Source organism: Mesoplodon mirus (genome assembly GCF_964341445.2).
Source record: "Mesoplodon mirus genome assembly, chromosome: 6".
Taxonomy (NCBI): Eukaryota; Metazoa; Chordata; class Mammalia; order Artiodactyla; family Ziphiidae; genus Mesoplodon; species Mesoplodon mirus.
Window position 1 is genome coordinate 144052614 of NC_138982.1, and position 142236 is coordinate 144194849.

Below are 142236 nucleotides of genomic sequence, written 5' to 3' on the forward strand. Positions count from 1 at the left end.
CAACGGTGACCATGTGCCAAGTTCACCACAAGCCCAGGACCTGGGCAGGGAGTGGCACCCGGTCACCTCTGTGACAGTGATTCACCTGCAAACCTGCTCCATTTATGTGGTCCAGGGTTTCCCAACCTCGGCACTGTTGACACTGGGGAGGGATAATTGCTTCTTGTGGGGGCTGTCCTGTGCATTGTGGGCAACCAGCAGCATCCTTGGTCTGGACCCAGTAAGATGCCAGAAGCACCCCTCCTCCCAATTATGATAACCAGAAATGTCTCTGGACATTGCCAAATGTGTCTGGGGGAGCAAAATCACCCCAGCTGAGAACCACTGATGTATCCCCTTCCCAGAGATGCCAAGAGCCCGGTCCCCAGGTGATGACACGTGAAGTCACCCAGGCTCCCCAGGACCCACACACGCGGGCCAGTGGAACCCCTGCTGGGTACACGTGCTATTATGGAGACAAATGCCTTAACCAATAGGTCCCTATCTTGAGCTGAGCAGCTTGTGTTGCTCTGAAGGGCAGGGCTTTGTGCATTACAGGACAGAGGAAGCCCGGGGGTACCTGTGAACAGCTGTGTGAGCCTGGGGGCTGCACGGAGGGGTGGCCAAGACCAGCAGGGGAGAGCTCTGTCAAATGGGTCTTTCTGTCCTGGTGGCCGACACCTGGTGGCAATCCAGTCTTGTTTCTAGTGTTTTAGTCCATTTGACTGAGTCCCCCAACCAAATTCTAGAACTTGAAAGTCTGTTTTTGTTTTTGTTTTTATTAAATTTTTACTTTATATTGGAGTATAGTTGATTTAGAATGTTGTGTTAGTTTCAGGTGTACAGCAAAGTGATTCAGTTATACACATACATATATCTATTCTTTTTCAGATTCTTCTCCCATATACGTTGTTATGGAGTATTGAGTCCCCTGTGCTATACAGTAGATCCTCGTTGATTTATCTATTTTATATATAGTAGTTGTGTATGTTAATCCCAACCTCCTAACTTATTCCACCTCCCACCTTTCCCTTTTGGTAACCATCAGTTTGTTTCCTAAGTCTGTTTGTTTTGTAAATAAGCTCCTTTGTATCATTCTTTTAGATTCCACGTGTAAGTGATACTATATGAAAGTCTGCCATGAACACCCAATGGCTGTAGAGTCTCTGGACACAGTGCATGGTCCCAAATCAGAGTAATCTTCTCCTCAATCCCTATCCCGTACTTCCTCCCTCCCCCAGACCCCAAGGGCCAGCAGACAATGGATACACACAAAATTAATAGAATTACAAGAAATCGTTTCCCATAATGAAGGAGACAGTAATTATTCAGCGTCACCACCAGCATTGTCCAAAGGAATTAAATTGGGTTTGGAAAACCTGGGTTTGAGCTCCAATTCTGTCCTTTACTCATGTGACCTCGGGTACCATTTCTGTGTGTTTTGCGTGCGCCACTGTGACGTGGCTTTGGGTAACAGCATCCTACCCTCTATTCTGGAGGAAGTGTCACCCTCGTAGCAGTGAGCACTGGGGGGCTGAGCTGGGGTGTCTGTGGCATTTGCCAATTTCCATGATGCAAATGCTCCTCCCACCGTGGCTGATTCTGAGCCATCAACGTTTTAACAGTTGATTTACAAAATGCCTGAGAATTTCAAAAGCCGCTCTCCTGAGCTGGTGTGAGCCGGCTCCAGCCCACCACTGCTCTGTGGGGAGAGGTCAGGGTTAGTGAGAGGGGCTTCGACTGGCCTGCGGGCACCATCGCAGCCATGTGCTTCAGGCTGGTGCCCACTTCCTGCTAAAGAAAACAAGCCTGTTTCACAAAGAGGGGGAAGGGCAGGAGGAGGGGGCCAGATCAGGAGAGTGAGGAGACCATGGCCCTGGGCTGGGAGGAAAGACTTGGCAGAAGAGCCGGGCCAGGGGGTATCAAGCGAGATGCTGTGTGCTGGGCTCTGGACAGACGTTTGGCTCCTAGGATCCTTCCAAGGTTGTGTCTCTTCCGGGTTCCGGGTCCAATCAGCGACTCTGGCGCCTGGACCCTGCCTGGAGGGAGCCCCACCACTTGCCTGTACCCAGTCTCCCTGTTCAACTGGGCACCACCTGCTTCCAACCCCTCCTGACCTGTTGTCCCCCCCACACACACACACGAGAAAACCACACACTTCCTCCAAGGCAAGACAAAGCCTGCACACTCCACGCACTGCGTAAAGTCTGGGGGTGGAGATGGCAAACTACCAAGCTGAACTTGACTTTTACAGACTTCACAGACTTTACAGGATGCTCCATCACAAAGGGTGGTAGGAACTCAGCTGTGTCAAAAGGTCTTTGCAAGTCTCCGCAGAAAATTTCCAGAATCCTTAGCTTCTCATCCCTGTTTGGGTCCAAGTAAATGCCACTTCCAGCTGTTGAATACCATTTGCTTCTAAAACTGAAGCCCCCCCAAAAGCTAAGAATTAGACACACACACACATACACACACACGATCTTCTCAGTGGAGCAAAGACGTTCTTGAAGAAATCATTCCAAAAATGAAGGATCTGGAAATGTCAGATTTCTCCTTCTCCTTCCAAAAGCGTTTCTTTCAACTACTAACTCATTATCTTTCATTCTGTTCCCCTCACAATAAGGTGAGAATCTGTTAGTACAATAAGGTGAGAATCTGTTAGTACAATAAGGTGAGAATCTGTTAGTACAATAAGGTGAGAATCTGTTAGTACAATAAGGTGAGAATCTGTTAGTGCAATAAGCCAAAGTGGTTTCCAAAGAAGCTACAGTACATAAATCCCAAAGGAGAAATGCTCTGAGTGAGCTGCAGGAAGGCTCTCCCCCAAAACCCTTCCCAGAAAGGCAGCCCAGCTGATTTTAGTGGTTGATTCTGGAAAGTACACGTTTTACTGCCTTCAGTGATCCTTGGACCATCTTGCTCTCCTCGCTCGGGGTGCTGACGGAAGGGCGGACCCTCTACCCTGGCTCACGTCGACATTATTAAAACCCGGGGGTCCCGGAGCTTAGTATCTGGGAAAACACAACCAGTCTTTGAGGAAAGGCAAGGAACCCTGAATAAGCCATCTGTCAGCTTGCTTCTCAAACACGCAGTGGGATGGGCATCACCTGGGAGTGTGTTAGAAGTGCAGAGTCTCAGGCCCCTCACTCACCTGCTGGGTCAGAAGCTGCATTTTGACTCAGTCCCCAGCGGGTCTGCATGAAGTGAACGTGAAGAGGTGCTGTCTGCCTTGAAGAAAATATATTATGTCACGTACCATGAGAAGATGAACAGGGACACAGCAGAGAAGGGAACACAGTGATGGTGACACAACATATGTGATAGAAATGTGCCACCATCCCCACGTCCTGACCCTCTGAGGTCCCAGCTGACTACTCTAACATCTTCCTAAGTAGTCCTCTTCCTTTGTTTATTCCTTAAGATAAGTGAACCCAAAGAGGACGTGGTGCATGTACACAATGGAATACTACTCAGCCATGAAAAAGAATGAAATAATGCCATTTGCAGCAACGAGGATGGACCTGGAGATGATCATACTAAGTGAAGTAAGTCAGACCGAGAAAGACAAATATCGTGTGATATCACTTATATGTGGAATCTAAAAAACGATACAAATGAACTTATTTACAGAACAGAAAGAGACTCACAGACATAGAAAACAAACGTATGGTTACCAAAGGGGAAAGGGGTGGAGGGGTAAATTAGGAGTTTAGGATTAGCAGATACACACTACTATATATAAAATAGATAAACAACAAGGACCCACTGTGTAGCACAGGGAGCTATATTCAATATCTTGTAATAACCCATAATGGAAAAGAATTTGAAAAGAATACATGTATAACTGAATCACTTTGCTGTACACCTGAAACTAACACAACATTGTAAATCAACTATACTTCAATAAAAAAAAAGAAAAGTGAACCCATATTTTACCACTAGAGGGAAAGCTTTCTTCTGCCCTTAAGACCTCCTCTGAAGCCTCAGAGTTTATGTGAGATGAGCATGGGCATCATCTACATGGGCAGCTGGAGGCCCTGGAGACAGAAACTTAGACTCAGTCTGCGCCCCGCAGAAGCTCCTGCCGTGCACAGGGCATGCATGGGTGAGCGAGCGATGGGACATAATCGGGGCGTGCAGGGGTTTGGGGAGCCCCAAGGAGACTGCCTCACCTGATCAAGTCTGCCTTCATCTCCAGTGCCCATTCACTGTTACATAAACGTCATCCCGGTCGTGTCCTCTGGCTCTGCAGCCCAGCCCCACTGAGGAGGCCTGAGCAGCAGCGGGAAGATAGCCAACCATGAGGCTGAGAGAAAACACTGGTTACTTCATATGAGCTAGAGATGAAATGAAGCTCAAAAAGAGAGCCGGCCCCCAAATTGAACCCTGGTGAACTGAGTCCAGCGGTCCACCCCAGGGGTTATAAAGAAAGAAAAATGGACCAAGCAGTCCTTGTTCACAGCAGACTGGTTCTCGACTCAGGATGTAAACCCAGCCTGGTTCTGGGCCCTGCTGGGTGGATGGGCTCATCTTTCAGGAGCAGTGCAGGGGGCAGGGGCTTGGTTCTAACACCTGACAGTCTCCTGTAGAGGCTCAGGAAGACGGACTGGAACCTGTGGGCTGGATGGGTGGATGAGCTGGGCCAGGCCTGCTCCGGGGCTGGAGCGCTCACCCTGGGCTCTCACCCTGCAACAATCCAGGCCACCAGCCACCCTGCCAGCAGGCCCAGGGGACAAGGGAGGAAAGCAGAGCCACGGCCCGGCCAGGACCTCATCTGGGGAGGACATAAATCATCTTGCCATGTCTATGCTTCTTGATTTTCCTGTTCCATCTTGCTTGTATAGAGCATGGAGCAGGACACTGGAGCTGGGGAACCTCTGTGGACTGTTTGCAGTCATGATTGGTGTGGGTGACGTCAGAGCATGTGAAGTGGCCCAATCTGGTCATTAGGTCACTGTGGTGCAGAAAAGCTAAAAAGAGCACAAGTTTTAAGTCAGAAAACTCTGAGTTAAGCGCACACTTGACACTCACCTACTTTGCGACCTGGAGTCATTTAATTCTCTAAACTTCTATTTTCTCACCTAATAAATGGACATATGTTAGTACCTCCTTCATAGGATTGTTGTGAGGTGAAGCTAACCGATGTTCTTTACATAAAATATTTAGCATAATGCCTAGAACACAGTGATCTCAATTTGTGTTGGAAGCTCTGTTATTTTTTATATCGTAGCTTTGATTACCAATAAAACCATTCAGGTTTTGTTTAGATTCCCTCCTCCACTCTGCCCCTGTGAGCCTAGATGTGGAGTGTTTAAGGGATATTTACATGGGGTATTGTGAACCGAGAGGGAAGCAGGACCTAGAACTTGAGAAAATTGATTTAAATCAATTTTTCTATGCACTTGGATTTAAAATAATTATATACAAAAAGGTAAACTAGTAATTTGTTGTAATCAGAAAGTTAGAGCAATTTAGAAGAGAAAAGCAATTCTAAAAATGGCTCCTGAAAAGAGCCAGATGCCAAATAACAGTAGCTTCTACAGAATGCTTTTTATTTTCTTGAATCTTTTTCTATTCTTTCAGTTTATGCTTTTAACACTTTATAAGAGGATGAGTAATACTATCTCAGTATTAGTGAAAAGGTGTGGTTTTTCAAATCAAATACCTCGTAAGTGATGGAGCCCAGGTGAGAAGAGATGGGTACAGGTTTAGAAACATTTAGACCCAGTATCAAAAGTGAAATTGGGTCCTGGAAGTAATTGCTATGGCACTTGCCTTCTCACCATGAACAATTAGAAAGCTCATCAAAAATATATGAAACAGGTTTTTTTCAGATGTTGGACAATGGGCAGTACAACAATTGTCCATCTTACTGCCTGAAGAGAGGGTTTCCAGGTCAGAGTACAGAGAGGGAGAACCTAGGTAAGCCCAGTAGGCTGCCTGAGTAGATGAGGAGGGGTGAGAGTTTGTAGAGACAAGGCAGCAGGGATTCACCAGTACCAGACAAGAGAGTGGCACAGAGAGAGCTCCAGGGACATGTGGATGGTAAACTTCAATTATTCAGCAGAGGACTTACTTCAATCAAATTTCTTGAGATGAAAACTATAATGACTGAGACTTAAAAACACATTGGATAGAACTGCAGAAGAAAAGACTGGTGAATATGAGCACGTAACAATAAAAACTAACCAAATTGAAAAGAGAGAAAAATGACCGACAATGAAATAAACAAAACATCAGTGACTTGTAGGAAAATATTGAGCAGGCTAGTACATGAAGAACTGGAGTCCCTGAAAGGGACGGGGGAAGAAAAAATATTTTTGAAAAGCAATAGCCAAAACGTTTTTAAATCTGATGAAAACTACAAACCCACAGCCAAGAATCTCAACAAACTCCAAGCACAAGAAATATAATGAAAAGTACATGAGAAAAAATATAATCAGATTGTTCAAAACCAGGAATTAGGAGAAATCTTAAAAGCAGAGAGAGTAAAAATATACAGAACATACAGAGACACAAAGTTAAGAATAACAGCAGACTTTTTGTCAGAAACAATACAAGTAATGTGGAGCAACATCTTTAAGTACTGAAGGAAAAAACTGCCAACATAAAGTTCTATACCCAGGAAAAATGTGCATCAAAAATAAAAGTGAAATAGAAACTTTTTCAAATATAAAAATCTAAAGAAATTTATCACCAGCAAACTCACATTACAAGAAATATTAAGAAAATTCTTCATCAGAAGGAAAATGATGCCAGATGGAAATCTGAATGTACACAAAGGAATAAAGAGCATCTGCAATGTTAACTGCATGGGTAAGTATATAATATTTATTCTTATTGTTATTTTTAAGAGACTATGGAATATATAAACAAAAATAATAACAATGTAGGATGGGGTTTATAATATCTGTAAATTAAAATATAGGACAACAATAGCCTGAGAACAGAGAAATAGAAATAGGGTTCTTATACTACACAAGAACTGGTATACTATCACTTGAAAGCAGAGTGTGAAGAACTAAATATGTGTACTATAGACCCTAAAACAATTACTAAAAAAGAAGACAAAGATTTATATCTAATAATCCAAGAACAGAGATAAAGGGAACCATAAAAACAATCTAAAAGAAGACAAAAAGGAGGGAGAGGGTAATAAAATAACAGTTGGTATTTAAACCTAGTCATATTGATGATACCATTAAATATCAGTAGTCTAAACATACCTATTAAACAGCATAGATCAGCAGATAAGATAAATAATCAAGACCTAACTGTATGCTACCTACATGAAACCTCTTTTGTCTATTTTTAAAAATTATTAGAAGTAAAAGAATGGAGAAAGATATACCCTGCTAACTCTATTCAGAATAGAGCTGGAATGGCTATATTGATGTTAAACATTTGATTAAGTTCTATCATGAAATTGCAGCAATTCAGTCCCATCTTCAGGCTCTACTTCTAATTCTACTTCTCTTGCTGTTTCCACCACATCTGCAGTTACTTCCTCCATGAGGTCTTGAACCCCTCAAAGTCATCCATGAGGGCTGGAATCAACTTCTTCCAAACTCCTGTTAATGTTGATGCTTTGACCTCTTCCCATGAATCACAAATGTTATGAATGGCATCTAGAATGGTGAACCCTTTCCAGAAGGTTTTCGATTTACTTTGCCCAGATCCATCAGAGGAACTATCATCTATGGCAACTACAGCCTTCCAAAATGTATTTCTTTTTTTTTTTTTTTTCTTTTTTTTTGCAGTGCACGGGCCTCTCACTGTTGTGGCCTCTCCCATTGCAGAGCACAGGCTCCGGATGCGCAGGCTCAGCGGCCATGGCTCACGGGCCCAGCCGCTCCGCGGCATGTGGGATCCTCCCGGACCGGGGCATGAACCCGTGTCCCCTGCATCGGCAGGGGGACTCTCAACCACTGCGCCACCAGGGAAGCCCGACATGTGACTCTTATTTCTCTTGAACACTTAGAGGCCATTGTAGGGTTATTAAATGGCCTAATTTCAATACTGTTGTATCTCAGGGAACAGGGAGGCCCAAAGAGAGGGAGAGATGGGACGACAGCCTGTCAGTGGAGCAGTCAGAACACACACAACATTGATCCATTTAGTTGGCCGTCTTATATGGGTGCAGCTCAGGGTGTCCCAAAACAATGGCAATAGTTATGTCAAAGATCACTGATCACTGGAATTATCACTCAGCCATAAAAAAAGAATGAAATCAGCCATTTGCAGCAACATGGATGGACCTAGAGCTTATCATACTAAGTGAAGTAAGTCAGAGAAAGACAAATATCATATGATATTGCTTATATGTGGAATCCAAAAAAATAAGATACAAATGAATTTATTTACAAAACAGAAACAGACTCCTCACGGACATACAAAACAAACTTATGGTTACCAAAGGGGAAAGGTTGGGGGAGGGATAAATTAGGAGTTTGGGCTTAGCAGATACACACTGCTATATACAAAATAGGTAACCAACAAGGACCTACTGTATAGCACAGGGAACTATACTCAATATTTTGTAATATATATATATATATATATCTGAATCACTTTGCTGTACCCCTGAAACTGACATGATATTGTAAATCAACTATACTTCATTAAAAAAAAAAGATCACAGATCACCACAACAAATATAAAAATAATGAAAAAGTTGGAAATATTGTGAGAATTACCAAAATGTGACCCAGAGACGTGAAGTGAGCAAATGCTGTTGGAAAGATGGTGCCAATAGACTTGCTTGACACAGGGTTGTCCCAAACCTTCAATCTGTAAAAAAACACAGTATCTGCAAAATGCAATAAAGCAAAACACCATAAAACAAGGTGGGCCCGTACTCAAGGAACTTGGATGTGACCTAGGTGTCAGCCCCCAGCCCACCAGGAGGCCTGAAGAGCATACACACAGGCCAAAGCCATCCCTGTGGTCAGCCCTGCCCCTCAGCCTTTTGTGGGGATCTCCCGGCAGGGAGCCCCAAAGCCCACCCCGAGATGCCGAAGGCGCAGAACGGACGGGAGTGCCCCCTCCAGCAGCACCTGAGGGCTTCTTACCCAAGCCTGACATGTATTTATTACGTTGTGTTTTATGAGCATTGCACACAGGAATTCTTATTTTCTAGGTGTTTTCCTGGCTCGCTTGAGGGTAATTTGAGAGAGGGACTTCACTATCTAGTCACTCAGCTAACTTAGCCAGAATCCATTTCCATTAACCATCTTCAGCAGAGTTACAGTCATATGATATTTTTCTTTCTCCTAGGAGGAAACAGCACTTAATAAATCATGGCAAAATAACCGGGTCACTTTTTTTTTTTTTTTGGCTGCGTTGGGTCTTCATTGCTGCACATGGCCTTTCTCTAGTTGCGGCTAGCAGGGGCTGGTGGCTTCTCTTGTTGCGGAGCACGGGCTCTAGGCGTGCGGGCTTCATTAGTTGTGGCACGCGGGCTCAGTAGTTGTGGCACACAGGCTTAGTTGCTCGGCAGTATGTGGGATCTTCCTGGACAAGGGCTCAAACCCGTGTCCCCTGCATTGGCAGGCAGATTCTTTACCACTGTGCCACCAGGGAAGTCCCAACCAGGTAACTTTTAAAGAACTAGAAGCAGAGGCTATTTCATAAACAAATGATAATGAAGAAATTTATTTGCAATTGTAAAACATCTTAACAAACAGCTAAGTAAGAAAGATTAGTGATAGATTAGTAATAACTACCCTGGTAACAGAAGCATCTTTAAGACTCAATCTCCTACCACTCTGGCTTTTGCTTCATCTTAATCCAGCAGTTCTGGCTGTCTGACTTCCTGTTCTTCAAAACTAATGTTTCCTGGAAAGAAAAAGGAAATGTGAGTGTATTACCTTTTTTCTATTTAAAAATGCATGATTTGCTAGCAAATCTTTTGCAATAGGTATTATAAATATTAAACATTTCTATTTATCAGGCAAAATCATGGAATGTTAAGTTTTATCTTACACAGACTTTTATAGTTTTTCTTTTGGTACCAGTAATAAACTAAGCAAAAGGTTTATTCAGAGTAAATGCTAAGACAAAGAATATCCATGTAAGTGAGAGTAAAGGTCCAGCATTATCTTTTGCCTGTGCACACTCAACAGTGAATAAAATTGCTGGACTATAATTTATAAGTAACACTGTTGAAACTCTGATCTCTATGGAAGCTGTACTCCACGCTTCCACCCTCCTCCCACACCCCCGTAAGAGCATTTGTGTTTATTAATGCTGAAAAATTAAATGGTAAGAGGGTTTAAATTTTGAAGGTGTTTGCTCTATATTATTATAAAGCATTATAAAGGTGAAAAACATGTAGTAAAATGAAGCCATGGGATCAGTCAACTGGGACCTGAGGCCCAAGGTGTGCCGTATTGGTGAAATGCAGATTAGCAAGGACCGAGTTAGAGAGAACATGCATCACACGGCTCTCCCTACCAGGACACCTAAGAAGGAGCGGCATTCCCAGGGCAGGTCCTCTGAGACATCCCATCCCTCAGGCCTGGCCCAAGGACGGCCTCTGTCAAAGGCAGAGAAAACCCTGCGCCCACCCTGGTGTGCCTGGTGCCTCCTTCCCTCCCGCCCTCTGGGCCCCCAGAGCTCAGGCTCACCCTGGTCCAAGCTGTTGTAGCGGAATTCATCTCCATCCTCCCTGCTGGCCTCTCCCTCCTCCTCTCCGGGCTGCGTTGAATTTAACTCCCCCTCTGACACGTCGGTCAGAGGCTGGACCTCCTCCACTGGCTCTCCCCCGCCTGAGATGGAACAAAGAGAAACAGTATCAGCAGGCGCCTTGCCGAACGCACCCTGCTGGCAGCAGTGCCCCGCTTCTCCATCGGGGACCACCCCCCAACTCAGAGTCACAGCTCCACCCAGGCCTGGCCTCTGCCCTCATCCCCATCCCATCACAGTGATAGGTTCAGGGATGGGCATCACTGGTCTGAAATGCTAATTCCCAAGGGCTTTTTATTTTAAGTGTACAGTATATAGCCCAAGGGTTTTGATGAGCATATGGAGAAAGAAGCTCTCTGTTCCCTAGGGTTCTTGAGCGGATTGGGTGGCAATCTGATAAAGTCACTGAGCTTTGGTCACCAAAGGGGAGCGGGTGCTGGCGAGCAGAGCCTGTGCACAGGAGAGTGGAGATCCGACTGCGGAGGCCTGATCCAGCCACACCTGAGGCTCTCTCACCCCCGCCGCTCCAGTTGTATGAACCAATGAGTTAGTATCAGTATTTTTCCACTTAGGCCAATTGGAATTGGTCTTCAATCACTTGCAACAGAAGGGCTCCTGCCCAGTGTACCCTTCGACAGTCCAGAGCCCCCTGAGGACTTCTTAGGAAGCCCCCTGTGAGGGTCACAGAGAAATGCTGTCCAGATCCCCTTTAGGAAGGACCTGTCACCGCAGCTGCTGTCGGAGCCTTGCCCAGGCCACACCCACGGCCAATCACTGACCGAGGGGAGGGACTCAGAGCCTGCTTCCCGGGGAGCCCCACTCCATCTGCCCCCCAGGGCCTCCATACCCTCAGCTCCTGGGGCCTCCCCCTGGCCTGGTCCATCCGCAGCAGGCTGCTCCTGGGGGAGGGTCGGGGTCCACAAGGCCAATTCTGTGATTTTGGTCACTTTCCATTTTGGAACGACAGTTTCCAGTGTCTCCTCCTCCTCTTCCTCTTCTCCTCTTTCCTAAGTTAAAAAATGTAACTTGACCAACATGCATGGGATATTTAAAGTGAGGGGAGACGGGACAGGTTTTGAATTGCATTTGGGCATTTTTATAACAGGATTCAGTGATCAGAGTAATTGCCAACTCTCCATAGTATAATCCAAGGGCTGAAAATGAATCTTGAGAGAATGAGGATGAGACACGAAGGTGAGGGCAACACAGTTCCTGTGCTCATTCCACTGATGGCACAGAAGGCTCTCAGACGTAACACTTCCTGGTTAAGAAATGACCAGGACTGGGCTTCCCTGGTGGCACAGTGGTTGAGAGTCCGCCTGCCGATGCAGGGGACGCGGGTTCGTGCCCCGGTCCGGGAGGATCCCACATGCCGCGGAGCGGCTGGGCCCGTGAGCCATGGCCACTGAGCCTGTGCGTCCGGAGCCTGTGCTCCACAACGGGAGAGGCCACAACAGTGAGAGGCCCGCATACCGCAAAAAAAAAAAAAAAAAAAAAAGAAAGAAAAAGAAATGACCAGGACTAAGTGCCCTTTGCAACTGCTCAGCCACATTTCAGCTCTAAGTTTCTTTAAACGTAACAAAACAAACTTTGAAACTGAGCAGGACCTTGTGAAGCTCCTGGACACAAAAGCCTTTCTGTGTCCCCCATTTTTTGTTTTAGGGAATAGGCCCCTAAAACAAGACCTTCCCTAAGTTCCAAAGGGCAGGTTCAAGCAGTTACTAATCAGGAAAGGGAGGGGATGCAGAGATAAGGGGAGAGGAACCAAGAAACAGTGGTGCAGCCTTGGGGCAGGGTCCTCCTTCTGCCTCAAGGGATACACAAAACAATGTCTTTGAGCTCTTCTGCAGAACTGAAACCCCCAAGAAATGGAAGATGTTAACTACTTGATGAAATATTGCTCATTCCAGAGAGAAGGTCACAGTTTGATAACCTTGAGAAGCTCATCAGGAGACCGCCTGAGGCCAGATTTAAGGAGTGCAGGCCCTGCACACACCCTGATCCTTATCAGCAACCCTTCCCTTGAACCATTGCTATAAAACTCCTCACCAAATTCCACCAGGTTGGGACACACAGTTTTGAGGGCATTAGCCAACTGTGTCCCCCTTTGCCTGGCAAAGCAGTAAAGCTGTTCTTTTCTGCTTCACCCAAAACTCTGTCTCTGAGATTCGATTCAGCACAGGTGTACAGAGGCCAAGTTTCAGTATCAACATCATTGTAAGAAAAGGCCTAAAAACACCCAAAGACATCCATGTAATGACATGGAAGGGCATAAACCCTGAAGCTCTAGTCTCAAGGATTATGGAGAGAAAAATAAAATGCAATGAAAGTAGACAAAGTTCATCAGTTCCAAATGTGGAATAATTTATAATAATGAATAATTCTGACAAAGGTTAACAGCCAACACGTGCCAATCTTACCAAGCATACTGGTCTACTTCTCAGTTTTGTAACTATCACAAAACTCCAAAGATTGAACATCAATCTATAAATATGGAAAACTTCACCGTCGCAAAGATGATAATACCTGTGACAAAGAGTGACAGACCCCTGCCTATTAGTTCCATTGAGTCACTCAGAAATACACTGCTCTCCTCCGTATCCAAATGTCTGAGTTTCTCCAGGACAGTGGTGCTCAAACTTGAACTGCACCAGAAGCCCGTGGAGGGGTTGTTGAAGTCCAGATCGCTGGCCCCAGCCTGAGTTTCTGATTCAGGAAGAATGGGGTGGGGCCCAAAACTCTTCATTTCAAACAGATTCCCAGGTAGGGCCAAAGCTGCACGCGGCCAGGACTGCGCTTTGAGAACCACCCCCAGGGGTGTCTGCTCTCTCATTGGCTCCTATGTGTTCACGTGATCTCCCCCACCCTGCCCCCGTTCAGGCACTCACTCCTCCAGCTGCTGGGGGTGTTGACAGCTGGTTGCTCATAACAGAGCTCCTCCCAGGAACTGCCCTCCATCAAAGGAGGCCACATAGTCCAGGTTTCATGCCCCTGTCCACGGGCAGCCCACAGCCGGTGACTGGTCCACATGCAGGTCAGAGCTCCCATGGGGTCCCTTCAGAACCCAGCTTCCCCTTCTGCCCAACCCCTTTTCCTATACTCCCGTAGGGCAATTGGTCCCGACACAGATCTGTAGGATCAGTATCACCGAGCAGCTCGTTGGCCTATGAACGTAGGAGTGATATAGACTCTGTAACCTACCACGTCTGTTAAGCGATATTCCCCGTGCTGTTCACAGCCAATATCAAACACGTACTTTCCAGGGCCAACGGGCTACGAGCAAAGAGAAACCAAGAAATACTTCACTCTTGAGCGCCAACACCCAGTAGAAAGTACAAAATGCTTTATAAATGTGACTTTCATAAAACCTACCCCAAATCATGGAACTGGGGAAAATTCAGTATGGATTAAAGATGCTTTTGTGAACTAATGGCTAATGGAATGCAAAGTATAGGTCCCCTTTTGTTTGTTTTAAAAAAAACTTGAACTACATTTTATCTCTTTATAAAAGTAATGTATTTATGACAAAAATTTCACTTAGTTCACCCTCACAGTCAAACTAGCTAAAAATAGTACTACTGATATTTTAAAAATTTTTATCTATAATTGATTTACAATATTGTGTTAGAACTACTAATATTTTGATGTAGTCTCTGTAACCTTATTTCTAATACAGAGATTTTTTTAAAATAAAAATCTGACCGTAACTACACGTGCTGACTCTTATTCTATTTTTACTTAGAAATAGGGCATGAATGACCTCCCATATCACAGATATTCTTCCATAACATCAGTTGTCAACCTGGTATGTTATTTCATCAAAGAATTATAATCTGTTTTACTCACTTACTATTGTTGATATTTGGTATGCTGATACTTTAACAAAAAGCGCTATGGTAAACATACCCTGAGTTAAATCTTTAGGTCCACCCTTGACATTTTCCTCGGGGTAAATTTTCAGAAGTTGAATTTCTGGACAAAAGTATGTGTTTTATATATATATATATACACCAGAGTAAGGCTCTAATAATTTTCTTTCCCACAGCAGCACTTAAGAGCCTCTCGTCCGAAAACCCTTATTTTTTCTGGGCTTAACATTTGTACTTTTACATTTTTTATATATATGTAAAAAACAGGACCTCATCATTTTAAGTCACACCTTTTAAGTTATTAGTAAGGCTGAATTTTTTTCAACATTTTTGAAATTTAAATCACGTTGATTAAGTGCTTTACAAATTAAATGTTACAAATATCCCAACCCCATTTGTCAGATATCTTTTAAATTTTCTTTATGGTGTTCTCTAATCTATATTGGATTATTTTTATCAAGTGAAATTTCTTGGTTTTTCCTTTCTATTTCTGTATAGAAATTCCTCTTCCTCATTCCAAAGGTCATAAATACTTATTCTTCTATGTGTGACTTTCTTGTTTGCATTTAAATCTTTATTTCTCTAGTAAGTATCTTTATCTACATGCTGGAGGACAAACTTTGGTTTTATTTTTTCTCCCAAATGGTCATCAAGCTGTCCCAGCACCATTTCTTGATGTCTCCCCACCATTCCTTTTAACTGGAAAGGACATCCTTTCAAGTGCTAAATTATTTTATATACTTCGATCTGTCTGTGGACTCTCTAACCTGCTTCACTGATCTATATTTCTCTGTCCTAGTATCACACTGTGTTCATTATTGAAGCTTTATAGTGTGTTTTCATAACTTGTCAGCAAGGATGTGAACAGGTAATTGTCTGAAGGAAGAAAGACAAACCAGCAATAAAAGTGTGTAAAGGTGCTGGGCCTCACCAGGAATCAGGGAATTGCACATTAAAACTATGAGATAACATTTTTTTCCCATCAGATTTGAAAAGAAAATGTTAAAGACTAATACTATCCAATGTTGATGGAGGAAGTGATGAAGAGACTCCCATATCCTGCTGACCAGAGTATAAACTGGCTTAGCTTTTCAGGACAACTAGAATATCCATCATCATTTAAAATATCAATACCTGTAGATTTCGCAATTCCAGTAACTAACCTACATAAAAACTTCTGAATGCACAAAAAGATAGCTTTTTCTTGGGGTATATTTTTGTGTCCTGATATAGCATGGTTCTATTTATGTAATTAAAATCCCCATGCTGTAATTCTGTATAAGCTGTACGTATAAGTCTGTGCCTTTGCGATGCTTAAGGAGGGCAGGGAGGATCCAGAGCCTGGGTGTTTCACAGTTGGAAGCTCTGGCACAACTTTAAAGTCTTTTTCTAACTAGCAGAACAAAGCCCCACTTCTGCTCTTATTCCTCAGATGAGTGTAGGTCCGCAACATTCATTGGTTCCTCCCAATTAACTTGTATCAAAGTCTCTTTCTCCTCCCACCTCCGTGTGCCAAAAAGTATCTCATAGGGATTGGGAGTGACCTATTCCATGTACAGATCTGAGGAGAACGTGCCTTCACTTACAAAGACTAAAAATAGAGTCTGCAATTAGGGCGTGAATTATGTGGAAATGAAAACTGAGTTTTAAGGGTCTGAGGCTACTTTATTAAATCAGTTAGATGTTCCTCTGTCAAACTCTTAACACCTTTCATTTGCTCAGTAAACTCTTTCTTCGGGGAAAGTTTCTGCTCAACCCCTGATCAAGGCTACATGGCAAATGCAGGGTCGTAGGTAGGTTCCAAATTATTCAGGGTTTCTCTGCATCCCATCAGGGCTCGGGCAACAAGGCCACGCAAGGCCACAGAGTCCTCCAAACAGAAATGACCCATCGCGGGTACTGCGAACCGGAAGCCTTCAGACCCAAGGCCTCCAGTCCCACCACCACCTGGAGCAGGTGGGTGGGTGTGAGGCTCCAGGGAGGACCTGGTGGGTCTTCCTCCCTGCGGCTCCGGCTGCGGGCCTCCCAGGGGAAAGAAAGTCAAAACACCCACAGGCTCAACTGCAGGAAATGCTCAGTTGTTCCAGACAAATATGTATTTCACATCCGATTTACTCATGAGGCCAAGGTCAAGATGCCCCCAGTGCTATAATGATTCCCGTTGCTGGGAGAGAGCATGGATGTTACTGAGATGCAGAGAAACAGGCTGAGCTTCCCCCGCCCCCGCCCTGCCCTCTGTGGGTATCAGTGAGGCTCGGAGCTCAGCACGGCTGCCCCGTTTCCCTATCTGGAGGGGGTGGGAGGGTTTGCCTGGGTTTGTCCTATTTTCTGCTCACACATTCACACGGGCTCGGGGAGGAGGGTGTTGCTTATTTCATTGGCAAACATTGCTGCCCGTTGACTTACATTTTTGTTCAGGAACTTGCCCTGGTACCTGTGGTTCAGGTGAATGAGCTCGGCCGTGCCCTTCTGCCGGCCGTTCACCCAGGAACCCACGTACTTGCTGCCCGTCTCCGCGTAGAAGTAGGTGCCTTGCCCGTGCCTGGTGAAGATGAGGAGCGCGATGCACTTGGTTCCGTTGCAGTGAAAACCCTTCCAGGTTTATGAGACACACATTTAAATCAAGGGGGGGCCTAGGCTGAGGCGGGCTCACAAGAGGCTTCTATAACTGGGCCCAATCGAAGCACACCTCCTGCTCGTGGCCCAAGCTGAGAGCAGGCATCCCTGCTGGACAGCGGCGGCCTCCTGCCTATCAGCTGGCTGGCTCGGGGGAAAGGCAGGGCTCCTGGGAGCTGCAACTCAGCCCCCAGAAGGTTCTCCTGGGCCCTCCGTGGCCTGGGGCCCTTGGGTGGGTTCCCGGAACCTGCGCCTGCGCAGCAGTACATTGCTCCCATGCTGGCCTTAAAGCCATGAACCGTGGGCAGAGCTGGCCAGCGGGCTCTCCGGCCATGATTCTGTTGCTTAGTCACCGTCATGTGCTCATGACGTGAACTGATCTGTGGGCCCCGGGAGAGAACCGAACCTTTGGTGAGCAAACCACTCCCCGGTGTAGCTGTCATCGTTGAGGTAGTAGTACACGCCGTGGCCATGCCTCAGGTCGTCCGCCCACTCCCCTGGAAGGGCCACACAAAAGCAGGGGTCAGGAGGAAACAGCTCCGCCCTTCACCGCCGCCCCTGCCCACTCTGAGCCCCCTCCATCCCTGCCTCTCGGCCGGACCGATGGACACATGGAGCGGGGAGCCGGAGGAGGGAGGCTGAGCCGGGCCTCCAGGGGGACGGGCTGGCAGGTGTATGTACTGGGCCACTGTCGCCTGCAAGTGCTAACAGCGGCTTTCCCACTTGGCCGGCGGCACAGCAAGGCTTCAAGCCAGGGTTTGCTGCCCTATGGACAGTGGCCCCAGCTCCACACTCCTGCTGCCTTGCGTGCGTTCAGTGATCCAGCAACAACTTGGAGCCTCCGTGGTCTATTCTCAGCCACTTGCCAGCATTTCAATCTGTTTCCCACCTCGCACCTGCTCCAGCGCCTGGGGCCGCCCCACCTGCACACCCATGCTGAGCATCCTCACCAAGCGGCCAGAAGCCTGTCTGCGCCCCTCTTGGCCAAAGCAGTGGCGAAGAAGTCTCATGTTAACTTGGGCTTTGGGCTGGAAGACTGTTGACTTACTGAGCTAAAATGAGTATTTAGCCTCTGACCTCAGAGAAGAAATCCCTGGGCAGTGACTGCGCCCTGCACCCATTGAGGAGACACGACAACGTACAACTGCCTCCAGAGAAGTTTTATATGTTAGCTAACGTTCACAGTAAAAACTCCTTCAATCCCCTATTCTGAGTGCGTATATATGTATCTCCACATATGCATATATCTTCTCATACATAACATATATAATATACATAAATATATATGTTGTTCAAATTAGATTAACATCTACGCTGAAATCAAAATGACAATAATGAAATTAGGTTCATCAGAATCTGGAAAGAATTAAATCCTAAATTAGATTGTGTCAAGTTGATTTAAAAAGCAGATGGGCCCTACGTCCGGAGCCAGACTTCCAAGATTTATGAAACAAAGCCCAAGAGAAATTCCACCTCTAGTAGGAACAGCAGTAACACTGTCCACCCAGGTGTCGGATCCCAGCAGAAGACCTGCTTGAGGGTGGCTGTGTTCCGGTTTTATGTGGCCACCAGACAGGCAGCTCCAGCCCACACCCGCAGAGGGTGGGATCCGTGCTAAGAGGCGTCGCTATCACACAAGCTACACTGTCGCCCACCGACATTTACTGAACACATACAATCCGTCAGGTCTGGTTCTGAGCATCTCACGTGTGTTCACTCATCTGATCCTCACACTGCAGGGGAGAAGGCTGAGGCAGGGAGGGGTGGGGTCCCCTGAACCAGGTCACACCTACTGTCACACCAGTTCCAGGGTTGGACTCACAGATCTTTTTGGAAATCTGATGAAAACTAGGTAACTTCTTCCCAGAAAAGCAGCCCAGAACATAACCTTTGCACACCGTTTGCGAGGCTCACAACCCACCCCCGCTCGTCTCTCTCCCTGGGTTAGGAATGGCCTTCACCGGTCTTTGGGGTGAGACGTCACACCGTCGTCACACCAGGTGACAATGGTGGGTGGGGCGGCATTGCAGTTCTTGGAAATAAGGGGACAAGAATCTTCCTGAGCCATATAACACTGGCACGTAACGCACGGCGGCAGAGGTAAGAACGCCAGTTTAACGAGGCAGAACGCCTCCCAGATCAGAAGCCTTCAGTGAAGGAACCACCATCTAAACCAACAGTGTGTTCATCAGAAGAGGGGCTGGTCAGAAGTATGAAGAGAGAGGGCTTCCCTGGTGGCGCAGTGGTTGAGAGTCCGCCTGCCGATGCAGGGGACACGGGTTCGTGCCCCGGTCCGGAAGGATCCCACATGCCGTGGAGCGGCTGGGCCCGTGAGCCATGGCCGCTGAGCCTGCGCGTCCGGAGCCTGTGCTCCGCAACGGGAGAGGCCACAGCAGTGAGAGGCCCGCGTACCGCAAAAAAAAAAAAAAATTAATAATAATAATAATAATAAAGAAATTGAAGAGAGCAAGAACAGCTCCAAGGAGAAGACCCACTGAGCACCAGTTGACCTGGGTCCAACCCACTCCCCGAGGTCCGTGCTCGCCCAGCAGCCTCTCTCAGCACATGGGCCCCCAGGAGGGAATGTGCAGGTCACAGGGACAGTCACATGTCCCCCTGTGGATCAGTTCACTAATTACAAGGCTCTCTGGTTTGTGCATCAACCCTGTGAACACAGGAACATAGCTCGTATTTGTTGAATGACTGGGGAACTTGAAGCTTTCACGTGTGTCTCAGCATCCACAGAGACGTTCCAGCCCCAAGTCCTCCACAACATGGAAGTCTGCTCTGTGGTGCTATTTTACCTTCATATCTTGATCCGTCTGGATAGATAAAAGTGCCTTGACCGTGTTTTTTATTTTTAACGTATTCTCCAATGTACCGCGCACCACTTTTAAATTTGTAGGTCCCCTGAAACACATTGATTATATAATTCATATCAATCCTGAATTTAAGAATTGCTAACAGAGTATTAAATTGAGTAAACCATCCACTCAAGTCACCGATTCTAACCTGGCCGTGTCTTTTGCCATGTTCGTATTTCCCTTCATACGTGTCCCCGTTGGGCAGCCTCGCTTTCCCGTGTCCATGCCGCTCCCCTGCCTCGTTCCGCTCCCCTTCGTATTCCTGGACCGAAGGAAACGAGACGATCACAGTTACCATTTATTAAGCACTAACCAGGGACCTCCGTCGTGGTCCAGTGGGTAAGACTCTGCGCTCGCAAAGCAGGGGACCCGGGTTTGAACCCTGGTTGGGGGACTAGATCCCGCACGCTGCAAGGAAGATCCCACGTGCCAAAACGAAGACCCAGCGCAGCCAAAATAAAATTTTTAAAAAATGAGCAAAATAAATAAAAGCACTAACTTTATGTTAGGCATTTTATAAATAGTATTCCATTGCATCCTCCCAATGCTTGGCCTTGTCTTACAGGTGAGGTAGGTACCAGACCTGGGTGACATGGAGCATCCGTCCAAGGTCACACAGCTGGTACCTGTCCATGGTGGGACTTTCACTCCCTCCTTCCAATGTATTATGATAATCCTTTACACTGTAAACAAAACTGACCATTTTGAGGAAAATGCGAGGTGCTCCAAGTTGTGTTCTTTATAGGAACACGTTTGAAGTAGCCTTTGCGGGTGGAACATGTCTTAAACCCACCTTCCTCCAATAATACAGAACTTAAAATGCAAATCATCCCTGGGGTGTCTGTGGCCTGAAGACACCTTTGACCTTCAAGGAAGCTCTGATGGTGGGAGAGGGGTAGGGGGAGCTGCGGAATAAACTGGGCTCAGTTGTCAACTTGAGTCTCCCAACTCAATTTAGTTTATCTTATCTTTAAACTCCTTATCAAGAGACTTAAGGTTCAAACACTCATAGCTAAGATCGATAATTAATCTATCTTAAAAGTAAATCAATAAAAAACATAATACAAGCTCATCGCTTCCCTATTTTCTTGATCCTTCATGAAATATACGTTTCTCAAGCACCTAATACATGAGTGTAGAGTGCAAATAATGAATAATGAAATGGCGAGGGCATACAGCAATGATTTGACATGGCATTGGATCTGGATGGACATTACACACAAGCTCAGACACATTAAGTCAAGGGCTTCAGAAACAAACATTTTTTGCAGTTCTTGTGCTTTTCTAGCACTGTTTGGCTCAGAAATTCATGCTCAGATTATAAGGCAGAACTTTATAACCGTACAAACTTGTTTCAGGGTTAGTCTAAGTCAAAGTGTACAAAAGGCTCCTCCTCCCGCCCCAAAGACCTCTCAATACACCCAGTACTGAGACGCTGGGGTGCCCGAATAGGAAGAGAACCCTTGAAAATGACCCCAACTGTGAATCGAACCTGAAAATTATGGGCACTAAAAAGTTACAGATCAGTAGGGCCATTTGAGGGGACGAACTAGAAAGCTTACTGGGAAGGTGATGTAGCTTGGGTTCCCCAGAAGCAGACCTTGGATGGAGAGAGATTTTTTTTTAAGTGCTCCCAGGAGAAACCAGCAAAGGGGGTGTGAAAACAGACGTGAAAGAGGCGGCTGCCAAGCACGGGTGATGCCGGGTGATGTCCCAGACTCAGCCTCATCGCACAGGGGGTTCTGGAGTGTAGATCACTGCAGTTTGCCCTGCCTTTTAGCACTAGCTGCTGGCTGTCCCGGGATGCGTACATCCCAGGCACTTCCACCGCCCCCTACTGGCCAGGTGGCTCCAGTGCACAGAGGTGCTTGTCTTGAGCAGCAAATCAGGCAGAAGCTGGAAGATGGGTGTGCAGAGCTAGTAAAAAGGTCTGAGCAAGCACATCTATCTCAGCAGGGGTGCTAGATTTTTCAGGTAATTCTGAAACTATTTCAACTCTGTACCCTGCCCACACACAGCGGATGAGGTTCCCAACCTGCCAGGCAGGCAGTAGCCACCCTCTGGCTTCGGGCAGTACAAATATGCCCACATGGAGCCCAGCTCACATCACTGAATGTGCATCCCTTACCTCCTCTCTGCGGTCTAAACCAGGAAATATTTCCAACGACCCGGGTCATTTCCAACAAGAGTGAAGAAAGCACATGTGATTACAGGCCTGTATGGTAATACTTCAAGAAGACTTCACTGAGCGTGGGACCTCCTTCATCTTCCTTTAATCCTGAGGAGCCAGGCTCCATTACAGAAATAGTTTCAGAATAATATACAAAAATACATTCAAGAATAGTATGGTAGGGCTTCCCTGGTGGCGCAGTGGTTGAGAGTCCGCCTGCCGATGCAGGGGACACGGGTTCGTGCCCCAGTCCGGGAAGATCCCACATGCCGCGGAGCGGCTGGGCCCCTGAGCCATGGCCGCTGAGCCTGCGCGTCCGGAGCCTGTGCTCCGCGACGGGAGAAGCCACAACAGTGAGAGGCCCGCGTACCGCAAAAAAAAAAAAAAAAAGAATAGTATGGTAGCTTGGGATGACCCAACCATCCAAGGAAACTGCCTCGATGGAAGGTAACAGCAGGGTGGAGGACGCTTCCAAAGCCTTGGATTTGGAAATCTTTGCCTTTAACGGTAGGAGGAATCGGTGGAGGGGGAGCGAGAAGGGATTCGGCAGGCGGACGTCGTAACGTTTCACCTTTCACAGCCATCTTGCAGGACGCAGCGCCCGCTGTGGCCTGCGTGGTCCTTGTTCTTGGCTGGGTCTCCCAGTGGGACTGTGGCTGGCCTCCAGGCCACCCCACTCTCCGAAACCGGCTTCCAAGGGTCCGCGCACCCCTGGGACACCGCCCCCTTACCCGGAGATCTCACCCCAAGATCATTCTCTCCCTCCTCCTCCAACTCTTCCGAGCCCAGGTCCGACATGATCCCGCCCCAGTCTGGATCCCGGCTGCAGTCTGAGCCTTTCTAGTCGGTAGGTACCAGCTGCCTGCACCGCGTCCGCCGTCGCCATGGAGACGCGGCCAGGCCCGCCTCCCTCCCAACTGGGGCATAGAAGCCGGAAGGTGGGTGTAGGAATCACTGTTAACCGACGCATGCTGTCATAGCAACGGGATGCATCCACCAATCGCCGCTTGGGACGGGAGAGAGGCGGGGCCTGGGGCGGGAAGGCGTGGGGAGAAGCCAATGGCAGCCTTCGGGGGCTGTCATAGCAACGAAAAGGGGCGCCTCGGCCAATCGTCGCGCAAGAGGAGGGAGGGGGCGGGGCCTGAGGCTTACTGGGTACCCACCTGCTCGCTAAGCTGGACACCACGTGGCTGGCCCTCTTTAACCAGCTTCTGGGTGATGCTGCAACGAGGAGGGGTGCAGGAAGCGCGTCGGGCCAGTTCTCTTGAGGCCTTCACCCCTGCCTAGGGCTGGGCACTGCCCCTTCCGAGCCCCGGCCACTGGTTCCTCGGATCCCTCGGCAGGCCCTCTTCACCTTTCTGAGCTCTTCTGATCCTTCGGTGTTGGCGGTCCACAGAGATGTCTTCTTCGAGATCTTTTCTCGTGTTTGTAAACATCTCCTCCTGACTCAAGGAGTCGGCTCCGACCTATTAGCAGATGCAATCTACCCTGGTGCCCGTCAGGGTTTAACGTCTCTCCTCCACCCTGGGTGTGAGTACAGCCCCCTGGGGTTCCCATATGGAGCTCGCTCCCTCACACACGCCTAGACAGTCGCTCACACGCGCGCGCGCGCGCACATACACCTGCACATTCACACTCACTCCCACTCGTTAACGGGCCCCTCCTCCTAGCTTCCCTCTGGTCATCTGACCCTCGGCCTGCCCAGGGCCCCTCATGATCTCCTTCCCAACTCGTCTGTCACCAGCGCTGATCTCAGCCTGTAAGCTCTAGCAATGGCCTCTAATTCAGCCTCTCTATCTCCAGCCTTCGGTACTCTCCGCCACCTCACGTTCCTCCTCTGCTCTGAAGCCCAAATGCAGACCAGCCTTATCCACTGGCGTTCAGTCCCTCCACGTTCAAGCCCTAAGTCGTCCTCTCAGCCTCACAGCCCACCATCCCCTTCCTATACTGGTTTAGATGCTTCAGACAAAAGAAAACCACAGGCACTTGCCTCAGTACATCCTTCACTTCCCCACTTCTATGCCTTTGCCTGTGCCAGATTCTCTCCCTGGAAAGTCTTCCTTCCCCCAGCCTTGCCTATCAAAAGTCATAGCCATTCATCAAAGACTGGATAAGAGACCACTTCCAGAAAAAGCTCCAAATTCATGGAAAGGGTGCCCTCGTGGAGGAAGAGGGGAATGCGGCTTAGAGAAAGAGGAAAGGACTTCAGCTCTCTGTATCATCGATCTGGCTATCATCCATCCATCTACCTATATATTTTAAAGGTCTGAGTGTGACAACATGCAAAATTTAATTTTAAGTAGTGAGTTTTTATTAGTATATATTAACCATAGTTCTCTGTATTTTTAATGTTTTGCTCTAAATGTCGGACACCTCCCTCCTGTGTTTCTATTGATCCTTCAAGTTAGCTGTGCTCACTGTCTCTCTCTTAATTCCCATCGTACCTTTAACCATCTTCATCAAATACACAAGACAAGTTCTGTCTCATGTGACAGTCATCTGGGTGGTTGTCTGATTTCTGGGTATCAGGAGCCATGCCGCCCTCATCTTCATTTCCCCCTCAGCCCCTCACGTTTTGCACACAGTGGATGCTCAACCAACCCAAGGAAATCCAGTCCATATGGGCCTTTAGATCCCCTGGTGAGATAGAAATATGTTTTTCCTTTATCACTTTTACTTAAAAGAATCTCTATTTTGTGTGTGGAAATAAACAAAGACCACCCAATGAGGACAAGCAAAGACTATTTATTCGCGGCTTGCTATAGCAAGGGATTCAGCCACCATCACTTGCATTTTGGCAGAGACCCAAAGGCAGGCAGAGGAGTGGGAAAGCTTTATAGTGGGAAAAAGGAAAGGGGTTGGTGCCCTGATTGCACGCTGTGGTTGTGGGAAAGCTGCCAGAGGGCTCACGAGAACCGAGACATCCCATGTGTTTGGTTACGGTAAAAACTCAGCTTTCTCTGGTTGGTCCTAAGGGGGAAGGGGGGGCAAAAATGAGGGTGCCTCTCAGTTATAATCAAGTCCTGGCCGTTTGGAGCCGATTGTTAAAGGGGTTATTGTTTGTTCCTGGATCAGTTAGTAGAGCTAGCAACTGACTTCCTGCCAGTCTGGCCTACAGTAGGCTGGCTTCTTGCAATGGTTACTGTAGAGTGGGTTGGTTTCCTGGGCTTGTTGCTGCAACTTGTGGGTCAGAGTTCTATTTCTATATATGGTTTGGCCATCGTACATTTGTATATCCAATTTTAAGGTGTTTTTGCAAATTATACAAATAACTGTGTTTCATCTTAAATCTAAATATTGCATGGTGCTCTTAGTTGCTTTTGAGATTTAATACCTTCAACAAAAAATAATAACCCCAACTTTTTATTTATTTAAATCTAATATTTAATTATTTAAAAAAATTGATCTAAATGGAGGGAAAACAGGTCTTAAAGTCATCATCATTTAGTGGAAATATTACTCACCTAGAGCCAGAATGCCCAATTTCAAATTCTGGGTTCCCACGGCCGATTAGCTTTGGTGACCTCAGGCAACTCACCTGCCCTGAGCCTCAGTTTCCTATTCTGTAAACTGAGGGGAATAAACCCTTCCAAACTCAAAGAGCTGCCCTGGGGATCAAAAATGGTGTTTTATTAATGTATTGTTATTTATTATGATAGCTATATAATGCCATCAATGAAGATCTAACAAAGAAATCACATATCATTAATAGAAAGTTCTCCTCACACCCACCCACCCCCCTCCTGTGTTGTGTGATGTTGCTGGGGGATGGGGAGATGGGGGAGGGTAGCAGTGCCTGAGTAAACACAAAGGCAAAATCCATGAGGCGAATAGCTGAATAATCGACAGATCTTCCAGAACACACATAGCATGCCAACGTTTCCCTCTGAAACAATAGCATAATGGAAGGTTGCAATCTTAACCACATCTCAGGCCCCAATCCATCACTTACTGAAAAAAGAAACAATGTACAAGCAAATTAACACACAAGACCCTACAATTATATTGTTTGTTAGTTGCAAAGATAAAAAGATTGTAAACACCCCAAATTAACAGTTTTTCTTGTGGAAAAAGTGGGGACTTTAGAAGGACAGATGACTATGATTTTCTTCTTTATACTTGTCAGTTGCCACATTTACTACAATGGGGTGTGTCTTTTTATAATAATACCTCAAAATATTTTAAATATTAGAGATCTGGAATGGTAATACCATCAAGAATATGCAACCAGATGTTAGCTTTTTTGCATATAAAAATAAATGTCAGAAATTCAACTTTCAAATTTTCTCTAAAAATGCCAGTGAGTAATGTTTGCTAAGTCCTGACTCTGTGCTGGCAGTGTTTGAAGAGTTTTATATATGAATTATCTTAACAAATCCTCACTGTCATTTCTCCATCGTACAGCTAAGGAAAGGGAGCCACAGAGAGGTAAAGACATTGCTCAGAATCACACAGCGAGTGGGATTCCAACCATGCCATCTGACTCAAGCTATTGCTGTAAATCACTACACCCTAATGCCCCCCAGATCTCTGATTTAAAGGAATAACTATGCTTTTCTGGGAGTTACTTTAACCATCTACCAAGCAGAGAACCACTGGCTCAGAGAGCCTTAGATTAAAAGTCTCAGAAAGTGGTTTAAGCACACCCTGCCCTGGATCACATCATAAGCAGCTGGGTGCCTAGCCATTGAATGATTAGATCCTAAAATTTACAACTGGATTTATGGCTTATGCAAATCAGTCAGAATCTTCCCCACCCACCCAAATCTTTCAGTCAATCTATAGTAATTTCATTACCCTGCAGGTTTAGCAATCGTCCAAATAAAGCAAGATCAGGTAAACATCAGGACCGGCCTCCCAGCCTCCTGCAGCAAAGAGCCCAGAAACTCCTTCCAGAAAGAGGCTGCTCCCCGCTCAGGGCAGGTAGAAAGCCCCACCTACCCTCTCCCTATGAGACCTGCGTAGTCCAGAAAGACCTCATGAGGCCAGTCTGATGCCGGGCAGCCCCAAACTCCTTGACCCTTAAGCCCCACGTGACACGCAAGTACTTGGTGATCACAGAAGCAGCGATTTCAAAACCCGAAGGCCTGCGAAACTGTGGCATAGCTCCTCCTCCTCCTTTCCCGGAGACAAAAAGGTGAGGCCTCACTAGGAGGAGTTTCTTCACTGGAAAAAGGAGGAAATCCTACTTCTCAACCTTGACAGGGAGGCACTTCCCCTACTCCCCCAGCCGGCCCTTTGCATCACCCCCCCGGGAGGGGGCTCCCAGCTTCTCCCCCTCCCCCTCCCCCTCCCCCTCCCCCCTCCCCCCACCGCAGGGAGCGTGCGCAGATGAGCCCTCCGTGGAGAAGGGAGGGGCGAAGCGGCAGGGCTTCAGGTGAGCGGAGGAGAAGGACCACGGTTCCTCCCAGCTCCGTTCCCCAAGGCAGAAATTATCTTCTTGCTTTTCGTAAATATAATGAGACCCTCCTCTCTCTACTTCTCCCACCCCCGCCAAAAGAAGGAGTGAAGGAAACCCGATCCACGGTTCTGCCCAGAGGGGCTGGGGCTAGTGGCTTCGGCTTCTACGGTGGGACCGCCCCGGGGGAGGAAGGTGACTTGGAGGCCTGCTGGGGGTCCGCTGCCCGTGTTCCACACCTTTCTGACCCACCTCCGAGCTGGGTCGGGGCTGCCTGGCAGTTGCCATGGCGACAGGCTGAGGCCCTGAGCCTGTGCCTTCTGGACCGTGGAGGACAAGGCAGAGGGGAGTCGGCAAAATGCAAACAGGGTTGTTTCTGTGTTTGTTTACAAACTGCTCAGATAAAAAGCAGGGACTTTCAACAAAATGAATTCAGGCCCATCTTCAGTGTGGAAATGTGCGGTTGTTTATTAAAATACTTGTGTTCTTGAGAATGGAACTATTATATATATATATATATATATATATATGCACATTTATAAACATACACTTTTAGGTATATCTGTAGGTAGATATAAAAACACAGGCCTTGTAACTTCTTTTTTAAAATGGAGTTTTTATGGCATTTAGGGGGTAGGAGTCAGACCCAGGTTTGAAATCCTAGCTGTTTGCTTCTTTCTGAAGCCAATTTACCCATCTGTAAAACGGAGATAATAGTTCACTGCCCTTTTAGGGCTGTTGTGAGGTCTAAATAAGATGTTTATAATGAGCTTAGCACGGGCCTAGCACAGTAAAACACCTAGTAAGTATGAGCTATTATTATTAATAATTGCATTATTGTTACTCAGCACTTAGTAACTGTTAAATAATTACTCTGTGGTTACTCATATAGTAACCAAGCACGTTCTGTCTATCCGTAGGTCTTTGGGGAAGTTCTGACTTCGGGTTGTCTTGTCATTTTCAATTGTGTCTTCCCGGAGAGGATCAAACTGCCAAAGATGGTTCAACCAGGTAATCGTGACAATCAGAAGTTAGTCTGTGAAAAACAGATTATGTTTAATGCTTATATCCATTAGCAGTGATACACATGAGGGTGGGAAGAGACCAAAGTTTCTAGAAAGATATAAGGTGACAACTGACAAGGAGTAAGTAAACAGATATACACACACACACACACACACACACACCCCTACACACCTACGTGAGGTATTCGGTTTCATGGAAGGATATTGAGAATGCTGTAGTCCAGAAAGGAAGTAAATTCTTTTCCATCCAGGTAGTGGGATTATTCAGTAATTCAGCAGCAGCAGCAGTGGGCGGACGGGTTCATGCAGTCAGACAGGGTGGAGCCAGGAGACATCAGGAAGTTGGGCCAGCTGGAGTTCATGTGGGGCAGCAACTTGAGGGCACAGACTGTGCTCACCTGTGCTCACCTGTGCTCCCCTCACCCCCCTCGTAGCAGTGCCCGGCACATAGTAAGCCCTCAATCAAAGAAGCTTGTGATCGTGGTGTTAGGTAGCATTTTGTAACAGAGTTGTACTTTATGCAACACTTGGGAAAGAAAAAAAAAAAGGTAAAGTATATCAATTTCTCATTCTTTCTCATTCTTTTTTTCTTCTAGCTCATATAATATCTTTTTTTAATTCTCCTTAAATCAGATTCCATTTTCCAGGGGCTCCCTCAGTATGTGAGTTAAATAACTATGGCTTAGTGTGTGCTGGGTCCCTGGTCATATACTAGGGGTTATGAGGAAATGAGGGAAGAAAAGGTACAGACCCGTTTGGGGCAAGTTTGACATGAATCCATGCTATTTAAAAAATTACCAAAACTATGGTATCTGATGGCTACATGTTAGTGCCTCAACCTAGAATGGATGTCCTTTCCGACTAGTGGATAGGAAGGTTGCTTCTATGTTTGATATTACCTGTCACCTTGCTCTGGCCAGTGGTAGAGGTGGTGGGAGATCCCATGGTACAAGGGGCTGCACCTTCCAGGCCTAAGGATGGATCAGTCTCTCTGAGCAAGGAGCAGGTGGGGAGACTGCAGGCTGCTCTCCCCAGAGTCAGGCTCACCCTACCCAACCTGCAGGAGGTCCTAAGGACCAAATAAGACGGTGAGGATGAGAATGCTCTGGAAACGGCAGATGCTGGAGAAATGTAATATGTAAGTTTAACTCACGTTTTTAATTCACTGATTGTACAATATTTGATGCATACAGAATACATATTCCTATGTGTCAGTGATGTAGCAAAGTCACACACAAATACCTGGGAACCTACTTCTCCAAATAAAGAAATGAATGAAGAAATAAAGAGAATCACCGTGGACATCTGAGTACAGAGATCTCTGTCCACATCTCAAATCCGACTCTGTAGAATTTGGTTATAGAGAATGAAGAGTTACTGCGCCAGTGGGAAGGAACCTTAAGACTAAATACCCACTACCACTTTGCCTTTTCTTTTTCTTTTTTTTTTTTTTTCTTTTTGCGGTATGCGGGCCTCTCACTGTTGTGGCCTCTCCCGTTGCGGAGCACAGGCTCCGGATGCGCAGGCCCAGCGGCCATGGCTCACGGGCCCAGCCGCTCCGCAGCATATGGGATCCTCCCAGACCGGGGCACGAACCCGTATCCCCTGCATCGGCAGGCGGACTCTCAACCACTGCGCCACCAGGGAGGCCCCACTTTGCCTTTTAGAACGGCCGGCCTGGGCCCGCTCTCCCCAGCAGAGTGACTGATTCCTGCTGCTTCCTGGTCTGCTGTAAGTCATTTCTCTTCTTTGCTAATTTGCTGGGCAAAACAGCGTCTCCTGGTGCCTTTACTTTGTATTTCCTTGATTATTTGTGAAGATAAGCACTTTCCCCTAAGGCTCGTTCTTCTTCTACATTAGCTGTTGTTAACTATTTAGATCACATTTCTCCAGGACACCCTCAGAGATCCGTGTATGTCATTCTCTCTTTCTGAAACGCAAGACCTACCTGGGTCTTGTTTCTCTACCTGGGGAATAGTTCTTCAACTTTAATACCTTACTGAGATGTCACCTCCTGGGGACGCCTTTCCCGACTGCTTCAGGCCCCTCTGACCACCCCTCTGGCTGTGCCTGTTGCCCTCCTCGCATAGTTGTGACTTGTGTTTCGGGGTCGGCCTCCCTAAGGGCCCCAGGGCCTTGGCCCCTGCAGTCTAGTGCAGAGCCTAGGCTCGGATTATTAAAAATTACTAAACGCTCTTGGCAAATTGGGGAAATACAGTAAAGTATAAAGAAGAAAGTAAAGATGACCACTAACCCCACCTCCCAGAGAGAGGTGCCACTGCTGGCCTCTGGTGCGTGTCCTCCCAGGCTTTTTGAATGGGTATATATAATGTTTGTACTTAATTGAAGTTGTTTTATTTATCACTTGCCATTATCACTTACCATTATGGGGTGACATGTCCAAACTTCTTCAAAAGTGTTTAAAAGACTGAAAAGTATGTCACCTTAAGGATATACCAAAATTATCTTGACTCAATCAAGATTTGATAAAAGAATGAATGGGAGGGCTTCCCTGGTGGCACAGTGGTTGAGAGTCCGCCTGCCGATGCAGGGGACACGGGTTCGTGCCCCAGTCCGGGAAGATCCCACGTGTCGCGGAGCGGCTGGGCCCATGAGCCATGGCCACTGAGCCTGCGCATCCGGAAGTTGTGCTCCGCAACGGGAGAGGCCAAAACAGTGAGAGGCCCGCATACCGCAAAAAAAAAAAAAAAAAAAAAAAAAAGAAAAAAGAAAGAAAAAAAACAAAAAACTAATGGTTTCAACCATAGGAGTTAAACAATGGGTGAGCTAGGAAATGTAGCACCTGGAGGACCCCAGGGCCAAGCCTTCCTGGGACCACAGCAAGAGCCAGGTCATTAGTGGAGGCTGTGAGGAGGAGTTGCCTCTGTGGACTGTCACCCCGTCTACCCCCTGGTAGACTCAGCTGACTGGGCAAAGACCCTCGCCGTGCAAGGTCGGACTTTCCCAGGCTCCATGTTGGCTGGGAAAAGATGGGCAGACAAGACCGCTAAGGTTTGGTAGAGAGAACAGGAGGACAATCGTCCCTCGGTTTCTGTTGGGGTACCAGTACCCTCCCCCCATGCCCATCCTGCAGATACCAATCTCCAAGGATGCTCAAGTTCCTTATATAAAATGGCCTATTTGCATATAACCTACACACATCCTCCCATATACTTTGAATCATCTCTAGATGACTTCTAATACCTAATACAATGTCAGTGCTGTGTCAAAAGTCGTTGGTGTGCGGCAACTTCAAGTTTTGCTTTTTGGAGCTTTCTGGAATTTTTTTTTTTCGAATGGTTTCCATCCACGGTTGGTTGAATCCACAGATACAGAACCCAAGGATCCAGAGGGCCCACTGTAACTGCATTCTCCCACCAGGCTGTTAACATGTTGTTTCACGTAAAAGCACCCTCTCTGCGTAAAGCACCAAATACAGACCCAGGGGAGCTTTAAAGTACAGTCCCTTGGTTTATAACACATATTTTACCAAACCACACCTAGGCTGAAAAGTATTGAGCCTTGCTGAAGACCTTATAAAAATATTCCAACTTGGTTATCCTATTTCTCTGCGCTAGCTCAGCTGAGGGGTGACTCCCTAGTTGATAGACCAGCTTCCTATTTCCCTTTCCCTGACCTGCTATGACCTTATAGGCTTAAAACTAGGAGGAATTTACAGCGGATGGGCTCGGGCAACACGTGAGCTCCAGAGCAGAGCTCCATTGCCAGGAACACTTGGCTGATGGAAGCAAAAGTCCCTGCGTTCAGTGCAAGCCTCTCTAGCAGCCCCGCTGGAGTCAGGGTCCAGCTACGCCCAAGGCACTCGGGCATCTTCCAGCGACCACTCCCCTCACCCCAATACAGAAGAAAAGCAAGAAAGCCCTCAACTAGGAAAAACTGCCAGGGCCCTGGAAGCAGGGACATTTGCCCACCTGTCTTACACGAGCAGTTTGCCAAGGACCGCCCTTGCAAATGGCAGTTGCCTCAAGTGTTAGGTGTTATCATAGGACTTACAAAGCTCCTCTCCCCCAAATGCGTCCTAACTTCGATATCACGGGGTCTAAAATCCTACTGCTAACAAGCCATTGCCTAGGCTAAGCACATCATTCTATCTTTTTTTTTTAACATTAATGTTTATTTTTATTCTGTTTGAAAATACACAGCTTTGTCCTTTTTGTGCCTTTTCTCACAGCCCAGAGGCAACTGCCTTCCACTCTTAGCCTTTTCTCCACGTTTCTAAAGACGATGAGTCCACTGCGACTTTACTGTCCAGCTTAGACCTCTTGCTTTGCAGACGAGATCTAGCTGTCTGACATCCCGGAGGATAATTCTAAGTGCTGTTAAGGCTGCTGCCTGGGCTTTTCCCATCCAGGAGGAGAGCCTTGGGTGGAGACAGAAGGGGTGACTCACAGAATACGCGAGTCAACTAGGGTCGAATCAAGAGATCTGCAGCCCGAGGCGGCCGGAGGCCTGGCTGTCTCCTCTCTGGGCCCCTGGGGATCCAGCAGACCTGCTCCTCCATTCTTGGTCAGGCTACGGCTCCTTGGTGTGTGGACTCTTGCCTGCCTGGAACACAAGACGTGCTTCTAGTGGGAGGCTCTTCATCCTGTTCTTTACCAACCACATTAGCAATGGAACCAAAAATCTCCCCGGCTCACCGGTTGATCGCCCCGTACTGCTAAAATATTTCTTTTTGATCAGTGGAGGTAAAATGAAACTCCTTCACGGTCAGGAAACACATTCTGTTTCCTTATCTCTCTAATAATATTTCATACTTTTCTGCTTTCTAAGCTGGAGGCATTTTCACGAGCTCTGAAGCCCAGTATCCTCAAAGCTCCCTACAAGGAGCCCTCCCCCAGGCAATGTCTGCTCCTCCCTGGATGCACACGCCTCGTGGTTTCCCTGCAGAGACAGAGCTTCTGGGCAGAAGGCCCTTTTTTCCAGTCTTACTTCTCCTTGCAATGCCCACTGCTAGCACAGAGCTTGTTTTGCACATAGTAGGTTTGCATCCCTAGTGCCTCTCCACCATGGATGACCCAACCCTCCAGCAGGTGTCAGAGTGACCTCTTTCTTAAGACCAGGGAAAAGGAGTGAGTCTTCCCTGCGAGTTGGGGGTGGCGAAAGCCGACCCTTCCAAGTGGAGCTGTCCACCTGTCTGTCCTCTCTCAGCGCCGCTGGGGCTCACGGACACGCTCGCACCACCTCCCAGAGCGGCGCTGAGAGAAGTTCACTGTCTCGTGACCTTCCGTCTTGTCTCTGGGCCACACCTGCTGTCCCCTCCCCGGGGTCCCCAATGGTTCCCCAGAACCCTCTCCATTTCCCCAAAACACCTCCCTCTTCACTTTCACATCTGACTCCCTTCTGCGACAAAGGGGACAGAGTGAAGCACCCTCCCCTCGTACCTGCCCACCGGCAAAGTGACGGCTCTCTGACCTTTTCCCATCGTTTCTTCTTCTCCAACCCGAGGCTCATTCCTCCTCACGTATTCTGGATTCCTTGTCTTTCGCCTCTGGAGGGACATGTGTCATTCAAGCACGCAGCTCCCTTTCCTGGATGTGTCCACGCCCACCCTCCCTTCTGGCTGCTCTGGGACCTGGGCCTCCTGTGAGAAGGGTCTAATTTCCAGGTCTGGGGCAGGAGGTGCATGGGATGAGCTCGTAAGGACATCTTGTCACCCTAGAAAGCAAGGACACTATCAAAGGTACCCGGGTCATGTCAGAAGGACTCACTGGCCAATGCGATTCAACGAGGAGAGTAACTGGAATGGATACAAATCCAGCAACTGTGGCTCAGCCCACTAGTGCAGAGAATAAAAAAGCAGAACAAAGGAAAACTCATGGCTAACTTTTGAAGAATAGTAGAAAGCCAACTCATTACTTTGACAACAGGCAAATAAAGGAATTCCATATGTATCCTGCCTTTCCTATATGAACTGTGCTTCAGAGTTAACTAAGTAACTGATGAGGGGAAGTTTCTCTTTAGAGAAGTAGGCTAGCAAATAAAAAAGAAACAATGGAATTATGATGTCACCATTTCACAACTATGAATTCTACTTCTAATGAATTAATGAACTTAGGCAAGGAACGTCTAAATACGGCAGAAGATGACCAGATGCCAGATGCCTCACTGGCTTGAATCGACCCGAATCTGATCAAGCCTCGGGAGCTCCTTGCCAATTTCAGGTAGTACACAGGAAGTACATACAGAATATGGTCGGGGGCTTCCCTGGTGGCGCAGTGGTTGAGAGTCCGCCTGCCGATGCAGGGGACACGGGTTCGTGCCCCGGTCCGGGAGGATCCCACATGCCGCGGAGCGGCTAGGCCCATGAGCCATGGCTGCTGAGCCTGTGCGTCCGGAGCCTGTGCTCTGCAGCGGGAGAGGCCACAGCAGTGAGAGGCCCGCGTACAGCAAGAAGAAAAGAAAAAAAAAAAAAAGGAATATGTTCGACCGTATCCTAACGATGGGGTCAGCACAATGCAGAGTGTAGGAAACTCTGCAAGAAGAATGGCCTGGCCTCCGTGACAACAGCAAGAAATTGCTTCGGACAAAGACGCAGGAGATTCCAGATGGAGAGACCTAGGAGACACATCAGACAATACATGTGTGGACTGTTTGGGTCCCCATCTGAAAGTAAACTGACAGAGAGAGACCCTTTACAGGGCACTCAGGGGAGTGAGAACACGGGCTGGGTGTTTGATGCTATTACGGAATTATTCTTGCTTGGGGAGCCCTGATGATGGTAGAGTGATTATGTTTAAAACTATCTTTTAGAGATACACACTGAAACTTTACAGGTGAAATATAATGTCTGAGATTTTCTGCAAAATATCCTGGGGCAGGAAGTGTGTCAAGACAGAGAGGAAACAAAATTGGTGCATTGATCATTGATGAAGCCAGGCGATGGGTACCTGGGGCTTCATTATAATGTTCTCTCGACTTCTGTCTACGCTTGAAAACGTACATGCACTTCCCTGGTGGTCCAGTGGGTAAGACTCTGCACTCCCAATGCAGGGGGCCCGGGGTTCAGTCCCTGGAGGGGGAACTAGATCCCCCATGCACGCCGCAACTAAGACCCAGCACAGCCTAAATAAAGAAAGAAATATTAAAAAAAAAAAAAAAAGGAAGAAAGAAAATGTCCTTGCGTTTAAGAAATGTCCTTCCTCCCCCTGAGTCTTTCTCCAGCTTTGGGCCCTTCACCTCTCCCCAGCGCAGCCAAACTTCCTGAAATGGTTTTCTGCTCTCCTTCCTCACCACCACTCAGGCCTCCGCCCACCCCACCCCCGGCCCAGGAAGCTTCAGTCACGACCTTCAGGGTGAGGCCAGTAGACAATGACTTCCTTGCAGCCTCCAGCTCCACACCCACTCCCTCCCCATCAGCAAACACTGCCTTGCTGGGGCTTCCTGGACATCACACTCTTCTGGCTTTTCCCTCAGCTCCATCCACAGCTTTCAGCCCCTCCTCCCTGCCTGGCCCTTAGATACTGGCACTCCTGGGGGCTCAGCCCTAGTCTCCAGCCCCGGGCAAGCTTTCTCCTCCCCCGCTGTCTGTACCAGGCCTCTCTCACCCGGAATCTTCCAGAGACTCCAGACTCACACATCCAACCCCAGTCAACGGCCCCACTGAGACACCCCACGGGAACCAAACGCTCAACAAGTATAAATTAATTCGTTGCCCGCACCCTGCCCCTCAAGTCTGTCGGTCCTTTGTCTGTCGACTCTCTCCACGAATATGCCACCATCTAGCTCGCTGCCCAAGCCAGACAGCTGGGTGTCATCCCAGCTTCTTCTTCTGCTTTCTCTCACCTCTTGGGCCTTCCTTAAGTCTGCGCTCCCAGACAACCATCCTCGGGCCTAGATTGCTGCCAGGGTCCTCAGCCCTCCCGCCTCCCTTTCCCTGCTCCATCCCCGCTCCCCATACCAGCCTGCGGGCTTTTGTCTACGCTGTGCTCCCTCTGCACAGACCATGTCCCTTCTCTTCCCCGAACGCTTGGCCAACTCCTTTTTTTTTATTACTATTATTAGTTTCTGCTTTATAACAAAGTGAATCAGTTATACATATACATCTGTTCCCATATCCCTTCCCTCTTGCGTCTCCCTCCCTCCCACCCTCCCTATCCCACCCCTCTAGGTGGTCACAAAGCACCGAGCTGATCTCCCTGTGCTATGCGGCTGCTTCCCACTAGCTATCTACCTTACGTTTGGTAGTGTATATATGTCCATGCCACTCTCTCACTTTGTCACAGCTTACCCTTCCCCCTCCCCATATCCTCAAGTCCATTCTCAAGTAGGTCTGTGTCTTTATTCCTGTTTTACCCCTAGGTTCTTCATGACATTTTTTTTCTTAAATTCCATATATATGTGTTAGCATACGGTATTTGTCTTTCTCTTTCTGACTTACTTCACACTGTATGACAGACTCTAGGTCTATCCACCTCATTACAAATAGCTCAATTTCGTTTCTTTTTATGGCTGAGTAATATTCCATTGTATATATGTGCCACATCTTCTTTATCCATTCATCCAATGATGGACACTTAGGTTGTTTCCATCTCCGGGCTATTGTAAACAGAGCTGCAATGAACATTTTGGTACATGTCTCTTTTTGAATTATGGTTTTCTCAGGGTATATGCCCAGTCGTGGGATTGCTGGGTCATATGGTAGTTCTATTTGTAGTTTTTTAAGGAACCTCCATACCGTTCTCCATAGCGGCTGTACCAATTCACATTCCCACCAGCAGTGCAAGAGTGTTCCCTTTTCTCCACACCCTCTCCAGCATTTATTGTTTCTAGATTTTTTGATAATGGCCATTCTGACCGGTGTGAGATGATATCTCATTGTAGTTTTGATTTGCATTTCTCTAATGATTAAGGATGTTGAGCATTCTTTCATGTGTTTGTTGGCAGTCTGTATATCTTCTTTGGAGAAATGTCTATTTAGGTCTTCTGCCCATTTTTGGATTGGGCTGTTTGTTTTTTTGCTATTGAGCTGCATGAGCTGCTTGTAAATTTTGGAGATTAATCCTTTGTCAGTTGCTTCATTTGCAAATATTTTCTCCCATTCTGAGGGTTGTCTTTTGGTCTTGTTTATGGTTTCCTTGGCTGTGCAAAAGCTTTGAAGTTTCATTAGGTCCCATTTGTTTATTTTTGTTTTTATTTCCATTTCTCTAGGACGTGGGTCAAACAGGATCTTGCTGTGATTTATGTCATAGAGTGTTCTGCCTATATTTTCCTCTAAGAGTTTGATAGTTTCTGGCCTTACATTTAGGGCTTTAATCCATTTTGAGCTTATTTTGGTGTATGGTGTTAGGGAGGGATCTAATCTCATACTTTTACATGTCCCTGTCCAGTTTTCCCAGCACCACTTATTGAAGAGGCTGTCCTTCTCCACTGTACATTCCTGCCTCCTTTATCAAAGATAAGGTGACCATATGTGCATGGGTTTATCTCTGGGCTTTCTATGCTGTTTCATTGATCTATCTTTCTGTTTTTGTGCCAGTACCATACTGTCTTGATTACTGTAGCTTTGTAGTATAGTCTGAAGTCAGGGAGCCTGATTCCTCCAGCTCCGTTTTTCGTTCTCAAGATTGCTTTGGCTATTCAGGGTCTTTTGTTTTTCCAAACAAATTTTGAAATATTTTGTTCTAGTTCTGTGAAAAATGCCAGTGGTAGTTTGATAGGGATTGCATTGAATCTGTAGATTGCTTTGGGTAGTAGAGTCATTTTCACAATATTGATTCTCCCAATCCAGGAACATGGTATATCTCTCCATCTATTTGTATCATCTTTAATTGCTTCCATCAGTGGAGAAGAGCTAACATCTATCCTTCTCAAACTCTTCCAAAATATAGCAGAGGGAGGAACACTCCCAAACTCATTCTACGAGGCCACCATAACCTTGATACCAAAACCAGACAAGGGATGTCCCAAAGAAAGAAAACTACAGGCCAATATCACTGATGAACATAGATGCAAAAATCCTCAACAAATTACTAGCAAACAGAATCCAACAGCACATTAAAAGGATCATACACCATGATCAAGTGGGGTTTATTCCCGGAATGCAAGGATTCTTCAGTATACGCACATCAATCAACGTGATACACCATATTAACAAATTGAAGGAGAAAAACCATATGATCATCTCAATAGATGCAGAGAAAGCTTTCGACAAAATTCAACACCCATTTATGATAAAAACCCTGCAGAAAGTAGGCATAGAGGGAACTTTCCTCAACATAATAAAGGCCATATATGACAAACCCACAGCCAACATCGTCCTCAATGGTGAAAAACTGAAACCATTTCCACTAAGATCAGGAACAAGACAAGGCTGCCCACTCTCACCACTCTTATTCAACATAGTTTTGGAAGTTTTAGCCACAGCAATCAGAGAAGAAAAGGAAATAAAAGGAATCCAAATGGGAAAAGAAGAAGTAAAGCTGTCACTGTTTGCAGATGACATGATAGAGCTAATCAATGAATCTGGTAATGTAGCAGGATACAAAATTAATGCACAGAAATCTCTGGCATTCCTGTACACTAATGATGAAAAATCTGAAAGTGAAATCAAGAAAACACTCCCACTTACCACTGCAAAAAAAAGAATAAAATATCTAGGAATAAACCTACCTAAGGAGACAAAAGACCTGTATGGCCAACTCCTTGTATGCTGCAGAGATGGCACCTCCTGTGACCATCAAGTCTGGGTCAGGTGACCCTCCATTGCACCCCTGTGTCCCCTACTGCACTGTGTGACACAGTGTTGTGATGAACACTGGTGCCCTGTCGTCTGACCTCTCCACTAGCTGGGAGCTCTTGACGTGAAGGACCACATCTGTCCTGGGCTGCGCTGCGTCAGGGGGCTCCCCCGGCCTCCACCCCCCTCCTAGATCAGGGCAGTTGGAGGGCAGGAGGGGAAGTGGGGCTGCGGACTCTCTGCTTCTTCCCCGCTGCTGCTCCTCTGCCAAAGCGCCGCCCTGGTCCAGGGGTTCCCTCTTCAGCCTCAGCGCCCTGGGTTCCAGGAATGGCTCACTCCCTGGGCCTCTTCAGGCCTTGGGTGCCAACTTCCTGATGCCGCTGGCCTGGGAGTGCCTTCTCCACCACCTGCTCAGACTTATTTAGCCTCGTAGTGGGTTAAATAATGTCCCCCTCCTGCCCCGCCCCACCCCGCCCCACAAACTCATGTCCCTCCCTGAAGCTCTGAACATGACCTTACTTGGAAATAGGATCATTGCAGATACAGTCAGGTCCGCTGAAGTCCTCCCGGAGTAGGGTACAGCCTAAATCCAACACGACTGGTGTCCTTACAAGTGGGGGGACACAGAGACACAGACACACGGAGAGATGATGTGAACACAGACAGGCCAGGTGATGATAGAGGCTTATTAGAGCGATGCACCTACAAGCTAAGAAACACCCAGGATTGCCAGCGACGCTGCAAGCTGAGAGAAGGGGACGAAACCCATTCTCCCCTGGAGGCTTCAGAAGGAGCACGGCCCCGCCAGCATCTTGATCTAGACCTGTGGCCTCCAGACCTGTGAGACCATAAACGTCCATTGTCTTAAGTCCCCCAGTCAGAGGTCATTTTTTACGGCCGCCCCAGGAAATGAACCCAAGGCCCTTCCTCACGCTCGCATCAGTGACCACCCGCTCTCACCGCAAGCCTCTTGCTCTGTGGATTCTGCAAAGGCAAGGCCCCTGTTGACTGAGGCCTCAGTGCCTGGCACGCTCTGGCCCCGGTAGGCACCCAAGATACATCTGTTGGATAAGAGTGAATGTGCCTCTCATTTGGTCTGTTCCTCTTGTTCTGAAATAAAAATCAAAATAAATTCAAAGCAAGCGTGGAAGTCTCGAGTTAAAGCAGAGGCCCGGCCAGGCAGGTGTGTTGAGTGGGCAGCCCCAGGTCTGGGCACCCTGGACTCATCTCTCTGGAAGCCTGGCCATGGGCTGTGGCAGCGGCAGCCTGAGGGCACACCGCCACCGGTCCCCACGCTGTGTCATGAGTTCGAAATGCTGGATATGAAAAGTTCAACTGGGTTGGAAATTCATTTATTGATTCGCACAAGAAATGTCAATATTACACGTAGAAAGAAAAGGAAGAGTGTCAGAGTCTTAAAAATAATTTCGACTTTTGTGAAATTTGTGTGATTGTAAAAAAGACTTTAAAGTTATCATCTACCTGCACCAAGAAAGTGTCTCCAGGGTGACATCCCAGCTGTGCCCCCGTCCTGAGCTTGTGTGCAGCCATTTCAAGCATGACACCTGATATGATCATCAAAGCAATCACGTGTTTTCATTTCAAATGTGAACTGTTTTATTTGGAGATTTCATACAAATTTACTAACTCCCCTAATCCATTTTTAGGTGTTTCTTACAATCATACAAAAGATTAATATAGAAATTAATGTTTTCTAAAAGATTAATATTTTAATCTTTGTAAAATTAATAGATGAATATTTTGGCAAATATTATATAGACCACCTCAGGTCCGTCTGGTTTTCCCCAGTGTGCCATACAAACATCATCATTTTCTAGGTGAGAAACAGTGTGGAAACGTGGAGCATCCCTGTGCTGAGTCCTTCCGCACCTGTTTATGCAGTTGGCAAACGTGGATGAGAACTTCTGAGTCGGGCAGGGCCCCGAGAACCCCTCTAGTCCCAGGCTAGGGGCCAGGAGATAGAATCAGAAAGAACCAGTACCAGTCTGGTGTGCTGTCAGGAGCAAGAGGTATCTACAGTGCCCTGGGAAAGCAGTGAAGATGGCCTGAGAGAACAGACAGACACTTGACCTGGGTCTCTCAGTCCGAGCTCACTAGGAAGAGCCGGGGTCTGGAGGGCTAAGGCAGAAATAGCCACTCAACGTGTGGGAAAGTCCTGGAAACTAAAAGAGCGGTCCTAAGCTTTGGTCGTGAAGCCAAGAGTGGGTTAGGGTCTTGTTTTCCAGCTACTAAGGACTGAGGCTCTTTCCTGACCCGGAGGGGGATCTTGAAGGGTTCTCATGAGGAATGCCAGGGTCCCATCTGCTTTAGGAGGGCAATTTGAAGGGCTGGAGGAGTGGATTTGGGGGCAGGCAGGGAGGCTGATGCACAAGCTCAGGGAGAGAGGAGGAGCCCAGAGCAGAGCCTGGGGCGGGGCACAGCAGGGTGATCTGGAGAGAGAGACGTGCCAGGCTGGGCAGGCTTGGATCACCATGAACGGAGAGTCGGGGAAGGGAGGGGAGGAGGACTATCTGAGAGGAGGTCTGCGGAAAGAGACCTCGCCAAGGGGAGGGAGAAAGCAGGAGGCGAGGGCCACCTCCCTTGCAGGTGAGGGGCCAGCAGCCATCCTGCGGCTGAACCTCAGGGCTACAGTGAGGCTGGCCAGTCTCCTTCCTGCACTGAGAACGCTTCTCAAAGGCCTACAGAAGCGGAGCGTTTGACATGCAACTCAGCCAACAGGAAGGGATAGCAGGGTGTCCCCAAACACAGCAGGGTGTCCCCAAACGCAGGCCTGGCAGGGGAGGTAGGTACCTGCCAGGAGGCTGTGCACGCTCTCCTTCTGACCTCTTTGGGCAGCTACTGCCAGGCCTTGGATTGGGGGTTTTTATTTATTTATTTATTTATTTTATTTATTTATTTATTAACACCTTTATTGGAGTATAACTGCTTTACAATGGTGTTAGTTTCTGCTTTATAAACAAAGTGAATCAGCTATATGTATATATATGTCCCCATATCCCCTCCCTCTTGCGTCTCCCTCCCACCCTCCCTCTCCCACCCCTCTGGGTGGTCACAAAGCACCGAGCTGATCTCCCTGTGCTCTGTGGCTGCTTCCCACTAGCTATCTATTTTACATTTGGTAGTGTATATATCCATGCCACTCTCTCACTTCGTCCCAGCTTACCCTTGCCCCTCCCTGTGTCAAGTCCATTCTCTACGTCAGCGTCTTTATTCCGGCTTGGGTTGGTTTTAACTTTAAGCATTGTTTTAACCAGGGGAAGACTTCTTCCTGCAATTTCTTCTGCAAAACATGCTTTCTGCCTCACTGGGCCCTTCCAGGGAGGTGCTTTCCTGGGAGCTAGGCACCTGGGCTGGATTTGGATGCCATGTGTCTACCGCGGGTGCTTTGCAGGTACCCCAGGAATATAATCAGGCTTGTGGGGGGCGGTGCCCGAGGTCAATTTTGGGCAAGAAGTGAGCGTGGGATTCGCAGAACACTGTTCCTGGGTGAGGTGGGAAGCCTGTTATGGCACCGGGGAGGGTCCGTCTGGTTCAGGTGACTGAGACCCAGTGAGGTTCTCCAGCACAGCCACGTGAGGGGCGTGTCACACACACACACACACACAGGTGTGATCAAAGATGGTTCACCACAGCCGATCGTGGGCCCATTTTCACTTAATACGAGGCTAGTCTCATGAGTCTGACCCCTGAGAGGAGGTAATAAGAATATGTCCAGGAGACCAAGGCTGGCCCCCTTCAGTGCCGGTCCTTTCTCGGGAAGCCCGGCTCCGCTGCTGTCGGGGAGGACTTACCTTGAGGACAAAGGGTCCTTGGGGAGCTCCTCTTTGGTCACTTTCGAACTCAAGCCCGGGCGCCCGCAGGCAGGTGCAAGGAGCGGGGACCGCGGGGAGGACTCCTGAGCGGCGGTGGCCCGGGGTCTCCTCGTGGGGGCGCCCCCGCCCGGCCTCCCCGGGGCTGGCTGGGCCCCCGGGTGCGCTCCGGGGCCGCGGGAGGATCGACCGAGGGGATGAGTCGGAGGGGGAGGGGCCGAGCCGCCGCCGCCGCCGCCGCCGCCACCGCCCGGCCGGGCGCCCCGCGGCCTCAGGAAAGTGAAAGGGCCGCCGGGGCCTCCGCGCGCCGCCCCAGGAAGTCGCGAGCAGGAAGCGCCGGTGGCTGCCGGGCCGGGCGGCGGGGCTCGGGCCTGGGGGCGCAGGTGAGACGCGGGGACCGGGACGGGGCCGGGGGGTAGCGGGCGGCGCGGGGACCCCCTCCCCACCGCCCGCGCCGGCCGGGCCGCGGGACTCGGGCGCCGCGGCCGAGCGACACCTGCCAGCGCGGGCGACGGGCGGGGAGGCCGGGGGTCCCTGCGCCGTGCGTGCGTCTTTGTGCTCGTCCGGGGCGGAGGCGTCCGGCGGGCCCCGGGCCCGGGGCGGCCCTTGCAGCGGGCGGGGGCGGGGCTGGAGGAGCGGCCGGGCGCCACCGGACCCGGCGAGCGGAGCCCGGGGAGCCGGTGCTGGGCCGTCAGCCGCCCACCGGAGACCCGGGCGGGGGCGAGCCCAGCCGTCCTCCGGGCCTTCTCCCCGGCCCGCGCGGCCGCGGTGACAGCCCAGCCCGGGGCTCAAGAGGGGAGCCCCGCGCGGGGTGGGCGGCGCGGCGGGACGTGGGTGTGCCCGCCAGTCCTCCTCCGGCACGGGCCGCCGGGGAGGAGCCGACGCCAAAGCCCGCGGGAGGCTCGGGAGGCTCGGGAGGCTCGGAGCGCCGGCACCCTGGGCCTTCTGATTGTTGGTCTGAGCAGCTGGTTCCCGGAGCCGGTGAGCCTCCTGGAGGGATTTTACTGGACTCAAAGCCCCAGAAAGTCACCCGGCCTCGGGGCCCCGACCGTCAGGCTCTTTTTTCCAGTCCCCCCCCGCCGCCGCCGGCCCTCCCAGCCTCTGCAGCCACGCTGCTGATCCTGGGGACCTGGCGACCTAGGACTGCGACCAGGATCCTGGAAGGCCCCTCTGCACACCGCAGGTTTGAATTTCTCCGGGTGGAATTCCAAAGCCCGCCTTTCCTTTAGTCTCTCTGAGCTTTCTGTCTGGAAAGTGCCCACCTGCCCTTGAATCTGAATTGTGTGAGGATGTTCGAGTTGGTAACTAGATGAGATCTCCCCCTCCCCCCATGGCTCCTTCTTTAATGTCTTTTAAGGTCAACCTTGAGAACCCAGGGCTCTAGACCTCCAGTGTCTCACCATGTGGCTTTGGAACGGCATTTGCAGGTTCTGTGTTGTACCCGCCACCCTGAGGTTCTGTTTGTTGGTGGAAGAAAGTGGTACAGGTAGAGGATTCCTTTTTGTATTTAAGCCCAGGAAAGAAATACTGGCTATTGTCATTCATTTTTAATATTGCTTACAGCCTTTAAAGCACAGACCATAGAAAGTGTTTTCTCGGAAAAGGAAGTTGTGTTTCTCTCTCTGTCTCTCTCCTAAAAGAAAAATGTCTGAAAACTTGTTTGGGGGACATGCATTCCCCCCGCCCCCTGCATTTGCCTTAAAATAAGATCTACTTTTAAAAACCTTGCCTTTAAGTAGATTCTTTAAGATGCGCCTGGGGCTGCTTTGATTACTGACCACAGCGCTTCAGTTGTGGGAAGACCCTTTCAGTGTTATGCGCATCATTGCTTTTGAGTCTCATTTTCGTCTCCAGCGAGTACACGGAACTGTTCCCCAGGTAGTGCGTCTGAGGGTGGGGCTCCAGAATGCGTATTGCCCTCAGGTCATCCCATTTTATAGTTATGTAGTTTATAGACTAGGTTGGGCACTTCCGGAACATGGGTATAAAAATGTGCATTTTAGATAGTAAGAGAGATGCTCTAATGGGGTGTTTCTGAAGTTGCTGTCTTTGACAGTAGAATGAAACTGGGTGTTCTGACACTTTTCCCTACTGGAGTGGTGAGTTCCAAGGGTGCCTATTAAGATCCGTTATTTTTAAAGTACGTTTTCTTTTTTCTTTTTCTTTTTTTTTTTTTGTGGTACGCGGGCCTCTCACTGTTGTGGCCTCTCCCGTTGCCAGAGCACAGGCTCCGGACGCGCCGGATGCGCAGGCTCAGCGGCCATGGCTCACGGGCCCAGCCGCTCCATGGCATGTGGGATCTTCCCGTACCGGGGCACGAACCCGTGTTCCCTGCATCGGCAGGCGGACTCTCAACCACTGCGCCACCAGGGAAGCCCACGTTTTCTTTTTTATATGCTTGGATTATGTGCCCAAAATGGGGCTTAAACCAAGTGATATGCTCCAGTTCTGCCGCCCTCTCTTTGGAGGAGACCTGCCCGGAGGAAGCAGGTTGGAGGGAGGAGGGCACTGAGGGAAACTGGACCAACCTGAATTTGCCCCACAGCGTCCAGCCAACCCGGACCAGCCTCCGGGCCTCTTCCTCGACAAGGCAGTGGGGCTCACAGGAGAGCACGGAATTTGTCACTGATGACCTTGGCGGTCTTGACCGGCTCTCGCTGGAATGATTTTCAGTGGGCACCGTCCAGGCTTTGGAGGAAAGGGCCTCATTAAATCGAGCTTTTAATGTCCTACGTGTAAAATCTCTATGTTTACACATCTTAATTGCACTTAGAGTGAAAACTTATAGCACTTGAGTTAACCCATTTTACAGAGGCAAGAACCATGGTTTTAAAAGGAAATCAAGATTTTTTTCTTTTCCTGCTGACTTTTCCAGTGTCTTCTGGATTTTTTTTTTTAACATTACAGGTTTTACCAGAATTGAATTGAGATTTATTGATTAGTTGATGTAATAGATGGCAATAGACTATTTCCAGATGAGCTGTAGGTACCTAGAGAAGCAGCGTCTGGACAGAGGAGGAAACTTGACTCTGACCATCCATTTCCAGGTGCTGTAAAACTTAGACCAAATCCTTTACTCTAAAGGAATCACTCAAAGATTGTTTCTCTAAGTATATTTAGGCCCAAACAGGAGCCCACTCATTTTGAGCAGAATTTTAGTAAAACGGTTTTTTGAAATCTAGAGATTTGAGCAGAAACATTGCGAAGCACTTGTGGAGTTTGGTTCAGCGCGTCTCTTGTCCGCTTGCTCTGTGCTGGGTTCTGAACCAGGGGATGGGGACCAGGTGGCAGCCTGCAGCCCTGGGCCATCCTCCCCTGATTTCTACTGAGAACGGTACCAGCTGCTGTTTACTGAGCATCTCGTCCACATCGGGCTCTGTGCTGAGGGCTGTCCGTGGATCACTCATTTCATCTTTATAAGAACCCTAAGTAGGTGCCATCATCCCTGTTTTTTAGCTGGGGAAGGTGAGGGAGCAGAAAGTCTGTGGCATGCCTGGGATTCCCCAGCCCAGGGCCAGCTGTCGGGGCAGGTGGCACTCTGGTGGGATGAAGAGCTGCGGCTGTGACATAGTTAGGGCCCCGGTGGGGTGTGGGTGCAGGCCGAGTGGCCAGGCTGGCTGTCCAGAGCAAAGGTGTAGTTCCCCTGGCTGGAGCAGGGGGGCCTCAGTGCCTCACTGAGAGGAGATGGGGGGTGGTGGGGAGGGTGTGAGAGCTTGGCAAGGTGCACTTTGAAAACTCACTCTGCAGGGAGAGCGGGAACGAACATGGGGAAACTCTTTTCATTGGGAAGACACAGGCACTGAGGAATAGTTTAGGTCTTCTAAATGGGAACTATTTGCTATTACTAATCTGTTCTCTCAAGGAAGTTGTTTAAAGACACTGAATACATTTTAGCTTTAACTGGAGGTAAATGTTTAGTCAAAAGTAGCTTTCTTTAAAAACGTTATATAACCTGTGACTTTTCGATAAGTATTAAGGTAGAACAGTGCATGCTTCTGCATGCACTGTGTGCTGTGTGATTTAATGCATGGGTCCCAAAGATTCCTTGTCACCGAACATAGGAGAAAAACTGAAGAATAGCACAAGTCGTGAGGTTGGCTTTGGGACAGGAGACCAGGCCTCCCTGCGCCTTCCTCCCCGTCTGGCTCTGCCTTCAGCCCTGAGTGCAGAATGGGGCCATTTTCCAAGGCCTCTGCGGTGACCACAGGTGTGAGAAATGAGGTGGCACAGACAAGCTGAAGTTCATTCCCATGGCATTACATGCATTTAGACTCCATTGCAAAGCCACAGTCAAATGATGGGCTTCATGACCTGCCACCTTGTCCAGGCCTATGTTCTTCTCTGTTACTGTGGCTCAGACATAGCCCGGGACACAGCTTGGGGGAATGGAGCACGGCCAGTTCCCTGGCACTCTGGTGATTGAGCACCTGGTGCGACCACTGGGCACATATGGGTCTCCTGTGAATATGAATGTTAGCTGTGCAGAGTATTGTGATTGAGAGTGAACAGGGTGATCTCAGGAGGGCTTCCAGATAAAGAGGAGTTCAGTGGTTCTTTCTATTTTTTTTTCCATGTCCATCTGTTTATTATTATTTTTTTTTTACATCTTTATTGGAGTATACTTGCTTTACAATGGTGTGTTAATTTCTGCTTTATAACAAAGTGAATCAGTTATACATATACATATGTTCCCATATCTCTTCCCCCTTGTGTCTCCCTCCCTCCCACCCTCCCTATCCCACCCCTCTAGGTGGTCACAAAGCACCAAGCTGATCTCCCTGTGCTATGCGGCTGCTTCCCACTAGCTATCTATTTTACGTTTGGTAGTGTATATATGTCCATGCCACCCTCTCACTTTGTCACAGCTTACCCTTCCCCCTCCCCATATCCTCAAGTCCATTCTCTAGTAGGTCTGTGTCTTTATTCCCATCTTACCCCTAGGTTCTTCATGACCTTTTTTTTTTTTCCTTAGATTGCATATATATGTGTTCGCATACGGTATTTGTTTTTCTCTTTCTGACTTAACTTCACTCTGTATGACAGACTCTAGGTCCATCCACCTCACTACAAATAACTCAATTTCATTTCTTTTTATGGCTGAGTAATATTCCATTGTATATATGTGCCACATCTTTCTCCATTCATCTGTCGATGGACACTTAGGTTGCTTCCATGTCCTGGCTATTGTAAACAGAGCTGCAATGAACATTTTGGTACATGACTCTTTTTGAATTATGGTTTTCTCAGGGTATATGCCCCGTAGTGGGATTGCTGGGTCTTATGGTAGTTCTATTTGTAGTTTTTTAAGGAACCTCCATACTGTTCTCCATAGTGGCTGTACCAATTTACATTCCCACCAACAGTGCAAGAGGGTTCCCTTTTCTCCACACCCTCTCCAGCATTTACTGTTTCTAGATTTTTTGATGATGGCCATTCTGACTGGTGTGAGATGATATCTCATTGTAGTTTTGATTTGCATTTCTCTAATGATTAGTGATGTTGAGCATCCTTTCATGTGTTTGTTGGCAATCTATATATGTCCTTTGGAGAAATGTCTGTTTAGATCTTCTGCCCATTTTTGGATTGGGTTGTTTGTTTTTTTGTTATTGAGCTGCATGAGCTGCTTGTAAATTTTGGAGATTAATCATTTGTCAGTTGCTTCATTTGCAAATATTTTCTCCCATTCTGAGGGTTGTCTTTTGGTCTTGTTTATGGTTTCCTTTGCTGTGCAAAAGCTTTGAAGTTTCATTAGGTCCCATTTGTTTATTTTTGTTTTTATTTCCATTTCTCTAGGACGTGGGTCAAAAAGGATCTTGCTGTGATTTATGTCAAAGAGTGTTCTTCCTATGTTTTCCTCTAAGAGTTGTAGAGTGTCTGGCCTTACATTTAGGTCTTTAGTCCACTTTGAGTTTATTTTTGTGTATGGTGTTAGGGGGTGATCTAATCTCATACTTTTACATGTTCCTGTCCAGTTTTCCAAGCAGCACTTATTAAAGAGGCTGTCTTTTCTCCACTGTATATTCTTGCCTCCTTTATCAAAGATAAGGTGACCATATGTGCGTGGGTTTATCTCTGGGCTTTGTCTCCTGTTCCATTGATCTATATTTCTGTTTTTGTGCCAGTATCATACTGTCTTGATTACTGTAGCTTTGTAGTATAGTTTGAAGTCAGGGAGCCTGATTCCTCCAGCTCCATTTTTCATTCTCAAGATTGCTTTGGCTATTCGGGGTCTTTTGTGTTTCCATACAAATTGTGAAATTTTTTGTTCTAGTTATGTGAAAAATGCCAGTGGTAGTTTGATAGGGATTGCATTGAATCTGTAGATTGCTTTGGGTAGTAGAGTCATTTTCACAATGTTGATTCTTCCAATCCAAGAACATGGTAGATCTCTCCATCTATTTGTATCACCTTTAATTTCTTTCATCAGTGTCTTATAATTTTCTGCATACAGGTCTTTTGTCTCCTTAGGTAGGATTTTTCCTAGATATTTTATTCTTTTTGTTGCAGTGGTAAGTGGGAGTGTTTTCTTAGTTTCACTTTCAGATTTTTCATCATTAGTGTATAGGGATGCAAGAAATTTCTGTGCATTAATTTTGTATCCTGCTACTTTACCGAATTCATTGATTAGCTCTAGTAGTTTTCTGGTGACATCTTTAGGATTCTCTGTGTATAGTATCACATCATCTGCAAATAGTGACAGCTTTACTTCTTCTTTTCCCATTTGGATTCCTTTTATTTCCTTTTCTTCTCTGATTGCTGTGGCTAAAACTTCCAAAACTATGTTGAATAAGAGTGGTGAGAGTGGGCAACCTTGTCTTCTTCCTGATCTTAGTGGAAATGGTTTCAGTTTTTCACCGTTGAGGACAAAGTTGGCTGTGGGTTTGTCATATATGGCCTTTATTATGTTGAGGAAAGTTCCCTCTATGCCTACTTTCTGCAGGGTTTTTATCATAAATGGGTGTTGAATTTTGTCGAAAGCTTTCTCTGCATCTTTTGAGATGATCATATGGTTTTTCTCCTTCAATTTGTTATTATGGTGTATCACGTTGATTGATTTGCATATATTGAAGAATCCTTGCATTCCTGGAATAAACCCCACTTGATCATGGTGTATGATCCTTTTAATGTGCTGTTGGATTTTGTTTGCTAGTATTTTGTTGAGGATTTTTGCATCTATGTTCATCAGTGATCTTGGCCTGTAGTTTTCTTTCTTTGTGACATCTTTGTCTGGTTTTGGTATCAGGGTGATGGTGGCTTCGTAGAATGAGTTTGGGAGTGTTCCTCCCTCTGCTATATTTTGGAAGAGTTTGAGAAGGATAGGTGTTAGCTCTTCTCTAATCAGTGGTTCTTTCTTACACATCACGTGAAGTTCATTTCAGTGACCCTTGAACAAGCTGCCCCCCACCCCACCCCAGGACGGATGCTCTACCCCTATCTGGTGGCTCTTGTGGTGGGAGCGCCGTGTTGCAGGGAAGTCCCGCTCTGCTGTGGGCTGGGTGACCACACCACGTGCGGTTACTTCTGCCAGGGCTTCCGACGGTGCCATTGTCAGAACACTTGATGTTTCCACCCTTCCTTCTCCTTGTAGAGAGCCGAGCCTCTGCTGGAAGGAAGAGAGGAGGCAAGACCCGACAAGACACCCCTGCATGCTTCCCAGGATTAAGAACCTATTTATGAAGCATCTTATTTCGTGACCGAAGCTCCACGGTCAGTGAGACGTAAATGGCCCGACTTCCCCCCGGCATTCGCTTCATTGTCTCGTTCTCCAGGGATCAGTGGTAAGTCCTTGGGCACGGTGCCTCTGTGCAGCCAGTGCCCCCTGCCCCCAGTTTCATGATAAAACACACGTGGATGACCAGCCTCCCCATAACTGTTGAATGGTTTATTGGTGGTGGAAGCGGTGACTAGCAACACGGCCAAGTTGTCCATCTTTGGTTCTGGCAGTGACAGACAGACCGAAAACCTTCAAGGTTTTCAGTGGTTTCTGGTCCACTGAAGATAATCCTGGTCCCCACCCACAGAAAAATGACCACTGACTACTGGCAGGATAGTAAAATGGCTGTGGGTGAAATAAGTGTATTAACTCTGAGCTTAGTGAATGGCCTCGCTGGGTCAGGACTTTCAGAGAGAAAATGAAATCTGAACAAGTTAAACACAGATCACTTTCTGTTCTGAGAGCACCTGGTGTGCTCTGAGAATCTTTCTCACAGGAGATTCGTGAATCCCACACTCCTTGGAACAGGCGGATGGTGAGGGCGGAGTGCAGAGCTGGGCTGTCTAGTCTCTAACCCACACCCTCAGTGGGTTTTCTCCCCTGCTGATCTCTGTTGGGAAGGAAGAATTGTTCCTCTCCCCTCTTAGGTTGGATGATTGGGGGCATGTGAATTAAACTGAAAAAAACAGATTCACAAGAGAAAAGACAGATTTAACCACATATGTGTGGGAGTTCACAGAAAAACGTGACTCCAGGGGGCGTTAGAATTGGGGGATTGTATACCATCTTAATAGGAGAAGAGGAGCAAGGGAAGGGCACTTCTGGGAAAACAGGTAACTTTTCGAAAAGGTAAATGTGCCCTTAGGAGACTAGTTGAGAGCTAGGATACCGTTGTGACAATGTCTGTTTAGGTGTGATGTGGGCACATCCCGTTTCTGGTATTAAGACTCAGTCTCTCCCAGCTGCTCCCAGGGGAGGATTAATGACAGCTGAGTTCTTTCTCAGAGGCTCTGCTTTTAGGCAGATAAGAGATTTCAGGACCCACGTGCCTTCTGCTCAAAATAACGTTGACGCTGCAGCAGCGTGTTCTGAATCCCTTCAGCTCCGTCTCACCAGCGCACTCTTGGCCTCCGCACCTTGTGCAGCTTCTCAGGCCCAGGCTGGTGGGTGGAGCGCCCACCGGGTCTCAGGTGTGACTTCAGACATCTGGCTCTTTCCACATCAGTTCGCTTGTCCACTCATCTCCCGTCTACTGCTAATCTAGCCACAAGTGGTTCCCTTTTATTTAGTGGATGTTTATCTTTCCCTTGTTTTGAAACTTCATTTTGATACAATTTCAAACTCACAGCAGAAAATAAGAATGTTACCAGGAGCTCCTGTAGAGTTCTTATAATCACAAATTCTATTTTTTTTTAAGGTTGAGACCTACAGAGATAGAACAGTGCTTCTCACACTTTAGTGTGCATGGGAATCAACTGAAACTTGTTAAAATGCAGATTCTGACTCAGTAGATCTGGCTGGTGCCTGAGAGTCTGCATTTCCCAGGTGATGCGGTGCTTTGTGTCCATAGACTACACTGTGCGTTGCAAGGAGATAGCATATTTGTCTTCATTTCTATTCCATGTCTACCTCATACTTGCTCTTTGACCTTGAAAGGTTATTTAACCTTTCTAGACCTCAGCTTCCTTAGCTGTAAAAGAAGAGAATTAGCTTTTCTTCTGACATTCCTGGGAAGGACATTTTTTATGTTTTTCTACCCAGCATGCGTTGCCTCTTCCTAACAGCACTTTGATTTCCTTTGGGGAATTGACTTCTCTCCTTCATGTGCAGGTGTGTAGGTAGGTGAGTCTCAGGATTTTCCATCCCATTATGGCAGCCCCGTGCCCTTCCGCCATAGCCCAGGTCCAGCAGGAGGCAGAAGAGGACCTAAGGTGGGCTACCGGCCTCTCTCTTCTGGGACTTTCTGTCTTGAGTTGAGTGAACCTAGGGCAGAGGAAATGGTGACTCACCTATGGTCCAGCCGTGGGGGGCCAGGTTCAACTGGCAGACAGATTCTTAGCATTTGTCCTCATCTGCTTCTCCCCCTACCTTCTCTCATCTGTGTGTGTGTGTGTGTGTGTGTGTAGATGTACATATACACACACACACATTTTTTCCTGAACCATTTGAAAGCAAGTTAAAGACATTATGCCCTTTTATTTCTAAATACTTCAGTGTGTACTTCCTGTGAACAAGACGTTTTCATATAACTGCACACAAAAATCAAAATAAGCAAGTTTAACACAGATATAATGCTATTATATATATATATATATATATATATATATATATATATATATATTATATGATGCTACTCCACAGTCCATACTCAAAATTATATCAAATGTCCAATCATGTCTTTTATAGATTTTTTTTCCCCGGGCCAGGATGTAGTCTGGGGCCACACTTTGCATTTAGTTGTCCTGTGGGTTTAGTCTCCTTTAATTTGGAACCGTCTCTTGGCCTTCCTTTGTCTTTCATGAGCTTGCCATTTCTGAAGGCTACAAGCCATTTATTTTATAGACTGTCCCTTGTTTTGTGTGTGTCTGGCATTTCTTCATGGTTAGATTCAGATTATGCGTCTTTGTCAAGAATAACACGGAAGAGAGACAGCTTCTCGCTGATGGTAAAGGAGTTACGAGTATTGGTGGCGGGGGGAGGAGAGACAGAATGAATCATGTGGTGTTGGGTTGGAATTAAAGATGTCGAGAGGAACTGGGGAGGAAGTGGGGGGAGAAATACGTGTGTGTGTGATGTGTGTGTATGTAGTGTATGTGGGTGTGTGTTTTGTGTGTATGGGTCGTGTGTGTGTGTATGTAAAATGCCCTCTCTCTGCCCGCTGAGGGGCCCTGGGAACAGTAACACCCTGGCAGCAGTGAGCACACCCGATGCTGGATCTCAGTTTCTCTGTAACGTTTTCCACTGAAGGAGCCAGTCAGGCATCCTTGGAGGCTGGGTCAGCACTGGGAAGGGAAAGTGAGATGAGCCTGGAATATCTTGTGCCAAAACATAAGGAAGTGCTTAAAAACGAAGGGGCGCTCCCTGGCCCGATCTGGGATGAGATTTTAAATAAACGATACCAGTAATGGATTATAGCCCATTGAATAAAACAAGAATCCAGTGAGTCCATTCTGCTCTAACTAAACAATGCATAAATGGGAGGAAGGAAAGCTCTTTCCCGCAGTGGAATGCCAGCCACTAAGTAGAGCAGGAGTGTCCAAGCTGGAACATCGCCATCTGAGACCATCAGGGATGCTTGGTTTAGGCAAGGATCATCAGTGGACACACACGACAGGGGGAAGGTTAGAGGAACAGGAGATCTATGTAACCTCAAAGTACGTACCCACAAACTCCTGAGTACTAGAGGGAAAAACTGTAGCTTCTCTGAGGGGCGACCAGGCAGAAAGCCCCTGAACCAAGTGGTCAGTGATAACGTTACTACGTCGTGACCCTCCTTTAGGGCGCTCTGGAGAGACTCATAGCACAGAATGCCTCGTTTCCTTGTTCCTCAATTAGGGATGTCTTCTTACTAATTTCTGTGCCAAATGACACCGTTTAGTAACTCTGGTCTAAAGAACTTTTTACTTCTTATTTGCATATGACCGAGATAAATAACACTCAAATAAGGAAATGATATTCTCCCTTGAGTCTCTGAATTGTCTGGGAATGCCTCTCAACCACTGCGCCACCAGGGAAGCCCCTGAGATAGGCTTTTTTTGTGAGAAACTTGGGGTTAACCCAAACACTATTCTTGTAGTATTGGTGGATACAGAGAATGCTATCTATTGTTACAGAAAGTAAGTGGAACACTGATGAAGTAAGGGTTTAAATAATTCATATTTAATTGTATTTGCTTAATATTCATAAGCCTAAATGTAACACAAAGCAGAAATTAAAGTATCGGATTATATTCGTTTCCTGGGGCTGCTATAACAAGTCCACAAACTGGGTGGCTTAAAAGAACAGAAATTGGGCTTCCCTGGTGGCGCAGTGGTTGAGAGTCCGCCTGCCAATTCAGGGGACACGGGTTCGTGCCCTGGTCCGGGAAGATCCCACATGCCGCGGAGCGGCTGGGCCCGCGAGCCATGGCCGCTAAGCCTGCGCGTCCGGAGCCTGTGCTCCACAACGGGAGAGGCCACAACAGTGAGAGGCCCGCGTACCGCACACACACACACAAAAGAACAGAAATTAATTTTCTCATGGTTCTGGAAGGCAGACGTCTGAGATCAAGGTGTCGGTAGGGCCGCACCCCCACGGAAGGCTCAAGGGAAGCATGCTTCCTTCCTCTCCCCGTTTCTGGTGGCTGCTGGCCGTCCCAGTGCTCCTTGTCCTGCTCTACCTGCATCACCACGTGGCCTTCCTCCCTGTCTGTCTCTGTGTCTCCCCATGGCCTTTTATAAGGACACGGAGCTGGATTTAGGATCTTAGTGGATTTTAGGTCATACGTGAGTTAAGTATGACCTCAACATAACTAATTACATCTGCAAGACCCGATTTCCAAATGAGGCCACGTTCTAAGATTTATGGTGGACATCAATTTTGGGGGGGACAGTATTCAACCCACTGCAAGATGGATAAAAGGAAACAAATATTATCCAAAGTCCTTGCTTCACAGGTAATAAAGGAAGAAGGTGGACAAGGATAGAATTACAAGATGGGGAAGGGCTTCTGGAGGGCTGTTTAGTCCTCATAACCCAGGGTGATCCTGCAGAAGTAAAAAGTCTGCTCGCTCTCCAGGACGGGGGTATTGCCATGGCCACTGGGAAGGCACCGGCCCCACAGTGGTTTAAAAGTGACCATTGGGGCTGTGTTTAGGCCTTCCAGAAGTGGAAAACTCAGCCTCTAGCTGCGGGGTCTTCCCCTCTCCTCAAATCCTACGTAATAAGATGAGGAAGGAGAGAGGAAGGATTTGAAAACAGAGGGAGTAGGGTTGGCCTGATACTGGTGAAATGAAAGATCGGGTTCCTCTTTAGGAGACATACATTCTGTGTCTAGGAAACTCCCGGTTTGCAGGGTAGGTTGACCCTTTGCCCTGATTCTGCAGAGCAGGTTCCCTCCGAGAACCCTGCTAACCGGCAGGCCGGTACTCTTCCCAAAGGGGCTGATTCATCAAGGTGGTGTTTCACCTCCACCCAAAACTAAACTGAAAATGTCTGGAGGCAAGTTCTCCACCCTGTAGCCCTCGGTGTTCTCGGGGCTTCCATGGCTGTGCTCCAGCGTGTGGCATCCCCCAGCACGGGGCGGTCATGGGAGCTACTTCCGCCCCTGCAGGCTCTGGGCAGGGGAGCATCACATGCAAGACCGCCCGCTAGACAAGAAGACAAGGGCCCGGGAATGGCTGCTGGGTTCCAATAACCTGGACAGCTTGACAGCCTAGGAATGAATGCAGGTGTGTTAGGGCCCCAGGGGTCTTCAGACCTGATCGAGGCATATGGACGAGCTCGTTATTTCGGGGTTTATTTATTCTATTTAATAAATATATTAAATGCATTTAATAAAACTAGAATATTTATAAGTGGAATGTTCTGGGTAGAGAGTGGAGACCATGAACCTGAGGCCCATTTTCGTTTTTAATTTATTTATTTAATTTATTTTATTTCTGGCTACGTTGGGTCTTTGTTGCTGTGCATGGGCTTTCTCTTGTTGTAGCGAGCGGGAGCTACTCTTCGTTGTGGTGCACGGGCTTCTCATTGCGGTGGCTTCTCTTGTTGCAGAGCACGGGCTCTAGGCACGCGGGTTTCAGTAGTTGTGGCTCGCGGGCTCAGTAGTTGTGGCTCGCGGGCTCTAGAGTGCAGGCTCAGCGGCCATGGCTCATGGGCTCAGTTGCTCTGCGACATGTGGGATCTTCCCAGACCAAGGCTCGAACCCGTGTTGCTGCATTGGCAGGCGGATTCTTAACCACTGCACCACCAGGGAAGTCCCCCAAGGCCCATTTATGTAGACCCGCTCTTTCTAAATCCTTGTGAGCTGGGTGATGATGAAATTCAGAGTCTCCTGGCCGATGGCACACCTGTAAGCTGGTTGTATATAGCATCCTTGAGGGCTCCAAATCCTTCTCTCAGACTCTGATTTGGGAGGGGCTGGAGGTAACTCAGACTGAGAATATTTTCTTACTCCTTGTGGAGATGGGAAAAGGGAGCTCTGTACCCAGATGGGGGCTGATCGGGGTCCCCCACAGTCCACACTAGCCCTAGCAAGTGGGCATCAAGCAACCAGTGAGTCTAGCTATGGGCTGGAAATTCGGGTGTTGAAAGTTCCAGTGGCCTAGAACCTTCATAAGCTGGTGCAGGGGAGCAGGGGCTGGGATGCGGAGAGCTTCCAGCAAGGAATTGAGAGACCTCCACCCCCTACCAAAACGGGTGACTTTCAGAAACACAAGGACAGAGGCCTAGACTTTTGTCACAGGTCCACCGTACTTGCATAGTCTGTGTTCTTTGCGATAGACGACACACTCACTTGGTTATAGTTTCACTCTTTTCCTACCTGCTTATTGGCAGGGGCTCGAAGAGCAAAGAATCCTAGGAAAACCATCAGTAAATGTTTCCTTGATGAAGTCGGTGTGGTGTGCCCTCGCTAAGCGCAGGTGTTCCAGAGGTTGAAGGTTTGAGTCCCACGGTACTACCAAGCCTTTTTTCCCACCTGAACTATGACCTTTTGTTAAAAAGCTGGCAATATTTATTTGACTCCTGCCTTTTCTGGTGGCCAGGGAGCCAGACACCCTCAGGAGTCCTCGTGTTAGTCCAGAAAGCTACCCTTGAGAAGTAAATCACAACATTGGAAATGTGGGTGGGAGACAGGAGGAAGGTCCCCTCCTCATTGAGGGTCTTGAATGAGCCGCGTCCCCGGGGGCCGTGGCCCCCTGCAGCCCCTGTCTGTTCTGTGGCCCCTGCGTCCGCCTTGGGTCATTACGGGTTTAAGCCCGCACGCAGTTGGAAGGTCACTGGCCTTTCCAGACCAGAACAGGACAGGTCTTCACGGTTAGGGGCGGGGCCTCAGGACACAGAGGGCCCGCCTTCCTGCTGGGTACTGCTTGTCATCATCTCTTGCCAAGGACTTTTTCCTCCTGACCCGTTGTCTTCCCCGAAGGGCCGCTTTTCTATAGGGTGGTTCAAACATTTAGAACCACATTTAGACCTGAATGAACTTTCATCTTCTTGCTAAAGTATCTTCTTGTCTGTAGTCTCCACACACCTCAGCACTTCCTCTCGAACTGCTTTTCTCATAAACCAAGAGCAGCAGCAGGGCTTTGGGCCAATAGTTTGTATGCCATTGGCCTTATTCATAGCTTGTCAGCGTCACTGAGTTGTTCTCACCGAGGCCGGCGAAATAGTTATATTTCTGCCTTGCTTGTGTCCTTCCAAAAAGTAAAAAATAAATATGATCTTAAATGCCCAGGGTAGCAGGCTTATAAGTCACTTGCAGTTGATTTTGTTACAAACTAAATCATCATTCCTTTTTGTCTGCTTTGTAAACCCATGTGTACATCTGTGTCCCAGGTTTCTCTTTGATTAGTTTTTCTCATGATGGTTTAAAATAGTTTCAATTAACAAAATAAAAGTGGCACATTTTTAAAATATTGTAGTGGTGTTATAAACAGGATTGATCTTTGATGTAGCACTGAGTAAAAAACATACAGCATAAGGAAATTTAAGAATACTGTTGTGATGGATTCTTAATGCACCTTTTTTTTTATTGAAGTATGGTTGATTTACAACGTTGTGTTTAATTTCTGCTGTACAGCAAAGTGATACATGTATATGTTCGTTATACATCTATATGTTCATTTTTATATTCTTTTCCGTTATGGATTATCACAGGATGTTGACTATAGTTCCCTGTGCTATACAGTAGGACCTTGTTGTTTATCCATCCTCTATGTAGTAGTTTGCATCTACTAACCCCAAACTCCCAGTCCATCCCTCCCCTCAGCTTCCCTCCCCCTTGGCAACCACAAGTCTGTTCTCTATGTCTGTGGGTCTGTTTCTGTTTTGCAGATAGGTTCATTTGTATCGTATTTTAGATTCCACATATAAGTGATATCATATGATATCTGTCTTTCTCTGTCTGACTCACTTCACTTAGTATGATAATCTCTAGGCCCATCCATGTTGCTGCAAATGGCATGATTACATTCTGTCTTATGGATGAGTAATATTCCATTGCATATATGTACCACATCTTGTTTATCCGTTCATCTGTCGATGGACGTTTAGGCTGTTTCCATGTCTTGGCTAATGTGAATAGTGCTGCTATGAACAAACATAAGGTGCATGTATCTTTCCGAATTATGGTTTTGTCTGGGTGTATGCCCAGGAATGGGATTGCTGGATCATATGTCATCTTATATTATTTTATGTCACCCCTGCCACTGTTTTGTGTTTCAGGTACAGAGCCTTCATTTTTATTTTGACATTTTTGCTGTATGCAAGTTTTCACTTATCTCGAAAGCCTATCAGCATAGTTAAGGTAAGAAATCATTAAAAGCACTCGATGTCATTTCCTGCCTGTAATCTCTGTAAGGAACTAGTAAGCCGGTTGGGGGAAGGGGAGTTTGGGCGAGAGCAGTGAGATAAATGGAGAAAATGGATTGTTGAGAAGCAAGGTATTTTGCTGCTTTGGTTTTTAGTTTCTCTTTTCTGAAATTAATAGCTTTAAAATGGTTTTAGGATTTATAATTTCAGAGGTAGTATACTTCCGGTTATATTCGTTGACTGTTCCAGAATTCTAAAGCTTAATTAAATATCTATTCTGTCCTGTGTGAACTTTCCCTCCAAATATATCCAGTCTAAAAATGTTCCCCAAATCGCTTCTACGGTCATTAGGCTTTGATCCTAAGTCTGGCCGTGGTGGTGTTTCTCCATTATTCTTAGAACACTGAGTTTCTGTGTGAGTCATGGGTGGGCAGGAAGGTATTAAGCAGGCATTTAACTCGACTTGGGGAAAAGAAGATTAAAGATGACAGTCCTACGTAGTAGCCAGTTGTACCCTGGGAAAAAGCAGAGTAGTTTTCTCACCCTCACTGGCATGCCATCATTTTGCCTGCAGACTGTCAACTGGCTTGAATGGCTGCTGAGCCTTTATTATAGAAGGGACGAGGACATCGTCCAGGGCCAAAGGTAGTTCATTTACAGCCCCACTGCCCCTCCCTCACTTTTTCCTCATTCCCCGGGACTCAGGTCCAGGACTGTAATTCCATTGACCTTTGTAGCCCTGCTTCCTGTGCTCCCCGGGTCAGGGGGAGGAGGGGCCGACTGCTGCACAGCTGTCCTCTCGGGCTCCCGGCCGGTGGCAGAGGCAGTGCCGAGGCTGTTGCTTCTCTGGACGGTTCTGTGTTCCCCGGTCTCTAGCAACTCCCAGTGGGCGTGAAACATCGTCTGTCTACTCCAAGGATCCTAAAATTCCTCCTTGACCCCTAGTAAGGAGGAATTTCCCCAGCCCTTCAAGTCGCTTGTAAACTTCTCCCTTTTTTGACGTAGGAAGTTTGAATAACTATGGCAATCTTTGCAGACCTTTTATAATGCAGTTTTCAAAAAAGAGAAAAGGATGGGGCAGGAGAGGGTGGGCCCTCATCCACTTGACCAGTGTGTCTAATATCATTACCAAGGACCAACCCACCCCTGTCAACTTAAATACTACTAATTCCTGTCTTCCTGGTTAGGGAAATACACATATGGCTCAAGAAAAAGGCAAGTTATGAAAAGGAAATAGACCGTTGAAGGGACCTTAGAAAGCGCCTAGAACTGAAGGAGCCGGTGGGGTTGGGAGCCTTCCTGAGGCTCCGATGGATCCTGGAAGGCCGGGCGTGGATCCTGGGGCCAATCCTGGCCTGCTGGGGGCATCGCGGTGCAGCAGCAGCCGGACAGGCGCAGGGCCCGTGTTGGGACCAAGACATCATGCTGAGGGGGGCTGGCCACTGGAGGGTTTCCTTCTGGTGGTCACGAGGGTCCCCATTTAGCCAGGAAGGGAGGTGGCATCGTTCCAGGCCACTCTCCCGGCTTCCCCGTCGGGGGCTTGGGGCTTAGTGATGAGGGGTCCGGCTCTTAGTTCAGTTTTCATCAGTCACGGTGACTGCCACTGGCCGAGCCCCGCGCCTGACAAGGGGCACGCCTCCCTTATTTAATATCATCGTCACGGCAGTCCTATGAGTGTCCTTTTGAGGAAACAGACTCTGGAGCCTAATTCCTCTGTGCAGGCCAGGGCCACCGCAGGTGAATTCCACGGGGTCGGGCTGACTCCAAGGTCCCTGCCCTTACCCTCCCTGCCACAGGGTCTCTAGGGCAGGTGTAAGAAGCTGGGTACAGTCGCAGCATCACACCCAGATGCTCTTCAATGCGCAGGTTGTCTGACTTAGCACCTTAGGCGTGTCTGGATGTGGATTGGCCTGACGCAGAACCCCGGGGCTTCTTTGCCTTCCGAGGTAGATAAGATGTCGCGCTACATGTGATAACTTCCTTTGCGACGCCTTCCACGGCTTTCACGTGCTTTATTGAGCTCATCTGAGTTATAAAACTAGAAGTAGCGATGGCGCTGTCGACCCAAGGAACAGTCTGAATTATCTACAACCTACATTTATGAGCACATTACGAGCAAAACAAAATTAAAATATATTTGCGTACCTGGAATTGATCACCAGGGGTGACGAATCATAAAATGATTCATATGCTTTAGTGTCACGTACAGTGATGTGACATGTCGTGGTGGCATGAGGCTACTCTGTTTAGATTTAGTTTAACCACTGATGAAACCTTTCATGTTTCTCTGATTTTAGTATATAACAAAAAGGAAAAATAAGTGATAGTGATGAAAACAGGGCTGGGAGGAGGTGGGGTTACAACCCCGCTCTCTTCTGAGGGCTGCTCCAGCGCTAGCCCTGCCTCTTAACTGGAGGCCGATGGACAGGTGGGGCCTGCACGCTGCCCGAGGGACACTCTGGGGTGGGGGGTCTTCCCTGGCCCCCCAGCCCCGGGGTGGGCCAGAACAAAAGCCTGAAAGCAGAGGGTTCTCGGGAAGAGCCTGAGCTGCAGGGGATCCAAGGTCCCCGCGAGGAGCCGTCCCATTGACCGGTCTGAGTGTGAACGTCCAGCCCTCTCTGCACACACGGGACCCAGGAAAAGAAAGCCGTGAAATCCTCAGTGGCGGACAGAAAACAAAGCCTGAAAGGCTGGAAGTGTGTACCTTGGCTTTGGGTGGGAAACTTGCTCTCTGGAAAGTTCTCCTGTTCCCAGTATTCGTATTTAAATAGGACACAACTCCAATGAAAATCTCAGCAATGTCTTTTTTAACTGAATAAAATAATCTTAGAGTTTATGTGAAAAGAATGACCAAGAATTAATTACCAAGGAAAGTGTGGAAAAGGGAACATTTTTTAAGCCACTATAATCAAATTATTATGGTATTGCATGAGGATAGACAAAGAGGTCAGTAGAAAAGTATAGAAAATACTGTGGAAACATACAGTAGAATGGCTGACAGAGGTGATGGGAAAAGTATAGTTCATCTAATACATGGTGTTGACACAACTGCAGATTCATCTGGAATAAAGTTGAACCCCTATCTTATAAAGAATAGATGGATGGATTAGAGATTTAAATGTAAAAAATAAAAATCCAAGAACAAGATGATGTCCATCTTAGGGGTATGAAGTTGGGAAATCCAAAGGAATGATGGACGGAGGGGGTGAAGAGGCAGTTCACAGACAAGGGATATACCACTTTATACCCACAAAGTGACAAAACACCTAAAAGAGTAATAGCGCCTGTTGCTGGCAGTGATGGCGGGAGAAGACTTTCAGGTATGGGTGATAGAGATGTGAAGTGTTAACGGCCTTTTGGAAAGCATCTGGGTAACACCTGTTGAAATTAAAGATGCTTGTCCTTCAGTCTTGCTTCTGGGAATCTTGTCCATAAAAATGAAAGTGCCAGCACTTAGGAGTATTTGCATAAGCATCTTTTTTGTAGCATTGTCTGCAATTTTTTTTTAAAGGAAAAAAAAAAACCTGGCTATTATGTGAACTTAATCAGCAGCTGAGGGCTTCCCTGGTGGCGCAGTGGTTGAGAGTCCGCCTGCCGATGCAGGGGACACGGGTTCGTGCCCCGGTCCGGGAAGATCCCACATGCCGCGGAGCAGCTGGGCCCGTGAGCCATGGCCGCTGAGCCTGCACGTCCGGAGCCTGTGCTCTGCAAGGGGAGAGGCCACAACAGTGAGAGGCCCACGTACTGCAAAAAAAAAAAAAAATCAGCAGCTGAAAGTTTGAATAAATTATGGCACATCCATATTCTGATATGTGCAACTACTTAAAAGAATTAATTAGAGCCAAACCAGTTGACTCAGAAGGATTCCCAGCAGGTATTTTTGCGTAAGAAGAGTCAAGGTGGACATAAGTCCATGTAGAATGATCCTATTAAAAAAAAATAGACAGTGACCCAAAAGCTTCCCTGTGTATTTCTGTACACCTTTGTGAGTGGGTGTACCTTTGCATATGCAGGTGTGTGTCTGGTCTGTTTTCATGTGGCTCCTGTGAACTGACCACCTCCAGGTGCTATTGTAAATGGGGCCCAGGTTGTCTTTTCTTCCTGTTTTGAGCACTGTCTCATCCACTCTTGCTGCTGTAACAAAATACCATAGACTGGGTGGCTGTGGACAGCAGACGTTTGTTGCTCACAGTTCTGAAGGCTGGACATCCCAGATCAGGGTGGGTGCCAGCACGGTCAGTTTCTGGTGAGGGCCCTCTTCCAGCTTGCAGACGGCCGCTTCCTTGTAGCTTCACTTGGGGGAAGGTTGAGGAGCTCTCTGGAGTCCGTTTAAAAGAGCACTAATCCCATTCATGAGGGCTCCACCCTCATGACCTACCTGCCTCCTAATACCGTCACCTCAGGGGTTTGGTTTCAACACGTGAATTTTGTGGGAGCACCAGCATTCAGAGCATAGCAGGCACCAGAACTTTCATTTCTCTTCTAGGACTTCTTTTGCATAATGCTTTGGAGAGTTCTTTCAACCCAGAGCTTTATAAAAGGAGTCTAAAGGACTAGTTAAAATAAATGGACCCACACAACCTAATGAACCCTAGAAAATTTACTAAACATATGCACTCTGTATAGATTATGTATACACTCAAACGGACACACGCGTGCGCATACGTGCGCACACACGAAACTCTGTGTGTCGTTCAGAGGTGAAGTGAAGCTGACACAACCCCTCTCCTCCTGATGAGGCCCGAATCCCCGGCTCTCCCTCTCCTGCCCCTCTCCCTGTCACCTCTCAGCATCTTCTGGACCCCTTCCCCGTTCCCACCGGGCTGTCTCCTCCGTTACAGGCAACGAGCAGCTCGCTGTAGCCTTGGCCAGGGAACCGAAGAGCCCATGTTTTTGGAATGAATGAGCGAATAAAGAGTTTCTCAGGGTGAAGCTGCTCAAGTTCAGAGTTTAGCGTGTAGAGTCTTCATTAATGTACATTTATATAAGAACATTGGTGCCTAAGTGACTGCACGGGCCGGTGTGTGTGGAGCTTACGGGGAACATGTCTGCTGCAGCTCCAGCTGCCCAGTGCTGGAGGTGGAGGGCGCTAGAGAGGGGATCTGTAGATGGGAGGTAAGTGCACACCCCCGTGTCCCTGCCCCTCCCCCCACACGGTGCTTCGTGACGTCATGGCTGTTTTCTGCATCCTTCCATTGTGTCCACACCTGTCTTCTCTCACTCCCCCCCCACCCCCCTTCCAGTCACTGGTATCTTGCGGTTTATTGTGTTGTTGCCGTTGCTTTGTGTATTACACAGACATTTTTAAACACTTACGAGCCCCAGGAACCTGGAATGTTCCATTCTGCTCTTCCTCCCTTGGCGTTTCACAACCGTATTTCTCAGCTGCCACATTATCTTTTGATTAATCGACTTTTAATCACTGCCTGGTGTATTTTGATTAATTTTATGTGTTGTCTGTGGAAAGGCACATGTGTAAGAAATGTGCAAAGGAGACTGCTTTTATGAAAGCAAAGGACTAGCTCCCCACCCCCGAAATGATTTTATAACATGGTAAGAATCAGTTCACCTGGTGAGTTTTCTTTCTGACAAACTAAGTTTATCTTAGTTTCATTAATCCTTAATTTTCCTGCAAACACCAGGTTTGGGGAATAAAAGTCATTGAAAAGTTAAAATATGGCAGTCTTATTAAAAGCTAAGATGTGGTCATTTAAATATCCTCAGAACTCTTTATGCTCAAGTAATGTTAAGTCTTTTATTGCTTTTGCTTCCGCTTTTCAGTGGGGTGGGCTGGAGATTGCATTTCTCATATGAAGGAGGAGGGCTGGGGGGAGAAGGGAGCTGAATGAGATTAGGGCCAGCTGGAGGCCCTGGGGTGCTCCTGTGTGGGTGGACCCCAAACAGCTGCCAGTCGCTGAGCCTTTCTGAGGGCAAGGGACCCGGACAGGAGCTCTCTGCACACACCTCCACGTGCTCATCTTTACAGCAGCGCCGGACGGGCCACGCTGTGCTGGCTTCTTAAGGTGCCGTGGGGAGTCCCCGTGAGTCGGCCGAGGTTGGAAACCGGCACAGCAGCACCAGGATCCCAGCTCAGAGCCCGTGTCCCTGACTGGCACCTCTCATCCCGGGACAAACCAAAACAGAAAACCTCTTCTGCTTGTTTATGAAACAAGAAGGGATGCTTTGTAATCCTTTATATCCCCCGTGGATGGTGAAGGAGGGTGTGGACCTGCCAGTGGGAGCCGCGTCCCTAACGGTCCTCTTCCCGAGCTTCCATGTAAGGCGTGTGTTAGGAACCCCACGCCAGCCCCGCTCGAGGGTCCCCCTCAGCCCATGGGGGTCCTTGCGTCCTGCCTGTGGCTCCCTTATTGAAAGGTGAATAGACAGCATCAGTGGTGCCTCCGGGCCCGGCTGGCTTCCAAGAGAAGCAACAGAGACAGGTGGGCAGACACACCTGACTTCTGAAGGCAAAGAGGAGAAGGAAATTATCACCTCGGGCGGGTGGGGAAGTGCTGGAAATCCAGCTTTATGCAGAAAGGCAGGGCTCCCCCGTGTCCCCGTCCCAAATTCACAGCCACGTGCACAGTTTCTCAGGCGGGCAGGGAAGGGGCTCTGAGGATCCCAGGATGACAGTGCCCGGCCTCCACCACTGGGGAGTGTGAGCTGGGCTGAGGAAAGCTATTTGCAAAGTGTTACTTTGAGTTTGGAAAGCGGAACCTTGGCTGGTTTTAGCAGAACCTTGTGTTTAAGTTACAACAGAGCAGCCCAGTGATGATGACAAAGCCACGTGACCACAGAGTGGCTGGGTCCCGTGTGCCAGGCCAGGTCTCGGGGGCGTGTGTCCATGTAAAATCAGGTGTACCGCCGTGGCTGACCACAGCCCTAGCAAGGCGGCCTTTTAGAGGAGATCAGCCTCTTTAGTGACCCCCTCCTGAAGAGGCGGGGTACCCACAAAGCGAAGGTGGTGGATAGGCCTTCTGGCTGCCCCCCACCTGGTGGACTGGGGTGCAGCTCCCTGCCCACTGCCCTGTGTCTTGACCCCGGGGTAGATGCTCCTTCCAGGGCCAGCCTTCCTCACAGCCCCCCAGGCCCTCTCTCAGGTCGCAGCTCACTAAAGGACGCCCCTTCAGGACCTCTGCTCCCGCTGAGGGCCACCTCCTTGACCTTGAGGACGCCTCCTTTCTGCCCTCGCTCACAACTGATGGATGGGTTCGTCTGAGCCCCGTGTAGTGGAAACCTCAGAAAGCACCCAGCAGGGGAGAAGTGGGAGCCCGGGGCCACCTGGGAGGGGACACGTGTGACCCCCAGGTGGCACCGCAGGCGCATGGAGTCCTGTCTGCTGCCCTTGTGTTGCTTTTTTGTTTGTTTGTTTGTTTTGCGGTACGCGGGCCTCTCACTGTCGCGGCCTCTCCCGTTGCGGAGCACAGGCTCCGGACACGCAGGCTCAGCGGCCATGGCTCACGGGCCCAGCCGCTCCGCAGCATGTGGGATCTTCCCGGACTGGGGCACGAACCCGCGTCCCCTGCATCGGCAGGCAGACTCTCACCCACTGCGCCACCAGGGAAGCCCCCCTTGTATTTTAAGGAACAAGTCACCTGTTACTCAGGTCCCCATAACAGGACAGCCCTGGCTGCCCTGCGGCACTTTTCTGGAAGTGTGGATGCCTCCTTAAGGAGCACCTTGAGCTAGTTTTAGGGGGAGTTTTGACATGTGATTTGCACATAGTAAAGTGCACAGATCTGCGGTGTCTAGCCTGGCAAATATTTACATGCTCACCTGGGAAATCATCACCTAGGTTAAGGTCTGGTCCCTGTCCAGCTCCCTGTGCCTGGTCCCCGTCACTGTTACCCTTCTCTAGGTGACCACCATTCTCGCCAATGTCACCTGGATTTATTTCCCTCCTCCTGAGCTTCATAAACAGAGTCCTCCCATTTGTGCTCCTTTGTGTCAGGCTTATTTTGTTTCGAGATTCATCCTCATCCTTGTGTGGACCTGTAACTTGTAGTCAGTTATATAAATCCAGCAAGATGAATCCATTCTTCCGTTCTGGGCAGCTTGTCCCCCATGCTGCCCAGCTGCTCTGAGCAGTCGTCTCTGGGTGGCCCGGTACAGGCTGCGTCGGCTGTGTCTGTGCTCAGGAGGGGACGGCCGCTAGGGAGCTCGAGAAACCATCCTCGTTGGCAGGCACTCTGTGGGTCCCCTAGACACACCGCCCCAGAGGCGCCGTATCCCCCTAGAACGCAGTCACCCTAGGACAGCTGTAAGGAGAGGGGCGGCTGAGCCCCACCTGAGTGCACTCTCTCTCTCTGGCTTCTGTCCTCCCCATGGATGTCCCAGGGTGAGCTGCACAGCTACTGCACGGCTTCATATGAGGGGGAGGTCGGATTCAACAGCCAGAGCCGAAAAGCCGGGGACACCCCCGCTCATCAGCTCCCAGACAACGGGACCGACTGCGGCTGGGCCCCATTTGGTGAGTTCTCCGTCCGTCCCCCTGCTTTCGTCCCGTGGCTGAAGCTGGCCATCCCCGCAGCCCTCCTCCCCAGGTGGCAGTCCCCGAGCCGGCTGGCTGGTCTCAGCAGCGGTGACGATGCTGTCAGATGCAGCCGCGCGTCCAGGTGCAAACTAACCTCTCCTCCCAGCAAACCAGCCTTGCACCTTCAGCGGCCGCACATTTCCCGTGCCTGTGTGCAGAGGTGTCGCTCAGTGGTCAGATCTGCTGAAGGTCATCTGCAGGTTGCATTTGTCCAAGCTGGAAGTTAGGACTTACAGAGCGTAAGCTGTGGGTGGAAAGAAGAGAGCAATCTCCGAGCTGTGGTGTGGGGCTGGCCTGGGGGGCCCGGACCACAGCCGGTGTAACATGTGAAACAGAACAGAACCCACAAGCTCACCGCCAGCCATGGGGATTTGACCTAATGGGAGTAATGTTTATGTAGCGATTATTGGAAACATGGTGACTCGATTTCCAGTTGCTGTATTTTCTGTGTTGCCTTCTGAGGACGCCACCCAGACGTAGAGGGCAGAGGCCTCGTATGTCACTGTACCTCTCCCGGACATAAATTGGTATTCAGTGAAGAGTAAACAATACTCTCCTATTCCTGTTGCTTTTCGCCCCATGTAGATCAGGAAAACTACCAGCAGCTGCTCGGCGCCCTGGACTACTCCTTCCTGTGTGCGTACGCTGTTGGCATGTACCTGAGGTAGGTCTGGCCAAGACTGCAAGACCCAGGTGGTCCGCTGGGTGCACAGCGCGGCTCAGGTACGCTGAAGACGCGGCCCCGCCCGCAGGTGGCTGGTCCTCCAGTCTCTCCTCAGAGACAAGGATGAGATGGAAGCCAGCGCACGGCCCGGGTGTCCTGCTGATCGGGCAGACTGTCCTCAGACGGCTTTCCTGGCCCCGGGGTTGGATGCACCGTGAGCCCTGCCGGGACCCGGTCACCCAGGAGCAGGGCACTGGCAGCTCCCCACCCGGCGAGCGCGGCAGAGCCTCCTCTCCTCTGGTTTCAGGGGCCGCCGTCTCTCTCCTAGCCCCGCCTGGCATCAGAGCAGTTCACACAGCGGGTGCTTGGCATGTCCACTTGGATGCCCCGCCAGGCCGGAACAGAGCTTCCCCTGAGCGCCGAGGCCGTCCTGCCTGGCGGTGGGAGGTGTGGACCCCAGAGGCACGTTGCTGGGATTTGATCCCGGCTTGACTGCCCGCTTGGGGGGCTTTGGACGAGTTACCACACCTCCTTGGGCCTCAGTTTCCCCTTTGCAAAATGGGAGAAACAGTAGTTCTTAACTCACAGGAGTGTGGTGAGGTTTAAATGAGTTAGTACACGCAGAATGCTCGGAACAGGGCCTGGCCCGTGCTGTGTTCCCAGCGTCTGTTACATACGATCGTTACCCCATTTTTTTTTTTTTTTTTTTTTTTTTTTTGCGGTACGCGGTCCTCTCGCTGTCGCGGCCTCTCCCGTTGCGGAGCACAGGCTCCGGACGCGCAGGCTCAGCGGCCATGGCTCACGGGCCCAGCCGCTCCGCGGCATGTGGGATCTTCCCAGACCGGGGCACGAACCCGTGCCCCCTGCATCGGCAGGCAGACTCTCAACCACTGCACCACCAGGGAAGCCAGTTACCCCATTCTTGATCCAGTTCTGAACTGGCCTAGGGAGGTGGTAAATATTAGTGGGTAATAACAGGACATGCAGTCGGCCGGTTAAAAACTGCCATTGTGTCGGTCCAGCCAGGTTGAACAAAAAAAACAAAACAAAACTTACAGGGACTAAGGCCTTTAATCCAAAGAGGGCTTTGTTCAGAGACACAGAGTTTTAGAGCTTTGGGAATCTCTGGAATCCCTGTAAATGTTTACCTTCTTCCCTGAGATCCACCCAGACTGTGTTATCACCGAGACCTGGACCCCCTCCCCAGCTCAGGACCGTCTGGGTGTCTGGTACCCAGACAGGCGGTTTCTGCTGATGGAGTGGCTGTCACCCCTTTGTTGAACTTGCACATCTGCATAGAGCTGCAGGGTTTGTCTGAGTGTGGAATGAATAATACGGATGCCGCACAGAATGGGAGCCCAGCTGTGGAAAAGGACGGTGTAAGCCTCAGGCGACTTAGGGCGTGAGCTGCAGCCGGCCGCCAGCTGTATTCCATCCTGTGGTCAAATATTTATGTTCTAAAAACCGCAGTTTTACTGGACACCAATAATCAATAATATAAAAAGACCCCAAGGTTGGAGTGTGTTTTTCTCAGTTACTAGAAAACACTAGTTAACTGTGGTTCTCAGCTGGGAGTGATGTTGTCTCCTAGGAAACTTTTAGCAATATCTGGAGATGGTTTTGGTCGTCTCAGCCGGAGAAGGGGGTGCTACTGGCATCTGGTGGGCAGAGACCGGGGTGCCGCTAAGTGTGCTACAGGACACAAGACAGCCCCGCGCCACAAAGAATTACCCGGCCCAACACGCCAAGGGTGCTGAGGCTAAGAAACCTGGTTTGAATAAAGTGGGTTTTTTATTGCTTATTTATTGGCAAAGATCATTCTTCATGCAACTCGCCAACGAAGGTTCTTATTAAATAATTTTATTTTATTATGAAATAGTATTATTTATTTCATAATAACCTAATGTGAAATCCGCAGTGGACTCATGACGGGGATGAGGGTGTACCCTGCTTCCTTGCATGCTTCCTTGCATGGCTTCTTAGTGACATCATGACACATTGCTAGCGAGATGGATGGTGTTAGTGTAGCAGATAACTCAGACGTGGTGGCACCTTCGCTAACCCAGGTCCAAGCAGGTGTGGCGTGGCCTTTCTTACCTGTAGGAGCCTGATACCATGTGGAATGCTGTCCATTCCGTTAGGCCTTTTCTTTAAAACTTTAAAATAGAGACCAAGTTGAGTCCCAGTATTGTCTAGCGAGACTAGAGGACATTTGTAAGCCCCAGCCGATGGCACTAGCTTGCAGGAGGCCCATCTGACTCTGGCACTTACTCCGTGACCTTGGGCAGGTCCGCGACCTCCTCTGGGACATGTTCCCTCTTCTCTGAGGTGAGCAAGATGAAATAGATAACTCCTTTAGCTCTGGAATGCTCTCGAGTTTGTATGTGATCAATTTCTACTCAGCTTAAAATTGGACCTGAATGCTGTTTACAATTTTAAATTACTTCCTGCTTTAGTGTTTAATAGGTCATTTGCATGATACTAGGTTGATCTTCTTTTTCTTTGGTAAATTCTGAAGGAAGATCTCTCTGGGGTATTTGTTCTTGAGATGAAAGACCAGAATTTTGGAGCTGGCTCCCAGAGTACTGTTCACGGACAGGCAGGCATCATCCTTCATTACGTTTCCTATTTATCTGACTCCTAGAATGATTATGTGGAAGAAAACGAGACCCACAGAGTGTATGTAAGGATTGCAAAAGGCTCACAGTCCTTTGTGATTGTTCTTCAGCCCTTTATTCACTCAATAAGTCACAGTGTCAAGCTGTTCCATAGTGACATGTCCTACAAGGCAGTAAAGGACGTATTTCATATGGCATTGGGTAGTGAGGTGTGATGGTGGTAAAGGCCTGTTGACTGTATGTCCCAGTATGAAACTGGAGATTTTCGCCCTCCCTGGCAGCACTGGAGCTGTTTGATTGAGCACCCACTCCCTGCCAGGCACTTAACCGAATTTATCTCGTTTGAGCACCCGGGCAGCTCTAGGAAGCAATTCTCCAGAGGGATTAGCTCTTTATGGCGTCACGTTGCTGTTCAAAGAAAGCATGGAGGCTTTGCCCCACGTTTCAGACTTTACCTTAAGGAAAAGGCTCTGTCTTTAAACCAGATCACAGTGCTTGTGGCCAGAGGGTCGTCGGCAAGAGAGCCTCTGGCCTGGCCGCTGATGCCGCGGCTTAATGCCAGCCCGAGGGCCAAGAGACGTGCTCAAGGTCACAGGTGACCCCTTTTCATATTTGTCTACAGTTCGACAGTGGAAATCTTAAAATACTCTCTACATGCACGGGCTGTTGTTTATATAAAACAGGATCAGCTCAGCTAGCAGGACAAGTTTTGGGGTTTGTTTTTTTAATTGGCAGGCATCATATATGTCAGAGCGTTTCAGTTTTATTATTTGACAGTGACTTTTGTTAGAAATAGAAAGTCTTAAAAGGTGTTGCCAGTTTCTGGTTAATACATGCTCCACTGGAAAATCGTTGTGATTAAACTTTACTGGCAATGGGGGTGCTTTCAGGTTCTGAAAGCTCGGAACATGACAGCATCCAGAAAGGAATCGCTGGGTCACTCGCATCACGGGTGTGTTCGTTTTCTCCTCTTTGTCTCTCTCCTCTCCCTCCTCAGTGGCATGATAGGCGACCGCCTGTCGATCCGGTATTACCTGACCTTCGGGATGGTGGCCAGCGGTGCTTTTACTGCCCTCTTTGGGGTAGGGTATTTCTACAACATCCACAGTTTTGGATTCTACGTGGTGACCCAGGTAAGGTCTGGTCCACGGCTCACCATGCATGGGACTTCCGTGATGAGCCAGACGGGGTGTTAATGTCACGGGTCCCCAGCTCTGCCAAGAGAGAACGTGGCAGGTGGTGGGAGTGGGCGCAGAACTGTGTCCTGGCTGAGGTCAGGGTCAGCGCTGGCACATCCAGCCCCTCTTCTCTGCTCTGCTCTGAAATGCCAGCAGCCGCGCAGTGTTTCTCAGTTTCAGGAGTTGCCGCCTAGAGAATCCTATTTGCCAGGACCCCAGCAGGGGGACTGAAGCAGGAAGCCTTTCTGAGTCCTTCTGCCTTAATCTGGGTGCATTTGAGATGTTCTGTCTTGTGTCAGACTTGACCGCTCTGGGGTTGGGGGGATGAGGGGCGTGGTGAGGGGAGGAGGTTGAGGGGACTCGGGGATAGTCGGCAGTCGGGCAGGGTTGGGGGCAGTCAGCGGGGCGGGGGGAGGGAAAGGCGAGGGCCTAAGGGTGCTGCAGGGGAGTGAGGGCCAGAGGAGCATGCAGCCCGGCCCTTCCAGCGGAGCCCGGAACTCTTGGCTTTGCCCCTCCCCACAGCCCTGTGGATAATATTGGCTACAAATGGGAAATGACTTGAAACAATGATGCTCAGCTTCCGAGGCTCTCCAGACACAGCCCAGGGAGATGTTGCAAGGTCATCAGGGCAAATCATACGTAATTCGCCTTTAAAATTTTCACCACAGGACTTGAAAGAGTTTGGCTGTTTTAATTACCAAAGCGATGCACACTTTATGGGGATACAGAAAATCAGAGAGAAGGAAAAACCTATTTCCCAGAGCCCCAGCACGTTCCTGGAGGGAAGGCTGAGCCTGGCTGGCCCTGAGGCTGGACCAGCGTCTCCCAGTCTGCCTCTGGAGGCTGGTCCTTCCCGGCGGTAGTTGGAGGAGGCTGCCCCTGAGGCCCCCGAGACTAAAGCAGAGCCAGTTGCTGATACACTTCCTAAATCCCTTCTTCAAACAAAAGCTCAGGGCGCTCTTGGCAAGTTGCAGAAATCATTTCTCTAGGCACTAGGTCAAGGTTCTGCTCCCTTCGGTGGATCGTCAGCAACAGTACCTTCTTCGTGATGTAAGAAGGGAAAACGTGCAATTTACAAGCCACCCTTATGGTATCATCACAGTTCTGTAAAAAGGAGAGGGTTTTTCTCTTTTCATAAAGTTTTAGCTTGGAAAGAGAGCGGACAGCTTGGCCCCAGACTGTTAACAGTAGTTCATCTCCGAGCAAGAGATTTTCTTTTCTTTTTTTTTCTCTACTTACTCTAAAATTTTCACAACAGGCACGTACGACTCTCGTGGTAAGATGTCTGCGTATATTGTTAAAATACACGTCTGGCTGTCGAGGCTCATATCGAATCGGGTTCTGCTCCTTCCTTTTGTGAGAGTCCCCGCTGGGCGCCCAAACCCCTGAGGCCAGGCTCCCGGGTGTGGGTGTCCCCCCTCAGCAGTCTCTTCCTTTGCCCTCTGTCACAGATCATCAACGGACTGGTACAGACCACCGGCTGGCCCAGCGTCGTCACCTGCCTCGGAAACTGGTTTGGAAAAGGGAGGTGAGGAAGGCAGCCCTGCTTCCAGCAGCATTCGTTTCCAGAAGATTCTGACGAAAACCAGACCGCTTTATGTTTAGTTTTTCTTTAGATTCATTACAGAAAAAAACACGTCAGGCTACTGTATGAAATAAGATGACTGAAACCTCTGGGTCTTGAGGGTCTAAAACTCAGGCGGCCTCTGTCCCAGAGATGCCCCCCGCCCCCCGTTGTGGGCAGGGTGGAGTCTGGGTCATCTGCGCAGCCAGCCAGCAGCCCGGGCCTCACCTGGCGTCCTGGGAACCTGGGAGAAATGCAGTCAGGGCCTTGCCCCAGGCCTTTCGAAGCAGAAGCTACATTTTCACAGGACTGAAAGACACAGGGAAGTGTGACCTGTCCAGGTCACCCAGGGCCTGGTAGCAGAGCTGTACCCAGCCTCTGGTGACCTCACTGCGGTCAGATTCCATCGTAACGTCTGTGTGACAGGCAGCACGGCCAGGCCCACGGTTAGGAAGTGGTCCAAGATGCCGGACAAGATGGGGAAACTAAAACAGGAAACCCACTCATCTAGTCTTATTAAGCCCCGTTCATCTGGCAGGTTCTTCAACGTGAACTTTGGTTCATGGGATATTTCATCAAATGATTGTATTTAGATTGCAAAGGCACAAATTTAAATTGGGGGCCTTCCAAGAATTCTAGGAAAAGGCCTCTTTCTTCTCTTAATCATAGAACGAATAAGCTCAGAGAGATGTAATTATGCAGCCGGAGGTAAGTGAAGATACTGTCCTCTTGTGAGCACCCCTGGTCCCAAGCCTTGCAGAGGTGGTGTGCTGCACTGCCTTTTTATTTCTGCACCAGCTCTTATGCTGTGCAGGCGCTGTCGTAACCTCACGTACTGATCCACGTAAGCCCCGAGACATCATTTGCCACCTTGTGTTTTGCTGTGTTGCAGGCGAGGTTTGATTATGGGGGTCTGGAATTCCCACACCTCTGTGGGCAACATTCTGGGGTCCTTGATCGCTGGCTACTGGGTGTCCACCTGCTGGGGCCTGTCCTTCGTCGTGCCCGGGGCCATCGTGGCAGCCATGGGGATAGTGTGCTTTCTCTTTCTCATAGAACGTAAGTACCGGTGGATGATGACCTCTCCCCGGGAGGGCTTTGCGGGGGGGGCGAGTTTAGGAGAAGAGGCTGCTGCTGCTTCGTCCCAGGCAGGGTTGGGATTGTCCAGCTCTCCCTTGCCAGAAAGACTTCCTTCTTAGGTATAGGCTTCCCTGATGAGCCGTTGCTCTCCGGGTCTTGCTGGATTTTCTGCTGTTTCCTGATTTCTAGAGTAACCAGTGTTGAAACTCCTCCCGCCCTGTCCTCTGGCCCCGCGGCACTGGGCATGCATGGTCTTCCGCCACGTTGCTCACTGCCCAGCCCGTGTGGCTGCACCTGCTCACGCCAATCTTGCTGTCACAAACTGAAATGTGCCTCACCAGCTTGTTTGCCTTCTGATAAGATATATCCTTGACAATGTTTTAAAACTGTGACACGACTTAAGATCATATACCTTAGTTAGGTAGTGTTGTACCAGAAAATCCAAGCCTTTGTTCCATCCTAGACTCAATCCCAGACTTTTGTTTTAATTGAATTTTAAATTAATTTTTAAAATAGAGATCGGCAGGACAAGCATTCCTACCAATTACACTAATGATAGAGAAGCAGGTGCTGCTTCAGCTGTCACATGTCAGGGTGCTCTAAACCCACGAGCTATTCTGATGAGGTGTATTTCGCGTTTGCCTCTTTGATTTGGCTTAAAGCCAAATAAAATCATATGGTACTAGGTAGCTCCCACTGTCAGCTCCCAGGTAGGGATGCTCCGGAGTCAGATGACTTCATCCCTGGGGAGCGTTAACTGTAGCTTCAGCTTTGCATGCGGAGTTGCCGGTTTTATCATCCAAAAGGTTAAGGCACTGTGAAGTTTCTCACTTCCTTTTTCTTGTTGCTAATGCTAACCTTTTCATTTTTAAAATAACCGCCATTTAGTGGAGCACACGTCCGGCTCTCAGGCCAGTGTTGTCCTGTCAGTGAAGAAGGAAGCCAAGGTTAGATGAGGGATCAGACGCCCCCCTCCCCTGGGTGTGAGCAGAGGGCACGGGGTTGCTCAGCTCCCGTCTTCACCGTTTTCTCCAGGGGCCCAGTAAGCTTTTAGCAACATCATCTCGAAATGGCCCAAACAAGTGAATTGTTAAACAGATAGGGGGCCGGGGGGAGGGTGGGTATTGTGACTTCCTTGCCGACATGCCGACCTGTGGCATTAACTGTCGCTTGTGTGTCACCGGAGTTCAGGGAAGGATCATCATGTCACCTGGACTCTCCAGGGGCTGCTTCCACACCATCACCTGGACAACGACGCGCTTCCTCTATGTTAGGGCAGGGACCCCCACCCCCCACCCCGCCGCCCCGGCGTGCCTTCGGCCCGAGGTCCAGAGTCCACGGTGGCTTTTATTCTCTTCCTCAACTGATAAAGGGGCGGAGTGACAAGGAACGGAGGGCATGGCAGTGGACGGGAGCTTGTTTGCTGTGGCCAGGGCTCTCAGCGCGAACACCACTCGGCTCAGTCATCCTGGGCGGGGCAGGATTTCCAAGAACGCGGAAGCCCTGGTTTGGTCTTTTGTAGTAAAATGAGAGCATCCTCCCCACTGAGCCACCGCTCCTGTAGCTTCCGAGGGGGCGGGCGAGGCTGCTTTCCCACCAACGGCCAGCCTCTCACCCCCTCTCCTGTTTCCATGGTGACCGTGGGGATCTGCCTCCCTCCCCCCTCCGCCCCGCCCAGGCCTGTAAGGTGTTCCCGGGAGATGTACTGGTACTGAGTCATGGGACAGATGAGCACTCGGGCCCCCCCTTGGCCTGTGGGCCGGCGGCCTCAGCGGACAGTGAGGACGGACGGGGCCCTGAGGGCCGCGGGGAGGGCGCTGTGGGCTGAGGTCCGGGCCACAGAGGCCGTTCTCCCCTCCTCCCTCAGCCCATCGCATTCCCCTGGGCTGTGCTGGTTCTCTTTACCTGGGGTGTTAGCCTTTAGCCGTCAGGTGTTCAAGGTCAGTATGTTCAGGGTGGTGCAGGATCGTCCGTTGAGTTCCGTGTCCCCGTTCCTCACGAGGCCGCCAAGGATTTCCTCCCACTGGGCCTCCTTTCCTGCCCTCACGCCTGCGCCCTCCTCCCGCTCTCCCCATGGCTGGGGCAGGGCCGTCTGGTGTCCCGCCAGCATCGCTCAGTCACCTGGTCCTCGCTGTCTCTGCCTTGGGCCGGTCACCTCTCCCCGGGGCTGGCCGGCTTTGTCAGACCGCCCTCGGCTGCCGCTTCCGTCCTTGCCTGGCCCCCGCCCGGGTCACCAGGGCCCAGCTTGTGCGGCCTGGGGCACCTTCCGGACTTCCGTTTCTCCACCTTGCCTCTGGACGTCTTCCTCTTGAGCTCAGGCCCTGGAGGCACTGCTCTGCACACGTGACGTGGACAGGACGCCGGCCGACCGTGCCTCTGACGCTTCCCTCTGGGGGCAGCTCCTGCAACCGGCCTCAACGGGAGGAGGCATTTCTGTGGCCCCCTAACCCTCCCACGCTGGGACCCGGCACCCAGGGCCCCGTGTCCACGAGTGTCTCAGCGAACGGAGAGAAGCCAGTTCGCAGGCTCGGACACCCTTACTCCTCCTCGCTCAGCACGAGCCAGGCCCTTGGGAACGAGGCCTCCTCCTGAGCCCGACGTCACCTGTCAGCCTGAGTCCACTGCAGGCACAGGCCTGCTGCTCTAACAGAGACCCTCCACGGCAGAACGAGAATCAGACCGCCGGGCCCTTTCTGCTGAGGGGATTGGTACCTGTACTTCCCTGGTGACAAGGAGGTGGCGTCTGTATGAGTGACGATGAAAGCCAGCTGCAGGCAGTGACCAGCAAATCCTGTGTCCAAGGGCAGAATACTGCAGAGAGGGGAGACCGGAGCCACGTGCATCTCGGTGGTTTGCTTCGGCTCCCTCCCGGTCCCCAGTCCCCTACTGCAGGGTGCGCGGGGAAGCCCCAGGAGCGCCCCTTCTCGTGACCAGCAGTGAGGGACCGGCTCACCCGTTCCTCCTTCCTGCCGGGGCTGGGCCCAAGGGACAGGGCACCCCATCCACAGGCCCCTCCAGGGCTGCCTGGGAAGCTGCCCTCAGACGTGTCCCAGCCAAGGGTCACTGGTACTAATGTCCTGCAGGGTGAAAGCCCAGGAAAAGCCATGTCCTGGGGACCAGCCATACCCCATCAAGACTGACCCTGGGGCTCACAGCACAGCTGGGGAAAGCCACGGGCTGAGGAACTGCTGATCTCACTGCACATCCCCAGGGCCATCGGGACCATCAGGGCTCCCCAGGCCCACCCTCCGCAGAGGGCAGCGGGGAGGAGCCTCCAGCCCAGGAGCACATGTGGTCCAGGGGCCCCTCCACGGTGTCACCCTCTGTATCTCGCGGGAGGGAATGCCGCTGTGGGAAGTTTAAAGCCCTGTGGCTCGGTTTGTGTTTCAGGGCGGTTAAACTGTCTCACCAAAAATTATAAAAAAGACCCGGGTTCTGGGTGATGGGGAAGGAGCAAAGCTGTTAAAAGGCGGCTGTCTAGATCCTCAAGAAGTGGAGTCTGCTTACCAGGGCCCTAAGCCTGGCTCTCATTCCCGGGTCACACCAGCCTGATTTTAAAGTACGAAGATGAAGAAAGCCTAGCTTCTGGTTTTGTTCGCTTCCACATGTCCTTCCCTCTGTCAACAAAAAGTTAAGCAGTGGATCTAAGAAAAAATTGGGAAACTTTATTCAAGCCAAATTTGAGGATTCTAACCCAGGAAGAGCATCTCAGAAAGCTCTGAGGACTGTTCCACCCATTAGAAGTCAAGACACAGTTATGTAAGTTTTTTGAGACCGAGGGATTATTGACAGTTTACATAATTCAGGTCTAAGTGGCATCGTGGTGGGTCATGAGACCCCTTACAAGATCAGGAAGGAATGTGATCTTTAAGGAGTTGTCTTGTGGATGCTGGGAGAATGTTGCTCCTCTTGGCTGCACAGGTATTCCTGCTCATGGGGGAGGCTGGGTTGATGCCTAATGCGGATACATGATGCACGGTGCGGGGGAGAGGACGCCAAAGGGCAGAGAATCATTTTTATGTGTAAGTTTTCCTTGTCTTGCCATAAAACATGAATTTTATTTCACACCTCCTTGCATTTAGGTAAAAGGCATTTTGTTCTATTTCAAGGTAGATGTTTTGTGCCCGCTAATTTTATTTCTAGTTAATTCCATAACATTAAGTGACATCCCAGATGTTATTCAGAACCCACTACTCTGATCTGCTGGTCATGTTTTTCTAGTTCCTTCTGATACTTACCCTTTAAATGTATCTTATATGGCTTGTCACCATAGTGTACTTATGCTCTGCTTATTTTTATTTGTAAACTATCTTCCATATTGGAAAGCAGGCTTCATATTCGTGACAATTGGCGTTTGTCGGTGCTGGTTTCATACTCTCCTGGCTTCAGCGCGTGGGGATCAGGCAGTCACGGGGCCCGAGTGAGGGAAGGGGCGCGTGTGGGTTCTCACAGGGGTGGCCGAGCTGCGCCTTCACCCCACCAAACATGCTGCCTCGTGCATTGCCTTTTTTCTTAAATTGTTGCTAATTTAGTAAAAGCATCAGAGGGTGCCTTGTTTTGATTTACTTTCTTGTGTCGGAGGAAACACCCAGCCCTGGTTCACACTGTTTCGTGTTTGGTATTTCAGATCCGAAGGACATCGCCTGTTCTTCCTCCCTGGCCACGGTAAGGACGTGCTTCCTGCTTCTCGTGTCTTCAGTATGGTGTGCCGTCTGCCAGGTGTCTGATGACTGTCACCAGCCTGGCCCTGTCTGTCCTGTCAGTGGGTAACAAAGTATGGACACAGGTCCTTCCCTCAAAATATCGGCAGTTTTAGAAAAAGATTAATCATAACGAGAACAACCAAAACCAGACGAGAAGCTTGGTGCGGTCTGGATTAGGGACTCAGAGAGCGACCAGGAGCCGGGGACCGGCCGGGCCTCACAAGGAGCGGGGACATCATACCTTTCCTGGGCGGGTGTTGTGGTGTGACTACAGGATGACGCAAAGCTAAGCTGGCTGATGTCACTTGAAACTGGCGTCCACACCTGGCAGGTGGCCCGTTAGGACCGCCCAGCACCAGGACCACATTCCCTGGGTCATTGTCACTGCTCACTGCCACCCCTTTCCTGACCTGCTCACGCCCAGCTGGTGAGCGACCCTGCGGTCTTCACGGCCCTGGAAGGGCGCTTGCCCCGCCGGCGTCCGCAAAGGTCTCTGCCTACCCCCAGGTGACAGTAACTCTGGGAGCTGCGCAGGCCAGCTCCCCACCCCTGGCCCCAGGGCCTTGCTCCTGCAGTCCCCTCCCCTGGCCTCCGGCTTGCCCTGTCTCCTCTGTCGCTCCCAGCAGGGGTATCGCCCTCGCACCCGGTTTCCTGCTTACCTTAGAGTAGACCCCCCGAGTCATGCTCCCTGACTGCCCTCGCCCGGCTCCCCTCCTGTCCTCCGGCCTCCCCCGCTCTGCCAAAGCCACCCGCCGGGGCCCCCAGCAGCACGGTCTGGCCACATGTGGTCGGCACTCTGGCCTCACCCCTGGCCTGTCACCAGCGTGTGACGTGGTGGTCTCCTCCCTCCATGAGATGCTCCCTTTGGGGGCTTGTAACACGCTCTCCTGCTTCTCTGGTAACATGCAGAGCGCTTTGCTGGCCCTACTCTGCCAGACCCCCAAACGTGGGAGCCCCCCGGCCTGGTCCTTGGCCCCTTCTCCCCTCGTTCCTGCTCTCAGCATAGGAGATCCTGCACGGGCGGGGCTTTCAGCATCCTCACAGCACCTCTGTGTGCGTTGATGTGGAGTCCCCAGCATGGTCCTCTCCCCTGAGCTCCGTGGTCATAGGTCACACCGCCCACCCGACATCCCCATAGAGGCGTCTGTGTGTCTTGCCAGACTTGACACAACCAGAATGTTCTCTTTATTTTCACCCCATAAACTTGCTAGGCCCCTGGCATTCCCTGTGTCAGTCGGAGAACCGCTCTCCGCCCCTTGGACAGGCTGGATCCAGAGGACTCATCCCACCTCCTCCTTCCGTCAGCCCCGTGGCCCATCCATCACCAGGCCTGTCAGCTCTGTGTGTGTGTGTGCACGTGCACATGTGTGTATGGAATCATCCTTGTGCACAGCTTCAGACGTACGGGAAAGCATACCTGTGCTAGAGGCGTTCCTGCACTTGTGTGTGTGACCTGGGGCCCAGGCTGTGTCATCTTCCCCTGCTGAATCCTCCCTGACAGCTCACTGAGCCTCCCCAGGAGACATGGGGCGGGGTGGCCCACGGAGCTGGGCTCCTCTTCCTCTTTCTTCCTCTCAGGGGTCGGTCAGAGGGAGAGATTGGACTGATTTCTGGGGGCGTTTCATCAGCTTCTACCACAGCCCCAAAGTTCTCTTTCCCACAGGAACTCTACTCACTTCCTGTAGGGCCCTGGAGAGACCCGTGTCACAGGACCTCCTCGAGGGGCCCCAGAGCCTGGGGAACTGAGGGCAAGCTTGGCTGGTTCTCTATCTGCTCTGTCCTTTTGCACCTCCCCCTTATCATAAGCAGAGCTTCTGTGCAAAGCCGGATGCACTTGCAAGACATTTCACAGGTGCTGACTTCTAAGTAGAGCCTTGTCCTGGGAATTTCCCATCTGAAGGTGTTATTTTCAGCATCAAGTTCTTACCTTTTCCAGTTCTTTGAAGTTTTCGTTATGGAAATTTTAAAACATGTAAAAAGGTAAAAAGAATAGTATCATGAACCCGCGTGTACCCATCACCCTGCCAGTCTTATTTCACCAGTACCCCTTCTAATACTCCCTCCATCTCCTCATGATTTATTTTGTAAGCAAATACCAATCATCGTAGTATTTTGTCTCCGACTATTTCAGTGTATGTTTCTAAGCTCTTAAGGATTCTTTTATTAAAAACAAACAAACAACAGAAAAACATTACTATACCATTAGCACACCTAAAGACCAACAGTAAAGAAGAGAAAAAAAGAATAAAGATAATTAAGCCTGACGACTGAAGAAACACACAACCTAAAAGTTGGGAGTAATGTTTATTCAGGGACCTTACTGAGGACTGTATCCCAGGAGATAGCCTCTCCGTAGCTCTGAGGAACTGTTCCAAAGAGGTAAGGTAGGAGCCAGGATATAAAGGAGCTTTCGCTGAAAAAAAAAAAAAAAAAAAAGCCATGTGGTCAAACATCTAAAGATTACTGTTAATCATAAAAAACAGACATCTCAAGTTAATGATTTTATTGCTTGTCTCTGTATGGGAAGATGCAGGGGTCTGGGCTCATTGAAATTATTCCTTAGATATGCATCTTAACTATCTAGGGCCAGTGTCCTGTTTCTCTCCTTCCTGAATTCCCCTCAGGGCACACAGATGGGAGGGGCTGAGGTGGGGACTGCAGTGGCTGATAGCTTGGTGGCAGCAATATTCTTTGCTTACTGAAACGGCAGACAACATTTTTTGTCCACAAGCCAAAATTTGTTCTTTGAAAAGATCAACAAAATTGACAATCCTTTAGACTGACCAGGAAAAAAAGATTCAAATTACCAAAATCTGGAATGAGAAAGGGGACGTTACTACCAACTTCACAGAAAGAAAAAGAATTATAAAGGAATTCTACGAACAACTGTATGCTAACAAGTTAGATAACTTAGAATAAATGGGAAAATTTCTAGAAAGATATAAACTACCAAAACTGACTCAAGAGATAGAAAATCTGAATACACCTATAACAAGGAAAGAAACTGAATTATTAATTTAAAAATTGACTACAAAGAAAATCCCAGGACTAGATGGCTTCATTGGTGAATTCTGTCAGACATTTAAAGAAAAATTAGCACCAACTATTCACAAACTCTTCCAAAAAATAAGAGAACACTCCCCATTCACTCTCTGAGGTATTATCCTGATAACGAAAAGAGACATCACAAGAAAACTATAGACCAAGCTCTCTTATGAATGTACATGCAAAACTCAACAAAATACTAATCCAGCAACATATAAAAAAGGATTAAATATCATGATCAAATGGGATTTATTCCAGGAATATACAGTTGGTTAAACATCTGAAAATCAATTAATGTAATACTCCACATGAATAGAATACAGGACAAAAACCATAGGGTCATTTCATTAGAAGCAGAAAAAGCGTTCGACAAAATCCAACACCCCTTCATAATGAAACACTCAACAAACTAGGAATAGAAAGGAACTGCCTCAACCAGATAAAGAATATCTATAAAAAGCCACAGCTAATGTCATACTTAATGGTGAAAGCTTGGATGCTTTCCCCATAACATCAGGAACAAGACAAAGATACCAGCTCTCACCATTTCTATTTAATGTTGTACAGGAGGTTCTAGCCAGAGCATTTAGGCAAGAAAGTGAAATAAAAGACATGTAGATTGGACAAGAAGAAGTAAAAGTGCCTCTATTAGCAGATGACATGATCTTGTATATAGAAAATCCCAAGGAATCCACCAAAAACCTATTCGAGCTAATTAAAAAGTTAGCAAGGTTGCAGGATACAAGATCAGTATATAAAAATCAATTATATTTCTATACATTAGCCATGAACAGTCCAAAAATGAAAATTAAGAAAACTTCACTAACAGCAGCATCAAAAGGAATAAAAAACTCAGGAATAAATTTAACCAAGGAAGTACAAGACTGATACATTGCAAACTACAAAAACATTGTTGAAAGAAGTTAAAGAAGACCTAAATAAGTGAACAGACACCCTGTGTTCACTGACAGGAAGATTTAATACTGTCAAGATGGCAATATTGCCCAAAATTGATCTATGGATTCAGTGTAATCTATATCAAAACCCCAGCTGGCTTCTTGGCAGAAATTGACAAGCCGATCCTTGATTTCGTATGAAAATTCAAGGAATCCAGAGTAGCCAAAAGAATTCTGAAAAAGAACAAAGTTGGATGCACACTTCCCAATTTCAAAACTTATTACAAAGCTGCAGTATTCAAGACTCTGTGTTACTGTCGTAAGGGTAGACGTACAGATCAATGGAATAGAACTGAATTCAGAAATTAAACCCTCACGGCCAATTGGTTTTTGACAAGGTGCTAGGACCATCCAGTGGGGAAAGGATAATCTTTTTAACATGAGGTGCTGGGACAGCTGGGTATCCACAGGCAAAGAGTGAATTTGGAACTGTTTGTCACTGCGTACACAACATTTAAATGCATCAAAGACCTAGATGTGAGAGCTAAAACTGTAAAACTCCTAGAAGAAACTATAGGAGGACATCTTCATGACCTTGGATTAAGCAAAGCCTTCTTAGATATGACACCAAAAGCACAAGGGTTGGAAGGAAAAACAGATCAGTTGGACTTCGCTGAATTTAAAACTTCTGTGCTTCAAAGGGTACCATCAAGAAGGTGAAAATACAACCCAAAGAATGGGAGACAATATGTGCAAATCATATATCTGCTGAAAGACTGGTATCTAGAATACATAAAGAACACTTAGAACTCAGTAATAAAAAGACAAGCTAGTTTAAAAAGGAGCAAAGGATCTGAAGAGACATTTTGCCAGAGAAGATAAATACATGGCCAGTAAGCACATGAAAAGGTGTTTAATATCATTGGCCATCAGGGAAATGTAATCAAAATCACAATGAGATACCACTTCAGACCCACTAAGATGGCTAGAATCAAAGACAGATAATAATAAACTGGAACCCTCATACACTGCTGGTGGGGATGTTAAAATGGTGCAACCACTTTGGAAGACAGTCTGGCAATTCCTCAAAAGGCTAAGCATAGGGCCTCCCTGGTGGCGCAGTGGTTGGGAGTCCGCCTGCCGATGCAGGGGATACGGGTTCGTGCCCCGGTCTGGGAGGATCCCATATGCCGCGGAGCGGCTGGGCCCGTGAGCCATGGCCGCTGAGCCTGTGCGTCCGGAGCCTGTGCTCCGCAACGGGAGAGGCCACAACAGTGAGAGGCCCGCGTACAGAAAAAAAAAAAAAAAAAAAAAAAAAGGCTAAGCATAGAGTCACCATATGACCCAGCAATTTCACTCCTAGGTATATGCAAGAGAAATTAAAACATACGTTCATTGTACACACACACACATACACATACACACACACACCGTGGCCCCAGTGGTCAAGCTCTGTCTTGTCCACACACACACACACACACACACACACACACACCGTGGCCCCAGTGGTCAATCTCTGTCTTGTCTGGCAAGCCATGCTTTCCTTCTATATGGAGGGTGTTTTCTTCCTTCTGAATCAATCTGCTGTTGTAGGAAGGGACTCTGTTTTTCACTGGTTAGAGGAAAAGTCGTTTAGAAATGTCAAAGCCGTTAAGGAAATTTAAGTTGCCTTAATCGGCAGTTTTATGTTTCTTTATTCCTCAGTCTTGGATTATTCTTCAGGAAAGGATTTTATTTTCACCCTCTGTTATCTGAGAGTCTGGAGCCTTGAGATTAAACTGATTAGCCTTTGTTTTGTTTTAATCATTTGTCTTATTTTCCCTTGATAGCATTTTTGTGAAGATATTTAGTGTCCTTGCTGCAGTGAGTTTAGGTGTAATTTCTGTCCATTGATTTGGTAATTGCTCTAATTAAGTGTTTTTCTCCCAGCATCCAAAAGGCTACGAGAACGGCACGCACAGATTTCGGCTGCAGAAGCAGGTGCTAACTGAGGAGAGGGGCAAACCTCTGGTGAGTTGCACACGAGGCCGCTTGGCAGGAAAGCAGAGTCCTGCCTCGGTGACACCTGTCACAGACATCCAGGGTCTTGTATTTCTTCAGTTTGCCTTTGTTAGTTTGTAAATCAAATTTGTCAGTGATTCATTCATCCGACAACTGTCTGCAGCATTCAGGGTCGCAGCACCTGTGCCATGGACATCAGTCCCAGGATGTGGAACTCACATCCTGGGGCGGGACGAGTGTGGGGTAGAGAGAAAACCAGCAGACAGAGCCACCCAGAGAGGACTGAGCAGGCACTCATTCAGGCCTGGTCTTGGGAGCTTCCCTAAGCTGGTGGCTTTGCGTGGAGCTGTCAAGGAGGTGAGGAGTGAGTGTGCACACACGTGGCCCAAGGGGGTTTCAGGTAGAGAGAGCATAGGGTGGTCTGGGAATAAGAAGAGCGACCCGAAGGCAACATAGAACGTCCACTTCCAGCCCCCCGCCCCTTCACTGCCCCTCCGTTGTACAGAAGAGAAAGTTGAGGCACGGAGATGCTCAGTTCCCTGCCTGGTCCCCTTCACAAATGGGGAGGCCAGGATGCAGCCCAGGGCTCTTCCCGGGCGCTGGGCTCACCCTCCCCTCTCCTTTCAAGATGCAGTCAGCCTCCATATCCACAGATGCGAACCCGCCCATACAAGGGCTGACTGTACTAAGCCATTGTACGTAAGGGACTTGAGCATCTGCCGATTTTGGTCTCGGCGGGGGATCCTTGAGACCAATCCCCTGCGGATCCCAGGTACCAAAGGGTGACTGTCCTTCCAAGAAATTCCTCCCATTACTTCTGCCTAGCTGACCACATGGAGCCGCAAGGGCATTTTAGGTTTGGTTTCAATTCTTGAAAGTATAAGATATTCTCTTTTCTTTTTAAATCAGTTAGCTTAAAGGATACATGTACTAAACAGGCTTCTTACTTTTTCTTCTTTATTGCCCAAGGAAGTTATTTCTGGTGGTTGAAAGAATGGAAGAGGGAAAAATGGTGTCTCATACATCTTGGTTCTTAGATCTTAGTGAAATTCAACTGAAATGCTTTAAAATCTCTACTCACTTCTGAGTGTACATCAGAAGCAGGTGTCTTAGATTGGGCTGCTGTAACAAAAATACCCTCGACTGGGTGGCTTAAACAGTAAACATTTATTTCTCGCATTTCAAACATTTGTTTCTGGAGGCTGCGAAGTCCCAGATCAAGGCACCAGCAGGTGTGACGTCTGGTGAGAGCCTTCTTCCTGGCTGGTAGGCAGCCGCCGTCTGTGGATCCTCAGGTAGCAGAGCAGGGAGAGAAGCAAGTTCTCTGCTGTCTCTTCCTATAAGGGTATTAATCCCACCGTGCGGGCTCCACCCACATGGCCTCATTACCTCCCAAAGACCCCACCTCCCAGTACCATCATATTAGAGATGGGGGTTCAACATACAGATCTGTGGGGAACACAAATATCAGTCCACAGCATCAGGTCTTAGTCAATGTCCAAATGGCTCTAATTCCTCTCCACTTCTTACTGAAGACTTATCTTTTCCTTGAGGCAAGAGCCAGGCCCTGTGTTCTAATGTAGTTACTGACCAGTAAAGCTAGCTCTGTCTTCTGAGCATAACTTCCCTCTTCCTTTTTTCGGTTCCTTCTATTAAAGTCTGTTTACTAACATGTCACCAAAGAGACAGTTACATATTTAGAGGCCCCCGTACGTCCTGTTTCAGGCCCGGCCACGCCGCAGGCTGACTGTGATGTGGACATGACCGGGCAGGTGTTGGCCGCAGTGGATGGGTGTCCCCTTTCAGCTGGCCCCTGCGTGCTAACCAGGCTTTGTTTGGTCCCCGCCCTTCCGTAGCGTGGAGAGCCCACGTGCTGGAGGTGGCTCTTGGGTCAGTAGGCAGGATGTCCCACACGTTTGGCAAGACACACTGGTGTCACCCTTCCCAGAGTGACCTGGCTCAGATCCATGGGCTCAGAGTGCAGCCTTACCCAGGACCCTGATCACGACTGCTTTTCAGCTGGGACTGCTTAATTCCCTTCTATGCCAGGCATGGTTCTTAGACTTCGTGGGGAAATACATAAAGAAGGGGGTGGTCAAGGAAGAGAATGTGAACAAAGAGAAAGAGGCTCCGGGGTCTCTTGCCACGCAGCGGACCTGCGTCCAGCCCTCGTGGGTGTTTATCATGTCGTCTTGGGGATGTCGACCTCTGTCGTCTTTGTAGTCACATGTCCTTCATGTCATCCTTGGCTTCTCTGAGGGTCTTTCTTTATTTTTTTTCTTTTTACATTCTTTCCATTTTGTGTTCTTATTTTTTATTTTTGTTTATCTTTTTAAATTTATTTTCATTGACATATAGTTGAATTACAACGTCACGTTAGTTTCTGCTGTACAGCAAAGTGACTCAGTTATACATACATATATATTCTTTTTCATATTCTTTTCCATGATGGTTTATCACAGGATATTGACTAGAGTACCCTGTGCTCTACAGGAGGACCTTGTTGTTTATCCATTCTCTGTATACCAGTTTCCACCTGCTAACCCCAACCTCCCAGTCCAACCCTCTCCCACCCCTCTGAGGGCCTTTCTGATTGGCTGTGGCTCAGCGGCCACTTAAAGACCGCTGAGTGGGTGTTGTGACGCTGAAGGTTTCTCCACCCAGCGTGCCAGCGCGACTCCGCGTGAGGCCAGCACGTGTGAGTCAGGGCCAAGCCGTCATCCGTGCAAACTCCCCATGTGCGTTTGCTCTCATCACACGGAGCCCTTTCACCCTGTGCTTGTATAGACCTCAGAGGCGGGTCCCCAGCTGAATAAGCCCCCAGCCCACTGAGGGCTCCCCATCCCTGCAGATCCCCTGGGGGCTCCAGGCACACCGCTTCCGCTGCCCTGTCCTCCCGGCAGGTCTCTGTTGGCTCCGAGGAAGAGGCAGCCTTGGTTTCCTGATTTGCTTTGGAAAACCCGCCGTGACCTCACGTATCCCTCTGTCTCCTGCAGACACTGCAAAAGACTGGACTTGGGTGGCTGGGACGGCCCCCACCCCCCAGACTGTACATAAAAGATGAGCAGGTGTGGACAGGAGGCCCATCTTCAACGAAGACAGGGCCTTCCCTGCCTGCCTGAGGGGCTGCTCGTGGCTTAGAGCAGAGGGTCCGGACCAAGGCTTTAAACCAGCCCAGTTTACAGAACAAGGAAGGGCCAGGTGCTGACCCCGGGCTGTGACCTGGTGGGTTTCTGTGCTGGACCTGCAATTACTACTGTCCTGGCTGAGCAGAGTCTTTTCACTTTCTTTTTTCTCTTTATCTGGCTGCGTTTCATGGTCCACCGGTCAGACCACTTAGTGTTAAAAAAGTCTGTCCAGTGGTTCTCAGCCTTGACTACACATCGGGCTCTCCTGGGGCCTGCCCCTGAGACGGCAGTATTCAGTCTGGGGTGCAGCCTGGGCACCGGGGTCTCTCAGAGCCCCCAGGAGATACCAGGGTGGAGAACTAAAGATTTCATCTCCTACACTGGACAGCCGGCATAATTCACGAGAGAAAACTTTATTTCCAAACTCAAATCATAATTCTCTGTCTTCATATACCTTTGCGGAATTGTTGTCAGGAGGATGTTCTGCTTCCACACGGGGGTTTGTCGTCTGCATCCTGAAACATCAGAGCACGTGGTTACCTGCGACCGTGTTCACCAAAGGCCAGTTCTCGATGCCTGAGTCATGGTGGGCACCGGGCTTCTCGGTGATGCAGCCCTTGCTGCCCGAGAGGTGAGGCGCTGGGTGCTCAGTGCCCAGAGGGCTGCAGTTGCTGTAGCCTGCCATCCCGTTTCCCAATTTCTGTCTTCCACCAGAAGAGAATTCTAATACCAAGAGTGGGATACTGCAATGCATTGTCATTTTTTTAAAATTTAACTGCATTTTTTAATCTAACTCGTGTAGATTACAGTGAGATAAGTACAATAAAACCTCTTTGGTTTTGTGGTAAGTCCAATATACATAGAAACATTTCTTTTTCAATCCTTGACCTATATAGTGCCCTCATGAAGGACACTTTTAGATGATCATCCTTGCTCTGACTGGATATCCCCCCCAGAGTTGAGGACCACTGTTCTTTGTTTTAATGAAGATAAACTTTGTTTGTTTGCGGTACGCGGGCCTCTCACTTCTGTGGCCTCTCCCGTTGCGGAGCACAGGCTCCGGATGCGCAGGCTCAGCGGCCATGGCTCACGGGCCCAGCCGCTCCGTGGCACGTGGGATCCTCCCAGACCGGGGCACGAATCCGTGTCCCCTGCATCGGCAGGCGGACTCCGAACCACTGCACCACCAGGGAAGCCCTAATGAAGATAAACTTTGTCCTTTAGGGATGTCCAGAATCAGAATTTATGGAATAGTGGAATTGCTTTATGAATTTTAAAATAATATTGTTTTTGATCGTGTATGTCCTTTGTGAACTCCTTAAAAAATACAGGATCATGGAAAGAATTTATCGACATTTCATACAAATTACATGTAATTCTACCATTCAGTGATAACCATTGTCGGTTTAGAATTTAGCTTCTTTTTTCCTATAAATAGATCCTTTAGTTACCTACTTACATAGGTACACATTTAAACATTCTTTGAGATCATAATGAAAATGTACATTATTACTTAATGTATCGTAAGCACCTTCCCATGTCATCAAATCTCACGAACTTTTTTTTTTTACAACTGCAAGATATTTATATGGATGTACTTTAGCAATTTTTCTCAGTGATGGTGTGACATTAATTTTATGATATAAGTATTTTTCCACTTCCCAAATTATTTTTCACAGAGTCCTAGAATTGTTGGATCAAAGGATAGGATTTTGTGTGTTTTTAGTTAGTATTTCCCAAAACCACGTGAATGTTAATGGTCATAAAGCAATGGCCACAGTGAGGGTGTTATCCAAGCCATTCCCCAAGACCTTTAGTGGAGCAGCTTACCACACCTCGACCAAATAGACTACCTGGTGACACCTTTTCTTTTCTTTTATCTTTTCAACGGGATCTGTCTCCAGGACCCAGAGATGCAGTGCTTACTGCTGTCAGATGGAAAGCGCTCCGGCCACCAGAACCACGTGGTCATTCTCCCGGCAGACGGCGGGGGTGGCGTCACGGCCATCAGCTTCGTAGGGGCCTTGAAAATTCCCGTGAGTACACGTGCCCAGGAGAGTTTCAAACGGGGGCATTTATGCTTACTATGAACAGAAACTGGCCTGTTGATAATCAAGCTTAAAAAGAGAAATCTGTGATTCTCTGGATCACGTAATCCATAAATTAGAAATCCATAGCATGAACCAGAAGTTGCAGACAGGTCAGCTCAGGAATGAATAAGGCTGCAGAGTTGTGTTAGCCTCTTAATAGTTATAAAATATATTATATATGTAGATTATGTATACGAAATTCACAGGCTCCCTCAGCAGAGCCTCTGGGGAGCCATGCAGAGGACTTTGAGGAGCTGTGTTCTTCTAACGGGGAGCCCGTGGAGGGCGATGAAGGCAGAGCCAAGAACAGAGGCAGGATGAGAGGAGAGAGCACACCCTGCCCCTGGGGGCCAGGATGGACGACCCCATGGGCCACACTCAGAAACACCTGGGCTCCTGCCCTTGGGTCCTATTCAGGGGAACAGACGTGGGTCTCATACAGCAAGATCACTTCCCTCACGCTGGCCTCGGGGGAAACCAGCCGAGAGAACCCAGAGGCTCCGTAGCGACCATGTGGGAGCTGGAAGCTAAACAGTGCACCCAGAGCCTTAGAATCATGGCCCAGAAATGAAAGAACTGAGAACCTCGGCTTTCGAACAGAAGCTTCTGCCAGCACCCAGATGAAACTGAGCTGTGGAGGACCCTGTTGCTGGTCTCCTGCCAGAAGAGAATGTTGAAGGCCAGGCCTGGACTCCTGGGGTCACTAAAAAAGATCTCTGTGGGCTGGCCAGAGGACATGCTGGTTCTAAATTAAGAAGTTATTTTTTAAATGTTGCTAATAACAACAAGTAACTTTTCTGTTGTACTTTATTGTGTAGCCACCTCAAATACTTTTGCTAAAAAGTAGGATGCACACTATAAATAGAAGTGGGGTGGTAGAGAGAACAGGCTTCAGAGCCCTGGCCTGGCCTGACCTGGCCCTGCTGCAGAGGAGCTGGGTGTGCCTGGCGAGGGTGTTAACCACTCTGGGCCTCCATTTCCTCGCCGTAATACAGGCTCAGGACCTGAATTACTACTTAATGCTGCTCTGAGGATCAAATGAGATCATTAACTACACAATAAGCACAGTGCCAGGCACATGGTAAGCATGCAGTACCTCACCCACACATACCCTCATACTGGCTCTGACTGTGAAAACATAACTTGCTTAATTTCAAAGGCACTGACATGAATTCCATATTGTGTGCTTTGCCTAGTTTTGAGGGATGTTTGTAACTATGCAGTATAACCTGGGAGTAGCAGGGGAGGGGGTCAGTACCTTAGTGTTATCCGATTTCTCACTCAAACTTCCCAAGTGATATCTGGACTTATTGTCTCACAAGGGCCACCTCTTTCTAAACGCAGACATAAGATGGAACACAAACAAGCATTTCACAGTAGCCGTGAGACTCCAAACCTCAGCATCCTCATCAAGATCTACGTTTCCCTTTTGGGCGTTACCAAACTCAGGTCCTGCTGCTCACCCTCGAAAATCAATACTCGAGAGGCAAGTGTCGGTTAGAAAGGAAAGTCGCTTTAATCAGAAAAGCTGACAACCCGTGGAGAAGGCGGACTCATGTCCCCAAAACCAACTCCAAAGATTCTGCTCGGCCATGAAAGTTTTTAAAGAGAAAAGGAGAAGAAATCTCAGTTAATCATTGAGATAAGGGGTCAGAGTTGTCACCATCCCCCAGTGTGTGCAGGCTTGTGTGCAGGCTCATTGACTTCTTGTGATCTTTCTTTAGATGCTCTCTTGTTCACACAATTTGTTCACAGGCTTACTGACAGGGAAGCTAAGGAAGAGATCTGGTCCTCCATCGATATTAATTACTTATTCTTCATTTTTACTTCTTTGATCTAAGAAAGAACCAACAGGCTAGGCAAGGTATTGTGTAATCAAAAGATTTGACAGGTGTGCTTAGGCCAGAGACGCGTAGACCATGGGGGTGCCTGGTTTAAGGTTAGTTACAGTACAGCTCTGCTAAAGTGACGAGAGAAGGGGCATCTCCTGCAGAGAGCTCTTGCCTTCCAAAAGCTGCTGACAGATCCCCCTTGTCAGAGCATCATCCCATTTCTGTGGGTTCATGGGGGAAGGTCCATCTTCTGTAACTTCTTCATGCTGACATAGGATGCCATATTCTCGGAGTGGGAGAAGTTGACATGGGGCACCTCTTTGCTGACAATTTTAGTTGCCTGCTTATGTTCATGGGCAGAACAAGCTACAATTATTGGGTTGGCCAAAAAGTTCTTTCAGGTTTTTCCATAACACCTTACGAAAAGACCCAAATGAATTTTCTGGTCAACGCAATATTTTGATGCCCACAAAGACAGAGATTATTATGTGCGATAGTGTTAATCCCGTTCTCTTGAGGCCAGTTCTCGGAACTGTGCTAACCATAGATCCAATACTGCTGAAGATGAAGCAGCTTTGTCATGGCTACAGTCTGGTCATCATGCAGTCAGCTTTTTCCTCCGGTGGCAGTTACAGTATCTGTAAAACAACTCAGGAATATGCATCAGATACTGAAAGATTCTGTGACTCTGTTATCCTAGTCATTAACTGCTCAAGCCTATTCCCTTGTGACTCCGGGAGGCCTGGGAGACTTCAGCTTCTCCACAAACAAGAGGCAGGGGCATGGAGGGGCCTTTGTACTTGGAGGGGGAGGGGGTGTTACAGGATTCTGCCCGGTTCCCTGGGTGTTTCCCCAACACCCACTCGTTTGCTTAGTCCCAGGCAGGTGGGGGTAGCCTGTGTATCTTACAGAATAGTGGGAATTGTTTGTGCTGTGTGTTTCCAGATCTCTATCCTTTGTAGTGATTTCAGTTTTAGGGGAAAAAGACATAGCCAATAAATACTCAGTAACTAGATGACTCTGCACAACATCTGTGCCCTTTGAGAACCCCTTTAATAGCTAAGTTTCAGAGATATGTGGGGTGAGAATTAAACCAGTAGTATTTTTATTGACTCTAATCCGATGTAAAGACATTGAATTTCAACCTTAAAAGGTAAGAGTCCGTATCGGTCAGTTCTCCAGTTACCTCACGTCCTCCACAGCGATACAGTATCCGTGCATCTGGAGGTGCTAAAACCAGACCCAAGATGAGGGCTGTTTTTACGGGAATGAAGTGCTGTGTAATTCTATTGCATATCAGCAAACCTGCTGAGTCCACTTCCGGGGTGAACCCCTGCTCTCTCTCTCTCAGGGCGTGATCGAGTTCTCTCTGTGTCTGCTGTTTGCCAAGCTGGTCAGCTATACTTTCCTCTTCTGGCTTCCACTGTACATCACAAATGTAGGTGAGTACCTGCGGCTAGCCTCACAGCTGGGAGGTTCTGGGCAGGGTCTGTGATCGGGACTCCCTTTTATCCACTGGTGTCTACAGTCTTGGAAAGGAAAGGGATGCATGATGCTTTTGAATCAAACAACATGGTTAGTAGAAATGTACAGACAAAAAGAATTCAGACAGCAACGTTTCATTGCCATAATGATAACCTGGATGGGGTGTGAAGGGTTGACACGGTATATCCCAGCTGTGGCTACAAATTCCACGGGGTTCTTCCTATCTGGGGCAGCGTGCTTTTAAATGTAGGCTGCATCGACCTTTGGGTCACAGCAGCTGGTGAACAGGAGCAGAGGCCTGAGGGATCTGAGATAAGAAAGGCTGAGGAACTGGCCTGGAAATTGCTTCTTGGAGATGAGCTCTAATTCTGGGGAGCGGACAGTTTGTCTCGCATTTCCAGTCCAGCAGGGGCTGAAGCTGGAGATTCTGACAGAGCAGACTCGCCCCGCAGTAACGCCCACTCCCTGTCCCGTGCGTGACCACACGGGAAGATGGGCAGGGACCAGCAGCTCCTCCGGGGAGAGGTCCTGTGCAGGGGCTGCAGCCGCGGCTAAATGGGGACAGGGATGGTCAAGGAGGGCCCCGAGCTCTGGGCCCCGGGGTCAGGGAGTGTGAGGACAAAGCAAAGAAACCAGGGTCCCCGGGAGGAGCGGGCTCTAGCGAACGTGAAAAGGGGAGACATGTGGGACATGGGGGCTCCAGAGTACAGACCAGTAACTCCTGCAGTGTCGTAGGACCAGCAGAGGTGGATGTGAGCCCGAGGCCAGAGGGCTGAGTTTCTCGGGGATGGAGGCTGTGGAGGCGGTGAGGGGACCACCCTGTGTTAGCAGGGACCCGGTCAAGGTGGGGTTTCGGAGCTTCCTTCCCGGGCTAGCGACCTCCACTCGTTACCGCAGGCAAGGCGCACGCAGTGTAGACACGTGGGCCCTTGATAGGCTGGCCCTGCGCCTTCCACCCCAGCAGTCTCCTGTGGCTGCAAAGGGCTCACATCATGAGTTACCGGCATTTACCATCTGAGGGATCGTTTGAAAGGGGCAGAGTTCCCGGTATGTGCCGTTCGGGCCTCTCGGAAGGGCACGACCTGACTCACAGGCCGGAGGCTCCCAAACCTCCAGGCGCTGGCCAGCCGGAATCCAGCTTGAAGCTCAGGCTTTGTGCTAAGTCCAGCGACAGATCCTGAGCTGAGCGTGAGGACACCTCGGTCTCCTCCTCTGGAGGAGAAGGTTCCAGCGCCCCCACCCCCGGCCTGAAAGCTGGGGGTCGTATGGTCCGTGTCCAGAGCGCTCTTGCAGGCCAGCTCCTTCCCCAGGTGGTGCCCCACGGGCCCTGCCTCGCCTTCGGGCCGTGTCTGACTTCACGGCTGCCCCGAGGGGGACCCTGAGCAAAGGCGGGGTGATGCTTAGACCGAGCCGGGGAATCCTCACCTTACGGTTAAGAGTGTTCGGTTTCCATCCTTTCTGTGTGTCTGCCCGCAGAGTGGACTCTTTTTCTCCCTTCTCCTCTGTAATTACTACCTTGACCCTAATCTGATAATGGATCTAATAACTGCTGCTTGGTTTAAATCATGCTTCTGAAACAAAAGAATGTTGTGTGAGGCTCGCGCGCTGCTGCAACTTGCTTGCGGCGACGCCCTGCTGTCCCGTTACTAGATCACCTCGATGCCAAGAAGGCCGGGGAGCTCTCCACCTTGTTTGATGTGGGCGGGATCTTCGGTGAGTTCATTTTTGTTCTACTTTGACTAAAGCCTTCACCACTGCGGCGCTGCGAGAAGGCCCGTGGCCCGCACGCTCTTTGAGTGGACTTCCACCTGGGAGGCCCCCGAGCCGGGCCTCTGAGGGCAGGTCCCTCCCCATCCTGGGCCGTGAGCTGGTGCTCCCTGGGGACCAGGGCACGCCTCACGTGGGCGACAGACGGGCGGCGTTAGGACCCTCACAGGCAAAGGGGCTTTGAGGCCAGCCTGAAAGCCGACCCCTGGACCTAGGTGCCCTTGGGTCACGGGTCGCCAGCGCTGAGGCAGCTTCCTGCTCACGGGCTCTGGAAACGGGTCTGGAGAGGAGCTCGTTCTCTTCTTGCCGCTGCTGCAACGCGGGTCCTGCTCCCTCTCCACGGGGTCCTGCCCTGGCCACACACGCCCCTCAGGACCCTCCCTCTCCCTTGCAGGTGGGATCCTGGCAGGTGTGATCTCTGATCGACTGGAGAAAAGGGCCTCCACCTGCGGCCTGATGCTGCTGCTCGCAGCCCCGACGGTGAGAGCAGCCCCCAACCTCGTCAGGGCCCCTGCGCCTCTGGAAACAGCTTCTCTGTCTTCCCCCCAGCACACACGCCAGCTGCCCGGGACCCCTCCTCTCAGGGCTCTGGTTTCTGGGAACTGGCATCACCTCAGCCCCAATCAGTGCCCCCCGCCCCCTCTCACTCTCCCCCTCCCCCATGCACACTGCACAGTGCTCACTGCACACTCCCTGCACACTGCTCACTGCACACTGCACACTCTCCCTGCACAGTCCTGGGGCCTTGGACACTGCCCAGCACAGACACTCAAAGAACCTTGACTCAGAAGTGCTGAGTGTGGCCCCCTCGCCACCCAGGCCCTGGTGTTCGGGACAGACAGCCTGGGAGGGGACACGGAGCTCAGGGGGAGCTGCCCCAAACCCAGGCCCCTCCCCTGGGAGCTCAGAGTGGGGACACCCCCCTGGGTTCCCAGCTCACAGGGTGATCAGACCCTGTGTGTCTGGGACAAGCCTGGGGACAGTTTGCCGAGCACTCTGGATGCCCGTCTTTGGGTAGCCTGCCAGGGCGGCGCGGCCTTCCTTCCTTTCTAGGGGTTTCCACTGTCTGGTTGGCTGCCTGAGAATCACTTTTCAGAAATACAGATTCCTGGGTAACCTCTCAGCCAGTCGTCGTAAACCTTTGTCTTTCTCTGGTTTTGACACCGTTCACAGCTCTACGTATTTTCTGCCATCAGCAAAATGGGTCTAGAAGCCACCATCGGTGAGTCTATGAGGCCTCTCTTTTCTTTCACACACAGTTTTTTTTTTGTCCACACAGCCTTGTGAAATGAAATTTAAAATCAACAAAGAAGCATGCAGTTTGTGCGATGTGGCTAAAATTGTCCCCGTGTCCCTCTTTGGGGGATGGGGGGGCAGATGGGAGGGGCCCATAGAGACTTCTGCTCCCGGACCTGAGGCCTCAGGTTTAAGGGCCAGCGTGGGAGGGTGCAGACCCCTGGGCTGGGGCGGTGAGAAGCTCTGGGTGCCCAGTGCAGGAGGCACTCAGAGAAGCCGCACATGCCCCGGAAGGCAGCAGGCGGGGCTGCGGAGACCTGCACCCCCAGCGTCACCAGCCCAGGGGCACCGTCCCCTCTTAGCTGCTCTGTCAGCTGCCATCCTGGGCACAGTTGCTATCTTTAACGTCCTGCAAGGAGCGCTATCAAATTGTGGCTCTGACCCTGAGTAACTACGTCTTCTGTTGTCACATGACAGCAGTGGGGCTTGGCAGGGATCCCATTAAAGTCATCCAGAGGGCAGGTTCCTGATCCAAGGAGACCATGGAGTTTCCTGGGACCCCTCGGTCCAGAAGCTTCCACACAGAGGAATGTGAACCAGAGGATGGTCTGGAAAGTGAGCCCAGGGGACAGGTTATGAGCTCGGTGCCCCCGCCCAGGCGGAGCTGGGCTGTGCAGCTGTGGGTGCAGAGAGGAAGCCCTGTCTGCTGCAGACGAGGCTGTGGCTGGTGGTGGCATCCAGGCGCTCACCCGCGTCACGTCTATGGTCACGTCTGTGGTCCCGTCTGTGCCCGGGCACCGGGGCTTTCGGTTCCTCTTGCCTTTTTTTTTTTTCTTTTTTTTTTTTTGCGGCACGCGGGCCTCTCACTGCTGTGGCCTCTCCCGTTGCGGAGCACAGGCTCCGGACGCGCAGGCTCAGCGGCCATGGCTCACGGGCCCAGCCGCTCCGCGGCATGTGGGATCTTCCCGGACCGGGGCACGAACCCGTGTCCCCTGCATCGGCAGGCGGACTCTCAACCACTGCGCCACCAGGGAAGCCCCCTCTTGGCTTTTGACAACAGCTGCTGCCCGTCAGGTTTGAGCAGGCGGGGACCAGGTCCTCTGAACAGAGCTTGGATCTTTGGGAAAGTGTGATTGGACTTAGAGACACCTCAGGGCAAGTTTGAAGGAAGACGTTTGTGACGCTTGCCCCAGCAGTGGCCACTCCCCGCACCGGCCTGCGTCCCGACCCGTGTGTGATGCCGGGATGCCCACCTAGGGAGTAGCTAAGACGGTAGAGGCTCTCCCACAGGGCCCTGTTCTTCTGGCTGAATCCCCGCTCCCGGTTTCTGTTTCCCTCAGCCATGCTGCTCCTCAGCGGGGCCCTGGTCAGCGGGCCGTACGCACTGATCACGACCGCCGTCTCCGCCGACCTGGTGAGTGCGGGCAGCTCAGCGCAGAGCCGGGGCCAGATGCTGCCTGGGGCAGCCGCCCCTTCCATCGTGACGCAGTGGTCTCTGTTAGTTAAATGGTCTGTTTCTATAAGCACTCTTTTGCAGATGACCAGTAAGGATGCCAAGAGTCTTCTGAAGCAAATAAGGGGACATGGCAGTCCCATCCCATAAACAAGTGGGCTGAGATGGTCTGAGGCCCGAGGTCCGAAGCCAGCATCTGGCTCGCTCCTCTGAGCTGCCCTGGCAGCCCCGGAGGCTGGTGGCCGTGTGCCCCAGAGCCCCCCCTCGGGGCCTCAGCAGAGTCCAGCCCATCCCAGGTGCCCCCTCTGTGCCCAGCCCCCTGCTGGTCTTGGGGACTTCAGGGACAAGCCCAGTGGGGTCCTGGCCCTGGGAGGACATACTCCAGGTAGTAGGCCAACATGGTAAAGAAGTAGTTCAGGTACAGGGTGGTGAATGCCATGGCAGGGCCACCCAGGGCCTTGGAATCCACAAGGGCTCCTGACCAGTTCTCCCTGGAGGGGAGGCTTCTTACAGATGACATTTGACTGTCGACCTTAGGGGCCCTGAGAGAGCAGGGCTGTCTCATCCACCTGATAGGAAAGACGGTCATTTCGTGCGGTAGCCACGTGCAGACATCTGAAGGACACACTGCACTGAAATACAAAATCCCCTGTTAGAAGGTAGTTTCCATAAATAAATGGGAGAGAAGAGACAAGTGACCTGCACAGAAGGGTTTATGCAGGTCCTCTGCCCTGGGGGAGGAAGAACACCTCCCCTTTCCTAAGGGGCAGGCTGTGCACAGGGATGTCCTCCCACAGAGGGCAGCGTGGGGAGGGGGAAATAGAGTAACTTCTCAGGGGAGAAACCTGACAGCCCCACCTCCGCCAGGGGTCACCATCAACACCAGCAGGGGTGCATTGATGCATGGATGCCGGGTAAGAGGTGATGAGCACGGCCCTTCACGTCCGTGGTCCCCCTCCCAGAACCCACACCCCATCCAATCACAAGAAACAAGGAAAGTCCCAGAAATAAAGTCTGAGAAGATGTCACAACCAAGAGGAGCCCCAGGAGACACAACGACTAAATGTTATTCAGTCCTGGGTGGGATCCTGGGACAGAGAGAGATTAAATTAGATACTAGGGAAAAACCCAGGGGGTCTGAATACAGTGTAGATTTTCGTGAGTACTGCTTCGGTAGTGGGTCATTCATCATGAGAAACAGCCGAAAGGTGTAAGATGTTAACACAGGGGAAAGTGGGAGCAGGGTTTGCCACACTCTGCTCTCTCTTTGCAAATTTTCCGTGACTCTAAGACTATTCTAAAATTAAAAGCGTATCTAAAATCATGAGCAATTGCTCTGCTGTTGCTGGGACGTGTTTCACATTTGTGTTTCCCTCTCTTCTAGGGGACTCATAAAAGTCTGAAGGGAAACTCCCACGCCCTGGCCACCGTGACCGCCATCATTGACGGAACTGGGTCTGTAGGTACGTGGATGCTTTTAGCCCATGATTGTGGCCCTAGGGGAGACACATCGTCACATCCTAGTTAACAGACGCCCAGGATTCCAGTTGCCTTGGTGATATCAGGATCAGCTGGCCTTCTTAAAATGTGAGCAGATCAAAAGCACATGCAAACCCAGAGCAAACAGGTGGCTGGCCCTGCCTATCCTCTTTGTTCGGATGGTTCCAGAGGAGACCTGCGCACGTGGCTGGCAAAACAAGGTTTCCTCGGTCTGAAAGGAGGTGGACCCAGGTTTTCTTCCAAGCTGGTGGTGGGCAGACTATGGCTCACGGGCCGCTGGGCCACTGACTGTTTATCACGGTTGTTTCAAGGGAGATAGAATCTTATTTCAATATAAATGACAGGTGGACTTGTGGGTCCCATGGCACACAAGCCTCCGGGTGTTACCAGCCCCGTTAAGGATCTTGGAGAGAATGCAGTAGAATGTTCTGGAGGGAAAAGGAGCAAAATGAGCAACTCACCGCTCTGAGCTGGGCAGATGGGAGCTGGTAAACAGCAAGCCCGTCCTGATCCGTGAGTCAGAAGGCTGACAGCAACGTCCTTGACCTTTGTTGAGCCTCTTGGGAGGAGCACACAGACCGCGGGACCCCTCCCGCCAAGACCCCAGAGCTGCCTGCCCTGGGCTCCTGCGTCGGCGAGGGCCCCTCTCTGGAGACACGGGAACTGAAGCTGGGAGATGGGCTGGAGTGGCCCCGATGGCTGCTGCGGAGGATCTCGGTTGCATCCTGATGTGTCACCTACTGCCCCAGGCCCCTGAAGTAGGGGGACAATGAGGGCAGGCCAGGTGGGGAGGGGCCCTGGGGGGTCTGCATCACCCTTGTAGCAGTAAACCAAGCGCTTCCCGGACAAAAGCAGCTCTGTAAGCACAGTTCCACCCGATACTGGCCTCTCCGTGGGCCCTCCTCGGTCCACCCTGTCTGGGGTGTGCGGACCCCTCCCTGCCCAGGCTCACGGCCTCTGCCCGCTGGCCCACCCTCCTCTGGAGCACTGTCCACCTGTCTGCTCTGTACTGTCCTCTCTCCCTGCACCTGAATGGAAGCCCCAGGAGGACAGGAGTTTGTTTCATTCTCGTTTGTACTCTGAGCCCCGAGACGGTGCCTGGGATGGAGCAGGCACTCAGTAAGTGGGTGAGGAAGGAATTGCCCGGTGGCTCTAAGACGGGAGATCGCAGGTGGGCCGGGCAGTCTCCCATCCAGGCTGTCGGGTTCGAAGATGCGGGGCCGGGTAGCAGAGGCCTCAGCCTGCACGGCTCCGTGGGACGGGGCCTCCCCAGTCCCTGCTCGTGTTGCACTGTGACAGTGGTCACCACTCTGATGTTCTCGGTGAGATCATCCCCTTGGGGGCACCTCTTGGGAATCGGGGTACAGGTCTGGGGTTAGGGAGGTGGGGAAGGGGGCCGTGCCGTGTGACGGGTGTCCGCAGCCTGCCAGCACGCCCCCTCGGGCTCACATGGCCCCTGAGAAGTTTCCCACGGCCTGGAAGATGTGCCGTCGGGAGACTCCTGGGCTGAGCACGGCTCTGAGGGGCTGTGTGACCCGGCAGCATCCTCTCTACCTTCTGTCCACAGAGGGCTCTGTCTGAGTCAGTCCGGCGCCCACTGTGACACCCTTTTCTGAAAGCAAATTGGGAGCTTGGCCGGCAGCCCTGATTGCATTTTAAAGCAGAAGATGGGGGGTTAAAAAGAAGGAAATTATGAAGTAGCCTAAAGAATACATTTTTCTTGATCTCCTTCTCAAAACAAGAGGGAAGCAGAAGTCCTTGGCCCAGGGTAGAAACTCTGCGTCTCTAATCGGGGGCAGGCTCTGAGCCGCGGGAGGCACCAAAGCCCAGCTCTGGATGCCTGTCACCCCTCACAGAAGGAGGGTAGAGGCTAACTCAGACCATCCCTGACCTCTGCGCTCGCTGCAGGTCCTGCATCCGGGGTCTGGCTGAGACTGAGACTCCATGGGCTCTGGCAGCCCCAGTGCACCGGGACAGGGGAGGTGGTTGCCATGGAAACGGCATGCAGGCATGCAGACACCACTGTGTCTCCCCCACTGTTTCTCTGCCTAAGTGCTGCCCAAGTAGATGGAAGCAAAGCCAGGCTCAAGCGGGAATGCACACTGTTCCAGCAGAAATTTTGTTCACAAGGGCGTTTACCCTGATGTATTTATTAGATGTTGTAAATGTTGGTTCCGACGGAGACAGCTCGACTAATTGTGGACAAGCTGGTGCCTTCTCGCAATTCACCAGAGCCAGACGGTTGCAGGGACACCAGTTCATGTGTGTGGTGCATTCGCAGGGTTGAGAACGGCATCCCGGTGGGCTGCAAGGCTGGCTGTTTCTATATGTTTATGCAGAGCGATTAAATAGAGCCCTGACTTTCTTCAAGTTAATTTTTATTTTCTCAAAGTAACACACAGTGTTACTTTAGAAACCAGATAGCAGTCTTAGAAACTTGCTATAATGCAAAATGCCAGCCCCCTGCCCACGCCCCCTCCGCCCCCTCTTTCTAGAAGCCACCACTTTCGACCAGTCTTTCCAGTCTTCCCCACATACATACACATTGACAGGTTTCTTGATCCATCACCTTTCGACCTTCGCTGCTGTCCTCCTGGTGAGGAAGCTGGGGACCCTGCTCCCCAAGCCCCTCCTCTCCTCCTCCCCAGCCATCCTGACTGCTTCACTTCGCTCACTCTTGAGCCCAGAGATAAACTTTAACTGCATACCCTTAATATGCACATTTTTGTTTTTCCCCAAAGTAACAAATGTCCTGTTTTCCCTTTTGTTTACATTTCTGTCTCGGCTGTTCCTTCCTCTCCAGCATGGCCGGCAGCCTGTGAGGGGCTCTGCAGCCACGTGACCCCTGTGCTCTGCCTAGGACACGGCTCTCATCCCAGATCTGCTTGTACTGCCCTCCTGCAAGCCCCTTTCATGTCTTGCCCACCGTGGACCCCTGTTTCCTAGATCCCGTGTTTACTTCTCCTCTTTGGTGGAAAACGTCTCCTAGTAGCTTCCAAGGAATAGTTTGCAGGAGGCAGATTTGAGAGCTCGGGAGTCTGTGGGGTCTGGATTCAGTTCTCTCCCTTGGTGGATAGTCTGGGTATAGAATTCTAGCTGAGAGTCCTTTTTCTCCAGAATTCTGGTGTCTTCTAGCTCCCGTTGTCACCACAGAGAAGCCCGTTGTCACCCTTAGCCCAGGCCTCCACCTCTGACCTCTGGTCTTTCCTCTTGGAGGCCCCCGGGCTCGCTGTACCTCTGCAGCCTCTTTGCATCCCCCATGCCCTGGGCACCTGGGGCCCACCCAGTCTGGAAACACATGCCCTGCATCCCTGGGAAAGTGTGCTGTGTTTTCTCTTTGACGAGTCTCCTCTACTGTTTTTGTCTTCCTAGGAAACCTATTTGTTGGATGTTTAACTTTCTGGATTCATCCTTCAATTTTCTTCTTTCCTTGCCTGACGATGTCTTTGAGGTTGTCCTCTACTTTCTCAGAGCTGTTCTTGGCTTTCCTTTCCAACTTCCGTACTGAACTTTTTAGTTCAGGCATCACAATGTTATATTCATTAGTGTCACTCTGCCCTTTTAGTGCATCCTGTTCTTACTTCTTGGATGCGGTGTTGTGAGATTGAATGCTGTGAAATTGCTGAAGTTGGATGGTTTTCAGACACAAAAGTGGGAGTTTCGCATGATTCAACTTCTTTTTCTGTTAGTTCTCGGAGGGTATGACATTTTCCTGGGAATGTTCTTCTCCACAGTTTCTTTATTTCCTCCAGATTCCTCCTCCTCCCAGCTTGTTTGCTTTCACATTGAGGCTTTCCTCTACACAGGTGAACCTTGGCCATCCCGTCATATATTCATATTTGAGACGGAGCCACTAAGAACTCGTCAGAAGCCCTTTCTGCACGGGGGGCATGTCAACTGCTGGTCTTCGGGGTCCGACTGGGGTCTGGAGGAGGAGACCCCCCCCAGGACCCACAGGGGTGTGACCTCACTGCCACTGGGAGGCAAGGTTAAGCTTCTGCTCTCCTGGGGGGTGGGTGTGTGTGGGGGTGATCACTGTGTAGTGATGCTGAGGAGGAGAAACCTGGGATCAGAGGGGCCGGAGGGTCGTATCTAACAGTTCATTATAGAAGAGTCTCAGCCAGATCCCGTTTTCTCCTCCTGCCCCCGCTCCCCTGCCTCGTGCACTTGGGCAGTCTGGCTCTGAGCTGGGAGTCCCCGGCCCCTTCTCGTGAGCAAGGAAAACCGTGCCAGTCACGCCCTTTAAATCCCATCCTCACAAGCAGCGCCTTCTCTCATCCACCCGTCTCCTTGTGGGTTTTAATTTTCTTTAACTCAGCTATGGTTCATCCTGGGGTGTTCGGGAGGGAAGAGATAAGCCGTGTGAACAAGCCACGTTTCCCTGGAGTCCTTCTGTGACTTTCAAGAAACACGACTGCTTCTCCGATTGTGAACGTAGTAAGCACGCTTTGTGAGCACTGAGAACAACGCTAGGACGTCTAACGTAAGAAAGACCCTCATCGTCCTGCCGCTCAGCAGTTAACTCTCAGCAACTTGCTGTGGATTCTCCGTGCTTCTTCCTGTTGCAAGCCACTGAACCATCCCACGCGCGCTTCATAACTGATTCCAGTCTCTCTTAGGAAAATAAACCGCTGCTGCAACAAACATTCTTAAACGGATTTCTTTGGATATTTTGAGGAATATTGGCTTTCTTTTGTTTTATCGTTTTTTTGTTTGTTTGTTTGTTTGTTTTTGCAGTACGCGGGCCTCTCACTGCTGTGGCCTCTCCCGTGGCGGAGCACAGGCTCCGGACGCGCAGGCTCAGCAGCCATGGCTCACGGGCCCAGCCGCTCCGCGGCATGTGGGATCTTCCCGGACCGGGGCACGAACCCGTGTCCCCTGCATCGGCAGGCGGACTCACAACCACTGCGCCACCGGGGAAGCCCTGTTTTATCGTTTTTTTAAAAATTATTTTGACATAATTTGAGACTTACAAAAAGGTTTCAAAAATAGTACAAAGAAATCACATTTGCTTTATCATTCCCTCTCCCTCCCTCTCTCTCTCTTTTCTCTGTCTCTCTCTATACATACACACCCACACACGGGCGCATATGTATACACACATGCATATATACTTATGAATATACACGTGCATGTTTTTTCCCAAACCACTTAAGAGTAAATTGCAGACATGCTGCCCCTTTTACCAATAGCTATGTATTCAGCGTGTATTACCCCAAAACAAGGAATTCCTGGTATAACCCCAGTACAATGATCAGAATCAGGAAGTTAACAGTGGTACAGTATTAACATCTACGAACCTTATTCATATTTAACCAAATATTTTTATAGCATAAGAATGTCTAAGGTTGTGCATTAGGTTCTGACTACTTTATAATAATTTTTTAATGGGATTGTTGGGTCAAAAGAATGGTTATTGTAAAGTGAAGACACATTTTTAGATTTGCGTCCAAAAAAAGCTTGTACCAATTCTGCCTTCACCAGTACAAGTACCAGGCTTTTTTATCCCTTATCAATCTGACAGGTGAGAGTGAAATTTTAGCGTTTAATGTGGTTTTTCTTTTTTTGGGCCATGTGCCGTGGCTTGTGGGATCTTAGTTCCCCAACCAGGGATTGAACCCGTGCCCCCTGAAGTGGAAGCTGGACGTCTTAACCACTGGACCGCCAGGGAAGTCCCCTTAATGTGCTCTTTTAAGTTAGGAGTACGGTGTTGAGCACCTTCCTGTATATTTACTGGGCCTGGGTATTGGGTAGTCACGGTTCCAGAGTTTTCTGCACACAGCACCACGCGTGTCCCTTTGCCTCGTTCCAGGAGCAGCGCTGGGCCCGTTGCTGGCCGGGCTCCTCTCCCCGTCGGGATGGAGCAACGTGTTCTACATGCTGATGTTTGCAGACGCCTGTGCCTTAGTGGTGAGTCATCTTGCTTTTCACCCAAGCAGCTTTCACGAGTGTCTCTGTGGCTGTCCGCCAAACACCAGTGGCACTTTTTCCTGCAGACTCCTGCGGCTCTTGGCAGAGTTTGGGCCGGTGACAGACCCCTAAATGTTCGTGGTCCTAGGCCCTTTCTCTGGTTTAAACAGATGTCCGAAGCAGCAGCAGGTGGTTTCCAGCAGGATGGGAAAGAGGCTGAGAGGGGGCTCGTGTGTGCCTCGGGCGGGTTCTTGAGCCCCTCTGCTCTGAAGCGTCCACCTGTGAAGTGGGCAGAATAACAGCACCAGGGACGGGATCACTGTGGGGATTAAAGGGGACGGTGCACCGAGCTGGCCTCCCACCCGGTGCCACGACTGCTCCCGTACCCCTCCCGCCCCGAGTCGGCCGCACTGGGGAAGCGGCCAGTTCCCGCACCCAAAGGGCTGGAGTTCAGAACAGGAGCCAGGGCCGCCCATGCAGCGCTGAGCACTGCGGTCTCTGCGCCCCACGTGTGTCCCCTCCTGCACACGAAGGTCAGAGGCTTTACCCGGCATGGAGAAGGCCGGTCCCGACGGCACAGCCCTGCAGCGGCCACCTGCAAGAGTGGCCACCGCGCCCCCCGACTGGTCACCCAGCGCAGGGTCCCAGACCTGAAGCCACCGTCTCCTCCGCATCACCCGGAAAACCGAATGTTGATCCCATTACAAATGAGCTGAGGATCTTGGAAACATCAACTCCATCAATTAAATGAAACTTTTATATTTTCATTCCCGGAGGCCCTAAGACACAGCTCCCCCCATTTCATACAGAATCAAATACCAACTCTCAACTTATGAACCTGTTAGGTGTTAAAAGCAGCTCTTCAATTAAGTCCCCAGATTATTTCCGCCAAGTAGCAGTGAAACTTCCATCGTTATGGCTGTTTAAGGCTGAAAACACTTCAATTTCAGAAATACCAGGTAATATATACACTAAACTTCCTTTTAAAGCACAGCTAAACTCATAAGAAAGGAAAGGATATCCCCAGGACCCCAGAATGTAAAGATAACTAAAATAAGTACCCAAGCTGATGCTGGAGCAGCCAGGGTGAGTCGTCGGTCTCAGGAATTGAGGGGCTGGATGGTTATGCCTCCCCTCCCACAGCCCTGGGACTAAGAGGCGAGGTGCTGGGCTGGCCCAGGATGCGGAGCTGGAAGTGGAGACCCCTCGTCAAGCCCGGACCGTCGGGGGTCCCTGCGTGTAGTGAAAGCATGCACGTTTGCACACTGGTACAGAAGACAGCCAGGATCTGTGCCGTCTCAGCCCACACGCCAGACTGGGGGGAAGTCTTCCCTGAGAACTTTTAGCCATGGACCTGCTTACAGTAACCTCCCATTTTTTAACTTAGCATTATGTAAATATTACATAACACCTACAAAAAAATTAAGTAAAGTTGGTTCTAGGGTGGTGATGTACCTGGTTCTTCGGCAGAAGCAAATCCCAAACCATGTGAGAGGGACAGCTCACTGCCCGCTGCGTGGGGTCTCTAACACCCAGCTGCAGATGAGCTCACACTCCCAAATCAGGAAACAGTAGGAAACGGCCTGCTGTGATGGAGTGACACGCACAAGAAACAGACCCCCAAGTGGCAGGTAAAAGGGTTATCAGATAAACTGTAAAAATAAACACTTGTAACATTACTAAGATGATCATACTGAGTGAAGTAAGTCAGAAAGGGAAAGGCAAATACCATATGATAATACCTATATGTGGAATCTAAAATATGGCACAAATGAGCCTATCTTCAAAACAGAAACAAACAGGCATAGAGAACAGACTGTGGTGGCCAAGGGGGAGGGGGAGTGGGGGAGGGAAGGATTGGGAGTTTGGGGTCAGCAGATGCCAACTAGTATATATAGAATGGATAAACAGCAAGGTCCTACTGTAGAGCACAGGGAACTATATTCAATATCCTGTGATAAACCATCATGGAAAGGAATATAAAAAAAGATTGTCTAGGGCTTCCCTGGTGGCACAGTGGTTGGGAGTCCGCCTGCCAATGCAGGGGACGTGGGTTCGTGCCCCGGTCTGGGAAGATCCCACATGCCACGGAGTGGCTGGGCCCGTGAGCCATGGCCTCTGAGCCTGCGCGTCCGGAGCCTGTGCTCCGCAATGGGAGAGGCCACAGCAGTGAGAAGCCCACATACTGCAAAAAAAAAAAAAAAAAAAAAAAAAAAGATTGTCTATATGTGTATAACTGAGTCACTTTGCTGTACAGCAGAGACTGGCTCCACATTGTAAATCAACTAGACTCCAATTAAAAAAAGATGAAAAAAAAATTACTAAAGATGGCAAAGAAGGACCTGAATTCATGTGCAAAGAACAAGAACTAAAAAAGACAGAGCTGGTGACACACAGGTATAAGGAAATCATCCAGAATGCAGCCCAGAAAGAGAAAGATGGAAAATACTAGGGAGCAGATAGAGATTGGAGGCTCAGATGAGACGGCCCAGCACCATCCAGGAGGAGTCCCAGAGGAAGAAACTGGAGAACCTGAGGTCGAAGCAGTCGTTGAAGAGAAAGGAGCTAGGTGTGAGGGGTGTGGGAGAGGGTCCAAGCGGATCTGTGGTCGCCAGCGGACGGCACACTGGCCTGGAAACCCCGACTCCAGTTACTTACAGGAAACTCACCTGAAATGTCAGAAAGGATGAAAGGGAAAACATAACAGGAAAACAATAACTGCGAGGCCGAGGCACCGGCTAGGTTAGATGAGAGACTACAGCCAGAATCGCTGCGGGAGATAGAGCAAGAAGGACAGTCAGCAGACGGCCGGTGGTTCCCCTGAGGACAGTCTTTTCAGCCTTAAAGACCAGACACGCCTCTTCTCTTCTGGGGTCAGTAGGCCAGTTTCACCTCCTGCCACGTCTGAGGCTGGAGCTCCACGAACCCGGCAGGTGACCCTGGGGGCCTGCGCACTGTCTGGCTGTGATCACGCCTGGGGCCCTGCTCTCCGAGCCCCAGGCCTTCCCCTCTCCCTCTGGCCCCCGTCTCACGGGGCTGCAGCCACCTGGGTGGGCTCTGGGGCCAAGAGGCCCTCTCCCTGCTGGGCAGTGCACACAGACGGCCGCTTCTGTCACGTCTGAGAAGTTGGTGGGGCGACCAGCAGGCCCTGAGGTGGCACGGCCGGGGAAGCTACCCCAGGAAACAGGGCTGCTCCAAGGGTGGCCGGGCAGCCTCCGGTGCCGCTGGCTGCGAACCCTCGCCTGGTCCTCAGTCACCCTAGTCTCCCGCAGTGTCACCGTGACCATGGGTCACCTTGTCCTCACTCTCTGTTTTTTTCCCATGTGGACACTTTATGACTGGACTGGTTTCCTTTTAAACAGACATCCTTCTGGCTGGAATCTGTCCTAAGGGCTTTATTCCCAGGAGCACGACCTCCGCAGTGACACACGGGACTCAGTGCCCAGCAGCCCTGCCCTGGGACCTGGCCCGTGGGCAGCTGTGCGGGGCACTCCCGCCGCTCTGCTTGAGGCTTTTAAGTTCTTTACGTTCTGAGGAAGAGGCCCCTCCGTGGGCAGCCGGTCCCCCGTGCCCCACGGGAGAGCCGCAGACACAGTTACCTTGAGCGCCCGCTGGGTTGGGCTCCCGGGGGTCGGGGCTGCTCCGGCACCCTCCCGGTGTCAGCAGGGCACCACCCCCAGGGTCCCCCCCCCAACCCCAGCAGTAACCGTGGCCTTGTCTTTGCTCTGGGTGCAGTTCCTGCTCCGCCTCATACACAAGGAGCTGAGCTGCCCGGGGTCGGCGACGGGAAACCAACCTCTGTAAGTGCGCCCTGCCCCCTGCGCCCTGCCCCCTGCGCCCTGCCCCCTGCCCCCTGCGCCCCTGCCCCCTGCGCCCTGCCCCCTGCACCCTGCCCCCTGCACCCTGCCCCCTGCGCCCTGCGCCCTGCCCCCTGCCCCCTGCACCCTGCACCCTGCCCCCTGCGCCCTGCCCCCTGCCCCCTGCCCCCTGCCCCCTGCCCCCTGCGCCCTGCCCCCTGCCCCCTGCCCCCTGCGCCCTGCCCCCTGCCCCCTGCCCCCTGCCCCCTGCCCCCTGCGCCCTCCCTCCTGCCCCCTGCGCCCTGCCCCCTGCCCCCTGCCCCCTGCGCCCCTGCCCCCTGTGCCCTGCCCCCTGCCCCCTGCGCCCTGCCCCCTGCGCCCTGCGCCCTGCCCCCTGCCCCCTGCGCCCCTCAGCCCCTCAGCCTCTGAGCGCCAGCCCGGCCTGTCTGCTGCCGCACCTGCTTCTCCTAAGAGACCACACCTCCCCCGTGGTCCCTGGCACCGCACGCCTCATTCACGCTCATTTTTCCTTTCCTAATCAGTACCTGGTGTGGATACGATCCCAGCAATCTCTCCTCAAAATGGAGGGGAAAAATGTGGGAAATTTGCCTCTTTTGTTCTGTTCTTTGAGCTGCAGCTTTCGGACAAACAGAGCAGCTCCCAGGCTCAGCCTGCCTCTGCTCCGCCTTCCTGTGTCCTCTCCCCTTTTCTGTCCCCAAGGCCTCAGGACGGGAAGGGAGAGGCTCCAGGCTCTGCGCTTGGGGCATGCATTGAGCGCTGCAGGCTGGGTGACCAGCTGCTGTTTCACCCTCCTCTTGCAGGTTTAAGGAGCACTGACCCCTCGAGTCCCGTGGAGGGAGGCTGGGCCAGTCCTCCACAAACTGTCTTTCAAGGAAGAGTTCAAATAAAGGATCCTGTGTTGAAAAGAGTGATTTACCCTTGCCTTTTGCACATTCACCTGGGAAAGACACACAAGCCACTTTGAGAAATCCTAGTACTATGTCAGCTGGGCCGTGGAGCTCCCCGGCAGTGGTGGAGCAGCTCGTGGGCAGTGCTGGCTGCCGCCCGCTGAGCCCCACGCACTGGCACCTCGGGGCGCCGGGTGGCCCCTCCGCATCCTGCGTGGCAGCGGCCGGGACTGGTGTGCGGCGCCCAGGGGAGCCTCGGTCTCTCTCAGGTATTTCAGCGCGGGATGTCGGAGTGGGTGGAGCTCAGATGGCAGGAACGTGCCGGGGGACAGTCAGGATGCTGCAGGCAGTCGGGGTGCGGACAGCAGAGACGCCTCTGCGAGGACAAAGCTGACGCCTGCATCAAAACCAAGACAGAGCTCAGACCCATCATGTCACCCAAAAGATGTCCCCAGCGCTTCCCCCTGCTCTGCACCCACCCGGAAACGGTCCAGGGTGGACTGCGGTGAAGCCGTCAAAGCCTGTGGACAGGCTGGAGGACAGGCAGCCGCCCCGGAAACCCGGGGATTCCCGTCACCGGAGCCCCAAGGGCCCCAAAGCCACTGGCCCCAGGTGGGGTCACGGGGGGGACGCGGCGAGGCCGGGCCCCCAGCCCAGCCCTCTGTCTCCCCCATGACGCCACGCACAGACCTGGGCCTGTCCTTGGCGACACAGCACTGGAGCGAATTTATTTATTGAAATGGGTAATGTGTTACAAAAGCTTAGGGAACATACGTGGCATCTTGTTATTGATTCAGACAAACTCCGATTGTTCTCTGACCACTTGTTGCCTCGGGTGTTGCCTCTCGGTTGTTGACCTTTGAAATAAAATGTTTAAAAAAAAAAAAAAACTCAGGCAGAATGTCAGTTATTTCTGCTCACATCTCCGTTACATTCAAAAAAGAAAACTTCCAAATAGAGCCTCGTGGTCTTGGTTTTCTCAGGGTCGGACACAGTCCGGGGTTTTGCAGCTGGAAGCAGAGACCGTTTCCAGCAGAGAGGGGGTCACCTGCTTGCGGACAAGTCCCCAGTCTACACAGAAGGTCGTGCCCAGGCCCCAGCAAAGCCAGCGGCTGGAGATTTTGTAAATCATGTGATGCAAGGAATACCCCAAGGTTTATCCTTGACGATGAAATGTCACACCGGCAGGGGCAGGGCTGCACTTGAACACTGCACAGTTCAGGGCAGGCTTTCAGACGTCCTTCTTAGAACAGGCATCTTCTAAGGTGACACACGTCTCTGTCAGACAGGGTGCCGCGTGTTAACACCTGTGCCCTGAAAGGCAGGCTGTCCCTGGGGCCATGGTCAGGGTCTGGCCGTAGATCACGGCCATCTTGTGGTCCCCGCTCTCCAGTGGAGGGCAGGCGAGGTGAGGGCTCTTCTGAGCACTGGTCCTCACAGGGAGCTTGCTTTTTCATTAACCAGAGTTACTTACACACTTGGAAAGTTTCCTCCTCCTAAAGATAAAATTTCCATCGACGCCCAGTGGATTCCGCACCGTTTCGCGCACACGGTTCCCTCAGCCTCATCCTCCTGTCCCTCCGGCATCCTGTGTTTCATCCTCTGCCTCTGGCCCACACGTCATTCTCCCTCCCTGCCCTTAAGGGCTGTAAGCCTCCTCGCCTGGCCTCCAGGGATCGTGGTGGCCTGAGCTTGCCTGTGCCCTGCAGGCTGCGGCCCTCTTGCTACCATACGGCCTCTGTCCTTCTTTCTTTACTAAAGTGCATCAACAAGGGCAGGAGAAGACACGGAGCTCCCGCCTCAGAGCACAGTTCTGTCTGGGGCCTGAGCTGCTCAGATGCCCAGGTGAGGTCTTGAGCTAACCCAATTCAATTTTGCACCTTCGCCGAAGAATAGCTACCTTCTGTTGTGGTTCAGCAAAAGAAAGCTTTTTAGGAGGCGATCGTTGTTTTTCCCAGCCCAGGGCACTAAGGTATTAGAAGAAAATCTTCCACAACCCACAGAGGAAGAGGGACAGCTGTTCTGAGCCTGCAAAGGGACAGCAAACAGCACCCTTGGAGGGGAGAGTGGACCCCTTTAGAAAAGGAGGCTCACACACGGCTATTTTTTTAAAGCCGCTTGGCTGAAGCATTCTCTGTCCATGATGGAAGATTTCATCCTGACTTTTAAGGAAAAAAGTATATGATTTCAGTATAAAACTACATCATTGTTTCATTCCGCGCAGTAGCTGGGATAATATCCTTCTGCAGATAGCCAGCCGTGGTGCCTGCATGCTTGTATTCATGTGGAAATGTAACTCTGCCCTTCTTGATTTATATGTCAGTAAGATTTTCCTATTCAAATCCATAAAAAATGCCCAGGATGGGCTTCCCTGGTGGCGCAGTGGTTGAGAGTCCGCCTGCCGATGCAGGGGACATGGGTTCGTGCCCCGGTCTGGGAAGATCCCACAGGCCGCGGAGTGGCTGGGCCCGTGAGCCATGGCCGCTGAGCCTGTGCGTCCGGAGCCTGTGCTCCGCAACGGGAGAGGCCACAGCAGTGAGAGGCCCGCGTACCACAAAAAAAAAAAAAAAAAAAAAAAAAAAAAATGCCCAGGATGATTGAAATGCAAGCTTGTGACAGGGGCAGTGAAGGAGCCAAGGGCAGGGCTACAGCCCTCCAATCACAAAGGAAAGAGAAACTAGTCCTAGAAACTCGCCATAATAAAGAGCCCCTCAAAGTCAAACACCAGAACCCCCTCCGATCACCAGCTTGTAAAATCCAATAAAGATAAATTACTGGAAAAAGAATACAAGTCATAATTTTTTATCATTAGATTCAATACACATACAAGCACTCTGCCACATTGCTGTGGAAGTTTGTGAATGCTTACTCCCCTCTCTGCTCACCCTTTATAAAAAATTTTACTGGAGTACAGTTGATTTACAACGTTGTGTTAGTTGCAGGTGTACAGCAAAGTGATTCAGTTACACATACACATACATTCATTCTTTTTCAGGTTCTTTTCCCATATAGGTCATCACAGAATATTGAGTAGAGTTCCCTGTGCTCTACAGTAGGACCTTGTTGGCTGTGTCTATTTTATATATAGTCGTGTGTGTATGTGAATCCCAAACTCCTAATTCATCCCTCCCCCGCAACCCACGTTTCCCCTTCAGTAACCATCCATTTGTTTTTGAAATCTGCTCAGCTTATCCTGAACTGTAACCAGTGTCCCACCAGACACACCCGGAATAGGAGGGAAACTTGCAGGGCAGGGAGCTGCATGGCGGTGTGGCTGCCCCACCCCTGGGGATGGGGGCTCCAGGGTGAATGGCTTGGAGGCTGGCTGTGGGGGTGCAGGGGCTGCTGTGAGTGACACACAGTGTGCGTCATGCGGAGTGTCGCCAAGGAGCCTCAGCAGCCTGGCTTCCGGGGCGCCCCAGGTCCGCCAGGCTGGGAAGTGCCGGAAGCTCCTCTGCTGACTGGCCGGGCTGGCAGGCTTCTGTTTCTCCAACCAGAGCCCAGTGTGAAAGGAACACATGGCCCCTTGTTCAGAAGTCAGAAGAAAGTGCTGTTCAAAGTACTAGAATATGAACCGTTCTCCCTCTTCCCTGGGAAGAGGCGGTAGGAGACAGGATCCCGGGGCCGCTGAGGATCCAGTCCTACGGCCCCTTAACGCTGCCCCACCGGGCTTCACTACAAACCACAGACCCAGAGAGAACACCCTGCAGGGCTCAACACCACAACAGCAGAGCAGAAACCCACGCACGCGGCCCTTGGCTGCGGCGGCCGGGGCCCGTGAAGCCATCACGGTGACGCCGCTGCCCCACCCAGGCTTAGACAGGACCTGCAGGCCAGACGGGGAGCCCGGGGCCAGAGTCAGCCGGAGGGGGCTCGCATGCTCTCCCTGCCACTGTGCGGCCCCTGCACGTCGTGCGGCCCGTTCGGGTTAGGGTGGCCTGTGGGCGCCCTCCTCTAGGGTGTCTGAAATGTACCCCCCCCACACCAGGAACGGACACGGGTTCTGGGCTCGTCCTGTTACGGACCAGGGTTCTTGGCTTCCTTAACCAATAGAAGTTGATCAGAGGCCAGACAAGAAATTCAGGCAGGGCTTTACTGGGGCCCCTGCTGCAGCGGGCGAGATCGGCAACAGACCGCAGGTTCCCTTGCCTGCCTGCTCCCCGAGGGGGGACGAGCTGTTCCTTACATGGGGTGAGGGGAGGGGTGTGTCCAGGGGTCAGGCCGGAGGGTGGCTTAGGTGGTCTGCCCACCCCTTAGGTGGTGGTGTGCGCAGGGGGTATGCACAGTGCCCTGCTTTTGCTCTTGGCTCTTCAGAAGTGGCACTTGGGTTTTGGTCTTTTTATACCTTGCTGTCATTAATTTGCCCCAGCTGTGCGTGCACGCAGTTATGTTTAGTCCCTTATAGTTTCTTTGTATTTTGTTGCTTGAGGAGACGTTTGTCCAGGTGCAAGCCCTGCAGCAAAGGGTCCCGGGTCCCAACCTGTCTCAGTCCTTCCAGGGGCTGGGCTGACCTGCTTCTCCAGCTGAGCCAGTCAGTTCCTTTCAAGTCACCCTTTCACCAGTCAGCCTGGTGTCACTGTCCCCTGAAGGCTCAGACTTCCTGATATGCTTCTAAGGAAGCGTGCTTAAGTGTCCCCATCCCCGGCCTGTTCCCACCCGGCCACTGCCGAGGGTGCTAACTGACCAGGGCCGCTTTACCAAGGCCCATGGGAGTGACACCACCACGGGGAAGGGGTTCCACGCCAGGAGCCGGACTTCCCCACACCCCAAATAAAGCACAGGAGCTGGCACCCTAGACCCACACAAAGCCTGACCCTGAAACTGGTGAGTCACCATCCCAACTGAGATGCTTCCGTGACAAGGCAGGGGCGTCACCTCCAAACTCCCTGCGAGCCAAATGGGGACCTTGTGACATCTTGACGGAGGGTCCTGGTCCCGCTGAGCCCTTGCAGGGGGTACCCCGCGGGCAGAGCTGGGCCATGTCCCGCAGCTCAGAAGGCGGGCAGGCTGCTAGAGGTTTGCCCCTTTTGATGGGCTCGTCCCCCCTTTCCTTTTCAGTCAGATGCCTCGGTACCTGTGTCCTAAACACCATTTCCTCTCCTCTTCCCATTGGTTTTACTTATTGATGATTTCCCAACAGCACCAAATGGCTTACTGTCCGGCTGGGACACATCACACATGCGTGTAAGTGTGCACGGGTCCACCAGTGTTTAAAATAGATCGATTTAGACTAACTATTTTTACTACTTTGAGTCAAACTAAACTTACAACCAAAAACAGAAAATCCTGGCCAAAACATATCTTTGTGTGTGGAAGTCGATGTGACTGAGGTCCCCGCGTGGGTTGCATTTGCACCAGAAAAGCCGGGTGCTTTGGGGGCCGCAGGAGAAGCAGGTGGCTTGCTCCAGAGGGCAAGGGCTACAGCATTCTCTCCACAAACGTGTCTGACCCCAAAAGGCTGAGGCCAGTACTGCCTTCCCTCTACCCCCTAAGCAAGAACCAGCCCCGTTCCAGGGGAGCCCCTCACCCCTTCATGTACAACTGATCAATGACTGTAACTTCACAGCCACGTAGCAGGGATCCAGGGCAAAAGGTAGAAGGTCACCCCTACCCTGGAGAGGGCCCCGGGCCTCCCTGCCCTAAAAGTCAACATTATTCTGACCTTCCCAGTTTTCCTGTACTGCAGCGAGTGAGGGTGTGTTTCCTGTCATGTGTCCGCGGCCCCCGGGCACCTGCGCCGGCCCCTTGAGAGCTTTTGCCCGTTTTCCTGTTGGGCTGCTGGCCTTTTTCTTTCTGCCTGGCAGAGTACCTCCTGGAGCTGGTCCCCGTCTCTGATGGTTGGCTTTCCGCTTGGCGGGTGTGTGTCTGTGTGTGTCTGTGTGTGGGTGTGTATGTGTAGTCCCCTACTGGTTCCGGGTGTCTGTTGGAACCCTGACTTGTACAATGTCTTCCTCTCTTGTCTTCAGGTTTTAAGGGGACATGTCTTATTTTTATAATCAGAACAAGTAATAAAGTTAATTTTGAAAGTAGGGATAACACTAGGGAGAAAGTGAAGACCACTGTTGTGGGTCGTGGTCTCGCGGGCCAGGTGTGTTTCAGCACGTTCTTCCAGGGGCTGCAGCAGCAGCAGCAGGGCTGTGGAGCCTAGGACCCTGCCACACCCTCAGGGACATCAGATGTCACCAGCTGCACAAGCGCTGCGTTCAGAACCCCCGGCCGGGAAGCCACACCCGTGAAGACACCTCTCGGTGCCTGGAGTCATGACTTCAAGCCCGATCGGTAGACTGGAGTCGTTGTTTCATCCACCACACGTGTCTCCCAGCGCTGAAGAGAACCGGTGACAAGCAGGGTGAGTGCAGCCCCTGCCTCGTGGGGTTGATTCTGTGGGACACAGACCAGAGCAGCAGACAGACCAGCAGTGCCGCGTCAGGGGGCCAGTTCTAGGAGAAACTAAACCAGCGCGAGGGGACCGGAGGGAAGAGGTTATGTTACGTCGGATGGTCGTCTTTGAGGAAGGGGTACTTGAGCAGAGGATTCAGTGACAGGATGGAGTGAACCATCCAGGGACCCGGGCAAGCTGGCAGGACGGTCAGCGGGCACCATCCACAGTGGACGCTGCCTTAACCAGGACTGGCAGGGCCAGGGAAGGAGGGATGGAGGTGCAGGGGGAGGCGGGGAGGGGGGACGGGATCCCCGGTGCGGGAAGGGGCGGGTGGTAGGGGGACTGAGGACCTGATGGAGGGACAGTGCTGCACGGTCCTGACGGGCAGAGGAGGTGGTCAGCGGGCCTCAGAGCAGAGACTCGGGAGGTGGTGGCGATCCTGGCCACAGCAAGGCTGAGGTTGTGATGGCGGGAACGGGGGCTGACATGGGGGGAGGCGGGCCAAGCTGGGCAGCCGCTGATCGGGAGACAAGGGTTAGAGACGAAGGGTCCAGAAGGAAAGCCGATCTGGGTGAAGAGTAGCAGGCTCGACGTGGGCACAGATCACAAGCTCAGAGCTGACAGAGGTCACTTGACGATGGAGGACACTGAGACCCAAAGAGAGGCCCAGTGGAGACCAGCCCAGGCCTGCCGGCCACTGGTCTGAGCTTTGCCCACCGTCCCTTATAAATGCCGAGTCCAGCTGACCTCCGATCGCCGGTAGCCCCGGAGACGCCCTTGTCTTTACAGCGTTCCTTCCGGCTGCCGTGACTCATGCCTCGCAACCCACGGGACCGCCCACGCTCCACGGGTCCCGGCCACTGACAGACCGCCAGGGGCTCCCCCTCAGCCAAGGGGCTGGAGGGCTCAAAGGACCTGCCAGCCTGAGGGTCTGAAAGGCCAAGACCCCTGTTATGTGTTTTCTTTTGTTCTGATTTAATAGAACCCAGATCTTTTGCCGCCACCAGAGGGCTTCCCTGCGCTGAGTCACAGAAGGACCTGGGGAAGTACGGCCACGTCCCTGGGGGGCTCCTCTGCAGGCGCTCCCTGGGCCCCCAGCCAAGCCCCCAGGCTTCCCTCAAGGGCTGGGTTTTCAGAGGGTCGTTTTGCTTCGCTGTCACATTTAATGTGGTACAGGAAACCAAAGGGCAGGTGCCGTGTGTCAGATGGCCAGCCTGGCAAGGGGAAAGCTGGACCTGCAGGCGGCGGGGAGGGGCTGGGCCCGGTGCAGCCGGGGGAGGGGGGCGGAGGGGGACCTGGGAGGCACCGACCTTGTCAAGCTCAGCTCCACCGCGGGGAGAAGCTCCATCACGTCCAGTCACCACCCCCTCCTCCAACACTTGTGAGGCCCCGTCTTCCCCTTTGTTTAATAAAATAACGAAGGGACCGAGGTCTAGACAGGTTGACTGCTCGAGCTCCCTGAGCCAGGTAAGCATCCACGTGTCTGCCCGCAGCTCACCGTCCGTCTGTCCTTCCCCAGAGAGGCCGGAGCAAACCAGCAAAATCCTTGTGATTTTGTTTTATGGGTTGTTTTTTTTTAATACTTCTTATTAAGGGAATTTTCATGCCTACATGAAATTGACAAGATAACGTAATAAGCTCCACACTCCCGTCCACGGCCTCAACAGCCATCCCGGTGCATTTCCTGTTTCCTCTCTGCCTTTGCATTTTCATTTTCCTCTTATGACGTTACGTATCTTTAGGTAAAATCTGGAATCATATCATTGCACGCAAACACCTTCACGGGCTTCACCAGCCATTTGCTCGGCTTTCTCCTGTAGGAGCAAAGACCAGACGCTGATCTCCACTGTCCAGACAAAGTCACTGATGGCCCGAGAGCCTGAGCAGCTTCCCACAGCACGTCCATGAGATTCAGAGCTCGGAGCCCTGGGGACACGGGCCCTGCTGGTGACCTGACCCCAAGGGCAAGGAGCAAGCCCCACCGACGTGGTGTCGCCTCTGCAGGTGACCACACAGGTGCCACCTGGACCGAAGCAGAAGGGTAACAACACATGTGCTGAGTAACTAGGTCCTCCATTCACCTCCTCGGCCCCAAGATTTCATAAATCCAATCGCCTGGGGTTGAAAAGGAAGAGAAATGAGTAAGAAACTCAAGATACCACTAAGTTCATTTTTAGAAACCGCAGCATGAAATGAAAAATGAGTGTCTCTAGAATACCAAGTAGGGGAAATGATAAATTGATGCCTCCAAATCATATGAAATGCCAGGAAACCATCCAAGTACCCGTGACTCAGAGGGGCCTGGGGTGGGGATTTGATCAGGACCGGGAACCACTGCAGGGCTTGCAATTCAGCAAAAAATTGATGGTGTTAATGACATCCTCCAGGAAAGATCAGCTCGCTCTCCACCAAAGCAAATGCAGCGTGAGGAACAGTGGTGGCTCAGTACTTCTAGGGCTCCTGAGTCAAGTGGGAACAAAACTTCAGGCCTGTTCCCTGAGCTAGGACCCATGGAGGGACCCCCAAAGGGCTTTCAGGTACATGGCCGGGTGTGTGCCAGGGTTTACCCAACCCCGAGAGCTGAGTCACCACACCTCAGACACCGCCCCGTGTGTGGCCAGCACAAACTGGAGCAGGGGCTGGACCATGAAACCGTGTGTGCTCACCCTGACCACCCTGGCAAGCCCGCCCTACAGAGCTGGTCCTCCCAGCCCTGAAGCTACATCAAGCAGGCTTGTGATGCGTCTGCTCCCCTGGAGTCCCTAAAAGTCCTCCTGCTTCTTTAGTCCTCTGTGACAGTCATTCGCATTTTCTACCAAATATTCTCGCCCCTTCCAAGCACACGCAGCCACTGTGCTGCCAGTCCCCTGCCTGTTCAGCCAACATGCTGTGAGAGGGGTGATGCGTGTCCCTTCTGGGCTGAAGCATTTAACTGCCCGAGTGTGACCCTCCAGAGCAGTTTTTTCTCTGCCGTTGTGGCTGGTGACGTTGAGATGCTGGCTACTCTGTGAGCCTGGCTTAGATGTGAGCAGAGCCCCTGACAGGCCCAGGGGCGGGGTCCCCACTGCAAAACCTACACAGCTGAGGGGCTAGCAGGAGGGCCGTGCAGAGACCATCATCAGATGCGAGAAGAGGGTCATTCCTGGTGGGCTTGGTCACTCATTTTTTTTTAAATTTTATTCTTTTATTAATGTTTGATATATATATATATGTATTTATTAATAAAATTCAGAGTTGCTATATGGATAAATAGCTTTGTACCAATATTGTCTTTGTATGTGTTTATCAATAATGTATGAGGTTGCCTCCTATGCTCCTTTTCCTTTTTTCTCTTGCAGGCAGTAGATGTAGTTATCAGTTGTTTTTAAAATTTCTAGGCAGCCAAAGGACTAGTATCACTTAAATAAAGAAGGCAAATTGTCCCAAAGTAGGAACAATTTTCCTTCATTATGGAACGTAAAGTCCTCATATGAAGGGGGAAGAATTTCATAGCTAAAAGCTTTCAACTACAGAAGATTTATGAGTAACTATGTATGTTGTTTCAAAGTGGACTCTCTATAATTAATGTCTAGGGGTTATCTTTGGTATACAATGGATTTTGATTTTTAAAATATTATTAGGTAATATACAAAAGAATATATTTAATTGTTTGTAAGTTATGAGAAATAATAAAAACTCCTGCAAACACACCACCAAAACTAAGAACTGGAATCAAAACTGCTGAGTCTTCTCTCTGTTCTCTACCCTGATCACTCGTTTAGTAAAACTGTCACATGTGACCCGTGGGAATCAGGTCCTCCACCTTAGGACACCGTAGCTCTAGGGGACACGGTTGGAAATTGGATTTTAGTGTGTGTGGGTTTAGTTGCTGCTGGAAAGACATACAAAAAGATGAGCTCGGAAAATAATTCTCTGGTTTGTAAGCGGGATGGAAGGCAGAGAGACAACACATTCAGGAACTCTCAGGACCGGAAAGAAGCTACTGATTCTCAAACCCCAACGGCAAAGTGGTGAAACCGAGAAATTCCCGAAGCAGCAGCTGCATGAACCTCAGCCATTTCCGAGGGTGAGATCAGGGCACAGCCTCGCGTCCGTTCCTAAAACCTCTCCGTGGACCAAGGCGACTCCCAGGGAGTCATTCCAGGTGGACACAAGCAAAGAGAAGGTCGTGTCCCCCATGTCGGCTCGTAGGCTCACAGACCACAGCCATCTCTCCACCGTCAGGGTAAGAGGATGATCCCCCAAAGAGGCTACAAACCAGGAGGAAAACAGCCATTGCTCATCATTTGCAGCAGCCACACTGCACGAAGTCTCCGTGAACACAGAATTAGTGAAATCTGAGCCATTTTTGCTCCAAAGGGAAAAAACACAGGGTCAGGGTCCTGCGAACCTCTGGTCACTACATTTTCATCAGACAATGAGCCTCTTTGGTGTGTGTTTCTGTGCAAACACAGCTAATTTCATACGTGTTGTTGATTCTGCTGAACCCACACCAGCAGCCCCATAACTCACTCCTGTAACGAAGCTCATCTGACACGTGTTTTCTCCGGGGAGGCACATCCCAGCCTTCCTGCACTTAGGACACTAGACAGCCCTTCCCGCTGTGCCTGGGGCCATTTAAAAAGCAAAATCGCCAGCAAAAAGCACAAAAATGTGAAAAACATGGCACTAAATAGGCTCTGGAAAGGATGCTGGTTTGCAGCACGAGCTGAAACAAGCAGGCAGAGTCACTGTCACCCTCAGCTGGGGACTTGCACATCCGACTACTCAGATCCTTTGCCCCCCTGTGCATGTCAGAAAAGGCCCCTAAATTCCTCGAGTATTGATGCGAGGTTACAAATAAATTTTCTCGCATAGATGAACTTAAAAACAGAATCCGCAAATAACGAGGACCAGCTGTGGTTGAGACTGATGGGAAATTAAACATACCCTGTTCTCATAGGAGCAGACAGGCTGGGAAAGCAGCGCAGCCCCCAGGAGGGCGGTTCCCCCATGTCCAGTTCAGATGTGACCGAAGACAGCAACAGCAAAGGGAAAACACCCAAGAGGCGGAGCCACAGCCAGAGCACGGTGGACGGGGCTCCTCCCACCCCACCGGGGTTCCAGGATGGCGCAGACCTGGGACTCCTGTGTGCCTGTCCTCCTGCCCCTTTCCAATGGGTGTGAGGATCGCTGTCATCCCAGCCCAGTTCCGACATTTTATATTGAATGTGGAGGGGATAATTGGCCTTTTCATCCAGATCTCTGACCCCATGGGAACCGCTGGGCATCACCCCCCAATGCAGAGACACCCCCCCCTCCCACACACACCACCCAGAGAGCCGGAGAGCTTTGTCCAGGACTGAACAGGAACTGGGGGTGGTGAGGGCAGCGCTATGTCCAATGTGAGGAGTGGGAACCTTGGGCAGTGGAGCGGATGCGTGGGCGTCAGTGCTGCTCACAATGGCCTCGGTTCCCTCCACTAGGTGCCCAGCCGGGCTCCCAGGGAACAGACCCTGAGACGGAGCTGAGCACGCAGGGCGTTTGTCAGGAGTTCCCTTGGGACCGAAGCCGTGGTGGAAAAGGGGCGGAGAAGGACGTGGCAAAGGGCGCTGAGGAGCTGCTGTGCAGACCAGACCACGGCCTTGGGTCCCCGGGCGGGGAGCTGAGCAAGGACGGCCCTCAGGTCCGGGACGCGGGCCTGGTCCTCCTGCTGGGCTGCTGGCTGCCTCCCCCTTGCCGATGCCCCCTGCTGCCCAGAGAGCCTCTCTTTCTGCTCACTCGTGTCTACCCAGCAACGCCTCCACTCACACCTCCGTGTTCCCCCCCTCACGTCCCCCCTCCCCACCTCTGTTCAGTGGCCAAGTCCTTCCCCATCACTCGTGAATTCCAGTACCTTCTAAGCTTAGGGCTGCTTCTCCTTCCACACAGAGCGGAGGACCAGGTGGGCCCAAATCTCTGCCCATGGGGAGAACGTTCCCTCTCCCTAGAGCAACCTGAGAGAGGCTGTCGTGTGGCAGCCGTGCTGCCTTGCCTGGAATGGACCCATCCGTGAACTGGGCGGGGCTTCTCCTCCTGTATCTGCTCACCAGGAGTGTTTTTCATTTACTATCTTGACCAGGGTCAGGGGCATTTCCAGAGGCTTCCACCTGTCATGTCCCACTGTGATTGTTTTTACCCCACAGGCTAAAGACCCAAAGCAGCTTGCTCCAAGTTTGTCTGTCCTAATTATAATCTGGGGTTAGGGGACATGACCATAGGGGGTCAGAAACCCAGTGGACCCACTGTAAGCCAGTCCTTAGCCATGACCACCTATAATTACTACCTGGCTTCTATATACCCCCCATCCAACAGGGGGCCACTGTGGAGCTCTGCGTCCTTAGGTACCAAAGTAACTCTAACCTATGTCTAGTGATCCTTAAAATGTTTGGAGACACCCCCCCCCCGCCCACAAGGGAATGGCTGCAAGTCATTGTAACAAGCTCGTGTGTTACATGGTCCATTCTCCTAGGGACCCAGGCTTCTCAGGTCTGGAAAGAGGGCAAAGGATCAGGACTCTTTAATGGGGCAGCTGCTTTTACCCTCCAGATATGAATCCTTGCTTTTGTCTCATGGTCTGCGTTGAGTGGTCCCCTTGTTGGCTGCATGTACATTTTGCCCCCGAGGATGCTATGCTCTATTAACCATTTCAGAGGTCCGCAGGTTGCCACACCGACCCTTCTGCTCTCTGCAATGATTCTGTCCACCTGTGTTCTGACGGGTCCTCACCCACACCTGATCTTGTGGTTTTCATGTCTTTGTCTCTGTTGTTCTTGGTGATCCTGGTTCTCACGGCCCCTCCTCCAGTGAGCCTGTTCCACAGACGAGGCTGCTACTGACTTCTTCGTGAGGCTGGTTCTCGTCTCACCAACACATTTCATGTGCCTATTGTCAATGGTGTGACCTGCAGGACTTCCCAAGGAAAAGAAGCATCTCGTAGGTTTGGGGCTTACACAGTTTACACATTCCAGCCAGGTGTGTTAACATCTCCCACTATTGTTGCATTCGTAGATTTTTCTACTTATTTTCATTCTGTCAATTTTTTAAATATATTTTGGTAACATGTTATTAAGTGCATACAAATTTAGAATTGCTATATCTTCCTGGTGAATCAAAGTATCCCCGTTTGTCATTCGAAAATGTGTGTTTCTAGTGATTTTAATCTTGAAGTCAATTTTTTCTGAAATTAGTATATATACACTAGTTTTCTTTTTGTGAGTATTTGCCTGGCATGTTTTTTTTCATTATTTTGTTTTAAGCCATTTTTATCCTTACTTTTTAGATACTATGGGATGCAACAAAGCAGTGTCTACAGAAACATTTTGGGTCTTGAATGCCTTTCTTCAATGAGGAAAATTCTTAGCCAATATTTCTTCAATATTGCTTCTGCCAATTCTTTTTTTCCCTTTCCTTTTCAGACTCCTGTAAATATTTACACAATCTTCTCACAGTAGCCTTTATGTCGTTTACCCCCTATTTTGTATGTTTGGTCCTGTGTCTCTCCTTGCTTTACTCTGGATGTTTGCTTTTAACCTGTTTCAGATTCACTCATTTTCTCATGAGGTAGTCGAACATTCTATTAAACCAATCCATTGAGTTTTTATTTCAATAATTGTATATTGCTATTCTCAAATTTATATTTGGTTATTTTCATTTATGTTATATCATTTTTTATAGTTTTCAATTTTCACTCACTTTAACATTTTGCCTGGTCAATTCCAATATCTAGAGCCCCTGAGGGTCTGTCTAATTTCATTGTCCTTTGTTTCTGCTGGTTCTTGTCAATACTATCTTTTCTCTTAGTGTGTTCGGTTATTCTAGATTTTGTACTGGACAATGCACTTGGAGAAAAAAGATTTTATAGAAATAATTGATGAAAGTATTTTTCTCTGAAAACTTTTTGTGACTGCCAGGCTCCTGGTTATATTAGCAATCTGGAATCATTTTAATCTAATTGTAATAAGTGAGATTTTCTGAGACATCCTAATGTCTGAAAACTTTTCGTGAAGGCTTGTTTATTTCCAATTCACTTTTTTTCCTTAGGCATAACACTTTGGGGTCCCAACCCAAAGAAGAAGGCTTGCTAAGACCTCCAAACTTGGAGGACCTTGAACTCTAAATGTCATCCTCTCTTCCTATGGGATGGCAACAGGCACTGCTCAACTTCTCAGTGGCCTCTTCCATGACTGGCAAACACTCCTAGTGGAAAAATTGCCTCAGAAGCTGGACTCATCTTTCCAAATTTTGATCTTCTCCCTGATGTTGGCCTCGTGGTTTTTACTATCTTATTAGTCCATCGGTAGTCAAGAATTTTTTTCAGATATTTTGTTCAAATATATCTTGTTGTCCTCTGAGGGAGGGTTGGTCCAAATTGTTTAGGTCAGTATTCCTGAAAGCATAAGTCTTTACACTGTTGTTCTCAGCATAAATTTAACAATTCACTCTTCTGACACCAAGAGATCAAAGCTTCAAATATGCTCATTTTGTCAGCCTGACTACGTCATTCTACACTCTGAATAAAAATGGGAAAAAAAATACAGTCAAACTTTGTACGAAGTTCAGAAGCTTGAGGACAAGCTGACCTAGAACTCTGAATAGGTTGCATTTCAAAGTTCACCTGTCAGTGGGTTGTCTAGATTTCAGAGTGTGTGTTCCCATGTAGGACAACCAGCCCACAAGAGCCCCGAAGTGGGGCTGAGCCACTGAGGCCTCATGAATTCTGTGTCACAGTATCATAGGTGCAGATGGGAGGAAAACTACAGGAGCCAGAGATGGGACAGCTCCCTGTCTGCCAAGTAGGAGGAGGGCCCAGGAGAAGGTGTTTAATAGGCTCACTCTGCCTTTGGTGTTTGCCCACCTCTCTGCGTTCTGAGCACCCAGCCTCCAGGCACCTTGTGCCTCCCTGGGGTCCCCAGTGCCCTCTGCCTCCCTGGGGTCCCCAGTGCCCTCTGCCTCCCTGGGGTCCCCAGTGCCCTGTGCCTTCCTGGGGTCCCCAGCACCCTGTCACTCCTCCTGCCCCACACTCACAATTCATCTCATCATAAAATCTCATACTCCTCCTTTGCAGCCCATCTCAGCTCATAGCTGACAGAGGGAGGAATCCGCTCAGACTAATTCCAAGTTTGTAAAAAGGCATCTGTTATAACACATGACTCTATCATTTCAGGCAGCAGAGGTAACAGAGTGGATGGAACGCTTGCAGAGAAAGTTGGTGAAATTATCTGGGGGGGAGACAATAGGAGAGACAGTCACTGAGGTGCCTCTACTTTAACTATTCAATTCCCTTAATTAGGTCCTACTTTTCCAGCACTTTCTCTCCCTCCAATTCTGAATCCTAGTCTGGATGTTTTTTCAGCTGCTCCAGGGCAGAGCAGTGTCTGCCTTGTATCAAAGGGGACCAGTGATGGGGAGACAGAGAATGGGAGAGGTCAGGGGCCGCCCTGAGGCTTCTGTAGCTATTTGTGTTAATAAACCAGGCGTCTGTAAGGCTGAGATTATCTGGAGTCACATTTTTTAGGTTTTTGCCTTGACTGAATCAAATTTGATTTACATGCTACAGTGTTGCTGCTGGGGTTTTGGGGGTTTTTCTTATTATTATCAGTTTACAAACAAATCAAAATCAAGCAGGTTTCGGTTGCCTACGCTTTATTTAGTGGACAATTCTATTGTGCTCAGTTTTTCTAGAAAGCTGGAAACCTGCCTGGTTTTGTTGCAACCACAAGAGGAGCTCACGCTGTAAGCAGGTGGAGGGTCATTGGAGCACCTGAGCGGTTTACAACTCTTCCCTGATGGCCAAGCTTGGCCCCTACCCCCTACATGATCAGCGTGGCTTTTCCCCATTTACAGGTAAAGGAATGAGGCTCCTGGAAGCCAGCCTCCCTGCAGGTCACGGCTGCCGCCCAGGGCCCTCCCCCAACGGCTCTACAGCACCGTGTACATTTCTCTGCAAACCCTGTTCTTATGGTTTACAGGGGTGTCTGATCAAAGTGTCTGTGGTAGAAAACCACATTCATGGCCCACTGCAGGTCTGGGCAGAGTTTACTCCCTGACAGTTTGGTTTTTGAGAACGACATGGCAAACTCTAGGAGAATGGAAGACGTCATGTGGACAGAGGCCACGTACACAGTGACGGTGCCTGTGCTTCCAGCGGGCATGGCCTTCATGACGGACCTTGCTTTGGGCTTCATCTGAGGTCTAGCCTGGCCAGCATGACCTATGGGGTCCCACGAGGGGCAGGCCCCAGAACAGCCCTTCTGTGGCAAAGCTTGTCCCAACGCTGACCCATCCCTGAAGGTAACAGAACTAAGGCCCGAGCTGAAAGGGGTTTTAGGGGCTTCAGAGGCAGAAGCTGATTAAATGATTTGCTCCAAATCCCAGGGAAGCCGGGAGCAGCGCCAGGACAAGACTTCCCGCCATGCACCGCTCCACCCCTCCAGCCCACCTAGCCTCCTCGCCGTGCCAAGGCTGGGTGTGATCTCTCTCACACACACGTGTACTCATACACACACTCGTCCGTGGCCAAGTTCATCTCTGCATTGGTCACTAATCATTTTTCTATCTCCACCAATATGCATCATTCTGATCAGGAACGTTTTCTTCCTCCTGCCAGGTGTGAAATCCTGCTCTGTAGCATGATCAAGGGTGTAATACTGGCCACCAGGCATTATGAGCGACCAGATGAAATGAATGCTGTTTTGTGAACGAGAAGCAGCAAAGCTCACTGAATGGTGGCAGTTAAAGTAACAGAGGGACCAAGATGAAACAGACGCACAGAGAGGCGAGAGCAGGAAACAGACTCGAAAACTTTTTTGTGTGTGTGGTACGCGGGCCTCTCACTGTTGTGGCCTCTCCCATTGCGGAGCACAGGCTCCGGACACGCAGGCTCAGCGGCCATGGCTCACGGGCCCAGCGGCTCCGCGGCATGTGGGATCTTCCCGGACCGGGGCACGAACCCGCGTCCCCTCCATCGGCAGGCGGACTCTCCACCACTGCGCCGCCAGGGAAGCCCTCGAAAGCTTTTAAGCCAACTGCACACTCCAAGTTTCCAAACTTCTCTTCAACCTTTGACAATTTGATAGGTAAAGGATGGGATTCCTGGTGAGATGGAGGAGGTCTTCACGTGCCCATCAGTGCACGTGGGTCCCAGTGGATTCCTTATTCCCAGCCTTCGCCCTGTCCCTGTACGGTTTGTCCACTGGACCTGAAAAGCTCTTGACATTGCCCACATTGCAAACATTGACAAGTTTTTGCCATAGTTGTTGATTTTTTTCTAGGTATCCTGGAAATGCACCCAGCACGGGGATCCCAGTGGTCCGTGGGGGCCGGCCTCTGTAGGACAGGGCAGGTGGTGGGCAGGCTCTTGCAGCCCGGGGCTTCCTGGAAATTGTAGGAAAGAGGGTCCAGGGGGAACAGGCAGGGTGGTAACAGCACTTGGGGCTCCTCACGCCAAGAGACCAACGGGCAGGGAAAGGTATCACCATGCTGGCCAGGATAACTGACCTTGATCGTCATGTGGCTGTAGGGCTGGTGACATGTAAAGATGTGCTTGGTACCCATCTAATCCCCTGGGGCATCTTTGTTCTCCTATGTCCAGTTCAAATGGTCAATAGACAAGCACAGCGAACACAGCCCGGTTAGGGGATGGTGACCCTCAAGGATGACTGGCTGGCTTCACTGAGCTGGCTACCTACACCTGTGTGCTGTGGCGGAGAGAGGTGTGTCCAGAGGCGGCTATGCCACGATGGCCAGTGTCTGAAGGATCATCTGACTGTGCTGCCAGCCCTGCTTGCTCCCTGCCCAGTCCCGGCCCATTCTGAGCCCGTCTCTCCAGCTTCTCCTTGATTCCATGCACATTCATTATTCAGTGAGGGTGGCTTTCTATTGTTTCAAAACAAGAAGCCAGGCTGGCACCCACGATTGGAACAGCAGGCAGGTACCCCAACGGCACACACTCTTTTAACCACAGATGCTCTTGTTGATGTCTGAAGTAATTGGCTCTGTTTTTCTTTCCAGGCTGCAGCCCAACCAGAAGATCACCGTGAATATCTTTGACCCTTCAGTGCATTTATTAAAGAGAAATTTGGCACGTAGGAGCCTTCTGGTGGTGGATTATTTTTCTCATCAGAAAGAGGGAAACTGGGGAACTCCCTGGTGGTCCAGTGGTTAGAACTCCGCGCTTTTACTGCTGAGGGCGCGGGTTCAATCCCTGGTTGAGGAACTAGGGTCCCACAAGCCACACGGTGTGGCCAAAAAACAAAAAACAAAGAAAGACGGAATCTGACAGTGTCTGTTAGAAGGGGAGGATCAGACAGTGTCCGAACTGCTTTCCACACACAACTGTCACTCCCCTCATGACCCTCTGCAGCTCCCACCCTCTGGTGGATCCTGGGACCAAGGCTCACATGTTTGCCACAGATATTACCTCTTGAAAAACTGTCACAAAGGAGACTTAAGGAGTTAGTTTCTGATTTAACTGGGTATCACACTGGGGAGTCTCTCTATAGGGTCCCCAGGCCACCAACCCCTCCCACAGGCACCAGGGTGCCGTTCACATCAGACAGCAGCCCCCTTGTGTGCTCACTTCCCTTCTTGTCACGGTGGGTCCAGAAAAACAAACATTTTAGGTTAAGTGGTTGTCTTCAAACAGCAGGGCCTTGTACCCAGACAGGACCTCATCAAGAATTCAGGAGGGCACAGAGCAAAAATCTCAAATGGGCCCATTTTGCCTTTCCGATTTTTTTTATAAAGATTTTTTTTGATGTGGGCCATTTTTAAAACTCTTTATTGAATTTGTTACAATACTACTTCTGTTTTATGTTTTGGTTTTTTGGCTGCGAGGCATGTGGGATCTTAGCTCCCCAACCAGGGATCAAACCCGCACCCCTTGCCTTGGAAGGTGAAGTCTTAAGCACTGGACCACCAGGGGAGTCCCTCTCTCAGACTTCTAAAACTGGAAAATTCTGCCCCTTGTCCTGTGAGAAGTGGCACCTGCCTCGTCCTCGCTGCCAGCAGGACACCCCGTCCACTGCTCTCTTAGCATCTCTGCTGAGACTTAACTTGTCCCAGGGGGTGCCTGTGGTGGGAACACCCAATGTGAGTGGGATTCATGCCAAGCAGGTATTCTAGAAAGTCCCCACCTTTGTCCACAGGCATCTAAAGGTGAAGATGGACGAGGCCATGCTCACTGGAATAATTGCCAACTTGAGATGACTTGAGTTAACTCACAGCTACCTGGAAAATGGCGCCCGAGTGCACAGCTGGGCCCTTTGAGCTGAATCCTCTCTTCTCATCCCAGTACTTTCATGTTCTGTGTAACGCTAACAAAAAATCTGATCTCCATCCCTACTTCAAAAAGATTACAAGGCACTGGGTCTGGCAGCAGAAGACGGGTAGAAATAGCAGATCTCAGGCATAAATGCAAACATCTGTTCCAAAGCACACTATCTTCCATATGGACGAGTGAGAACACGTCCAGAAACGTAAACCATCTCTTTTGTATTAGTTTTGCAATGAACGCAATTCAAAGCTAAAAATAGGAAAATGTCTACCATTAAGACACAAAAACATTTAAAAAGGCGACTGCTGGGGCTTCCCTGGTGGCGCAGTGGTTGAGAGTCCACCTGCCGATCCAGGGGACACGGGCTCGTGCCCTTGTCTGGGAAGATCCCACATGCCGCAGAGCGGCTGGGCCAGTGAGCCACGGCCCCTGAGCCTGCGCGTCCGGAGCCTGTGCTCCACAACGGGAGAGGCCACAGCAGTGAGAGGCCCACGTACCGCAAAAAATTTTTTTTTAAAATTTTTTAAATAATAAATAAATAGGCGACTGCAACTGTCCCCATGCAGGGCGGGCATGCGCGTGGGTATTAAGCTCATCCATTTCTCGTTCGCCAGCAATTTATTGGGAGCTTAATGTAAACAAGACACGGTTAAGAAACAAAGGTGACTAAACTGGTCATGAAAGATCCACTCCACATCCTCAGCTCACTCTGTACTTGACCCTCAGCAAAACCACTTGTTCTTGTCACCAAAGACGACTGATTTAACAGCATTCTGAGTAGTTTTGTAGAAGGTACACATTTTATCCTACTTCACCATAAACTCAGAGTCCAATACTCTTGTTTGACAATTCTATGCTTTGGGGTTCTGCACAGATGCTCCAAAGGCGCGCACGCGTGCGCACGTGCACACACACGCACACACACACACCCCACCCCAGGCCTTCTTCCCACTCTCCTAAAATCCGCACCGTTAACCCAGAATGTTAAGTGGCCAGAGAACCAGAGAACAGGAGGTCTGCTCCCACCTTTACCCCAGCTCCCACCTTTACCCCAGCTCCTCTGGATCAGAAATGCCCACGACAAGTGGGCTGCTCCCCGCTCCAGGCAGGGTGTGTACTTCTCCTTGGAGCCCCTTGGTCCCCAGGCGCCATCTCCAGCCCTTGAATGGAGTTGAAATTGTTTGTATCAGAGTCTGTCTCCACATTGGGCGGTGATTCTATGAGGACAAGCTGTGGTCCCTCAGCCTGGGTCTCTGGGGCCCAGCTCAGAGCCCAGAACATCCTGATGCTCAAAATAACACTGCGGGATGAAGGCGTGGGTGTACAAATGGTGCCCTGGCCAGTTTGCTGTCGCCCCTCACGAGAGCATTGCCCACAGGTCTCAGGTGCAGGATTCACCCATCGTGACATGCCCACTCCTGATGAAGACGTGACTCCCCGCCACACCTCCCCCAAACCCGTTCTGAGTCCAACACCTGGACTCAGAACCGGACTGGTCACCGCCCTGTTGGAAATACCAGCTGGCATCTGCCTGTCTCCCTGGTCATCCTGGGGCAGGAAGAATCTCAGTCCCCAGTGAGATATGCCTCCTGTCACCTCATGGAAGCTGGTTTCATCTTCTACCTCCCAGACATCACTGCCTTTACTCTCATTCCTCAAAAAAAAAAGAGAGAGAAAAAGTATTTCTATTATGTGTCTGACATCATGCTGGCTGCCATGCAGATGACCGAGGTGAATAAGACATAGTCCCAGCCCTGGAGAAGTGTATAGCCCACTGGGAATGGGACGTGATTGGAGTCAGGGACACCACAGGGAGAAGTCCTGAGGCTCAACGCCTCCCCTCGGCCCTGCTGAGTCACGTCCCCACAGCTCAACTCACTGACTCAAGTTCACGACGACTGCATTCCCAGTGTAAGCCATGCCTCAACGTGTGGGGTCTTAAAAGTACTATCTATTCTATTTTGATTAAGCGTCTGTCATCTGCATTTCCACTTTGGGAGAAGCTGTCACTCACGGCTTCCTTGCAATGCACATGGAGATGCGCAGGCTAATTTAGGGGCAACTGGAGGATGACCCACATAGAAGAAGAACTGATGAGAGCTTGCCTGTTGGAGGAGCTGTCGAGATGGGGAGCATCCGTCCACTTTATAACCTCCCTGTATGCCCATCACACACCCTTGCCTGGGGTTGTCAGCCCCCTGGATAATCCTGATCAAGAGGCAAAGGGGATGGGGGCTTCCCACGGAGCCTGGCTGTGGACGCTGGGCCCGCATTTCCTCACCAGCAACACCCACCCTGCTCCCTGCACCAGCCAGTCCCAGCCACAAAACCCTTGGCGCCAAAACAGTTGGCTTCTGACTTTGCGGCAATCAGGAAACTCTGTGCAACAGTTCTCAGCACCCACCCAGGTGCTGTTTTAAAAATACATCTGCCCAGGCCTACCCTCAGAGATGCTGATTCCCTTAGTCTATGGTGGGCCCAGTCATCAGCATTTTTTAAAACTCCTCAGCAGATACCCAAGGGCATCCAGAGTTGAGAACCCCGCTCGGCTGGAAGAACTTTTCTAGGACTCCGAGCCCTAGCAAAGGGTCTTCTTTCTCCTGGACTCGGCTTGTACCCAGCTCTGGAGCACATCCCTCAAAGCGTCTTTGCTTGAATTAAAGTAGTGACTTCTCAAATTCTTGAACCACTTTAGCCTATTTCACATGAGAAGCTATTATTTCTTTTCCAAAACAATGGAGTAAAATGGCTGTTTTTCGTATCTACCGATTTAGACGGTGAAATTTTATATAAAACAGACACCCATACTAGTCATAAAATTAACCTGAAACTACATTCTTCTCCAGAGCCGGGGTCCAGGATGTGGTAAGTGTTGGAGTTACGCTCCACAGCCCCCTGCCGCATCAGAGGAGCCTGGTTTGTACTCACTGTGGTCTAAGCTCCTACAGACCCTGCAGACACCTGGTCCAGGGATCAGGCCTCCCAGTTCTGCAAGGAGGCAAGACACAGACCAGCACGGCCTCAGCCCCATGGGCGGAGAAGCTGCTGTGATGTTCACAACTTTCCTAACACAGACAAGACCAGGCCTTGAAGCGGAAAGCAGTCGATGTCACGTCTTCGAGCTGAGCTGGACTATGTATTCAACTTGGAAGACCACAGATGCTCGCGGCATGGCCATTTTTTGTGCTAAGACTGAGATATTCCCTTCTATCCCAGGAGAAGATTTCTCCATGCCCCCTAATTATTTGTTTCTATTCTTTCTTTTTTTGGTTGATGTTATTCATGGATAATGGTCAACCTTCATTATGATTGTGGCACTGGTCTCAGGTTGACCCAGAGAGAGACAAAAGCCGGGCCACATTACCTATGGACAGATCCCCAGCACAGACACGCCGTGCCCCGCAAAGACCCTACTGCCCAAGGCCACCACACCTCCCTTCCCATCATCCTCCTCGGGCAGTACTTGACCCCAAAGGAAGAGAGTTGACAGGGCTGCCCCTGTTGCCCCCGCAGACTGGTTGCCCCCATCCAAATGTCGGACACCGGCTTCCGTTCCCTCCTGTCCCCTTTGGGCTCTCGGACAGTTATTGCGGTGCTAACACCCCAACGTCTTCCCTTCACTGTTAGAGCTTCTCCACTTTACATGCAGCTGCCACCTGGAGGGAAGTTCCATAATTCCTTCATCTTCCAGAAGCGCCCATTAAACTCCTGTTTTACACAGTACGTTCTGGGGAGCACCACTCCCACCCACTCTCCCCTCGTCCACAGCAACACAACCAGGCTTGCTGTGTAGACCAAGGTGGTTCTGCCGTCCACAGCGGTGCCACCAGAGGGTTGAGTGGAGCTGAAACCCAGCTCATCTCCCGGTGTGGTCACAGAGTCGGCACAGGACACTGCAAAGGGGCGCCCTTGACCTCCACCAGCGAGTCTAGACTCCTGAGTCTGTTGGAGTGGGAACAGAACTAGAGGTGGGGACTCGGCCTGACCGTGGAGCTGGGGCCTCGGTCTCCTCCTGCCCTCGGGCTGGGATTTGCACCATCGGCTTCCCCAGTTCTCAGACGGGACTGCCCGCCGGCCGTCCCGGGCCTCCAGTTTGCCGACGGCGAGTCCTAGGACTTCTCAGCCTCCCTCATCATGGAAGCCAGCTCCTTAGAATAAGTTTATGTGTATCTGGTTCTCTGGAGAGCCCTGACGTGTCCGGCCACCCCGCCTGGATTCCGTCCAGTGTGTCTGTGCCCTGAGTCTGCCCTGCACCCCCTGAAGAGGACCCCACACAGGGCAGGACCCCGAGGGCCCTCATCTGGAAGCAGCTGTCACACCCACTCCCTCTCGGTAGTCTAAGTGGATTGTCGCCAGGTGGGGGGACCGCAGGAGCACCTCCACTTCTCCAGCTCAGCCTTCATGGACCGTCAACAAAACAGACCCAACCAAGGACAGAAAGACTGGCTGGGGAATTGCCCATCTCTGGGGCCATCGGGACAGAAACCCAGGGCAGCCGAGTGCTCAGCCGACACGGTGTGACACACAAGAGTGAGTCCAGGGCAGGGGATCCCCAATCAACCCCGTCCTGAAAGGCAAGAAGAGCCCGAAGGTGAAGAACAAAGAGCCGCCCCTGCTGTGGAGTCTCTGTTCTGCCGCCTTCAAGAGGTGGGGGAGGGACGAGGGAAGGGAATAAAACAGGTTGTGATTGTGGCCACTCGCAGGGCTGGACAGCCTCCCTGGGCTGAGGCAAGGTGGGTAGCCTTGAGGGGCTGCCTGCACAGCCCCGCTTCCCACCCAGAATTTACACCTATGTCCCGGTCACGCACTTAACCCTGTACATCAGGAGATGCTAGGGAAGCAGGTTGCTGTGGCCCAAGAGTGTGATTGGACAGGAGATGTTCCCTGGGCAATAACTGGTCCTCCCACCACATCCAGGAACAGCAGGGTTGGAATGTGTGTGTGTGTCTGTTTGTTTGAAAATACACATCTGTGTTGAGAAGGGAAGGAAACTCCTCCGTTGGGCTCAGAGAGAGAGCTGCCTGCATCTCCTCAGAAGCGCTTTCTCTTAAATGCAGCTTGTGGGTCTTGGAGGGCAGCCCACCCTCCCTCTCCCACTGTAGCTCAGAGCAACTCAAAGGGTGAGGCATCCTCCCCTAGACCAGAGGGGAGGGCTGGCCCCCACCCTGTGGCCCCATTTCTGCGCGTGCAGCACCTCACTCTCCTTCCTCTCCCACACAGAAGCTTGCAGCCGCCTCTGCCTGGTATCTTCCCTCCTGCCAAAGTCACCCCCTCCCCGGAGCCCTGACGTCACCCCAACACATCTACTTTGGTAAAGAGGTGTCAACCGCAGCACTTGCCACCCCCAGAGCCCCTGCAAGGACCTCTGCACCCCGTCATGCTCCAGGTCCACGCTCGGACCACAAGGCTCCTCCCTCCCAGGCCCGGGTTGGGCCCCTGGTCCCAGCAGACAGAGGCTTGTTAGGCCATTGCTGACCGGTTCGGTCTGTGCCTTCTCTCCGACTTGTGTTCTCCCACAGACCTCACAGGCATGCCCTTAAGTAGCCCCCCTGAACTCGAGGGGTTCTCAGAGTTTCTCTTCCCTTTGGCCCAGGAGCCCAGAGCATCTCCAAGTTCATCTGCCCCCTTCACCTCCCCTCCAGGCACTCTTCCCCCGGCCTCCACAGAGCCAGGCCTGGGCTCAGGGGCAGGACCCCTCCTGTCCCACCCCCAGGGCTGTGTACCTGTGGACAGTTCTTTCACTTCCTGGCCTCCGGTTCCCTAATTGTAAAGGAAGATGAGAATGAGGTTTGAAAGGTACATAAAATCCCTAACACAGACAGGTATATAATAGGTACTTGAAAAATGTGTTTCCTTCTCCATCAGCTCCCCTCTCTGCCACCCCAGTGAATCTGCCTAAACTACCACCCTGCTGTGTCCACCCCCTAGATTCATAGGTTGAAGCCCTAACTCCCCAGCGTGGCTGTACTTGGGGTAAGGAAGTAATTAGGGTTATATGAGGTCCTCAGGGTGGGGCCCTGGTCTGGTGAGATTAGTGCCCTTATCAGAGGAGACCCCAGAGCTCACTCTCTTGAGCTCTTTCTTCCTTCCTTCCTTTCTTTTTTTAAATGACATTTATTCACATCATTTTCAGAAAATAAAAATAAATGATGATTTAGAAAATAAAACCATTTAGATAATGGTTAGCTTATTACTTTGGAAGGTGATTATTGCAATCATAAAATATGTCTCTCTTTCATTTTTTTAAATTGGGGTATAGTTGTTTTCCAATGTTGTGCTAGTTTCTACTGTACAGCAAAGTGAAATAGAGTTCCCTGTGCTGCACAGCAGGTTCTCATTAGTTATATCTACTTTAGACATATTAGTGTATATACGTCAGTCCCAATCTCCCAGTTCATCCCACCTCCCACCCCCAGCCCCTGCTTTCCCCCCTTGGTGTCTATACATTTGTTCTCTACATCTTTCTCTCTTTCTCTCTCTCTCTCTTTCTTTCTTTCTTTCTCTCTTACTTTCTCCCTACCACACCCCCCACACTGAGTATATGAACCAAGGAAAGGCCACATGAGGACACAGGGATACAGCAGGAAAGCATCCATCTACACGCCAGAAAGTGAAGCCTCACCAGAAACTGAATTTTCTGGTGCCTTAATCTCAGACGTCCAGCTTCCAGAACTGTGAGAAAATCAACCACTATTGTTCAAGTCATATAAGCCTGTGGCATTTTGTTACAGCAGCCCCAGCAGACAAAGATCCACTCCAACCATGTTACTCTCTTCCTGCCAATGGTTCTCCTCACTACTTAGTGAGGTCAAGGTCATCAGGCAGGTGATTCAGGCCTCCCCAGGTCTGGCTCCAGATACCTTTCTGGTATTATCACCCCACCACCTGCAAAACTCAACAGCCTGGCCATACTGGGCCCAGCTGACGTCTGACTCACAGATGGACAGACAGATGGAGGGTCAGGAGGGCTCCTGAGAGGGGAGCAAATTCAGCACCTTTTACGGTGACACAGGTGGGGCCCGAGGGTGGAGTAAGTGTGGTCATCGTCAGTTCCTGGAGGGGGAACTCCACCCACAGGCATCTCCTTCCTGGAGCCCACTCCTTCCTGGAGCCGGCTCCCTCTCCCCCACTCCAGGTGAGGGATGCTGAGAGATGAGGGATACTGACAAGTGAGGGATGCTGACAGAGGGAGTCACGTGTGCCGTGGATCCTCCAGTGAGAGGGACAGGGGACGTGGTCCTCTGCTCTGTAGAGCCACGGTTTCCATTAGAGCTGTACTTTGCTTTCTACGATCCTTGAATTATTCACTTACTTTTATTTTATGTGTTCAGTTATTCAGCCAAGATTTATTGAGTCAACACTGTTTAAGGGGCAGCGTCTAGCAGCGAAGGAGGCTGACAAGTCTCTGTCCACTCAGAACCTGGAGTCTGACGGTCCATGTGGAAGAAACACAGGACAACTAACAGCAAAGGACAATCTTCCAAAAGAGGCTTTTTCAGTCTCTGCAGAATTTTATCAAAAGTGAGTGATTTTATCTTTATGCAGGTGGCAGCCTTGTCTGTCTCGTGTTCCTGAAAGGCTGACACAGTCAACTTTCCCATCTTTTTCCTTTTTTTAAAAAAATTTATTTATTTGGCTGCGCTGGGTCTTAGTTGCAGCATGCGGGATCTTCGTTGCCACATGTGGGATCTTTAGTTGCGACATGCAGGATCTAGTTCCCTGACCAGGGATCGAACCCGGGCCCTCTGCATTGGGAGCACAGAGTCCTAACCACTGGACCACCAGGGAATTCCCTCCCATCTTATTTAAAAGGTCCCTGCAATGAAATGTGAGTTTTAAAAGTCATGGTCTAGAGGTAGGTGCTGCTGAGAATCTATGAAACCCGAGAGTTGCTCTGAAAAGGAGACACAGGAAAAAGTGTCCCCATCTGGCCTCTGTAAGCATGAGTGGGTGGGAAGAGGATGTCTGCTGCTGTGGCCTCGGGTGGGGTTTCTGCGAAGAGGCCCCTCGAGCTGGGCTGCACTTTCCCCTGAAGCTGATCACAGACGAGAGCAGGCTCTTTCCAGCTCTCCTGGCTCATCTTTTACTTCTTTGGTGCCATGTGATTGGACAGGTGTTGCTAGGAAGAACAGACGTGTAGACACGCTTCCCGCACTGATGCTCTTCTCTTCCTAACGCTCCAATCAAAGGGCTCCATGCCCTGCACCTGCCTCTCCGGTACCAGGGGCCGCTCTGTGTCTGCCTCACTTTGGGCATCTCCCACCTCAGTCTAGACAGACTGGCATCTGAAAGGGACGGGCGAGCCTCCCACCCTCTCCCCACAGAGAACAGTGCTGGTTTGCAAAGAGGAAGGACTGGCCTGAGGTGAAGGGCAGGTTGCCGGGGAGCAGGAGGCAGAAACTGTCTTTAGGTTTTCATCGTGCCCATAGGATGCATGTCTTCCCTGTTAACTTTTTAGACGTTTTTTCACCTAATTCAATAAATTCTAGTATATTTGGGCCGTGACAACCATTGTACTATTTGTTTTCCTGGTTTCCACTATTTATATACCATTTTCTCTCCTGTCTTGTCTTCTTTAAGATTTTTCCAGTATTTTCTATGATCATTTCCTCCCCTCATCGTAGAATTTGTAACCAAATAGGAAAAAAAAAAAACCAGGAGGGAAACCCAGAAATGACTTGTATATCACTTTAATATCTATAAGAGAAAAAGAAGAAAGATTGTGAAAAAATGCAGGATTCCATAATGTTAAAGGTCAGTGCAAATAGATGAAAAACTATTTAAATATCTTAAATGAATGGAAATTAAAGATGGAAACAGAGGGTTCATTGTTCTCTCTACTTTGTGCATATTTGGACATTTTCATGATGATCATATTTTGAGCACCAAGAAAAGGCAAGTCTCCCTGAAGCCTGGAGGGGGTCTAACAGTCTTGGTGGGAATTGCCGACTCTGTGAGTGGACAGAAAACTTGGGTCATATATAGCTTAAATCTTTGGGATGTGAAAACAAGGATTCAAAAGAAGGGATTTGTGGTATGAAACCACCCCTTTTAGTGGGGCTCTATATGTCCAAACGTGCTGTCAAAAATAATTCACTTAGCATCCTGGCCAGTGTAGACAGTCACACACAACTGCAGCAGGACAAGACTCCACTGCCCCCAGGTGGTTTGGGGATAAGCTATTGTTTCCATAGTGGCCTTTTAGGGTTCACTTCTTAGGACCTTTCAACGTCAGAAATATTCGGAATTATGTACAGAAACTTTAAGAAAATCAAACTCATAGCCTATAGTATTTTCAGGTTAAGGAATGTATGGACAGTTGAAGTTTTATCTGCTCATAATTTTATCTGCTCACTGCAATAAAAGCCCTGCCTGGTTTCTCCTTTCAATGAATATAGGAGTAATTGATTTGGACTTGGGATGTGAAATAGAAATTTTACTAAATTTATTTTCAGTTTTGAAACATACAAGAGAAGTCGCCATGTTTAGAAAGTTAATTTCTCAGATAATGAGATCAATGGTAAAGTTTAATTTGTTAATCAAATAACTGAAGCTCTCACCAAGAAAATTAACTTTGCTAAACTTACACACGCAGTTTAAAATATTCAGAGGGGTTTAACATTTGCTTCCATTGATCAAAGCCTATTTTTAAAAAAATGGAACTGCTTCCAGTTACCAAAATTATAAATATGAGCTACTCTTAAATACAAGGAAGAACTAGTTATTCAAATTCTCAACTTTGATAACATGAAGATTATTTTTTAAAACCAAAGCCAATTTCTGAGTTATGTTTTCTGTACAAAATCCAACCTTGAGAGTGCCAAAACTCACATTTAACACAAGAGGGAAAAGGCAGACAGAAGCCAGCCAGCTACGACATTTGTTAAATTGCAAGGGTGCTCTGACCAGGGCGCTTTGTGAAGTTCCTGCTGGCCGGGAGGGCGCCCTGCGAGGGGCTGTTAACCTCGGAGAATCGGGACTCAGGGAGTCACCTCTCTGCTTGCCCATCTCTCTGCCACCTCCTCATCCGCACCTCCCTGGCCTCAGCTCTGCGTGGTGCCTCCCAGGTTGCACACAGCCCTCCCTGCATCGGCTGACCCAGATGCTTCAGGAGACAGCGTCCCCCTTGCTTCCTCCACACCTGGTCCCCACCCCACCCCAGGCCAACACGTGCTTATTCCTGGGGCCATGTGAACCATACGCGTGATCTCCATTCCTCATAATGGTCAAGCACAGAGCACTGGACTGGGAGTTCCTGTTCCATTCAGCCACCAGACGCTGAACCTATCCTTGGGCCCTGCTCTCCCAGGGAGGGGGTGAGGTCACGGGGGACAAACGTCCACTGGAAATCTGGCCTTCCCCAGAGTCGGGGACCCCAGGGCACATCACCACAGCAGGGTCCCCGGCCCCACCTGCACTATTCCACTTTCCAGGATCTTTTCATGCTGACACCTGGGTCCCAGTTTATAAAATCAGGAAGGAAGCACTCACCCAGCAGCCTTTACAAAGCCAGCAGAGACTCAGCTCAGAGAACATTTGAAAGCTCTTCAGATTATATCACCCCGCATGTCTTTATGTAAAATTGTCCGTGTTTCTTCCCCACCGAGGACCATGACGTGCTCCCTTGTCTGTGTGATATTCTGAGGACCTTGCCCAGGAAGCGTTGGCTTGTCCATCTGAGAGCACAGCCGGGCCTCACTGTGTGTTAGATGTGGGATCCACCGGGGCCACAAGGAATCAGTCGGGCGACTGAGCCTGTTCCTACAGCACCTGAAGCCCTGGACTGCACTGAGATCCTGATTCCACGTTTATGTCCAAGCTGGGAGGTCTTTATCAGGTGCCCCGGCTGCAGTGAAGACACCAAAACTGTGAGAGGCACCTGGACCAGGGGCAGCAGGGGTTGAAACTCTCATCCAAATTGCAGCTCTGGGGGTCACGGACAGACGTGTTTAGTGCCAGCACCCGCCGGCTGTTGGCGTAAGTGACGCCATCTTGGGCCCGCTAGGTCCCTCCTGTCCTTCCGCTGACCCTACCCAGGATTGTACTGTGCAGAAAATCCCGTCTCTGTCATCACAGGCTCTGAGGTTAATAGATATCGTTTGATAATTATTAGGACCAGGTGGCTTCTATGCTTTGTTAGTCCCCAAACAATGATGAATGTCGATGTGTTCCCAGCATGAGGAGTGGTTGCCCATTCAATCTTCTTGACGTAGGAATGCACATCCTATTTCCAAGCATGCACCCCCATGCCCTAGGTTAACTGTAAAACTGTCCCAACGGCCCCTCAGGGGTGCAGAGTGCAGCTGTGAATACGGATCATTGCCTGCCCGATCCACCCTGCCAGTAAATTACCTAAAAATAAACCGATCCAATGATGAGATGGAGCTGCCTGCCTCGTTTCTCGGTGTCAAGACGCCTTCTCAGGGAGGTGGGCGCTTTTCCTTCCCTCCATCCTTCAACACCCACCTCCCTTTGCCCCCTCAGGGCGTCCTTCCCTTGGGGACCCCAGCCTGCTTTCCTGCTGCCCTACCTGCATGTTGAGAGCTGAGCAGTGCTGTGCCAACCAAAGTGGAGCCTGAGACAAAAGGGAAAAGATGCACCCCTATTCACATGTTTTATGTCGTTTTATACGGTCACGTCTTGGCCAGAGCATTAAAATAGTTGCAAAGATAAAAAGCTGCAAAGTAGATGTATTAAAACTTACAACACGGGCTTCCCTGGTGGCGCAGTGGTTGAGAGTCCGCCTGCCGATGCAGGGGACACGGGTTCGTGCCCCAGTCCGGGAGGATCCCACGTGCTGCGGAGCGGCTGGGCC

General features: G+C 50.1%; 3 protein-coding genes across 6 annotated transcripts; 1 reads left to right on the top strand and 2 right to left on the bottom strand.

Annotated features, from left to right (window-relative positions):
* Positions 1-9311: 9311 nt before the first annotated feature.
* RSPH1 (radial spoke head component 1) lies at positions 9312-22982 on the bottom strand (the record flags this gene model as incomplete). Of its 2 annotated transcripts, XR_014294356.1 has the most annotated exons (10): positions 9312-9601; positions 9705-9816; positions 10608-10748; positions 11513-11672; positions 13867-13938; positions 16941-17076; positions 17557-17647; positions 19955-20060; positions 20163-20276; positions 22929-22982. XR_014294356.1 is itself a non-coding variant. In XM_082624695.1 (9 exons), 9 exons carry the CDS (start codon positions 22980-22982, stop codon positions 9764-9766), a joined length of 927 nt encoding a protein of 308 aa, XP_082480821.1. In that variant the 3' UTR covers positions 9645-9763. The 2 variants fall into 2 exon arrangements, 1 of the variants encoding a protein (XP_082480821.1); XM_082624695.1 differs by lacking the exon at positions 9312-9601 and having other exon boundaries at positions 9645-9816.
* Positions 22983-28116: 5134 nt separating this feature from the next.
* On the bottom strand, positions 28117-46540 carry LOC309806039 (uncharacterized protein; the record flags this gene model as incomplete). Its single annotated transcript, XM_082624387.1, has 9 exons — positions 28117-28618; positions 28780-29133; positions 29507-29676; positions 33018-33173; positions 34010-34116; positions 40264-40413; positions 43116-44137; positions 44912-45020; positions 46472-46540. 8 exons carry the CDS (start codon positions 46538-46540, stop codon positions 29066-29068), a joined length of 1851 nt encoding a protein of 616 aa, XP_082480513.1. The 3' UTR covers positions 28117-28618; positions 28780-29065.
* Positions 43398-111622, top strand: SLC37A1 (solute carrier family 37 member 1; the record flags this gene model as incomplete). Of its 3 annotated transcripts, XM_082625327.1 has the most annotated exons (20): positions 43829-44316; positions 50722-50911; positions 59271-59352; positions 67695-67827; positions 68476-68554; positions 72170-72305; positions 73802-73878; positions 74807-74973; positions 79622-79659; positions 85568-85648; positions 90672-90803; positions 94041-94131; positions 95825-95887; positions 96336-96421; positions 97115-97163; positions 98518-98591; positions 100015-100093; positions 105943-106040; positions 109776-109840; positions 110659-111622. In XM_082625327.1, exons 2-20 carry the CDS (start codon positions 50856-50858, stop codon positions 110672-110674), a joined length of 1602 nt encoding a protein of 533 aa, XP_082481453.1. In that variant the 5' UTR covers positions 43829-44316; positions 50722-50855. The 3 variants fall into 3 exon arrangements, with proteins under 3 accessions (XP_082481452.1, XP_082481451.1, XP_082481453.1); XM_082625326.1 differs by lacking the exons at positions 43829-44316; positions 109776-109840; positions 110659-111622 and adding an exon at positions 43398-43516 and having other exon boundaries at positions 105943-106172; XM_082625325.1 differs by lacking the exons at positions 109776-109840; positions 110659-111622 and having other exon boundaries at positions 43827-44316; positions 105943-106172.
* Between the last annotated feature and the right edge of the window lie 30614 nt (positions 111623-142236).